Below are 144,179 nucleotides of genomic sequence, written 5' to 3' on the forward strand. Positions count from 1 at the left end.
TCCTGCTGCCAGGGCTGACAAGAAATAAACCATGAAGGAATGCGAGCTTTCACAATATCATATCTTTCACTCGGGGGATGTGTCATAATCCCAAAACACATCATGCATGTAGGTTCACACATGCATGTAAGGTGTTATTGCACCATATGCTCTGATAAATATGATACCATATGCAGGGTTGATTAATCCACCATACCACATGTGTTGAGAACAAAAACAAATGGTGCTTCCTCAGGATAAACTGTAGTTAGTATATCCCACCTAATGCTTTGGATAAATCAAACAAGCAGCGCACTGTATAATTAGCGATCTTTATGTACACACAAATGACTGCAACTGCAGCTGCAGCCATGCCCTGTTAGAAAACACCGCAGTATGCTTAGCATTACCAGCACTAGAATGTGGATGTCATGTCAATAAAAATGCCTAGCACCAGGCAGGTGGGCACGCCGTCCCGCCCAGCACATTGAAAGTCAATGCTAATCCTGGATACACTCGCTTGCTTGCACAGGACAGGAGGAGAGTATCCTGTTTATTGTCTGAATGCACAGACATGTGCACTGCAGTTCACCATAGCTCTTCCTTGAATGTTGAATTAATTACACAACAACCACAGTACAAACTACATTGGGTTCTTGGCGTTCAGACACTGGTCAGTGTTTACTTGTCGGAAAAGAATTGGACTTTGTGAGTCATCACATTTTGAGTCACTCCGAAAAGAAAATATGACAATGTTTTAACTGAAAATGCTGATTTATACTGTGGGTAGCAAATATGACTGTAACATTGGCAGCCTAAGAACCAACTAAAAATGAATCCCAGATCCTAGCAGTCACTGAATACAAAATGGTAATTTATAAATTGAGACTATTACTTACTCAAATTGTGCTTTTATAATAAACCATGCAAGTTATCAGCAGGAGCAGCGGCCAGTTTTCCTACTTGAGTATGTTTCCTGGAGAGGGATCCCTCATTATGCGATTATACTATTTGGTTTCAGTGCAGAAGGTCCAAACTGCAGCATCAGGGTATTCCTCCTGATTGGGATCACTGTCTGAGGTCAGGAACACCACTGTAGGATTCAAGTGAAAAACACACCACTAGATCGGGTTTCCAGAGACACTTAAGGCTGCAGGGTGGAAGGGAATGACTTCAGATAGATCCACAGCAGGGCAGCACGTTCCCTCCCTGTGGAGCAGCACTTTATTATGTCTGGTTTCATCTCAACAGGGTTTTAATGGCATAAAATGAACTGAGAGAAAAGGAAAACTTTTTCACCCCTCAAGTTGATGTGTGTATGAATATGTTAGTTTGTGGAATTCAGCCACCAGTGAGTCATTCTGGGATAATGAGTTTTTCATCCAGACACGCATTCTAATCAGGGCTGTGTGTCTATGTCGTGCACACTTAACACATGCTTTTAAATGTGTGTATGGTTGCTGTTAAACACTGAAAAGGCCTTAAAAAAGCAGAACACAGCCTAATGTAAACCTGACATCTGTGCTATCAGTATGCAGGTGATGTGAAGGATGAGGTGAAGGTGAAGGTCAAGACTCTGCCTCAGCTGAGTCGTCCAATACTTGAACGTCACACTATGTGGCTTATTCCTCATATGATACATTCTCGCCTCAGTCGTATCAGTGCCAGATGGGGGTGAATCAAAGGAGAGGGCTGACTAATAATGTAGTGTGAATCACATCATTTTTAACAAGGGTTTGTGTGTGCTGTCGTTGTGAGCTGTTAAAGTATGTTACCAAACATAAGAATTGTCGCACTTATAAGTTTTAGCACTTCATAATCAAGTAGACGATGACTATGGTAGTTATGGGGACATAAGAGTAGCACAGAGGAAAGATCAGGGGAAAAATCTGATCTTTAGTTGCTAAATGGTCCATTATGTTCACTAGCTAGTTGCTAACTTTATCTGTCTGCTGTTTGATGCAGGGCAGGAAGCGTACAGTGTGTTTATCGGGGCTTTTTTTGTTGAAAAGAGTTGCTTGATGTGGCTAGAAACAAGGGCAGTCAGAGTGAACCAAAACAATGACCTGTAAAACATTAAAATGAGCAATAGAGCTGAGGCAAGCTGTAGAATTGGATGGTAATTTCTGACTTTGTTGCCATTGTTAACATAAAAAGATTGATAAGTGTAACTTTAAGTCAAAGTATGGGCAGTGATGTAGAGGTACATACAAGCTGGGTAAATAATTGATAAAAAGTAAGTAAGTAAAATAAGTAACTTTTTCAAAATAATTAAATTTGGTTTTTTATTCAAATTCCTTGATTATGTAACTTTAATCAATTTGATAGTGTATATTACAATTAAATAGTGTTATTATATATTATTGTAAGGTTAAACGGGGGGGCAAGCCAATTTAGTGGAACAGGGCATTTTGTTTTGCCCATTTATCATCATGCCAACATAAAAACTGTAAGCATCCCACCCATATGGTGACCTCATAACCTTTCACCCCCCCCAGTCACACCAGTAAAAAGAAAAAAAAATCCCTCCCAACTGGACAGCTGCCATGGTTTCCAAGCAACTCACACAAACAGCAGGAAACAGAAGAGGGGATCCCATCAGAGGGGCTGTGAAAAAGGAAAGCATTGAGTAGAGACAGGAAAAGGAGAGAAAAAAGAGGAAGAAGACAGGGGGTTGTTCCTTCAGTTGACCCCATACACGTAAATGTACAGCAGGGGTTATTTTTCTTGACTCCTCAGTCAGGATGACTGTCGGCCGATCTTAGACCACTGTGTGCAGCATTGTAAGCCAGGGTTGAGCTATTTTTAATCTTTTTATGACATGTCAATTCCAACACCAAGGACAGGTCATAGAATCACAGTAACAGCAGTGTAAGTGACCTGCCTCAAACTCACTCCAGGTCTGTGCATGAAAGGCCATGTAAATCACACCACTGCAGCAGCATTGAAGGACACTAACTTAACTATTGACATCTTCCTGCTGTCATTCAGTTTTCACACTTTTAAATTTCATGAACAACATAATTATACTATCGGTAAAGAATGTAGCACAATAACCTGATGGCTAAGATCCTGTTTCAACTTGTTCCTGAAAATCTTCTGCTGTATGAGTCCTCTACAGTACTTGTCTGTTACACGACAAAGTTAAAGAGGGTGCAAACACAAGCTGCTCCTCTGAAATGTGAAACAACACGTGGACGTTTTTGTGTTGACACAGTGATTAGTACGACAGCACACCCAATTTTTATTGCAGCATTGTAGTCAGGAAGGTACAAGGTAATAATGAATATTTTGTCCTCTATGAATTGTGAACCCCTTCTAAATCAAGTAGGAGGAAATACACTATGTCACCTTGGGGGAGAAACTAAATAGACCCTCAGTCATCGGAATGGACTATAATGCATTTCTTTTTTCAGTTGTTCATATATTACAAACAAATAGAGAAAACCAGTGGCAACCATAGTTTATAGCCATCTTCGAAAGAGTCAATTCAGTCAAATCAAGTCCAATCCTCCACTAAGGCCAAATGATAGTCAATGTGTAGTGTGAAAGTCAACATGTCAATGTGTAGATGTCTACTTCAGCGTAGCCAAACTTCAGCCTGTTGGTGGCGCTAAGAAAAAGGTCAGCAAATTCCGTAAGTTTCCTCCTATTGGGAGCAGGAAAACACACAGCAAATATTTTGTGCTTAACGACCACAGGCTCAGGAGATTTAGAGCCATTTGAAAAATGAAAGGTCGACTTGATATGGTTCCAGGAAAAGAAAGGTCATGTGGTCACCAAAACTGATAGATATCTCTCGTCTGGGGGTTGTTGACTTACATAATCAGGCCATTCATGATGGAGAATTTCAATTTTTGAGGTCATAGACAAACAAATACATGGACATGTGAACTTCAGCATCTTGAAAGAAGTAATAGTAACAATGAAATATGAAAAAGCCTCATGGGGGAATATGATGTGCACACAGATGGTCTGAGAGACAAATACGAAATATGAAGAGAAGCTGGCTGTACATGCTATCCCAAATTTTATTCTGGGAGATTTCACTGGTTAGTGAAATCAGTAATGATGGACACTGTTCCACCTCTCTGTTTTCATATGCCAACTTCACATATTTTTAAAGGAATAGTTTGACATTTTGGGAAATCGACTTATGCCTTTCTTGCTGAAATTTAGATGAGAAGACTGATACTATTCTCATATCTGCCAGCTGCTGTAAATGTGAAGCTACAGCCAGGAAGCATAGCTTAGCATAAAGATTGGAAACAAGGGGAAACAGCTAGCTCTGTCTGAAGTTCAATTCTAAAACTGAAGTGAAAAAACAACAATTTGCAGTTGTTTTGGCCTGGAGCAATGACTTCCTGGAGTTGCTGCTGCAAGGTTGTAAGGCTATCAGTGAAGACTCCGGGCAATCAATGATCCCTTTCATTTTTGTATGGATTAATTAAAAAAGATATACAGTAATGTGTGAAATCTCAGGTTTAAGGGGTGCAGGTAAGCTTATTTTTGTACTTTTGGACAATACAGGCTAGTTATGTTCCCCTGCTGAGTTAAGCTAACCTTCAAGCTCCAGTTTCCTATTTAAAGTCCATGTAAAGCAATAATAAATATGTGGTCTGAGTTTGTCGCACCACAGAAGAATGTGTAATTAATCACCCAGCCAAATTTGAATGATTAAGAAAATCACCAAACACATAAAAGAAGGTCTCAAAATTGTGGAAAAATAAGCAGTATTCTCTGCTCTGGCTGCTCTGAACTCCCAAATAGAAATACACAATTTAAAATAGGCCTTGTTTGTAGGTGTAAGCAACATGTATCTCGCCCATATATCTCTTTTCAAAATAAAGTAACGTTAGGAACCACTGTTGAATTCAGCACATATTTTGTAGGCAAATGTGGATTTGTTTCAGTAAAAATGTAACTTAAATGACTAGTTAATAAGCGAACCATCACCAATCATCGTTATGTTTTATTGTTGTTTTTTTCGATGTAGTTACTCACTTCTCTGCTGGAAAGTCCTTGGCAGCTTCATTGTGGCGTCACCCTTGGAGCAATTGCCTCTCACGCTGTGCTTTTTGGTGAAGTGCTGCCCTGCAAATGCTCTCCCTCTGGCCGGGGACCTCCCAGCTGCACAGCTTGTACTGAAGCCGAAGCCGCTGGCAGTTCCACCCATCAATGGATGCTTCAACTGGGTTTAAAATAACTCCTTGAGTTGACTGAAAATGGCCCCATTCACCAGTAACAGTATCTGAAGTGAATCCCAGTTGTCTCCAATGAAAGTTTGTAAAACTACCCAGTGTTAAAATAGTAACTATGAATATGTGTGCTCTAGTGTTTATATAGTGAGGGAAAGGTCATGCTAGTAACCCCTCTACGTCATTGAGCCACCATTTCAGGCCCGCCCAAAAAATCCTGAACACAGAAATGGTGAGAAACAGTTTAACGCTCTAACTCCACAGTTCAGTACTACATAGTTCACAGTCACACAAGTGGTATCAATCATCTCATCTAACTCCCCTAAGATATGCCAAGAAAGCATACTTCCCAAAATGTCGAGCTGTTCCTTTAAATGCTCCTTTGGATGAGTGGTGTCATTGGATCAAATTTCTGGCCATTCAATGTCCAAGTGATGCCACTGCAAATTGAGCAGTTGGCAGCAGAGGGAATGTTTGCTCCTCCTCAACTGCACCTGTAGCACCATGCACGTTCAAGTTTGTGAATTTTTGAATGATGCACCAAAATTTGGTTGATCACAGCCTGTTATTCAATACCATACTCATTCAAAGAGTAGGAATCCTCTTAGTCAATTCTAAATGTGTACAAATAGTATGCAATCAGTTAAGTGTCTAGTTATTTTAAACTGTTTTTCATATAACATACTGTATCACTAAACCTCCTGTCCTGTTTTCTTCTAGTTAAATAAAATAGCCATGGAAATAATGACTGCCTGTAACAAATCACCTCTCAGTATTTAGTTGACAAAATGATTCAAGACGCAGAGAGATTGAGCTCAGATTTGTGAGTGACCCTTTAGCATAACCAGGACTCTGGCTGTGCAGGACTATATAAATGGTTTTAATGTAGAGCAGCCAAGCTGCAGTAAAAATGGCCTTGGCATATATGCTTGGGTTTAAATCACTGTAATGGACCTGGATGTGACAGTCATAGGCTAGAAAAATGAAACCATCCGCCCTCATAATCCCATAACCATTACTGGGATTGCAACAAAACTGAATGGATACACACTTTAGTAGAGAAGAGAAAAAAAAACAGTGCTTATATCATTTAGTTTGACACTGACAATATGGCCCTCCTTAGATGTCTTGCCTGAGTAATTATCTGTGTTAGAAGTGATGTAGGAAAATTGTCTCATAGGTCATATGTCGTTGACCTATAGAATCTGTTATTGGCCATAGGTTTTGAATTAGCTACACATGTGGGCGAGATACAGTAACCATGGTGGAGCGCTTATCACATCTCACACTGTCAGCAAAACCAGTCATAGAAAAACAACACTGACAGAGTGCAGTAATAGCTTATTAGTTAGAAAAAATAATGTGCTGATATTTCAACCCTGTGGAGCTGTGCTTAATCCAGACAATAACAAACACACATTTTTAGGATTTTGTTTTCTTTTGTGTTAAAATGGTGACATATATGTTCACTTTGTTGACATTCAAGGCTGTTTTTCCATGACTTTCATAATGTGTTTTATGTTATTATGTATTTTTAGGGTTTAAAAAAGTTATACAGGCTCTGTAAATTGACTTTATGACAAAGTACAATCGCAAGATATCAGCACTAAGTGGGTAGCAATATTTTTAAGTGTTTTCTATTAATCTAACTTATCATACTAAACCTGCAACAATGGGACTAGACATCAGAGACATATTCATCAGGAGTTCTTTCTGAAGAATATCATGTAAACAACTGCGACAGCCTGTCTCTTCCCTATTTTCTACGGCGACACAACCTTAGTCAATGACCGTGTGACAATGACAGCCCTGCTCCTTTGGTTTACAAGCCAGACACGTATGTTACTTCCTGTTCATAAGAGGAATCTCTGAAAAAAGCCAGTAGCTAAACATACAGCAGTGTCCAGACATGCCTAAGATAGCTCCAAGCAGTTCTCCATTGTGAGTACTGAAGTATGCACATCCAATGCGTCTAAATACTAACAAAGGAAAAGGAGAAGTATAGGGAAGTGTGTACAACTGGTTGTGCGTGTGTGCTATAGTTATGCCAGAGGCTGGAACTGACCGCAGCCATTCACAACTTGCCTTCATTAACCGCAGACTTCTTCATTTAACACCGTCACCAGTCGTAAATCAAAAGAGATGATTAGTAATCACGTCTGTGGCTGCAGTAGTTGCCACTGATGTTGCAGGGTTAAACACGTTGTATGGCTGAGTAGTGAACTTGTATCAACAGGGTGCACACAAATGAGTGTTTACAGCTATTAAAAGCTGCCTGATTCAAGTTATGGCTCATAGAAAAACTTAGAAAATAGATAATAATAGTGTAGGGAACTCAAGATGCCAGTGTGCACATTTCCCCGGATATGTCAAACATGAATTATATGTTGTAAAAGGAGAGGAATTAACTGTATAGCTTTGAGGGAAGAGCTTGGGTTTGCAGCCTTGAATTTTATGTATTGCAGGGATTCACCCAGAGTTAGTTACACTTCTCTTGGTTTACATGCCTTGTTAGGGTCCCTGTCCATATTAATATCTGCCTCAAGCTCTTTTTTTTTCCTACTGGTAGAATTCCTGATGTCTAGACAAACAAATATGACAAGACTAAGCCCGCCGCTTGGAAGGCCGTGGATGTGATTATTTATACCTGTCAAGTTTTGGTCCATTTTTTACGTGTAAATCTTTTATGGAGAGTTCTAAGAAACTGTTCCTGACCATGCCAAGACGTAGCCTGACTCCTGGGCCAAACCACAGGTAGTAAACATTATAGAGGCTGGCATTAACTACAGCACTCGTACTGCAAAACCCACTCTTGTCATTTATTATATCATCAGCACCACTGGCAAAGATTTCCAGTCCCTTGACAGTGATGCACCACATGGAGGCAACGTACCAAGTGAAGAAAAACTCCTGGTTCCTGGAGTGAGTGCTGAACACTGGACTGGACAGACAGTGTGTGTGTGTGTGTGTGTGTGTGTGCATGTGTGTGCATGTGTGTGTGTTTGTATGTGTGTGTGTGTGTGTGTGTGTGTGTGTGTGTGTGTGTGTGTGTGTGTATTTGTATTCACAAATCCTCCCATGATGGAATGACTAAATAAGGAAGAAGAGAGAAACAAACACAAACACAAGCAGCAACAACTCAATCCTTGTAAATGCAAAAGCAGCATGTGTCTGTTTACAAGACACGAGCAATGATCATTTTCTGCGAAACACACGAGCGAGGAGCAGGCTCATAAATCTGAGCGCAAGACATAGAATGTCTCTAATGCTCTCCGCAGACATGTTGTGGCTGCTCAGTACGTGCGATGTCACAAGGCCAGATGTAGTAGCGCTATAAATTATAATCTAACATTTTCAGAGAAGATGTTAAGTGAAAGCAAATTATTCCAGACTCTACATGCAACCTGTGCGGAGCTTAAGATGATGTTCTGAAGGTTATCACAATAGAAAACCAAGTCAGAAAGACAAACTTAAACAGTGCTGTCAAAGTTAATGACATACACTAAAGGATGAATAGGATTATAAATAGTAGAATGAATGTTATATGGCTTCAATTAAAGCTGCACTAGACAACTTCCTAAAGTGGTGGCTCAAAATGCAACTGAGACAACTTTTCAAAGTACTTAAATATTCAGAAATCCCATAAATGAGTCTCAGTAAATTACACATGGCATACTTATGTAGCAGCTTGAACCATAAGTGGTGACTTTGTGACAATGAAAGTTCAGTTTTTAAATTCTCTGCTATTTTGGACATTCTCTGGATTTGAACTTCTATTAAGTTATGATTTGGCCTTTCCTGCGAGTGCAGTGTCCAACACTATAGGGTTTATATTGGCAAGTCAACACAGTCTCAGTATGGATGTTCTTTTACACAAAAATCTTACCTCATATATGGTTACACTTTAGTGAGAATTTGAACTTGAACCTGAGTCGCACTGCTGCAGCAAGAAATACACAGCCAGACTTTTGAAATGATCATGAAAAAAGGTAAACTGTCTTAAAGGAGAACTCCACTGGTTTCTCAAGTCAATGTCTGTTTTCTGGTCTCGCTTAGACAAGCTCCTTTTGAACGAGGAATGAACCAGTGCCCTCTGTGGCACCAGTGTCTGATAAATTGCCTCAAGTGATGTCACTTGACAAGGAAGAAGAATGCATGGTTTAAAAAGGATAATATCTCCAGTTCTGCTGCATCAATTTTGATCCTTTTGTAAACTGTCCATTGTGATCCCGACACTGTTAGAGGAATGCAATGTTAAATCAGTGGGGTACTCTTTCAAGTATAATTACTTTACATACATTATGAGAAGCATTACACCATCTGGTTTTGAGATTAGGCAGACCTTTTCTTAATCAAGTATAGACTGCATAATGACCTGATGGCTATACTGTCTGTTGCTGTAAAGATGGTCTGACTATTGTTGACAGACACTGTCGCTAATGGTACTTTACTCGGTAGCACAGAATCCATCAAGATAAGCCTTCAGACTGCCATTGAACCATGCCACACCACAGGGTTTTAAAGTTGTTCAACAACTAGTGTAGGTCCATCCCGCTGACAGTGCCAATCAGTTGTGCAGCTACTTTTTTCCTACCGCGGGTTTGTATCATAATTCATCTCCTAAAGTATGTGATGCTGCTTTTTCATCTTTGAGCTCACACGTGCACATCAGCCAAGCCACAGCTGACGCCAGAGAGCTACTGTAGGCAAAGAAAACACAGAGTACTATTACTTTCCCCCCGTGCCGTCTGCTTACGCTTGCCCCACAGCCTGCCTGCCTGCCCCCAAAAGGGAGTCTGCTTCTGATTATGTGTGATCATCCTCGAGCTTGCCAGCTACATTTCAGACTCACGGGAGTCATTTTTTTCTTGAAATCTGGCCTTCATTCAAAAGGAATTACATTGTAGCTTGTCTAAGCTATTGTTAATTGCACTCATGGCAGCTACCACTACTCAGTGATATGCCTGCTCTTCTTGTTATAAGGAGTATTTTACTGGTCATGATCATTTTCACATTATTTGTAAGCCACAAAATGGAGACTGCATTTTCAGTACTTTGCACGTGCCGCAACATATGCATTCAGTAGTCCCACTCACCAGACTTTGTTTAAAAGCCCTATCAAGTATCATTATGACACATATCATTATAAATGAAAACCTAATTTATCAATGTAAGCTTGCAGTGTCCATTATTCTGCCAGCTGCTTTTGTGTACCAATTAGGTAATCACTGCAGTGGCAGCCAAGGATGAGTGGCATTTATGCAATATGTTTATGCATATCGAAAGTGTCAGGCATATCTAACCATATTTTGTGAGTAACAACACCTCTATGTGTTTTTTTTTTACCTCTCTGTGTTAGTTTATGACCCCAATATATAACAACGAAGTCATGTAATGGGAACTATTACTTTGATAAATGGTAATAGGAGTGCAATTAAAGAAATAAGCCAGACGTGAACCTCAGTATTTTCCTCAAACATAGGCAAAGCACAAGGCATTGTGCCCACATATTCATTGGGGACTGACTTGATACAAAGTAGTGGAAAGCAGAGATGAGGAACATGGTGTGTTTGTGCTGTCAGTGGTTCAGGATAGTTATTTTGGGCGAAGCTGTGAAACCGTATTTCCCTCAAACATGAGGAAAACACATTTGGAAGTGAAATTTGATAGCGTTAGAGTTTTGATTTCAATCATGGGGATAGGTTGAATGTTTGAATTATGTTAATGATCATATAATAACGCAATGCCAACATTAACATTATAGTCATATCAGTAGATGTACTGCAATATGATACTTTGTTGATCTTGTATGAGACACCATAGCTCCCTGCTCCAGAGGAAAGTCAGAGGTCAGGGCAGCTACTTAAAAACATGGGGAAAAGATATTTTGTGTATCCTCATTTTATATAGTACACCTGAATTATGGCAATTCTATATGCCTGGCAAACTAACAAAGATGCTAGTGGAATTATTTATCCAGTCTATTGGTAATGAGGACCATCTAGTGAGAAACAAAGTCAAAATAAGATGTAAATATATAAAATCTGTTACAGAATTTAAACTCCCAACTTTTTAGCTAAAATGGACAAACAGTTGTTGAAGAAAAATGGAAATTGGGACATCGACACTCCATGACAACTGTGCAAACTCCATCTACTGAGGAAGTCCATGTCATACAATCAAAAGCTGTACAAAATCTACTAAATTGAGCTTGCGCTGATATTGTTTTCTCAAAAAATAATCTCATTATACAGCTAAATGAACCTTTTCTGACTCTCCTTTTCTGAAAAAATGGCAATTTTAACATCTACAATTCCATGACAACCAGGTGAACTTTTGCTGAGGATGATTGTGTGATAAGATCAAAAGCTCCAGAACAGCTACTAAATGGACTTTAATTGTGCTGAGATTGTTTGTCTCAAAAATATAACTTCATCATACAAAAATTTAAGCCACAAAATCAAACCAATAGATCACACCAACTTGTCCAAAAGTGTTCAATTAATTAATTCACTTTTACCCCTTTGGCAATTATTTCAATTAACTGAATGCAAAGATATAATGAATACATTATTTTAGTGAATAACTTCTTGGGGATGTTTGGCATACACACATATACACACACGCACACGCACACACGCACACACACACACACACACACACACACACACACACACACACACACAAACACAAACACACACACATACACACACACACACACACACACACAAACACACCTCCCACCTCCTCCGGTGGGATCCCAGGGTGGAAGACATCATACCGCGGTTCAGGAGGTTGCAGGAGCCGGCCGCGTCATCCCTGGATGGGCGGCGCACTGACGGAGGACGGAGGGTGTTTTCCAGCTTTAAAAGCACCGGAGCCGGCCCCTCTGACAAACCGCGCTGCGTCATCGACCTGGGGAGACTCTAGAAAACCTTCAGTGGGCTGAAGAAGGCTAAACTCACCTCAGCCACGGTCCCCTTAGCAGCGCTACCTGCGCCGCTCTCCAGATCCACTAGTACAGCATTTCTCCCCGTTTCACTTGGTGCGCATCGGTTTGGTTCAACTTCACTGCGAATTATGTTTTCATTTGGTGGTGTATGAAGTGAACTAGCTTTTGCAATTTTGTCATCGACGTTGCTTATTACAGCTTTACAGCCGGAGAAAGTTGCGCATCGCTTGTTGAATGCAGGATACCTTCTGTTTGAGCGTCAATTCCAAGTTCAGCTTTGGAGCAGCAGCCGGTAAGGAGCGGGCACTCCAGTTTCTCACCTCTCTCGCCGCCGAAATGAAGTCTGCAGAAGAAGGTAAAATACACTGCCTCAAGTATCATATATATATATATCATATATGGATTTGCTCTCTCTGCTGCACTCTTGATTTTAAAATGTTTTGATATCAAGTGTTGCAGTTAACGCAAATTGTCACGGATGATGTTAAGCGTTCAGTGAGTGAAATGACTGTGAAAAAGAGCAGTTTTTGTGATTTCCTGCAATATAAACTGACATTATTAAAGATGAATGAATAAATAAATTCACCTGTAAATATCTGTAAAGAATTATTATAAGTTAGAACTATTGTTTTGAATGAAACATTTTTAATTATGCTTTGATGTGGCATTTTTTTTGTCTAAAGATGTCACCAAATAAACGCTGGATACATTTTGGCTTGGTATTTGCACTGCATGAGGATCAAATTAGCACTTATTGTAGTGTGGTGAGTGGCATGCACTCATTTTACATCCACACCATTAGGTGTCTCCAGCTGTCTTTGCAGGTGCTTCACATCAGCTTGTGCAATGAATTTCAATGTTGAGGAGGTTTGACTGTTGCTGTTTCCTGCATTCACCTTCATAAGAGATTCACATTAACTTCAAATGCTTTTTTCTGATATAAGAAATCATTTTTTTATCCTCTCAATGCTCAGGGAGGTCAGAGGTCAGGGGTCATCTAAAGAACAGCCTTTAGGAGTTGCTGTGCTTTTTGTGCATTGCTGAAAGACACTTCAGCATGGATGATGCAGCCTGCATTTACAATTCAAAGAAAACTCTCCTTTTTTTGCCTCTCTGATTCAGCAGTAGTGGTAGCAAAATTTGATTTGGTCCATCAGAAGTCATTGATAGTCTGTCATGTCTTAATTCACAGAGTCTTCCAGTGCTGATGTCACTGCCTTTTTGTGGATTTTGGGAATTTCATTTTGTCTTTGAGGTTTCAGACGGACGGGTGTGGGTTGTATTATTATTCATTTCAGTCCCTCAGTCCTAAGTCTTATAATTGGTAACAGAAGTTTGTGTGTGTGTGTGTGTGTGTGTGTGTATGTGTGTGAGTGAGAGAGCTGTGATGTGTGTGTTTAGGGATGCCGGGTAGCTTGCTTGACAAGGAGACGTGCTTAACCACACACAGCCTCAGCAGTATGCCAAAGGCTGCTTTATTATCACACAAATACATAAACTCAGACACACACAGATAAACGCACACACACTATTGGTGTTTTGCCATAACCCATAGTCAGCCATGTGCAGTAAGTGGCCCCAGGGTTCTTAGTTCCAGAGGCTGCAGATGACTTCTGTGGGCGACCACCTATCTCTCCCTGAGGTCCCGTCAGTCTGAGCACAGCCTAGACCACAATCCTTGTGGATAAACCCATCCATTCTTTAGTCACGCTGGTTTGGTTGTGGGGAGAGAGTGTTTTGATCCTGATAGCATAATTGAGAAAAATTGTGGAGGACAGAAAAGAGCACGCTATAATCTGTGTGATAGTCAGTGTTTTCAAATTAACTCTGCTTACACCGCATTTTGAATGCACTGCAAACAATTGTCAAAGCTTTGCCTTGACTGCAAGAATGAGTCATTTTATTTTTTTTGTTCATTTGAATCACCCCACAAATTATGATCTGGTATAATTTTGTTAGTTCAGCAGATGCGTGTGACCCGGAAAAGCCAAGTTTCAAGATCATACAGTGCAGCAAGAGTGAAAGCCCCAGTGTGTTTGAGTGGGTGTTAGACGAAGTGAAATATGTTGCAGTGTAGTTCACTGATAAAGGGAAAGAAAAAAAACCAAAAAAAAAAACAAAAAGACAACTGCATCTCTAAGCAAAATCAGTCAGGCCTGAAGTAAGGAGGTGTGTCACACAGGGTGGAGTGGGCAGGAGATTATCATCTGTTCAGCACTAGAAGAGGGTAAGCCAGAGAGAGAAAAGCATCAGAGGAGAGGGAGTTGAAGGCATACTTTATGCTGAAACTTGCTGTACAATCACAAAGACGGAGATGAGTTCCCAGCATGAAGAGCAAGAGTTTGATTTCAGCTATATGTTTGAGTACAGCCAAGATATCCATCAGCATCCTGAAAGAGGTGGGTACTGAAGGGCAGACTTTCTTTTCTATAATGTATGTACTGTGTAATGCACAGTATGAGGACACTGCAGTATTATGTGATCATGATGAAAATAACTTCAGAGTATGTTTCTGTGTAAAAAAAAAAAGGCTGTAAGACAGTCTGACATTTAGCATTCTGCTAGCCAAACAACAGATTTTTAAAAATCTGAATATTTTATGTGTTTGTTTCATAATGTTTAAAAGGAAGAGTAAATCTCTTTGATGAAGGAGAACAAAACGTTTTCAGATTCCACTCTGCATAGCTCATATATTATGCCATGTGACTGGCTACCTATGAAAAGCACACTTGGCTACATTGAACTTGTGGTATATTGAACTTGTCTGATGCACATCGCATAATCACCTCTGAAAATAGACTCTCATAAACTAATTTTAGACACCCTACCCACACATAATGCGGTGTGTGACAGATTCATCATTTCATGTGATGCAGAGCATTGTGGTGAACAAATATAGTGCACAGCATCAAGGGGAATGCCCTTCACTGGGTTTCAGGCTGAATGGTATTCATTCTGTGACCACTTTTACCCTCAATGACATTATCAATAAAAGACAGATATGAGTTTACAACTGTTGACACTGCAGCCAGCTGCCACAAGGCTCAACTGGAGAGGCATACCTGCAAGGCTATATGTGCTTTGTTTGTATGCCGTTGCACTTGTCTGTCTGTGATTTCCTCGTGTGCTTGCTTGTGTTTGTGTGTGTACTTTACCTCGGTGCATCTGTGTGTAACGCTGCAGTGAACTCTCTTTGACTTAATCACAAGCTCAGAGCGATGCGAGAGTGCTGTCAGTTTTCCACAGGGGAGGGCATAATTCACTCAGTGAGTGATGCAATCAATCAAATAAAGCATCCATCAGCGCTGCTGGAGGAATTCCTGTAGAGTACACATGACAGCAAGGAGCGCCAAATAGAGCCTCAGATGAACTGATCAAACAAACAGAGTGGCTGTGCAACTTACGACTACACAGCAACCACATACAGTAACTGCTTTGAGATGATTGCTAAGCTTCTCCAGATGTTTATAAAGAAAAGAGGCAGTCTGTCGCTGAAAGACATATTGGTAAGATTTGTGTAGGGGTATTGTTCTCAAATGTAATCAGAGTTAATTTCTGTCATAACACAATGGCTCTGAGCATTTTACTGTGGCATGTAGTTGGTTCACTACACTATGGTTCTATATTTTTAAAATATGCTTCTTTTTTTTCAGATGCATACAGCTACACACCAAATGTCAGCCTGTCCCTTCCACTGGGCATGGGAAACCCTTGTCTGGCCACCCAGTACCACACCTTACAGTCCAGTCCCATCATCTCAGTTTCTTCTTGCCACCAGACAGGCTACAGCCTCCAAAATGACAACCATGCAGCATCAGGCTATTACCTGCCCCACGGCCTGAGACCCAACGGGGCTCCAGCCTTGGAAAGCCCCCGTATTGAGATCACTGCCTACAGCCAGTATCCTGAAGATGAGGTAGAAGAGAGCAACAGTGAGGACCACATCATCAAACGAGGCGTGAACTCCATTGTGACGCTGACGCTGCCCAATCAAGACGGCTACCGTGATCCCAGCTGCCTCAGCCCTGCGAGTAGCATTTCCTCACGCAGCTGTAACTCTGAAGCGTCCTCCTACGAGTCCAGCTTCTACAACTATGACAACTCCCCACAGAACTCCCCTTGGCAGTCGCCCTGCGTTTCTCCCCGAGGCTCTTCCTCACTCTTGTCCTGCCCACATGCCAGTGGCCCTGCAGCCTCCCCTCACCATTCGCCCTCCACCTCCCCTCAGATAGGAGCTGTTGCCGAAGAAGGCTGGCCAGCTCAACCTCGTGGCTCCAGGCCAAATTCCCCCTCCTGCAGCGGGGGCGGTGGAGGCAACGGCGGCGGAGGCGGCATGGGGAAGAGAAAGTACAGTTTCAATGGCGCCCCCTACCGTCAGACATCCTGCTCACCCAACCAGTCTCCCACCCCATCCCCACATGGCTCCCCCAGGGTTAGCGTCACAGATGAGAACTGGCTCGCCAATGCCAACCAGTACACCAACTCTGCCATTGTGGCCGCCATCAATGCTCTAACCACAGACGGAGTGGTAGATATGGGAGAGGGAATCCCAATCAAGACACGTAAGACCATGGTGGACCATTCACCCTCCATGAGCCTCAAGGTGGAACCTGGCGGTGAGGACCTGTGTGTCGAGGAGGAGCTCTGCCATGAGGACTATCCCTCCCGCCTAGCCCTCAAGAAGGAAAACTACTGTGGAGGGTTCCTGGATGTGCCCCAGCATCCGTACTCCTGGTCTAAACCCAAGCCTTACCTCAGGTAGGTGGAGCTGCTCTGGCTTCCTCTGTGTCAAAAGCTAAACTCAGTAGTACTGCACAAAAGTTAAATACACAAATCAACGAGATGAAGCACTGAGACTTCAAAGATGCTTGAACCAGTAACTGTGAAAACAACTCTCCTCTAAGTTGCCTTGAGAAGACAATGTAGCATACATAGGTGTTTTTTTTTAACATTCTGCCTTAGGATTACTTTTGCATTTTCCAGACAGTGCAAAGGAAAACCTTACCATTACCGCCTTTTCATTTCCACATTTAGTGTTGTTTATTTATTGCAAGGACAAGATTGTTTTAGGTTTTAATCTTCAAAGGCCATATCAAAAGGCAGAAATCCAAAAGTTGCATGCTCTTCACTTCCAAAAGAGTTCTCTTTGAAGATCAAAACTATTTCATAAATCATATTTTACAGGGAGGAGTTGCCCAGCATGAATGTGCCACTGTTGCTATAGCAACTCACACACAAACATATGAACACACAAAGACACACACACACACACACACACGCACGCACCCACACACATGCACTCAACTATATCATTGATTTTTTTACTTTAGAGCAAGGTAAGCTTTTTCAATTTCAGTTGTGTCCCTCATGGCATTTTTTTCCAAGTCAATAACACACTTTCCTGTCGGAAATCAAGTGTTTGATTAAGATAGTGAGCAACAGGAAGTAATGGTGACAGGCCTGGCTGAAGGGGAAGCAGTCTGTGGGTTAATCAGCCGGCTCACTGCTCTGGTCTGTCGCGCCATCAGCCCATCTCTTTCTGTGTAGCTAACGTGATGTCATGCACTGACTGGGCAGATAAAGCCCTGTGGGGGGAAATCTGTTCGTTTTGGGTCAACAAACAGCCCGCAAGTTCCACAAAGATGCCAGAGATTGGTTTCAGTTGAGCCACCCTTCAGGTCAGGGGTTCTGCGTTTACCAGGCATCCGGCATAGAGAAATATTGTCTTGCACATGTTTGTTTTGGTTTAGATATCTCCACATGTTCACATGGGAAGCTCTGACTCTCCATATCGAGAACAATGAAGTTAAGGGAGGCCAGCTGTAGCTCTGAGAAAGAGATATCATGCTCCAAGGCAGGGTGTGCTTCTGACCCCATTCCATTGTATAACTCTATTGTCTTTAATACTGGTGCTTTATAATTTTACAGTTATCTGTTTTGAGTGGATAATAATTGTATCAAAGGAAAGGCTGATTGCCAGTTTGTGTGGGATTTGTTTTTGTGCCCTAGAAATGTCTTTCCTCCCAATGTCACTTTCTTAACTCACATTGTCTGTTTCCACCTGTCACACCATAATACGAAACACACTAAACTCTAACCAGAGCACATCCGTGTCTCATTTATTTTTCATATAAAAAAGGGCCACTAATTATTACGCGGGCCCAAGGAATTACGCATGTCAGCGAATGACTTAAATTGATTAGATTATAGACCATGATGAAACGGAGAAGGATCAAGCCAGTTGGATTACACTAAAGTGTCCTAAATTAAGGTTTATTTAAAGCAAGTTCAGGACGTTTTGATTTATATTTCTTTGGCAGTGATGAAACCTTGGGAAAAAAATGTAACTTCACAGTTTCTAATTTGGCAAATCAAATGCAACTTCGGTTTTAAGAATAGAATAAAACAGATGAAACGAAGAAAAAAGAAAAAGAAAAAATTACAAAAAACAAAGAAAACATAGAAAGACAATCATTCTCCGTGTGTCTGAATAGTTTTTGTTCCAAGCTAAGTGGAAATGTAAAAAACAGCACTTCCTGTTTTTCAGGAAAGAAAAACCAGATACCAGGTGTTTAGCACAGAGTCTACATCTTGGGATTAGACACATGGATTGGATAATGCACTATTATATCAATCAGGGATAGAGTAAAAGCAGAAATTGTATGTATTGTTACTTTCAGTAATAACAACAAATGTGTAATGTTATTGCAGCCCGTCTCTGCCAGCTCTCGACTGGCAGCTTCCATCCTGTTCCGGCCCGTACAGCCTACAGATTGAGTTGCAGCCAAAATCCCACCACAGGGCCCACTATGAGACTGAAGGCAGCCGAGGGGCAGTGAAGGCCTCGTCTGGAGGACACCCCATAGTACAGGTATGCCGTCAACACCGTGTTCAAACAGCATTTTTTTCTTTAAGACTCACTGTCTTAAAGATCTGTTATTTAAGAGACATTGTTATTTAAGAGACAAGGTTAACTTTGTGTGTTTAACTGTATGACAATTTGATGTCATTACAGCACAAGTGGTAACAAGCATATAAATGCACTTTTTCTGTCCAACAACAAGCCTCTGACTTGGACATTTGGCTCTTGCTGACTTTATGACAGCATGTAGTTACAGTGCAAAGTCAGAGCAGCCATGAAATTTCTTTCATTAGTCTAGACTCTGATGTTCTCTGGCATTTGTCTTTTTTTTTTTTCTTCTTTTTTTTTCATTTCAATCTTTGTCAAAGAAAATCCTAAAATCCTAGTGACTCTGAACTATGTGATGCTTTTCAAACTATGTATAAAATATCTAAAAGAAAATCTGATTGTTCATTCTTGAGAAATCATATCTAACTCATATCGAATATATCAAAAACAAAATCTGATCTGATTAGGGTGTGCATCAGAAAAATTTAAAACCATTTTAAAACGCAATTGATCTATTTTCAACTGAAATAAAAGTCCCTGTTTCATAAACATGATAATTCTAAACTTGTCAAGCAAAAGTTAATCAGATCTTAAAATCTCAAGAGATTTTCCTGTAACTTCTGGCAGCAGATCTGCAGTTTATACACACCACAGTCTATATGCTTCTGCTTGTGCTTGTATGCTGTGTTACTAATGTTCTGAAGCCGGGAGTCAATCTACTGCTGCGAAAGGTCGCTCTGACCGGCAGCAGTGCATACTGACTCAATTAGTATAGAGCAGGACCATCGCCTCTCACTATTGTACTTGGCGAACACTAATAGAGCACACGTCAGTCTCACCAGCAGCTCAGCACAGAGCTCCTTTCTCTTCTACACTGTCATCACACTGTGCCGACATCTTGGTTTACTCAAGGTGGGGATCAAGCGGTGTGTGTTTGTCCTCAAGGTTGAGGGTCAATTTGCCTTTAAAGCAATCAATTCAAACTAAACTGTATTTGACCTAATAATTTTACAGGGGTATTTGTTGGTGATAGTTTTCTTACAAAGAGGATTTAAAGATTTTAGACGGTTATTTATCATGCAAAACAGCAGCCAAAGCAAACACTGAATCTGCAGAAAAAAGTTTTTGGACCAGTACAAGTTAAGGTTGGTGGTCTAGTCGCCTGAGCAACGTCTAACACTTATAGCATTTGACGCTGTTAGCGCCACAGCTGTTTTGTAAATAGATGTTGTCAGCACATCCTGGTCTGCTCAATGTCAAACGCACTTGACAGCTGTTGGCCAACGTGGTGTTATAAACAGGCCTGTCAACCCTCAGGTTTCCTCTGTAAATACAGGTAATTATTCCTCCTTCTTTACAAAGTTTTGTATATCAACATGTGGGTGAATCAACGTTTCACCCTCGCACCCCCCCTATGAGGCTCACCAGACTCAGCCTGCCATGGACAGCTGTGGCAGGTGAGACTGGTCTTGATTTAGTTTACGCCATTTTCTGACTCACTCTGGGGGCCAGAGTAAAAAGTCATGAGTAAGCTTCCTGTGTGTCTTTGCATACACAGTGTTGTCCAGATTTAGATTGATGACTTGGGTTGTTCAGCTCATACTACAAAGGCAACTTTGTGAGGATGTTTTCAAGTCTTGCTGTGCATGTCGAACAATTATCGGTAAGTAGTAGTCATTGAGAAAGTATGATGACAACTGCTTTACTGGCACATCCTCCCCCTACTCACATAGCTCACATTTTACTCTCACTTTTTTGCAAGGAGTGATTTATGCCTCTGATATTATGTGTGCAGTCAATTCGGATATCTCGAGGGTGTCATACCAGTGGAAACCACTGGAAGCATGGCAGTTGGCAGGAAGATAAATCTATGACGATTAGGCAATCATGTGTACATGCTAGAGGGTGAAGAAGAGAATGTACTGTATCTTCAGGGAGTTTTTGCATAGTTTGGAGTACAAAATCTGTCATACATATGACTGTCTTACTCTACATCACTCTTGTTGTCTTTGTTGTAGTATTGTGCGAAATTGTGTTGTTGTAATCTTGGAGGATAGGGCATGTTGTAGTCCCCAGTGCCCTGTGGTAATGAGTGGCAGGCACTGGATGGGCGAGGTGCAGTCAAGGAGAATGAGTCAATAATGACACAGGGGCACGGGTGTAGGAAGCAGCTAAGGAAGTGTCTGTGTGTGTGTGTGTGTGTGTGTATGTGTGTTTGTCCTTAAGACTGGAGTGAGTAGAGAGAAAGAGAGAGAAGGGGCAGAGGGAGTCACCAGGCAGCTGGGGCTTGGCTTGGCTGCCCCTAGAGATGCTCTGTATCCTGCTGATTAGGGCCTGGGTGGCCCGAGGTTCGCTAAGCATGGCAGTGATGTGAGGGGGGCGGTGGTGGATAGGAGTCAGAATCCCAGCGCCCATCGGACGCCACCTCCCCTTTCCACGCACCGGTGCCTCCTTCCCTCCCTGGGGGGCCTGAGGATGTCACTCCTTGTGAACTGTTCATCCTTCAACCATCTCCCAAACCCACACCAGCAGGCCTCCCTCTGTTGAAGCCCAGTCATCCACAGCTCTTATGTTTTTTTAGCTCATGGATGATCAGACACACACGCTATGAGTGATGGTGACGTGTGTTGGAAAGCAACACTGGATGAAAAAACAGCACGATGAAAAACATGAAGGGATACACTGTTTCTACAGCCTGCAGTGCCCTCCCAGAGAGATAGCAACTGACAGATAATCAAACCAAAATGCTCAGCTGCTCATTTACTGTTGTTGCCTTGTTATCCAATAACAAGCAGAGGTGTTTTTCTTGACATACACAAGAAAGTTTAGCATCTATAAAGTCTGACATCATCCTGTGCTGCTGCAGATCATCCACACCACATCCAACACTATCAGCCACACAGGATGGAGAGCTTGTCGAATGGGTGGGTGGGGAGAATGGAGTGTCTACTCTCCAGCCACACACCGATGATTATGGGTTACCTCGTCTCATTACCCCTCTGCTGCTCGCACCAGCTCTTGCGCTTTCCGTTCCAAATCTCAGTCATTTATTCTGGACTCGCACTCCGTCCATCCCTCCCCTCCTCCGCATCCGCAGCCTTTCAACCTTCTCTCCTACGATTGGTCCACTTTGTGACCCCTGCGGCTGCTTTTCCACTTTATTTACTGCAGCAGACCACAACGCCATTAAGGGGATCTAGGGTGCTCTACCGGCTCCTCTCACACTGTTCCAGACACTCCCCTCTCTCACCACAGCTATGCCAAATGTCTACAGGATGATTTTTGAAGCCGTGCTCAGGAAAAACCAACAGCCGTGTGTACCTTCACTCAGAATACCTCCGCGACATTGATTGATGGGCTTTTTCCAAACGACAACAGTTGGGAAAAAGTGGAATTATGCTCAATTATTTCCATTGAGAATATAGTGACCAAGGACGTGACCTGGCTCTGATCTAAAATGTGGGTCCAGTTGAAGATGTTGCAGAGGCTTTCAGGTTCACATTCAGTTATGAAACACTCAGACATCCGGCAGACCCTTAGTAACATCAGACAACAACACCTGTGGAGAATTAACCCTATTGCATAGCACGCAGCGCAGTCCTGCATATGGCTAGTTCGTATAGGATAATGACTGGCCTATAGGGCTTTCCCCCTCACACATACACACACTCTCTCACTCGCTCTCTCATTACGTTTAAAGCAGCAACAGACATGGTGTAATTTCAGCAGGATGTGGCCATCATCCCTATTAACGTGTGCGTGACTTAATACCCATCTCCCTTCCCCTGTAACCGTATGTAATACACATCAAATTTGCAGTATGTTTCCGCCACAGTGACATGAAAGACCTCGGCTAACATGTGTTCGATCCTCCGCATGTGCGGTTTCACCTTGGATCCGGTGCTCGCTTGCTGCTTAATGTCTCAAAGAAAACCCCTGATCTACTGGACCCTGTACTGTAGCTGCTAATTGCTCATTAAAATCTACTGCCGCCTCTTGTTTGATATTCAGAAAGCTTGGTGTACCCTGTAGTGCTTTTCAAGCTTAGTCAGGGTTATTATTCGTTGCCCTAAGGGGTATTTATGCCACTCTTAAATTGTGGTTCTCCATCTGCGGGCTTCCCTTACACTGGTATTGGGCTACCACTAATTACCAGTTAATAACAAGTGGAAAAAATGGAAGTAAATGTGCATCGTTTTTACTGGTCTGAGGTGATAACCAGACAGCCCACAGATTTATGAGGCAAGACACTGGTGGATTGCTGTGCTATTGGGGGGCACAGCAGTCATCGCTGCATCATCTTGCTCAAATTTTCTGTAGGTTAGGGATGATATTTTTTATGGCAGACTGTGCTGGTAACAAAGTCATCCTTTTTATATGGAATGTAGACCCGCAGTGGTCTAGACATTGGCTAGCACTTGAAACGTTGCCCTCACTGACATGACACCGAAGTACTCAGTTCAACACAAACTTTGAAGGATATGGCTGTTTGGTTGCTTATAAAAAACGAGCAGCATTTGGAGCTTTGGAAAGGCAACACATTAAAGGATTGCATATGTTGCCGTATGCATTCAATATGAGGCACTGGAGACATTAGCGGGGCAGGAGGTTTGATGGAGTAATGTCTGGAAGGAGAGACAACTTGGATGAGTGTACATTTAATTGGGTACAGCAAAGGCTGGTTGTGTGACTGTCAGCACTTGACAGAGAGAGGAGCGTGATAATGGGAAAAAGCCTGAAACTGCTGGTGTATTTCTCCTCCCCTGCCTCAGTCTCTCCCCTCCTCTGCTGCTTCCAGTCGCTTTCTCCTCTCCCCAAATCTCTGCGCCACGTGGACTTCTACGAGTCATGACATTTCTCCAGGCAGTGATGAAATCACTGCAGAGGGATAGAAGTCAGCCCACTGCAGGTCTGTAGAGTGTATTCACACTCAGTTTCGAGCCAGGCCAGACACATCTAATTTACCAGCAAGTCATTATTAAACATTACATGTTCAAATTCTTTTTTTTAACCATTAAAGCCAGGTGCAAACAGCATTGAAAATGTCACTGTTACTAAAGAAATTGGGGGATAAAATACAGCATGAAAAAATAATAAAAAAACTCAGTTGAAGAAAACACACTCTATCATTATTTTATCACAAATGATTTTCATTGAGTGAAGCAAAAAAACTATTGAGGCTGTATCCCAAGAGCTGAAACTTTTCATACTGATGATATATCTGCTATGGCCGAGAGGCAACTGGGAGATGAATAGTAGAGAGTGGACGGGGTGCACCCCCTTTCCCTTTTTAGCTCGAAACCCCTCCACATCATCACAAGTGACCCAGACAATACAGCTGCATACATTTACACAATTAATGCATCAGCTGCCATATTCACAATGTTTTAGTTGAGCCTCAGCTATCAGAAATGGCTCGTCCAACAGTGGCTTACAGTGGGAGGTGTAAATGGATCTAGCTGACACAGTGGCAGAAGTTGGCACACTGAAACAGCTGTAAATCAAGCCTTGATTCAAACTTGGTTTAGATTATCTCAAAATAAATACACAGTACGTGTGCCAGATAGGCTGCAGTTACAGCTAGAAAAGCTCATCTGGTCAAAATTAGCCCCAACCTCACATGCAGCATTAGACACAAATACAAAGCTGAGGTCACAGGTGTGTGTGAAGCGTCTGTCGTCGGCCCACACTTAAAATTTACGACATTATCTCGGCTTTTTTCCCCCCAGCTTATTCTCCCTTTGAGAATAAAATGAAGAAGTAAGTTTTGGGTTCTGCTTGTGGTGTGTATTTGAGTGAGCGTCACAGGAGTTTAGCAGGAGCTAAAGGGGGGGGGCCGTAGGGAGAGGGTCAGGGGAGCACATATGGTAAAGGAATCGGGGGAGGTCGCCCAGGGGGGACTAGACTGCCTTCCTTTGCTGCTGGGAAGACCAGCGTCACCAAGAGGACTACCTGACCTCATTAATCACTTCCTCTCCTCCATGAGGTCATTACAGCTTTGAGTGAAGATGCCACCGACATTGTGCGCTACCACAAGATGAGTGAAGGGATAAAGACCACCCCCCATCCCCTTTCTCCTGCCTCTCCTGGGCCTCCCTACAGCCACGTGGCGGCTGAGGTAATCGTTGGAGGTCACCAAGAAATCCAAAGAAGTCTACAGAGGCTAAAGTGACAGACGACACGGCTTTGTAGCGCGGCTGCCTGCGTTTTATTAAATCATAAGGAAACGTCATGCAATTTAACGCTCCGGTGTTTCAGATTTGTACCTCATGCTCCATCGTAGTGCTCTCACGAGTCAATACTACGCAAGTAACTGGTAGCATGTGCGGCTATGGATAATTACCTCTGGTGACACCATAAGTAAAATATAACAAGCAGAGCGGGGTCTGCCGATGAGATCACCACATAGATGAAGTGGTCCCTCGGGATGCCAAGACTTCAAGAAGCTCCTGACCTCGGCCTAACTCACTGATGACTTGCATGTGTGACTAGCTCACAGGTCAAGACAGCTGCTAGAGACACTATGTGGAGCTGAATAGAAAAATAGGACTTTTGGAACTGGAGATGAATGACAGCCTTAGCTTTACCACTCCCTATACACTCCCTTGATATCTGAATCAAAGAACAAAGCCAGATAACCACTGGTGTTTAGATTATTGAGACATATGGATATATACTCTACTCCAGTGACTAGTCATATCCTATTTTTACTCAACATAATTAATACTGAAAATTGTATGACTGGGAAGAACAAGAACACATCCACTGCCTTGTCCCAAATCCAATGACATTTCATCAAGAGCAGACCAAAGCAATTTAATTTTGATGTTTATTATCAACCCAGACAACTTTTAATACAGTATCCAGAGAAATTTGTCCTCAAACTAAAGAAATTAGGTGTCCGTGACACCGTAGCTCTAATTTCCACAGACTTCCAATGACGTAGCTATGCAGTTCTCCACCAGCCCTCCTCTTCCTCACACCCCTATCCCTGACCGCCCTCACAAAGGTAATTATAAACCCATTAATCAGATTATGTCATAGGTTACATGTGGTCTGCATTTTGTCATGTGGCTCAGTCTTTTAGATAAACAACAGGGGTCTTTTATTCCATTCGACGGTACCACTGTTTTCACTTGGATGGAGCTCAAAGAAAATTGGTCTGAAGTGATGCGCTGGTGTGTGCTGGAGTAATTGACCAATTTGTGGGATTTTTCAGATGGCCAGGGCTTGGTGAGCCTTGGTCTTGAGTAAGTGATCCCTCGCAGTAAATGTCACATGTGGTCAAGTAGCCACCTGGGTGGATCCACGGAGGTCCAACACCACTCGACGAGAAGTTAGACCTCTCAGTTTTCGATGTACCAGATGGATTCTACGGTCTTCTGAAAGTTTGGAGAGATTTCTAAGCCCACATCAACATATGAGCATATGAGCACTTTGGACTGCAAAGAGCAAGCATATCTTGGGAGGTCTGTAGCATAAGACCTGGTTCCACAAGAAATCCACATTCGGTTGGCAAATTATTCTGGTCAGAAATCACTCACAAAGTATCAGTTGTCCTTTACCACACTTTGGAATTTTCAGCCCTGCCTGTGTTTTCATATTTTTGAGCCATTACACACTTGGTTAAACCATCAAATTATGTTACTTTAGACACGGTTAGAAGATGATCCAGGGATGCTGAATGTAAATTGGCAGTTACAGTTTATATTTGAAGTGCCATTGACCCCTAAGTCAACAGTACTTTTCAAACTATGCATGGCTATGGAGTTTTTCTTCCCCTTTTTTTTAAAAGATTTATTAGTTGAGCAGTAGCAGTTAATGGAGGCCTGCTAGAGGAAGTGGTACTTGTTTGAAGTGGTGGTTCTGATACAGGAGTCTCTTTCATCACAGTGGGACACAGTCTCTGAGCTTTAATGGAAATCATAATGCATGTTCATAACTGCCCAAAGGCAAGTGGGCTGGATCTCGTCTGCATGCCAAGCTCCATTGAGTTTTTTGGTATTATTAACTTTTCTAACACATTTAGGTGTGAGATTTGCTGATTTTCACAAGTACTGTGTACCTGATAGCACTTTTTGCATAATATAATTGATGTAGTAACTGACTAATGTGGTAACAAGTTCTTTTTAAAAGCTTACTGTGCTGTATCTGCAGTCATGTGAAAGTAATATTTACCTTTGGAAGATAAATAATTTGAGAAACTAAACATTTATTCCACTTGTAATGTATGCTGATTAAAAAATAAGAATTTGGACAATATGCATTATGTATATATATTTGTTTAACACGTGTATGCCAACATTTTGATTTCTTTTATTAACGCTAATGATTTTAAAGTTTGCCAATGTCCAAATTTTGATTTCATACAACTCATATTTATGCACGAAATCAGTATTAGCCCAATTATCAGTTTTGTAAACTCAGCAATGGCCTTAAGGTGAGCGTCCTCCTATGAAGAAGATTTGAGATGGTATCCCCGGTTTCTTATTTTGTCTCTGTAAGGGTCACTTTGCACTGAGTCACTGTGGACTCCTTGCCTCTCTGCAGGCACTTTTTTTAATAGCAGCAGTGCGATTTTAATGAACAGTGAAGTGGGAAGCCAGCCTCTCCATCAGCCTCTGTGTCTCTGTACCCTAAAGATCACTACCCCAGACAAACTCAGAGACATCAAAAAACTTTTTTCACCCTCCCCTAAAGGAATGCAGAATTAGCATCAAAAAAGAAAAGCAAAGACCACTGAAAAAGAGTCTCCAACCCAACCAAAAAACAAACAAAGAAAAGGGGCTTGTTTCACAGCGACCGTGCCATGTAAGAGCTATCATTAAAGGCCCCTTTAACTAACAGTAGCTGATGTGCATGCAATCTCTATTTCCTAAATGAGGGGTTGCCTGAGATGGGGGTCTTAAAACCTGATGTTGGCTCTCACCTGAGTCCCTTTGTTCTCCCACCAGCTTTATGGCTACATGGAAAGCGAGCCGCTCACCCTGCAGCTGTTCATAGGGACCGCAGACGACCGCCTCCTGCGACCACATGCCTTCTACCAGGTCCACCGCATCACCGGCAAAACCGTCTCCACCGCCAGCCATGAAGTCATGCAATCCAACACCAAACTTCTGGAGATCCCTCTGCTGCCTGAAAACAACATGAGAGCCATGTGAGTGCTCTCAGACCTCTACAAGTCCACTATCAATCTTTTTCTTTCCACATTTTTCTCTCTTAACCCCTACTTTCAAGTACACACACGAAACACACTTTTCTCTCTCTCTGCACCTTCCTCTTTGCTTAAGCTCTACAAATAGAATGTCTGATGATAGGCACTGTACAGCACACCGGTCTAAATAGACCTTGAAAATTGATATCTTTACTTTCACCCCAAGAGGTGCATGATTTCTAAGAAATGAAATAAGTACTCTGTTCTTTGCCTTCACAAAGAACAGAGCTACTTAATGTGGTTACCATATTACAGTAGCCAACAAAATCAAAATTGACATTAAAATGTGTGAAGACACAAATGTAATTATTATAATTGACGTGCACACATATGTTCAGTAAAACCAAAAAAAATAGGCCTTTGTCACAGCAGACATTTAACTTGTCATAGCAGAGAAGCACAGGTGTTACTAATAACATTAACGATGGCTCCATTATATTCAAGTACCCCAGTAGGCCATGACAGTGTGACAGTGAGTCAGCATGCACAATAGGACCCTGAAACTCAGGCAGCTTAATCAAATTCAGCCATCATAAATTTTTTATTACACTTGTGTACTACTAATATTTTTTATACAGTCTATGGTACTAGTACTGTCACACTTGAAAATATTGTCTATGAAAAGGCCTGTTTTTAAATGAATGACTGGTAGCCAACTGTGGCATTTTGCTGCATTGCGAGAAGAGAGAAGAAAAAATGCTTGTAGAAAAAGTGTAAGTATGAGAAATTTGATAACTTCAAAATTTAGCTTATTGATAAACAGTCAACTGTCACAAGTAGGTATTGTGTTTTGTTCCCATCCACTTCAGCAAACAAACAGCAGCATTGTTAGCCAACCCTTTTGTACTATGTATGTTAGCTAACGTTAGTGTTTACCACAAAACAAGCTAGCTAACACGCTAATTTTAAATAAGGCTGTCCACTCATTATGAATATGGGAAGGTATGCTTAGTATCACATAAAGTGCCCTTCTAAATATAATATTGGTTTACCTTTAAAAACATTAGCTTCCGTTTGCTAGGCTACGGGAAAATCAACCTTAGCCCCTCTCATTCTCCCTCCAGATTTGCAGTAATCCAAGGGGCCGTGCTCTGCAGTGTGTCCACGCGGTAGCTCCTCTCCTGGGGCTCCATTCAGACTAGGCAGCAGTGAATTTATTGGATTGGGGCCCAGAACTCTGTGTTATGGATAAAACCACTGTATCTGAACATAGGTTACATAAGGCCGTTACCTCTTACTGCACCTCAAGTTTATTCTTCACTGTTTAAAATTTTCAAATAATGTTTTCGGAAGATAATCAACAATGACTTAATGCTTCTCCATTTGTTAGGTCATATTTTAATGTTTGTTTAAATTTAGGAGATTTTGAAGATATTTATGGGCCTCCTGACTGGAAAGTGGACTTCTTTGGTTAGGCATGGATAATTTTAACATTCGTACTGTCTTACAATATAATTTCCAGCAATACCACAATATCCTTCATATTGTATCATATTTAGGGGCGAACCTCACCCACTTGACTTAATGTGTCTCTGAGGATGAATATGATATTATTCAAGAGGAAGTTTCTTCACTCTTTTGTCGTCAGCATGCATGCTAAAGGAAGAGGAGTGAAAGTGCTTTATTTTCCTCCGACTATCTCAAAGGTCAAAGACGAAGTGAAGCCTTTAACTGTCTCTTTCCACTGAGCTGTTAAACAGTGTTGATAACATAGCATCCATCTCTGTGCTCTTGTGCCAGCAATCATTTGCTCAATGTGTGGGATGCAGGCATGCAGAGAACTGCAAACTTTCAGACAGTTTCAATCTGTCTTTCTTTCCTCTTTTCTATGAAAGTTCATCTCATGTATATAATATAATATAGGATAGCTTAATTTTAAGTAGTACATTCACTTCAACAACATATGTATATATAACATAAATACCTGTAATTTAATCAGCAAAGTAGACTTTTTTATCACTACCACTACTGTGAATGTGGCTCCTATGAATATGATCTAATCATTTGATTTAATCTAAACTTTTCTTTGCTGGAGATTTAACTATCCCATGCTATAAGCCACAAAAGATTGCTCAAAATAATCCAAAATGTCCATCATCTTGTGTGTGTTTTAAAACTATGCACGACAGAACAATCATGCAAAGTTGATAAGGAGTGGGCAGTCAGGATTATTGTTATTACGTGCTACATATTATAATATGTTATTTTTTCTTATTTATTCAGATTGTGCAAACCAAAGTCAAGGGGAAAAATGGACTGGTATAAAACCTGACATTTACCATGTTCCAGGAACAGTGCCCAAAAAGCTACCATGTAAAATAATTTAAATGCCAAACCATATCCCCTTCATATTCCCCCACGTTTTACCAGCCACTCTAGTTTTATTTAAATTCATGAAAGGCCAGTGTGCAAATAAATTCCCTTTTTCCACTAAGAAAAGAGAAAGAAAATTCACCCCCATACCTCCCAAATTGTGAAATGAAATAAATAAAGACAGACAGCTCAGAAAAGGGTGTACTGCTACACGTGGAAATGATTAGCAGAGGTCTAAACCTAAATGTATCAAGTGTAAGGCTTGGGTGCTGTGAAGGGAGTGGACAGGCTTGGGGGAGTCAGATAGCAATAAAGTGACTGTGTACTGACTGCAGCCTATGGGACCTTGTGTGATGGTGGTGAGCCACGGTCTGTTCGGCCCTCAGGATTCCTCCAGAGAACTGCTAATTCTTGGACCACTCTTTAAAAGTGTGATGTGAAGTCATTAATATCCAACTCTGTCTTTGATGACATGTTGGATTAATAATGACATGGTCATGCTTCAGTGGACTTCCAGCGCATGATCTGTAACACCAGCCGGGACGTCACCGCTGGTCCTTATGCGGAGCAACTCTGCTTGATGTCTCAGTTTAAACAGCCAAAGAGTCGAGGTGTCAGATATGCTCCGATCGCATCTTTTCTCCATAATTTCTGTAGAAGTGTCCAATAGAAATTATCCTGTGTGATTATAGTTTGTAGCAGAGAAAAAGGAGACTGCCTGGAAACCAAAAACACTAACCTTCACCTTCCTATATTGTACGTCTTCTCTGAAATATTGTATTAAAATTTGCCCATGTTTCTGTCTCAGAATTGATTGTGCAGGGATCCTGAAGCTGCGCAACTCAGACATTGAGCTTCGCAAAGGGGAAACAGACATCGGACGTAAAAACACACGTGTGAGGTTGGTGTTTCGGGTGCACATCAATCAGCCCAACGGCAGGACAGTATCCCTACAGGCTTCCTCCAATCCCATTGAATGTTGTAAGTCTCACACACAGAATTAAGCACACAAACTGGCATACTTTTCTCTTGGTTTTCCACTTAAGCAAAAGGTGGCATCTATTGTTGTAATCCAGTACACTGAGCTACTGTTTTATTACCTGCTGGAGCAAATGCAGTACCTCTGCACCCAATAAGCTTTATATGATCAAAGCAATTTGCCAAAGCAATACATGCATTGTACATAACACTGTACACACGTGTTATCTATCTCAACTCACATTTTATGACTGAATGCGCAAGTTATTGTGGTAAGACTAGCCTATTAGCACAGGTTCCACAAAGGTCATTTGCCAGGCCCCAGTTTTGGCATGGTTGAATGACTGCATTGAAAGAAACCTCTGTTTCTTTGTCCTTCATTTGTGTATATGGGTGTGATGTTATTTGCACTCAAAGAAGCCAATTAAAGTTAGATGGTGAGACAGAGTTGGCAATGTGGTTTATGGTCCAAAGCGGGTGTTAATCAGAGTTGATTCATCATTAAAGAGGTCTATTTAGTGTTTTCTTCGTTTTTGGGCTGTTCAAAGATTGTTCACAGGGATAATAGATGAAATGCATAGTTATGTGATAACAACTACATCTGGCTGCAAATCTCATTGCCCAATCCCAAAGGGTCAAAGGTGACTAGCTATCCACATTTATAGAAAGCAGAGACAGGTGGTTGGTTGTAGACCACTCGATGAAAAATAACGACTCAGGATCTGACCATAAAAATATTGTTTTGACCACTTTCTCTCCTTTTTCCAATGTCATTTAAAGAGCAGCTGTTGGATAAAAACCTCTTAGCTATGAAAGCATCATAATAAAGTTGATAAGCCTGTTTCCCTAACCAAGAGCTGCTGTTTTACTGGCTGTGTGCAGGGTTTGTGCTTCTTGGTGTGAATGGAGATCAGGCAGTGAGTTTATGTGGGCTCAGACACTGTATTGAAATGTGTGTGTGTGTTTTCCCTCAATAGCCCAGCGCTCAGCTCAGGAGCTTCCCTTGGTGGAGAAGCAGAGTGTGGACAGTTACCCTGCCAGCGGAGGCAAAATGATGCTCCTGAGCGGTCTCAACTTCCTCCCTGACTCCAAGGTGATGTTCGTGGAGAAGGCCCAGGGTAAGCTGCAGTCACCAGACCATGTTTACTGCCTCTCAATTTCCCCTCTTAATATCTCTTTCAAATGTCTCTCTCCCTCTCTCCCTGCGCCGCATTTCCTCAGTCTCTCCTCCCGTCAAAATAGAGCAGACCTTGCCAGGGAGCCACATGTGGTGTGCATTAAGCCACTATATTTTTAACCAAAGCGTATTTACATTTGCTGAAGTTTCCATTGCCTGTTCACTGGTGCTCGCCACAACTTAAGGAATGAATCACAAGCAGGGCATGTGCAACGTCTCTTTCTCTCACTTTCTCTCCCTCCCGTGCTGTCTCTCCCTCCCTGACTCCCTTGCTTTTGACATTAACCCTCTCGCTTACTTTCGCTAGCTGCCTCTTCCACCCGTTCTACCGGATACTCACCCTGGCTGTCTGTCACTGACGCATGGTTTAGAGGCCATTCGTTTTTTGGGTTTTTTTGGCCAGATTTTTTTTGCCATGCGTTTCCTCTTTGCGTAGGAGGGAGGAATGGTAAAAACACAACTGATCAAGTTTGCAAGTGAAAGATCATTTCCTGGATTGCATTCACTAAATCAAAGCACAGTGGTACTTCTGAAGTCTGTTGAAACACAATGCTGCTGCTAACAATGATGGAGAACAACAATTAAGAATATTTGATAATATCCAACAGTTGATAAATCATAAAGCTGTCATGGTTTTGGTCAGAAACCTCCTGCAGAACACAAAAATACACACCAGCCTCACACATCCTCTACACTCTTTCTCTCTATATGCCAAGGTCACTAAGAGACTTTTATTCATGGTAGTGGAATTAAAAAACAAATAGAACATATAATAATGATAATACAAGATTATCTTCTTTGCATACATGAATAAATAAATGAATTAAGTTTTTATTATAATGTCAGGCATAAAGCTACATTACAATATGCCCAGCTACTTACTCGATGACCACCATGAAAAACTTTCACCATTAGATTGCCTGACCTTCTTTATCTACCACTGACAAAAACATTTACTACATAATACTGAAGTAATAGTTCACCTTGCCTTCTTTTCCAGGCTTTTGAGACAACGTTAGTTCATTGCCTGAATAAGTAAAAAAATGCTTGATCCCTTCCAAATCAGTGCTTCAACACAGTTCACTCAAAGTTAAATATCAATAATGGGAGGGGAATAGACACGCTTACATCATTGCTCAATCTCGCCAGCATTTATAAAATTATTTTTTTAAAATCACTTCAATAAGACAAAAACAAACTGAACCTCTTACTCCTCTCTACTCTCTCCCTACCCTACCTCTCCTCACCCTGTGAGAGTACTCTGAGGTACCCTAGGGGTTAAGGGTGAGGCAGGGATGGGGTGAGAGGAGGTGGATGAACTTGATAATATGGGGTCTCCCTCCTCCTGCCTTTACTTAGTCATGGAGGGGGATCCCCCAGAGAGGAAAGCCCATACATGCACAACACCTTCGCCTCTCCCCCCATGCTATTTGAGACTCATGACCCCTTGTAGGTTGTATTTCCCTTCTTTCACCCCCCCCTCTCTCTTCCTCTGTCTACCTTGGGTACTCTGTTTCCTCTTATTCTCTCTTTTCACTCCCAACCGTCTGCTTCATCCTCATTTTCTTCTTACTTCTATCCTCGATACCCGTTAAAGACATTAGCCGGCGTGGAGCTCTGCGCTAGCGGGATCCCCACACTCGTGCCTGCCATCGACATTTCAGTGGTTTGTTTTCCGTCTCTGTGGTGTCCAGAAGGATAGAGAGAGAGATCGAAAGAGAGGTTGTCTGTCTACTACTTAGTCTGCTTTTATGTAAACTTTAATGACCCACCACTTCCAGGGTCTCCTAAGTCAGAAAGCCCATTACAGACAGACCCACACACTACTGCACACACATGCACACAGGCACACACACATCACTCACTAATGGCATTTATCTATGAGCAAGTATGAGTGTGGAAAAGTACTTATATCCCAAATATACTGCAAAATATTGTCTTTTGGCATTTTAATCAGAGAATCCTGCTGTTTCATGAAGGTTTTCAGACGCGAAATCTCACTGATTGTTGATTTAGAAGGACCAAAGTGGGATAAGGAAAAAAATAAACCAATAAAATTATAATTATATTACAGATTTATTCTATAACTTTGGTTTTATTTTCCTCTGGAAAAGTTCATGACTAAATGCACCCATGAAGTACGGAGCATCGCACCACAATAATTACTACTCGCAGACATGTGCTTACACACACAGTGGGACACACACACATGCGCGTGTACAGCGGAGCTCTTTGTACAGCACAACACCAATCACTGCTTTTGCCACAGTGGTGACAGCCATTACTGTTGCTGCCATCAAAGGTCAGGACGGCTGCTCACTTTCCAAAATTGACTCCAATAAACACCTTCCAGAAAATTCCACAAATCCTAAGGAGCAACAGACGGTTTTTGAGTGTCCCAATCCAACTTGTGTGAATAATTATATACAGTGAAATCATCCAAGTTGAGTCAGAGGGAGATCACACACAGCACAAAAGCCTATTAGCACAAATGAGGCAGTCGCAGATCACAAATACATGTATTTTTTAACTGTTTCCATTTGCTTTCACTCCACTCAAGGATGTGGCTGCTTTCAGCACAAACACACCCAGATGTCTGCGTTGGAATTTATAAGAGCAGATATCAATTTATTACTGAACTTTTGAATAATAAATGACATTACCATTTGAGAGATTGTCCCATTAACAATTTTCTGGTTAAGTGATGAGAACTGAAACACCAGAAACATCCACTAGTCCTTGGCAGATCATTGACACCAGTGCTCCATGTTACCCCTTTATTATACACTTGTTTGAGTGATAGTGGCCCACTGGCATTATTGTAAAAGTGAGAAAATGATTACTGCAGACATAAATGACAAGTAACCGTAGTTGGAGATCAGTGAAAAAGCTACTAGGGACGAATGAGGAAAAGCAGGTGATGTCAGGTTTTTTCAAGCTAAAATTAATTAAATAAAACTGAAATAATAGGCTTGGCTACATCTAAAAATGAGTACTTTTGGCATAAATTGCTTTCTACTATACTAATTTAAGTATTTCTAGCATGAACACACAGTAGTGTGTGCTTCGGTTGTAACAAGTAGCACCAATGCAAATGATCTGTGAAGGGCAGATAGTTGATTTTGGTGAGTAATATAGATAAATGAGAGAAAAAAAATCTGTTAATCTGTTGTAATATTTAATCATATTTTCACTCTGTTGGTCCTTGGCTGCCACTTAACTCTTCCAGTTCTACTGTCTGTGTTGTTTTGATTGTCTGTCTGTCCCCCCTGGGATGTCTCAAGTATCAAATGAGCAGAGCTCATAGCTGTTGCCACTGCGGGAGACCTTAATGTGCCTTGAAAAATAATTACTTCTTCTTTTCAAATGCCATGTCCATCCCCACTGCTCCACTTTGTCACCCACAGGATAACTGATGCAAACTCCATAACGTGCACCCACTGCATGTGCATGTGTGTTTATTGTTGTGTACGTGTGTGCCCACTATCGCCGTTAGCCTGGGGGCCTGTTTGCGTTGTTCAGTAGGAAGTGTTTTCAGTGAGTCATCCGTGAGGGATTCCCTGTAGAGGGGTGAAACGGAAAAGACAAGAGACTTGATAGAGAGGAGGGGGAAAGGGGAGGAAGAGGAGAGGCAGAAAAAGACAAGGCTTCCTACAAAACCCTGCTTGTGACCTCATGTACTGAGACATGAGAGCAAAGATATGAGCACATCCTGCCCTGATGTTGACTCTTGTTTAGTGAATGAATGAATGAATGAAGTGTTACCTCAATTTCTGCAAGTCTCACTAAAAGGTGTTATGTATTCATGTGACTATTACGAATAAGCTTTATTTATTCCATCAGTGGATTGATGAGTACGATGGTTTTTCCTTCTTTCTTAGTTCATCACAGACCACACATAGCAGGGAGAGCAAGTTAATCAGACTGTAGCCAGATAATGATAGACTCAAGAACCCCAAGTCCACATTTTTGCTTCTGCTGCAATGTAAACATTATTTTTAACGGTAATCATTGGTGACATGTATTTTTAATAGGCCTTATCGGTTTTTTTCTGCAGTGGAGAGTTGTGCCCTTTGCATAACCGCAATGTGGGCATTTATGAAACTTTCCATCTTCTTTTGCATTGTTGTCCTTGGTTCAATTTTCATTACGTGTATGTGTATGTGTTGAGGTTGTGTGACTGTTTCGGGTTTGCCCAAACCGTTCTTTTGGCACTGGAGTAGGAAGACATACCTGGCGCACCTATTGCAGTGTGTGTTCTGGCTTGCCCCGCTTTCCATGCATGGAATGAGTGCTAGAGGCAGGGAAAATAGAGAGACAGACAGACACACACACACACAGACAGACAGACAGACAGACAAACACAGAGAGAGAGAGAGAGAGAGAGAGAGCTGGGGAAAGCCTACACTCTGACTCAGAGGGGAGGTAAGGGAATTCCCTGGTGAGCTGGATAGTTTTTACATCTGGTCGGATTGGAGCATTGCCTGGAGTTCGGCAGCACCACACAGCCCGGGCTGCAACAGGGAGAAGTCTGGTCTCCTCCACCTCTGCTTCAGGCTGGTCTAGCTCACAGCCAAGACTAAGAGAATTCTGAGCTACAGTATAATCTGTAACATTAGGACAGCATAGTCCACAACAATACCCTTAGGCTATTACTCTTGTCATGTGGAAACTCCTCAGAAAAAGGCTGAAATATTTGGAATCTCATACCTTCATAATATGAGCAACCCAGGCCTTACAGACTGTGATCTGCACTGTTTGACTTCATTCAAAGTCTATTTATACTTCACTGAACGCGTCTACCTTGGGCAAGTCTAAACATCAGACAAATTGGTCGATGTATTGTACTTCTAGCGGAATGTCTAGACTGCCCTTTGGCTTTAGGCAAGGATAACCTGAATAATCATGGCTCATAGGTTTGGCACTATGGCAGCATAAGGTCAGCAACCACCCCTGCTTTAGGTTACATTCAATTAGTGTGGCATAGTGTACCAAAATCAATAATTATGTAAATATAAATATAGCTCTATGAACAGAGGAGGGGCTCTCTAACAGGGTCTAAGGATGCATCTATAGGCAGTTATGGATGGGTCACTACCCAGGAAAAGTTAGAGATACAGTAGTATTGGAGGGCGAGATTCCTCTTTCAGTGGGATTCTTTGAATGACTGATGCTGTTTTATGCAAATATCCATTTGGAACAGTGTTAGAAGGCATGTCTCTGCTACATCAAAGGAATTGGTTGAATCATAACAGTATCATAAGAGAAAGATGTCTAGATTGTCCTGTGGCCTCCACCCTTTCTTTAGACTTGTCTTAACATGTTAAAGCCAGATAAGTGATTCACCTCAGAGAAAAACAATTTTCCTTTCTGTGATATTTTTCAAGGAATGTCCCCTTTATCTGATGAAAATGGTGATATATCTTGATGAAACTTTGTCCAATGCATGGGACTTACACTTAAAAACAGAACCTGCTCAAATACCAAAACAACATCTGCCCACACTGATCTACAGCAGTTTCAGGCTCTATATATAAGGGTCTTGCTGTGACTCACCCTAGGCTGTGATACATAGTGCGCAACACACTGTAAAGAGCAACCAGCCTTGATCTCTTCCTTGTGAACTCGATGCATCCCACAAATGTCATACAAATGTAAAAGTCTGGGTGATCATCCAGCCATCACCGTCAGGCTTTAGATCATTTTCAGACCCAATACCTCACATCCAGACTGATAAAAGGATATATTCTGACTCTACCGGACGCTAGTCTCCTCAGCCTGCACCTAGGGGTCAAGTCAGCTCACACTTTCCCTGTTATACACCAAGAAAAACTCACTTCCTGACTATAAACCCATCACAAATCTACTGTCAGGTCATAATTTATACCGAAGCCTCTCAATCTGATGCAGACCCACATTTCTCCAATTTCACCAGTCCTCAGATTGGCAGAGGCCAGGTGTTTCAGAGAGGAAAGCAGCTGTACCTCTCAGATCAGTCATGGGGGAACCCCTTTGGTCTTTTGACTTTGCCCTTCATTGGACAACAAGGTAATTGCCCTGAAAATATGTGTAAAATTGCTTCAGCAGCAGAGCCAGTACTAAAATGGAAAATAAACCTGATATATGTAAACAGGAAAGAGAGAAAGAGAGAAAATACTCCTAAAAAAATCAACTCTGGAAGAGAGACAAAGCTGCAAAACACAACTGGATTGTTTCACAAGACAACCTCCGCAATTAAGAATGTGAATCATATTTTCCATTCACAATATCACTAAAATGAACTCTCTTTGGGCAGTGAAAGCTATGCACTACACAACACTTTTTAGAAGGAAAAATCACCTCTGGCTGTTCGTAGAAAAAAAAAAAAAAAGGTTTAAAAAACAATATTGTGAGGACAAGGATTTCACTACTCAGCCCCTTGATAATCACTAGAGATCAGGTCATATTTTATACCAATAAGTGGAGGGCATATAGTTCCTGTGTCTCCAGCTTTCAGGTTTTATGTTTCACCATTAACCAATCCTCCATCTTTCAATGAAAAAATATGACTAATGAGACTATTGTTTGTGTTATCTTCACTATGACAGCAACACTGTTGCTGTGTTGTCTTACATGTTGTCAAGAATTGAAGGAGTGATGACTCCAAGTAGCCTCTCCCTACATGTGGTCTAATTGTCTGTTGAATGAGTGTGTTGTCCTGGTTGTCTGAGTTGGGTCATATACACAAGTGAGTCATGTAAGCCTATAAACAGGTTTATCCGAGAGCACATAGCCTAAGATTAAATGTGTATTTCTATTAGTCTGTGTGTTTGAATGTGTTCATCCTCTTCTCTGTTTATTTGGACCAAGAGTGAAACCAATAGTTTCCTGGACAGTACTCCTACCCCACCTAATGCGTTGCACTCCCCCCACTTATCACTCAAGTTGAAGGCCAGAACAAAGGTAGAGGATACTGTGGCTGTGGGAGTGCATGTGTGCATCTGTGTGTGTGCATTACGCGTGGGTGGAGGCTGCGTGAAGGAGGAGGTGTTGTCGGGAACAGAAGCATTTTGCAGATGTTGCAGGGAAGAAGGAGTGAATGGAAAGTTCTGTGGTTATCAGTCGTACAGCAGTCTCTGACTCGCAAAGGTATGCCACATGTGGCCCTATCCCAATTCACTCTCAGTTTTAGATTTGCAAAGTCTGATGAAATCGTTATTGAAAATCTGGAGGAGCAATGTGTGAGGTATAAAAAGGTGAGAGGAACGATCAAGAGACAGGTAGAGAGATGAGAAAAAGGAGAAAAGTTTGAAAAACATGTTTACTAGTGGAGGTTGGGGTTGACGTCGTAGTCTAAGGTTTCCCTCTTGGAGTGTCTCCCAGTGCAGAGGCGGGTGCGATTCCCTCATGGTTCCCCTAGACGTAACATGAGGAACGCTCATCTCTGTCTGTCTCTGTCTCTCTCCCTTTCTCTGACCTTCTCCCTGTCTGTGCTAACTCTGATTGCCCTTCCATACTCTCCACCACTTCACAGCATTATGTGTGCCTCATTAATTTGTGCATCTCTGTCACCTGCCACATGCATAGTATCACTGCTGTGCCCCATGGCAATCCTATAAGTCTGTCACCCCACTTCTATTTCCTAGTCATCCACATCACCTCCATCAGTGCATTGCACATTTCTCCATATGCAACTCTTATTTCCCCCAGTTCAAATAGAAAACTCTTATCTGATCTCTTCACCGTCTGTTTTTCTCTTTCCCTGAGTTTTAATATGGCCATTTTGGAAAGAGATATCTAGTGATGTTCATTCTTCTGAATAATAAAGCTGACCACCCGCCCCCACTTCCACAGCTCACCAATAATAAGCCAACTGTGACTGGGATCCTTTATTCTTTTACTTGCCGCATGATGTGAAAAACATAATACTTTGGGAAAAAAAAAACAGGGTTTTACATCTCCCAGAGAGCCACTGGACTTCTGCTATCAGTTATTTGGAAACTGACTCTGATTATCTTATCTGATGGTTTCCTGTCCCAGAAGCAAAGTGCAGCATTGCAGCAGCAATTGTATTGTTTTATCCATAAAGGCACAGCTGCCGCATAGCCTGCTAGCATACAGCAGCAGTGCCACAGTGCCCATGCTATTGTCTCATATGGTGTGCCACTGACACAAAGGCTGTTCTGTGTCACTTCTATTTCTGACGGTCCTAATGACTCATCGGTTTTGAAAAAAAAAAGAGGAAAAAACGGCACTGTGGTTGGTGCTGATTGCCCTAGCAGAGTCCAGAGCGTCTGTTTGCTAAGGTGTGGCATAAAATCACAGAGAAAACCCAAAGAATGTGAACTGAGCTTCTGCAGGCTCTCAACAGCTGCAGTAGCTCACAGGCCTTTTATTGCATGGCAGCAAGGAAAACCTCCTTACCACAACAAGCTCTAGATGAGAAGAAAGAGAACAAACGAAGGCTGCTGCTTTTTTTATTTCACAGGGCAGGGTTAAGAATAGAAATAAGGGAGAAACATAAGAAAGAAATTAATCAAGGATTTAATGAAGAGACAAAAATAGTGCTGAATTTAATGGAGATAGACACTGGCACAGAGTGGGCTGTCCCAGGTGAAGATTAGAAATTAAATAGTTGCTGAAAAGTTGTTACTGTCACTGAACTGAAAAAATACTCATCACTATTTCACAGAGCCTAAATTAACATCTTCGGTTGTTCTCCAGCCTACAGGCCAAAACCCAAAGCTGTTTGATGTTCAGAGTTAGAGAAGCAGCAAGTCTTCATATTTGAGAATAAGCATGTTTTTCATTTTTCCTTGATAAATGACTATTAATTAGATAGCAAATCATGAACTTGAATCAAATAACTGTTTTTGCACTACACCAAACAAAATGGTAAAACCCATAATACTCTAACCCATGTCTTCTTCTGTACCAGCCTAATGAGTATCATCTGCAGATTCTTTCCATGCTCCATTTAATGTCCACATTGTTTGTATACTAGTGATGTTGACATGGAGGCATATGAACATTGTATTTTATCCTTTTGTCAATATAGATGGTCATCATCTGTGGGAGACAGAAGCCAAAGTTGACAAGGACTCCGTCAAATCTGTAAGTGCACCTCACCGACATGATTCATTGGAAATGCTCCTGCTGTCTTCAGTCCCACCCTCCCCTGACACTTTCTCCTTTCCTCTCCGTCTCCTCCTCATCTGTCCCCTGTAATGATGTAACCTTTGCTAAGGCATTACAAGTTGCAACAATGATGATTAGCCCATGCAATCCTGAACGGAATTTTCACAAAATCTCTGTACCCTTATGGAGTAAACACGAGCTGTCATACTGTTTTTGCATCTATGATGCACAAACACACACACAAACACACACACATGCATTGCTAAATGGAAGCATAAACACATACACATATACATGCACACACACACACACACACACACACACACACACGCACTCACGTCACAGCCCTCCCAGCATAGCCAGACATTTAGTTCACAGCAAAATGTTGTGGTGAATTGGACTTAAACACCTCATCTGTTCTGGGTTCATGCAGCCAAGAGTGGATTACACCCCTGCTTTTACCTGCTGGTTTTCATGAGAGCCGTAATGAGAAAATAAACCAGCACACTCGTTTTACTGACGCTCAGTCACACATTCAGATTGTGTTAATATAAAATGGAGCGAAAGGGAATCATCAAGAGAAGGAAAGGCGTTGTTCTATGTGTCACAGAAAGCTGCTTGTGCTCTGGAGTTAATTAAGATTTCATTGAGGCTCGTTAGGTCTGCTCTCAGTGTGGAGAGTCAAGTACAGGATCTGCTAAAACCTGTTTGCTTGTTTGTGATGACAGTATGTTTAGAATTGCTGATGCCTTTCATCAACAGCATCTCATCCCCCCCCCCCCCCCCCCATTTACTGTGTAAACTAACCAGGGCAATTTACACTTGCACTGGGTCTAAAATAAACCATGCACATCTAAATGCTGCAACTTGAGGGTGTTTTTCTCCTTGCTGTTGCTGTTATTTCACTCAGGTAAATGACTTGGTTGCATCAGGAGGGTAAATATGGACTCTGATATCTAATTGGCCTGTTGGGCTGGCTGATGTGCTATGGTTGGAGTCCCAGATGCTGGAAAATTAGCGGGCGTGCAGGGCTCGGCCGGGGGCGGCGGTGCGGGGAGGCAAGGTCGATGAAAGACAAATACTACAGGGTGTTTATTTGTAGGTCTAACAAACAAGTAGGGAGAGACAGCAAGAAAGCAAAGGCATAATGTCTGTTGCCACCAGACTGTCCTAAAGTGCTCCAGACTGCCTGCCTGCCTGCCTGTGTTTTTATTGCTGTTCAGAGTGTGCTAACTTTCACTGGGATGGAATGGAGAGCCATGTGTACGTACACACTTAACACACTCAATCAGCCACCTGCATATTTTCTTTGCCGTCATCTGGACGGCAGACCGGTGCTGAGGACGCAGACCCCTCACCTCCGACCCCCTACTCTGTCCCACCCACCTTCCTCCATCCAAAGTGATGACCGACATAAGCCTGCTTCCTGTCAGTGCCCCATTCTGGCCCGTTCAGAGCCCCACCAGAGTGACAGCCACCCAAAGAATTAGACACAAACCCTCAGACAAATTCTCTCTGTGTTCCCTTGTCAGAAAGAAAGCAGTCGAAAGTTCACATCCGTCCAGACTTGCCGAGGTCTGGCCTAAGGGGGGAGGGAGGACAGGCGAGCCTCTCCACAGGGAGGCATGGCTGTGCAAACAAATAAGCCCAGCTACCTCTCTCTTCTCGTGCAGTACAAGGACAAAGCTAAAGCCCTGAGGTTTTCCTCAGACACAAACACGGGCACTGGACCAACCTCATGGGCTCTACTGCTGCGTCTACACAGTCCAGACCAGCTCATTTAGACGATTTCCCAGTCCAGCCTCTTGGAAGCAGCACCCTAAATGCAGGCCAGCTGCAAAATAAACATAGCTGTAGATTAATAAGCTGCAGGAAGTCCTACAACAAATCCTACAAATTTACATTTGGCGAGTGACACGAAATCAGATAAGTAAATAAATAAATAACGACTCCGATGTTATTTTATCAAGGTTTTACCAGCTGTCTTTTCTCATAGAGGTAAAATGTTCTGGGTTGCATTTCAGAGTTCACTCGTCGTGGAGATCCCTCGGTACCGGAACCAGAGAATATCCAGCCCGGTGCAAGTAAACTTCTACGTCTGCAATGGCAAGAGGAAGAGGAGCCAATACCAGCGCTTCACCTACTTGCCTCCTAATGGTAATCATCATAAATATCTCCCATAATTTTATTACCAGTGACATGCACGGTTTTCACCAGCTGCACACTCTCTCTCTCTCTCCGCATCCATCATGTAGAATATTTCTCCAGGTCTTGACATCAATCCACTATAGTTTACTACAGCTGTCAACATGCCATGTGAAATTTGTGGTCATTTTTTGGTCTGTGTTTTTGACGTTATGCCTGGCACCAGTTGGCTGCAGCCTGTGAGTGAGAGCAGAAGATGTGAGGTGTGTTTATTCTGTAGCGAGACTGCGTTCCCCAGCGATGAGGTGTACCTGCTGAGTGACAGAGCCTCGGAGCGGTGTTGATGTAGAGAAGTCAATCCCCTGGCGACCTAGCTTTCACACCCCACATCACACAATGCCCCCCTGGATCACCACCACAACTACACACACACACACACACACACACACACACTCACATCTGCCAGGCAGTGCTTTGCTCTGTCATTCATGTAGCAACCTGAAAACCCAGGAATACCTCTCTCTCTGTTTATCATGTGTCCCTGGCCTCAGTGTTTATAGATGGCTTTCACATTGGAATTCGAAGAATGTATTGGTGAGAGTCTGGAGAGGTGATCAGCCTCAAAATTACATTGTGAGCTATTGACTTTTCACAATAGGCACAGGTGAAATATCAGCTTGGGTATCAGTTTCAAGCATCCGTTATTTTATCTTTATGTATCCAGTTGACTAAGCATGTTTGCTCTTCTCTCAGGTAAAAACAATGTTTCTTATTTACACATAAAGCCACAGTCCTCTGCTGCTGGATGTTTCGATAAAGCATTCAGAGGTTCAACAACCTTTCTGGCATCTCAACAGTAGTTGCTGACGGAGGGTTTAGTGATGCTCCAACTACCACAGATTTCCCCGCCCACATTTTCACAGTTGGTTTGGGGATTCCAGCCAACAACCTTCCATTTACAGGGCCCCCTCCCCTTCTTGATAACCAATTAAATCCATTAGATCAAAACAATATTATCTTGTTTTCACTGATCAGTGTCTAATGGGTCTAATGCTGCTGGGATGTGCTGTGTTTTAAGTTTACAGCTGTTAATAAGATGTGACATCTAGATTATCAGCAGATGTATTTATGGCCACAGGACATAAGTGATTTGGATTTTGGACGAGGCTCTGAGAGAAAGTAGAGCAGGGCCCTATTTGGAGATGCCTGATTGCTGTGATGAACGAGTGCATTGTGGGTAACTGGACCAGTGCGGGGCTGACTAACTGTGGCCATATATAGCATATCCATTTTATATATTGTACCGCCACAGAGAAAGAGGGAGAACGAGATGGAGAGGCTTATCAGCCTCCACTGTGCATCTCTTAAGTAATTTCCCTGAGTATAAACACAGCTCTAATTAAAAGATGACTTGTTGTGTTCTCTCCTTTGCTGCCAAGTAAACCACAAGTACAGTGTGGACCACACAAGCAGGGCCAATGTCTCCTCAAAGGAGCATAATTAACTCACTAGTATTACAGCCAAAGACCCCTTGAATCCCAAGCTATTTTCTGTTCTATTTTGAGATTTACCACGCTTCTGAAAACATACATTAAAATATACAACATAGCATCTCTCTAAAAACAAATACGCAGTATTTAAAGTCATAGAGGTATTTCAGTATTATGTTACAACTGAGCAGGATAACAGCTGAAGCGAAACTGCTCTGGGTGAAAAAGTAAAAGAACATCACAGAAAGCTCAGTCACAATCAAAGGTCCAACTTGCTTGTCAGTGAGACTTAAAGGCTATGTCATAGTCTAATGCATTTTTTTTTAACTTGGAAAGTCACATAAAGTGAATTAATTTCAATAAAATATAATGCAAAAATTACATTTTTACAGCTACGAGTTGATATGGACTAAAAATGATGTTTAATTACAATTTTTATTTCTTGTTCATGTTTATGCCCATGCTACCTACCATTGTGGCTGATCAGTTCTTATTGACTTAAACACATTCACAAAGAACACTGCATAAAGCTTGTAATCAGAGAAAACAGACCTTCAGTAGTGATGATTACTGTAATACAATCATGGTTTCAATACAGCAACAAAGAATGAGGAAATCCTTGTGAAGCTGTTTGCTTTTGAGGGTTTCAGTGTGTGTGTCAACACTGAGAGAAACAACTAACTCTGTGGCCAGGTACTTGGGGTGGGCTGGGGAGGAGGACACCCACACACACGCATACACACACTGTTGTCAACACTTTCTTGCTTGCTTGTATGAAACGGGCTCTTCCGGCCTGCTGTCCCACTTCAAGCACAGTTGTGGTCACTGACGTTGTTTAGAGAGAACATTTCTTTCACACTCTGGTGTGTGCTCATCTATAAAAAGGCAAACCAAACCCTTAAAATAGCCTGACTTGTTTGAAACAGCGGAAGGATGAAGCAAACACTCTCTGGGACACAGATGCTAGTGAAAACCACCTTTATTTTCCATTCAGGTCATGTGACCACCTTGTTATTCGTAAAAGCTAATGCAAATGTGGTTAGCACCTACTGTGGTCTGAACATTCTGCATTTCAAGAACGAAACACACTCAAAGAAAAGTTCCACTGTTTTCTCCTCAGCTCAATTCAGACAGATTATTTGAAAGACTTTATTGTTTCAGACATGTGAACAGAATTTTATTTTATCTCAGCCTCACCCTGCCTCCAACGTGAATTAACATATTATTATCAGATGCAGGCTGTAGTGGAAACATAGCTGCTCACAGTCTTACTAGCTGGCAGACAAAGATAAGTTTTAGTGATAGGAACACTGGGGGGCTGCAGCCCTGTTGAAACATTGCCATAATGATGCACTGTAAAGTTCAAACAGGATCTGAGTCATTCAGAAACATCCCCTTGTCAGCAAAAGTTGTCAGTATTGTAAAGTACGTCAGTGAGTGCGTAGGTCAAGTGTCTTTAACTACTGGCATTCCAGAAACATCATTTCTCAAGGTTTAATCTAAAAGTCAAATTTTTGCTGCTCAGGAGTTATTGAACTTGAGGTGAAGCTGTCTTCAGTCAGTGGATCTTGAAGACATTTGCTGTTGAGATATACCATCAGCAGCATTTGTGGTTCTCTTGTCAAGCCAAAGTGCTTGTCTGTGATGTTGAGATGTACATACAGTACAAGTGTCCTTGTCTGGCTCCTGGAATGAGCCTCGCTTTTCCAAGCTCCCTTCCAATCATTCTTGCGTAAGTAGAGACGTGACGTGTTGCTTCTCAAATAAAAAACAGTTTTCACCAACCACATTAAACAACAAACGCCAAAAAAGTGCTGGCAATGACTGAAGCTGGAGCGAAGAACTTCTCGGAACCCCTTTATTTTTACAGGCCGTTTGGAGATTCCTCAGTAATATCAAGTTCTATTCTTAACGCAAACGGGTGCCGACTCCCCCCGCTGCATTGGTTTGTGGTTGGATCTGGAGAGAGGAGAGTCAGAAACATGTTCTGTGACACACAGCAGAAGTTAATGAACCACATATTGTTCTTTTTTTTTTGTAAATATTTGCACCGTCATGTTTTCCCCGAAAATTGGATAAAGACTGAACTATTTATGTCATGTCTACAGCTATGGGCATTGTCAGACTCATCTACAATACACTAAAGCCCACAGTATGCTGGGTGACCAGATTGTCTACACAGTAGGACATGGTGCACCGGGTACCTGCAAGTTAATGAACTGCCACCTGCTCCATATTAAATGTCACTGCACATTCATGCCATTGGAACAAGATGAGTTCAGCATTTTTGCAACAAGGTGATTCCTGATTTTTCTGCTATGGTATGACCATGTCATATCCCCGCCAACAAGCATTGGAAATTGGAATCAGAACTTTTTGGACCCTAAAATCCCTCTTGCCTATGGCTACAAGAAAAGACGGTCTTCTTCAGAAGATAATTTACAAATCTACATAAGCCCTGTTTGCTTGCCCTTCCTAATCAAATACACTGATACAGACACAGACACACATCTACTATGTCCTGATTTCCATTCCCTTTAGAGGAAACGAGAGCTCAATAAAATACCCAGATCAGGCCTGATCAGTTTAATACGAGCAGACAGAGGGAAACTGCCAGAGATGGAGAGAAAACCATGTGCAGAGCATCAACTGTCTGTGGGCCATAACCCACAGGTTGGGAGGAAATAGAAGCCAGCTGAAGTTGGGACTCGCCTGGCGAATCTGTTTTCTCAGCTCACACACAAAGTGGAAAGGAGACACACAGATGGATCAAGCTGGAGGGAGACCTCTGTTTATATCTGTAGCAGAGGAGGGAGAATCTCGGAAAATATGTTCGAAACTTTGAAGAAAGGCCTTTAGTCCAACGTGACTTGATTTCCTTTTTCACCAGTCTTGCTCACAGTCAGAAGGCATAGAAGGAAATACTTTTGACATGTTATTTTGCTGTAAGTGAATACCTTTAGCTGCAATAAACTGAACAAACTTTTTAAAAAAATGCACCTGTCTTCTCAGACTGGATTGCAAAGTGGGGCTGCAAAAGACAAGAGCATCCCATCCTTCCTGTTGAGTCACCCTGTTCCCCTGAATGAGTGTTGGTTGTGGTCACAGGAAATGTTATGACTTGTTACATCAGATTTGTCTATTCAACATAAAGACATCAAGAGAAAGCTACAATGTCCAACATGAGGCACTTTGCCTCTTTCATTCCTTTGGTTATCTTTAGTATAAATCATCGAGGATTGAAAAACACGAGCATGAAGTTTTATTATTGTACAATACAAGGTTGTGCATCCTCAAAATCATATCATCCTTAATATACACTAGTGCTACTCTTTAAGTTATGTTTTCACTCAAGTAGCTGATGTAAGAAAACATTACTCTTGCGGTATGTAAGTTTTCCTAGTTTGTTTTGTTTTTAATATTCCGACTTTACTTAACAGGACTTTGAAAAAGATTTAAAAGGTCACACATTTGTTTCAAGTCATTGATGACAATGCAGTCCTTGAACTGAAGCTAACATGTGAAAATGATCAAATTTGATTATGACATTTCCACATGACAACTCTGACATCACACTGTTGGCTCCAGCCTCCAGTCACACTAAAGAGAAGGAAGGGAAGAGAAAGACAATCGCTGAGGGAAGCGACTGTGGATGTACTGTGCACCATGTGACCTGCTTGTTATTCCCCAGGCTGTGGAGAGGAGGCCCGTGCATCATGGGACTCACCTTACGATGCTCCCCCAGACACCGGGCCTGGTCCCTGGGCTCTGAAAGCAGACAGAGCTGACGTAAATGGGCTCCCTGCTGCGTTATCACAGCACTGCAGCTCAGTACCCCAGGGGCTGCAGGCGTGATTAATGTCTTTCAAATCTAACTCCAACAAAAATAATAACACATTGAAAAACAGCCTGTTTTTCATATGACAAACTAATGCTTCATACATTTAGTTTGCTTTTACTATTGCTCAATGGTTCTATTGTGTACAAACGCAAACACAAAGTTTAGACAGACTTGTTATTCATATTGACATCTGTACGCCTTTGAGTAAATGTCACTCTGAGCAAGTTTAGCCAAAAACTCTTTATGGTTGGCATCAAATGCTCACCACACCCATTAACACATTTTAACAATGTGTAGAAATTGAAACAGTGTGTCCATTGTGACTCAGAAGCCTTTGCTATGCATCTGGGTATCTTAATACTACCCTATTAGTTTAGTGTTGGCACAGTCTATGCATATGTACTTCTATAATAACTCACCAGTGAGCTTTTTAATGTGAATCCCTCTCCGTCTCTCAACCCAGGCCATATACCTCTGTGTGTGAATGTTCCAGACTGAATTTCAATTCATAGACAACCCTTCCTGTTTGCAGTAACCACTCTTGACAGTGAGCTGTTAGTCAAAACTAATCAGGAAAAAAGGGCAGACGATCTGTGCAGGATTGGAAGTTAGAAGAGAAGAGGCAGGATGATCAAGTGGGGTGACTGCACTCTCCTGCATTAGCTGAGGCCTGAAGCTCCTGAAACCACAGGCACAGCTCTACAGTCTCTTAATACTAGAACCGCCATGGGTCATTTTTACCCCCCAGACATTTTCAAATGCATGTAACTCAAAATAAAACCCTCTCAAATCTCTCAATTCATGCCTTTTCCGAAAATGGGTATTTTAATCATCCAGTGAATTATGGGGGGTGTGGGATAAAAAGAAAAAGAAATATGATCATTTATACCTCAAACCACAGAGGGGTCATTTTTACCCCTCATAGACACAATTTTATAATGCTGTGCTCAACATTCATGTTTAGTTGTCTTTTGATAAGCAGGCTGCCATACCACGAGCTAGGGTGCTAGATTTGATGGTTGCATGGATGGATAGATGGATGGATGGATGGATGGATGGATGGATGGATGCATAAATGGATGGATGAATGGATGGATGGATGGATGGGTGGATCGATGGATGGATCAATGGATGGATCTGGATTTGGAAACATGAACTGGAGCAGAAGAGGGATGAATGCCCAAGAAGTTCTGGACATGCTCCAGGACATGAGTGAGAGAGAATCAGATGGAGGAGATTATTTTGTTGTTTGTCTGTTGTAGCCTACAGTTTACTGATGAATTTTAAAATGTATTTGACCTTTTCCATCTGTAATGAAATAGCCTAAGGCAATTGTAAAACTAATAAACCACATAAACTGAATTTTAAATAGTTATTTTGTCAAGTCTTACTTATTTAAAAAAAAAATAGATGAAAATGGACAACTTAACTGCTTCAAGAAATGACATTGTTGTGATACTGGCACTGTTGCGGCAGGGGGTAAAAAAAGCCCCCACCCCCGGCAGTTCTATGGGGTACTGGAACGTTGGCAGTTCTAGTGTCAAGGAGCTCAGGCGGAAATCAAATCAAAATCAAATCATCTCCTTTTCTTCACTCTCTCCCCCTATCTGTTGGTCCTGAGAGAAACAATTACTTCTAGAGCAGTGGTTCTCAACTTTTGCACATCAAGAACCCCTAAACTGACATAAATTAGACTATGGACCCGCACTTGATAAGATTTTGTCCCAGGGTCCCCCATCTGATAAGATTTTTGCTTTTAGATGTTTTATTACAGAAAGTGTATGAAACCCATGACCAACATAGTCATACATTCTGTCATTGTGTTGATTATGGATGGAATTATAGAGAAAATAAATGATTCCCCTTTTTGCTGGGGACCCCCTGGAACTCCCTCAAAGACCCCTGGGAGTCCCCGGACCCCACTTTGAGAACCACTATTCTAGAGTGTGGAGGAAACCTAGGGGTCCAGTGCTCCTCGAGCAGCAGAAGCAGCAACAGCAGCAGCCCACTGCTTTAAAGTAGTGTTTTATTGGATATCAGAGCTGGAGGAGAGTCCAAAGAAAATAGGTCTTATTCATTATTAGAGCCAGCTGTGGCTTTCCACTCTGATGACTCATCCATTTTTCTTTCCCCCCTATTCTTTTTCTTTTTTTTTCCTGGTGTGGTAAAGAGGGTTTGCGGGTGGGAGGCGTGAGGGTTTTTCTGTTGGAGAGCTCAGCCAAGTTGACAACAAGCCCATATCCACTGGTGGTTGTTTGTTTGGATTATGGAGGGTATGGCTGCCACAAGTGTGCCTGCTCATTGCTTTACTCAGCCTCGCTTGTGCACACATTGTGCCACGTGGACCCCCTGCACGTTTTTTTTAATATTTCTACCTTTCTTTCTACTTTTTTTCCCCCCCCAGTGCCGATAATAAAGACAGAACCCAGTGATGAATATGATTCTCTGGGGACTGCAGGGCTATCCATGCATTCAAAGCCCTACTACAGCCAGCCCAGGCTCACTCCCATCATGCCTGTAGCTGATCCTGATGCCTGCCTGGTCGGTGGCTACCCTCCCTGCCCGCCTCGCCATGCTGCCATGCCGTCATCATCCCCCAGTTCCAGCCCCACCCTGCATGACTTGTCCCCTGTGGCATACAGCAAGTGCCTCCCCCACAGTCCTACCCATGCAGCACCACCGGGCCCCTTGGTGCCCGCCATCCAGGAGACCCCTGGTCGCTCAACCCTTACACACCCAGCATCTCCAGACCACAGCCCAACCCTAGGAATGCTCCATTCCCAAGGAAGCCCCAACCACCTCAACAGCCCAGGACCCCATGGTTTCAACCCTATCTATGCCAACAGCAGCCCCTCGTCCTCCCCGGTTTCCCACCCTTCCACTCCCGGTGGGGCTGTGGAGAGTCCGTTCGTTCAGGCCTACAGCCCCAGTCAGGCAGCCCAGGCTGGAGGGAGCTCACCCAGCCTGCTCCGTGAAGATTCCAGCCCCCCTTCGATGGCCATCACCGTCAAACAGGAGCCCCAGGAACTGGACCAGATGTACCTAGATGATGGTGAGTTACAAGAAATAAGGTGTACATACATTGTCGGGGAGTGATTATAATTAGAATACTGAAAGGCATGTTGTTTTCCTAGATGAAAGCTTATTTTTATGAGCTCTCTGTCCATGCCAAATATGGCTGTTAATGTAGCACATTACATTTATTTAACACCTTTTACTTATCTGTAAGCCAGCACACATAGCCACACCCGGCTGCGCCTCTCAGTATTTCCTGATGAAATTCTGGCTGCAGATTTACGTCAGATTTGTTTAATTTTAGACCCAGCAGATTTATTTGCTTTTGGTGTAACGTGTGGTCCGGCCTATGTTGTCCAAGTGACTGCTTTACTTTAAAACGGTAAATTGCCTTGATGGGATTTTGAAACAATCTGTCAAAACATCAGAGCAATGAGGTCAGTCGGGGTGCAGCAGAACAAAAACAGTGGCACACGCGTAGCGAACCAAACTGTTGACACAACGACTAATGAAGGAAGCAAAACAATGGGTAGGGGTTTCCTGTACCAAGACAACCCCCCCGCCCCCATCTTTTTGGGAGGGATGCCGGGAGCTGGGAGGCAGAGGCTTTGTTTTCCCGTCTTTTCCCCATGGAGTCGACACCATGCGGCTGTCGTCATCAGGGGAGACTGTGGGGTCACCAGTCTCCCCCTGGCAATGAGATCAGTCACACCCAAGGGACCATATGGTCGAGTTTATTGCCTCCCGTGTCCATCTCACATTATGTCTCTCAGGTCACCAACCTGTTATCTGTGTTAACAGAGGCTCCACTTGTTGTTATGATATATATTCATAGACCACATCAATGGCATTGCGCCAGTTTGAAATGTTAAAATCCCCCTGCATTCAAATGGAGGTGGGGGGAAGACAGCTCCTCACTGAACTCAGGAATATCACCCTTCCTGTGCACCTTTTGTTCAGTAAACTGTTATATGTGTGTACGTGTGCTTGTGTTCATGCATGAGTGTGTGCACACTTCACTCAACAGCTCGGGGAGTAGAGGCAGGCATGAGGGGACCAGGGGAGTTTTGCTGTGGAACTGTAATTGAGTTGAAATGTGGTTGTCAGCATATCTGTCAGTTCTGATGAGTCCCATTAGTCCTCACCTCATAAACAGACAATAGAGAGACAAGGGGGATGTCTGTCTGTTAGCAGCCCTATAAACTGATATCCAACTTTCCAACTTTCTTTTCTTTTCTTTGTTTCATTTCATTTCTTTTCTTGTCTTTTCTTTTCTTGAGTTCTTAGCAACACCTCTGGAAACCTAACCTTGAAATTCTTTCTCACTGTTTTCAATAGTTATGGCAGGCAGGAGCTTTCAGTTCAGCATTTATTGAATCAAATGAAACTGGAGCTTTATTTTGTATTTTGTAATACGGTTGTCAAGGGGTCCTTTTACACTGACAGTACGAAGATATACCAAATGGCCCTTGCAGTGCTAAGGTGAAATCATGTAACCTTGTTTCTCTTCCCCACTACTCCATCCGCTGTCACTTTAGCGGGCTAAATCTTTCTCCAACCCGGAGTCAGTGATTACAGTTGCATTAGAGACGCACAGGAATGTGTATCGATTGACCAAGGACAGTGAGGCAGCCCCTCGAAAAACCTCAATGTGCTGCCTTTTTGCATCACCTAACGTCTGCGCAAGCATCTGTGGTGAGCTCCTGGAGTCCTGGTAAGTATGTGGTGGTAATAGCATACTCCATAGGCATCTGCTGCTCCCAGGCCCGGCCCTATCCCAAACCCCTCAAATGAGCCCTAAGCTAAAATAAATAAGATCGGAAGGCAGCTCACAGGGCGTCCCACTCCCCGTCCGCACGCATTACCACCGTATGTTAGCAAGCTGAGCGCTCCATTAGAGAGGGAAGACAAGCGGATGACCTCACCACAGCAGCAGTGATTTAACGCCAGCCATGTAGAGTAGCGTTGCTCCCCAGCAATTGGGGGCCGGTGATTTGGAGTCTGTGGGAGCACACTTGATCTTCCCCAAGAGTGGAGCGCCTCCCACGCTCGAACGCTGAGGCCTCCAGCTCTCATCAGCCAGAGGAAATGTGTCTCTCTGGCCAGGCCCAGATTTTACGCAGCCCCTGAGAAATCACTCAACTTATCAACGGTGAGCTACTGTACCGCAAGGAGCTCGGTTAGTATGGAGGGAGTCTGGGATGTGAACCCCCCTAACTGCTGTACTCAGTCTCTATTGTAATCTGCTAAACTCTTCACTCTGCTGTGATAGAAGCTTACTAACTACAATGCGAGACAAGAGGCGATAACTCTGGTGTCTGCAGTGAGGCTTTATGGGAAGAATCCAGTTGGCAGTCAGATCTACGTTGGAGCCGCCGTTCTCACTCAGTGGCATGTTGACCCTCACCTGCTTCAGTCTCACCTCTCATGCCTGGAAGTGAGGCAACAAGTCGCATGGTGACGGGAATGGAAGCAAGAAGAGGTTGAAACAACCAACTCTGCTGGAAGACTGCCTTGTTGCATTGTTGACTCACTGTCGTAAACAATGCATGGTGGGGCTCATAAAACCGAAGTTACTCCAGACATTTCGTACTCACTCATAGCCCACTATCTGTATTTTACAAGGAACATGACTGTGAGCAAAATGCCAGTCAAATGACATCAGTGTATATAACAATAGAATTTATGAAAAACAAGGTCTGAAGTATTTATGTTTGCCTTGTTAGCCTCAATAATTAAGCCAAAAAAAGAAATGCTAAAATGACGGCATGTTTTGTCACACGTCTGAAGGAGCAATTCTAGTAACATCATACCACTTCTTGTCTCAAACAACCATTGGCACACATGTCCAGCTACATACACACACACACATAAACACACATGTACACTTTTGATCTCAGACTTGGCTTTTGGAAACCCAGACGATTTTGGAAAATGCTGCGCATTACAAACTTTTTACTATTTCTGGTGTTTATAGGCATTTTGCTATAGATTTGTGCATGTGTGTGTTTGTAGACAGCAGAAGTAGTGTGTTGGCTGGGCTAGGCGTTTGGTCCTGCGAGGCTGCTGCCGTGTGTCCTGTCTCATTAGCTGCTGCTGTGACGGGTGATATCATGAAATGCAGCTGAATGCAGCACACAGCAAAGGAACTAGTGCTAATCAGAAGCCCAGATTTCTACCAGCTGCCTCTCCGGGAAACAGAGGGCCCTTATTCCCCAAAATAAGAAAAACACAGAGCGCAACATAGCCTCTGCCGATTTCTGACAGTTGACATATGTGCTCTGATTGCCTCGTGTTACTGGGTAGTTTTCTTTGTGATTGTTTCCTCCTCAATTCAAGGTTTGCGCATTTGAAACTCTACTAGGCTTGTTTTCTCAAACTGAAAACCAAAATGTTGTCGGTTCCCCTTTCCTCCGGAAACAAAAAAAAAAAAAAAAAAAGGCATTCTAACTTTCCTGAGGATCTCCGTCCACCACAGATGCTTCTGAAGGCAACTTGAGGCTTTCCTCATGGAAACTTTTACACATCCTGGCAAGTTGCCCAGACCCCAGGACTCCGCAAAACCCCTAATGATGATTGAGAGTATGTCCGCACCACACTGAAAACATGCTGAGTCGCTAACATTGGAGTGTGCCGCAAGGCTGGCTCTTGGATCGGAGGGGGGACCTGAAAAGAGAGAGGATTTTTCATGGGATGGGGGGGTCATTAAAGAGGAGGCTTAAGTGTCAAATGGGACTCACTAAAGCAGTGCTGCTCCTGTATGTTTGACAGTATGTATTTGTATGTGTGTTTATCTCATTTAGTCAGCGAGATGTAGAAGCACCACAAGAGCGAGTGACAGCCTGTGCTTTCACACCGCTGCACCTTTGACCCTCTGGCCTTTGGGGAGCAGGTCAAGCACCGGCTAAGAGTATACAGAGAGAAAGGCTGTTTTGTGGTTAAGTGCAATGCCAAGAACATAGTCTCCTTCTAGACATAGTGATATTGACAGGTACAAGAAGAAGGGTGGTGGCTTTTTTATTATTTATGACCACAAAGAGGATGTGGATTTTTCTTTACTATTATTGTTATTGCTGCCTTCTCATATTAGGAATCCTGTTTTCCTGGCAGCCCTTGACATGGTGAGGTATAAGTAAAAGTTTGGGCTTGCTGGAGAAGTTATATAGTCATAGGAAAAATTAATAGGTAGCTGCACTCTAGGATTGGCCTTTGAGAGTCATTGACTGCTTAAGCTATGGATCAACAACTACGCTTTTGGGATCAGCAATAGATTTTGATTCAGATTCTTCTCATTAGGATCAAAAACCATTATTTTTACTGTGTGGATGGAGTGGCTGTCTCTGACTACCCATTATCAAATATTACAGGCCTTGCCCAGCACTTGAAGGAGTGTGCTCAGTAGCAAATATGAGGATCTATGAAGATCTGGTAGTGGTAGAGGTTATTAATCGAAATTTATTGATACATTACTTCATAAAATTTAATCAAAGGACATCAACTCATTAGCTGATCTTACAAACTTGTAAATGTTGATTATATTATACATGTAAAGAGGAGCATAGCAAACTTTGGCAATGTCTTTCATCTTCTTACTCTGTAGCAGCACACAGTTCAGAACTTGAGGTCACTCTCGTAAAGAAGATAACAGTTTGCTTGAACACGGTGTTAGTTTGTAACATAAAGTATGGAAGTTACAATGGAAGAACAGTAATGGAACCCAGAATATACCATGCCACCTTCACAGTAGAAGAGGAATACCTTTGCAGTTGAGTGGAAGTCCTCTGGATTACCTTAGCACCCTCTGTTTCCTCTTACATCTCTTTTATCTCTGTCCCATTGGCTGAACATAAGAGCCTTCAGATTCCTGGTTGTGATCAGCTTTTTTTTTGTAACATACAGTATTATGAAGCCCACTCAATTAGAGACACTATTGTCCAAGATTGCGTGCAGTTTAGCAAATAATTGGATCTAAGTGGTTACATATGACAGTGGCAATGGGGTCACAGTATTAGTGCTTTGATTTTGTAGTTCTTTGTAAAACCATTGGGAATATTATTAGTTCTGATAAGTGCAGCAAGATGAATCTGTAACAATTCAATCCATTCATTACTGCATTGAGCTGGTTTTTATGCGTGTGTGTGCACCCCAAACCCTGGCAGCGGAGCCAGAGGATCTGGTCTGGTTTCAGTCGCTCCGTCATAATATCCACAGTCACTGAGAAAGAATGTGTCTGCTGAAAAACTGCAGCTAAATTATCTAAACAAATTGGGTTTCTTTTGTGTCTGGGATCTGATACTCACACACATTTAGATGGAGGACTTTGATTCTGATTTTCTGTTTATTTTACCCAAATGTCAGAAATGTGTGACGCAGATCTGCTACTGTAAGGATATGTGTCTTATTTTCTTCCAGTATTCAAAGCTGTGTACAAAATTAAACTAACTATGCAGACCTTGTATGGAAATCAATCACCTGGCATCAAAAGTGGCATGGACAGTGAAGAACACAAATATAGAAGAGTAAAGCCACAAGGTACATGCATCCTTCTCTAGATACATTTGTGTCTGTTCATTAAACTATATTCCTTCAGTTCATCATGCGTCATATAGTTTCTCCTGACACAGCCGTTTAGAGGTTCGGTTTATGTGGCTCACATTCTGAGGTTTAAGAAACACACGTTGAAAAGCCACCGAGCCACACGGATCACAGCGGGTCAGGACTCAGACAGGGCCTGTGGCTTGGCTGGGATCTCTCTGTGTATATCTGTGATCGTGGAGCTACCACCTCACGCCAGACACTCTCATTACTGAATCATAATATGACAAATGTCACTGTGGTCGACTGCTCTGACGGGATGATCATGGAATGAATCTCCTTCCCAAGGCTGAAAGGTCATTATCTGTTCCTTACTGAAGCTTGCATCTAAGTTATGATTTCAACCTTATAGCTGTTATCTGCTTTACTTTTTGGATTCCATTTTCTAAATTTAAAGGTCGATTTTCAGCCCACAAGACGAAAAGTCTTTGTGTGCTGTATTGTATTGAATGACAGTTACTATGTTGGTTTGTTTGTGATTAAAAGGACATTCTGTAATCACCGCAAAACATTACACCACTACTGCATTTACCATAAAACACTGTTCCTCTGTGGAGATAACTGATCTTGCTGTGAACACCACAAATGCTGCAGAGTCATATAAACCATAAATTTGCCTTGAATCTAGGATATTTCCAGCTGGCATTTAAAGAAATGAGCACATGGAAAACTCATAGAGTTCCAGCACATTCTACCAAACAACTACAATTGAGCCACCAAAAGAAAAGTATTCTTTTTTAACTCTCCACAGGGAGGTCAAAGGTCAAGATCAGCTTCAAGACAGCCCTGGAGCTCGTAGGATGTCTTGCCCAAGGACACTTAAGCACTCACAGACAGTTGAATGCAGTTCAAAGATGGGATCCTCCATTCGACATACAGTCATAACCACATTGAGATGCTTGCCCCTAGCAGTGCAGCAGTGTTTTTGGTCGACATTTAGGGGATGTAAATACCTGTGGCATCAGTAAACAGGAGCAGGTCTCCATTCCAGACCACTTAATAACAGCTCCCCATCTGAAATTTGTTAGCTCAGTGAAATAGTATCCTGTAGCGACGGATGTCAACAGAGAAGTCTGATCCAGCCGGGAGGGATGGGGAAAGCCGTTGGGTTTTGCAACTCTTGGCAGAGTTTGCCGTCTCCTCCATGTGCAGATACCTCAGAAAGAAAAGAGTGGGAGAGATAGTCAAGACAGAACTAGAGAGAGAGAGGAGGAGGGGGCATGAAGATGGAAAGTACAAGAGAGACAAAAATAAAGATACAGATATAAACTTTGAAATGGTGAGAGTCCCAGTAAATTCTTTCACAAAACTGTAAACCAAATGCACATGTCGCGTTTCGGTGTTACAGTCCATTAAAAAATCCTTCTAAACAGAGACATGTAAATATAAACTGCAACTATCAAAATAAGAATCTGTCAGAAGAGATTATACTCATCCCATTCTCCATTAATCTCTTTCCCAAAATGTACATTTCATGCACTTAGAGAGAGATTCTATTTGTTCTTTTTTTTTTAGTGTCATACTGTAGCTTATGGGCCTAAAATGGAGGGACATCCATAAGCCATGACAAGCATTTTAGGGTTTTGAGGTTTTGGGTCAGGAGATTCTCATCATGTCCTCAAATCCAGGAATATTCAGCGAGCATGAGAAGAAGCAGGTCAGCCATACAAATACAGGAGGCACAGACAGACAGACTAAGAGAAAGAGGGGAAAATCTGAGGTGGAAGAAAGTAGCATGCAATCTTGATGATTTTCCCTGGCAGCTTCTCCTACTGCCCCTGTTCTTCACACACACACACACACACACACACACCCAAACACACACACACTGACACTCTGTGCTCCTTTTGCAGCTAAAGCAACCAAAACACAAAAAAGTCAAAGAAAGATAAACACTGCCAAAGTTAAAGATCACATTTTCTTCCTCCCACCAGCGGCTGCTTGTAGTGCAGTGAGTTACCAAGCAGTGGGTGAATAGGTTTATTTCAGGGAAGGGAATGATCATAACCACTGAACTGTAAGTGTCCCACTGTTGACATATGACCCATGGTAGTAATAAACTTCAATGGGTCCCCTGACTCGCCCGATTGTACTCAGCTGAGCTCAGTTCCTCTCAAAACAACATTCTAACAAATAGGGAAATCCTTTCATGCTTGCTAAGCCTTTTTTATAGTGTGAGGCATTGAGAGATTAAATGTTGAAAGGCTGCAGTAGCACTACACAAACCTCAAAAGTAACTTCTGTAGCACAAGAAATACCAAGGAACTTTTAACTCACTGCTGTATTGAATTTTTAGCAGCGAAATATCACAGCTTTCAAATGTCACACTTGATATTACTAACACTTAATTAGCTGTAACAGAGAAAGATGGACAGTGATAAAATATGACAAAGTAGTAATCTTTAGTGACATTATAATTAAATGTACTATATTTATGAATGGAGTATTATTTATATATACTTTTATACGTTTTATTCACTCTCTTGACAACTGGGCTAATTGCATCTCTGATGAAGGTCATGAGATGCAGCCGCCCAGGAGGGCAGTGGTGGCCTAAAGGTTAGAAGTGAGCTTGTGACCTGGAGATCATGGTTAAATCCCCAGACTGGCAGGATAAGTGTGGACATTGAGCAAGGCCCTTAACCCTCAGTGGCCCTTAACCCTCAGTGGTCAGCAGATCAGACTGTGGTTATACTGGGAAGCTTCCAGGTGTGAATGTGTGTAAGTGTGCAAGTGTGATCAGGGTGAAACTTCCCTGAATAAATATAGGTTAAAGCAAAGGAACCGTTTTAAATCTGCCTGTGACAAACTTAGGACACTCTATGTAAAGCATTTATTAGATGTAACTAATGATGTTACGTATTATTGATAAATAATTTCCTGATTGCTTTATAGATCAGTTACAGTTATACGTCATTAATAAGAACAACCTGTTTGGTCTGAAAAATCCATTTGGTTGTTGTTTATTAACAGCTTGCAAGTGATCAAAAATGATTCATAAATGATGTATGAAGCATTAGCTACAGCTTACATACACTTTTTAAAGGGTTCCTTGTTAGAAAGTGGTACCATTCGTTTTTTTATGCCCTGAAATTGACAACTTGCTCTCTTTTAGAGCCATTGGACTTTGTGGTACCAGAGAACAAGACAAGTCTTTCTACTTATGTAGTAAATCAGCTATGTCAAATCCGCTGGGAGCTTGACTTGGAAAGCTCAGCTCCTAAACACTGTGTGAATGAAAATGTCACGTACATTTTAATTAAATCAGTCAGATTTACTGCATCATAGAGTAAAATAGCAGGGCTCCCGTTTCTGTTAAGGTATTCAAGTGGCGGTTTCCCCCACAAGCCCAAGCAACTATTAAATCAGTACGAAACGAAACAGCACGGACAGAAGCAGGTGAAACTAGGATTCTGTGATTTACATGTGACAGCAAATGTCTCTGTCTCACCTACTATATCTTGAAAAGTAACCCTGTCTTCACATTTGATTTCGAGACAATCTGGGTTTCTTGACAACTATACAGCCTCCAGATGGATGAGAGTTTGTCTGTACTCTATGAAAATCAAAGCGGGATCAATGGGTGTTGGAGAGGAGATAAATGGAACATTTGCCAAGATAGCCTCCCCCCCCTGCTCCCAGACTACGTGAATAAGTCCACAATGTGCCCCGAGGCAACCTCCCTCCTCCTCTGTGTCTTTGAATCCCCGCTGGCGCTGAGGATTTAAAGTTGTAGGGCAGCTCTCGGAGTCAGCAGACAGAGCGTTAATCAGATCACGCCCAGCTTCAGTACAGAGTCAGATCGCAAGAGCTCAGCAGGGATGTTGAAAGAGAGAGGTCATGTTCTTGCGCGCAGCAGGACCTTTAGATTTAGTTACCTTCTGTATACTATTCAGAGCCTTTTCTGTGACTTTAGAAGCCTGCAAAAACACTCTGTCCAGCTCACTATAATGCTGGATCAGTGGAAATGTTATTTTCATCAGAGCTTGCTATCCAAAGCTGTAAAACAACCCATTACAGAAAAGTGTCGCCAGTGTGAGCACTGGAGCAAGAGGGCTGCTCTGGAGTGTCCAGTGTTCTGCTACTTAGTTGAATGTAAAGAGAAGAAGAGTCTAAAAGCCTCATGTGAGTCTTCAAGATGCTATGCTAATTCTTATATCCAACTGGAGCAACTAGGTTTCAAAAATATTGTCTGGAACTGACATACTAGGAACACACATACACACACACACTGGCAGAGATCTGTGTGTTTATAGAATGGCAAAACAGACAGGTTAACCAAGGGCCACGATGTGCAGATACACACACACACACACACGAGCAGACATGCACACTTAAAAACAGGAAGGAGCCTCTCTGAGCCATCTATCTGCGATAGATAGTGAGCAATAAACTCGCATCGAGGTAAGCCTTTTTGGACACAGAGAACACAGTTTCTCTACATATAAATAAAGGAAAACAATTCTGACATGTCACATTACGACTGACAGGCAACAGGTGATTTAAAGAAGCACAAGCACAAGCGCAAACGCAGTTATAAATCGTACTATATGCAGGTGCACAGCCAGATTCTCACTCAGACGGCTGCAACCCACTGAAGTATGATTGTTTCAATATGCTCATATTTTTTCACTGTGTGCCATTTTGAAAACCAGTGAAATCTTTTAGCCCTCCGCATCAGCCTCCACACAAGCATACGTTTCTAATTCCGAATCAATCACAACGAGTTTATCAGATGGCTGAGTTATTTTACCATAAACCCATTGGTAATGAGCCATACAAAGAGTTTTAATCTGTCTCCTTTCATATCTCAATCACAAAGATGTGTGCGTCTCACTCAGTTTGGTATATTTTCCGGCTGCGGTGTTTGCTTTACTCAGTTATGCTTCACTAGCTGGGTGAAACCAAGCTTTTGATTTCTCACAGTCTCGAGTCATCCATACACACAAAAGTCAGCAGCTCCTCAGCTTCTTACTTTCATGTTTGCTTTTGATAAACACTTTGATTGTTGAGTTTTGCTGTGGCATTCTTCCAGTTCAGATAAATAAATACTTTACAATACAAAGCAATCAAACTCAAGTGTGTAATCAAAATAACTGAAAGCTCCATTTCGGTGCTAAACATTCGAACATCTGCACTACACTTCCTGACATCACTTGTTAATCAAGCAGTGTGGGCGGTACTGTGACCTTTTTTTCTATAGATGAAGAACACACTATTTATGAAATGCACTTTTGACAGTTAGAATGCAAAACATGCACATTCACGTCACTACTTTTTATTAACAGGAAATTAAGAAAGTGCATCAATAGATATCAGATATAAGGCGTTATTGGAACACAAACTTTAAGTCTAATTTCAAATTTGACAACTTAACAAATCTCCCAAGACATCACAAAAAATGTGTTTACAAGGACTTTGTTTTAAGAGCAAGTAGTTCTAAGTACTATTTAGTATTACTAAGTAGTAAGTAGCTAATCCATTTCCACCATTTGTTGCTTTGAAAAACTAAACTCAGATTTTTGTATATAGTCTGCAAATTTAAAGTATAATTTACTCTCTATCTTTCCACGTTAACATATGTTGCATATTTAAAACATTTTAAAGATTTTGTTATTGTCTGCAATGCAGTCTGAAGCGACTGCGCAGCGATTTCGGAGAAGTCAGTGATGAGGGCACTGGAGATCAGCACCAACCATGTAAACACCTCCCCCTCATCTTCCCTGGAGAGCGACCTCAAGCGAGCACACCCGCGGCCTCCTGGGCCTGGGAGGAAATGAGAGGAGGAGGAGGAGAGGGAAGTGGCAGCCTCACAAAGAGAGACAGAGTGAGGTGAGATAGGGAGAGGCACAGCACACCATGCAAGATCAAAGACAAAGGTTATGCACCGCTGCAGCCAAAATAAGCACACCAGCAGTGGAGCTTTCAGTAAAAGTTGTTGTCTTTAGATGTCTAATTTGGGACACTGCTGTTTTATTGTTCTCGAGCCTGGATCACAGCATTTCTAGTTATTCTGGCTATTTTCAAGTGATTTTAATCTGGACCAGGTAGACACCTAAATTCTCCTGGGTGAGGTCATTTAGCTAGGCAACATGTCAGATTCATCTGACTACAGAGAGCCATAAAGCATGTCCTCTGAAAAGTGAGGCACATCAGAGACTTGCAGGTGGAGATTAGAGCTGAGCTCCACTTTGTCTCTCCACATGAGGCACAGAGAATATGTCATTGTTATTTCTCAAGGCTGATCCAGCTCTCTTATCCAACTGAGCGAGGAGCCCTCGTCTAAAAACAGCAGCAGACGTATTGATTGGAAATCTCTTCAGTGACATCAGAACACATACTGTTTACGCTCCTCACTTTATTTCTTCTTTTCTCTTCAGTTCTCCAAAAGAAGGATCATGTCACTATGTCCTGAATCACATTTAAAGTCTGGCCACCAGTTTATAAACACACAGTACTTCCTGTTTTGTGCATATTTTCTTCCTCCATGTCCTCTAATCAGTCTCATACTCCATCTGTGTCTCCTCTCTGTCATTTTCTTTGCCGTCAACTATTTCTCACATTATTCTTTCTTTCCTTGACACTATATCGTCATCGTTCACCTTAGCAGTAGTGAGGCGATGATTGGCTGCGGCCCCTGGCACAGCAGTGTCTTCACAGTGCCACACAGCTGCTGCAGGGCAGTTGTAAAGCCTGAGCTTCAGCTCTCAACGTAAACCCAGCTTTGTTTTAAAACAAACCCACACTCTGCAGTCCTATCTCTTTCACTTCTTTTTTTTTCTTCTCTCCATCTCCTCTGTCAGTTGTGGAGACTGAGTGTTTCCACATGGTAAAGCCCAGGGCTTCACACATCAGAGTAACTGTGGGGATGAAATATGCTGTCTGTACATATCATCACATCATTAGGCCCAAAGGGATCCCTGCGATTGATTAGAAGCTGTCTACCTGCAAGGCTCGGATGAATTTATGAAGCACTTTATCACGATGAAGCATTAGTGGAACACTTTGTCTCTTTCCATTTGTGTTTATCTGTGGGAATAATGATTGTGTCTCCGTCCACTTCTCTCATTCTCTTTCAGTCACTCCATCTTTATTTCTTCCTCTCTGTTATTCATGTGTGTGTTCTCACCTTTGACCCCTCCCTATTTTTGACACTGCTGGTTATCAGCACAAGATAAGTGACGCTGTCCGAGCCTCTGCGTCCAGCCGTTTGAGCGGTGTGTGGGAGGCAGCAAATTGTCCATTAAGTGTTTCTGCTGAAGCCAAGAGAAGATTTGATATAGCAGGGAAACAAAAGTAATATGTACCAGGAAATTCAATTGTCTCTCTCCAGCAAGTTTGAGCTCTAGTTTGGCTTCCCCACCAAATCAATTTCACATGAATGTACAAGTTCAGATGAGGTTTAACTTTGAGTCTGTCTTGCAGCCAGTCGCCTTTTACTCTCTGTGAGCTCCTGCTCAGATTTGATGCCAGTGTTTATCTGTGTTTATGTGAAAGAGCTGCTATGACTCAGACATACTTCCTAATATGCTGCTCAGACTCTGAGTGCCACAATAGAAGGAAGCTACCTCCTCTTTCTCAGAAACCTGATGTGCTACTAAAGGAGGTACAAGTAAGCATAGGAAACATCACCCTTTGCTACAGCGTGAAGGTCCTTGACCCTAACACAGCTGCAGTTTGTTCATGCAGTGAAAGTGAACAAAGTTCAGGAAGGTGCCCTTCACTCCTTTGGTATCAAGAGACTTCAAGTGAGAACAGAAGTCCCTGGCAGGAAGCCTCCATTACAACCTTCAGTTCAGAGGTTATAAAGCTGATGGAAGGTGAAGTCACTCTCTGCCAGGTCATTGCCAGTCAGACCTGATTTGGCTTAAGGAGATCGGGTTACGACGGCAGGAACCTCCGAGCGACTCTCAGGCCTCGAGGCTCTGCATCTCACCAGACCACAGGGCATCCTCTGTTCTCTGAGGAAGCCCGGCTGTTATCGAACCCCAATCCAAAGCGCTCTCTACTAACAATGCTAACTAAATCCCCAATGCAGTTCAGGTTCACACTGAACTCATACACTCAGAGTGGTCAAATTTCAGCAACATAAAGTCTGTGTTTCCCATCCATCTTTTGTATCAGAGTCAAAAATACCAAGCTCTTTGCAATATGTAAGTTTTTATTTTATAAATTAACTATCTTACCATGTAAATCACAAAGTATCCAGTATCTAATAAAGGAAAAAAAACAGAGTTACAGGATTTGGGAGTAAAACCTCAAAATGAATATAGTTCTCTCAAGTCTTCCTGTAGATTAGCACATTAACATACAAACAAATTCAACAGTGTCACTTTAATCCATCTTCTTTTCCTCTCTGACTTCTTGACACTTACATCAGATTGAGTTTTGCTTTGTTCAGACCAACATTCACTGCTGTTGTACTGTTTACCTTCATCGAGGCAGAGGATGAAGTGATTGTTGCAGTAATATCCTTCCACAGTTCGCAGTATTACTCAAACTCATGGATCTATAACTCAAACTGGCCTTCCTAGATGAGTACCTGTAGCAACACGCCCCCACCCAGCAGCCCCTTGTGTTTTTTAAAGAAGTACTGATATGGTCTTAAACAACCTGTTATACAGGTGACCATATCAGTTACTTGGTTATTAATTTTATAACTGAAATGGTGAAGTGCATAAAAGTTTCAGTTATCAGCATTGTTCATGTATTTAATACACTTACAGTAACTACACTGGAGGTACTGTACCATCATCATCATTTTTCTATCAGTTAATACAGATTATTAGACAGATTATTTTTGAGAGGTCAACTTTCAGCCAGCAGTCATACCTGATGGGGACAGGGTTAAGCTATAAGCCACTGCCAAGAAACACTGGTAGGCCTTCACAAAGTAGCTCAATTGTCCATTGAACTGTTCAACACGGCTGGCATCACAGGAATATTTCTGTGTCACTCTCACACCTGCCTGAAATCGATCTCTCAGCCGCCCAGCCCTAAGTATAAGTCCTGACAGGTCTGCTGTGGTTAACTGATTGCACTGGCACTACAGCTAATAAAGTACGTCACTCTGTTGAAGTAAGACGAGCAGGGCACGTTTTCTTTTTCTTTTTTTTCTTTTTTTTCAGTAAGGGAATTTTTGGAGTTCATTTTTCCACTGTTTTTATTTATTCATGAGAGGGTATCCTCCCAGTTACAGCTTTCCATTATTAACCTGGGCAACTGAAAAAAGGAAAAATAAAAGTTTCCAATGCTGTTGCGTGGGATGCTAGGTCACAGAAAGTTCATTTTTGTATGTAACTGACAATAAACATATTACTTTATATCATTATTGTGTAACATAACATAGTATTCATTTTGACAATAGAACATAGAGATTATGGAAGTGGAAAGTAAACCTCTGACATGCTTTTTATACCCCAGCATTACAAGGCCTAGTTTACAGAGGAGATCTTGTACTATACCCCTGCCCATACACATTATGCAAGGGGATGAAATTTTGGAGCCAAATTCCACTCTGAACAAAATGTTCCCCAGCATGTCTGACTGCCTTCCCTTATGCTGCATATTTGTGGTTATCTAGTCACTTCAGGGAAGGTAAGACAGACTGAAAAATTAAACGTTGTCATGTGTGAGAGTGCACCTTAAAAGGAAAAAAAAGAATATATGCATTGACAGAACCCAGACACCTGATCTTGACTTTTAATCTCAAACTTTTTAAAAAAAAGATTGAAATAAATTTACTAAACTAAATTAAACTAAATGCATTTCACAAACTGTCTCCATAAACAATCTGAAGTGTTTAAAATGAGAATATTGCATGTGCTTAAGGGGCACTTCCCAGGTATTATCTATGCGTGTGTTATCAGTCATTCAGATTACATCAACTGTTCTTTAAAATTTCTTCATTTCCCAGAAGTTGTTGCAGCTAAATAGTGACACGAGCCACCCCATTAAACAGCTAAAAATAGCATCACGGTGTTGTCTTGTGGTGTAACAGTTGGCCACATCCTGTGTCTGAGATTCACACATTGCCGACAGAGTACACATGAGAACACAGAGGCCAGTGTTTTACCTTTCTCTTTTTATCACTCATTTCTTCAGAATGGAACATCGTTGGGCATGCCAATGGAAAGTATTAGTTGATAAAGTGCAGCAAAATAACACCGCAGTTAGGCGGGGAAGACGTCACTATTTTTTGCAGTGACTGAAAAGAAGAAAAGGAAGCCACTGCTTTTCCTCTGAGAAATAAAGAGTACATTTGTGGCTTTTTGCCACCAAACTGTTGGGTTTTCCCTTCCCTCTTCAAAATTACCTGGAGCTGTTTTCTCACCTCACCTACAGAGATAAGCAGCAACATTAAAGTTTGATCATGTAATTGTACATATGCTTGCACTTCCTTTATGTCCTGTGATGGCAGAGCTAAAAATAACCTCAGCGTGTAAATGCCTGTTTAGCCCAGAGCGGAATAGAGTTGAAAACAGCCAGCAGTGTTGGCACAGGTTGGATTTTTCCAATGGGAGTTCCTCCTGTTGAGGGAGGTGAGTCCCATCCAACCTGTTTGTGTGTATATGTGGGTGGTTTACTGCATATAGAAAGCAGAGCAGGCTATTATAGGTATGTGGCCTACTTATTTAAAAGTGCAACCTGTGACAATTTATGCATTATTTATGTATTATTTTTGACTAAAACTGTACATATTGCTGGGGTGCTTCTACAGTTTTTTGGCTAGTAAATCGGTTTAGATGAGATCAGCACTCCGACATCTTTCATCAGCTGGCTAAAGGGTTGAATCATTTCTACCAATCTACGAGAGAGCAGAAAAACATGCATTTGTCATATTTTATCAGCACCATAGCTATCATTTCAATGTGGCATTGTACTGATATCCGTTCAAAACAGTGTAATGGTTGGATATTAAAAGGAATACAGTCTGTTTTTGTCTGAATCAGTGCAGATGCTTCCCCATTCACCAAACAGTATCTAGTGATAACAAACTGCAGGCCCACTTCAGACCTAGAAGTGGGTGGACTTCCTGTCTCCTTACTGTGAACAGTGGTTTCACCAGACTCTCTCTCTCTCTGTCTACATCAGTCCACTTTATCACAGCAAGCTTTATGACTGAGGAGCTTCTTGTTTGCGTTGAGCCACAGGGCTCTTGGTCCTCGTCATCTTCACAGTCACTTCCCTCTGATTTGCCAAAGAACACAGAGCAGATAAAGGCAGGGGACTGATCTCTGTCTGCCCGACTGTGGGAAAGGCGCGGGCACAGGAACTAGTGCAGGAAAGACAAGACGATGACTTTAAAAAAAGAGATGTGTGTATGGAGCCGATATGAGTTGTAAAAGGCTGGTAATGACATTGATATGTTTGGATTGCGGTATCCAGTATTTTTCAACTTGACTGTATCTATGCCAGAACAAATTGAAAGAGAATTCAGTGTGGTTGTCCTGATATGATGTCAGGCATTGTTTATTTGCAGACTGCAAGCAGTAAATAGTTAGCACGTCTTCAATCAAAATTTTCTTAAGTGTTCTGTGTTAAGAAAAATAAATGTGTTATTTGATCTGATGTCATCGGGTACCACTCTCATGTATGTCCATTCAATATGGGGCTGGAGCTAGCAGACGGTTAGCTTAGTTTAGCATAAAGACTGGAAACAGTGGAAAAACAGCTAGCCTGGCTCTATCCTAATGTAATAAGATTTGCCTACCTCTAAAGCTCACTAATTAAGATGTTATATCTCATTTGTTTCATAAATACAAAAACCAAATAGTAAAAACGGAAAAGTCTGGAGTCTCTGCTGGTTGCCTGGCAACTTTACAGTCACGACAAGACTCCAGGAAGTTACTGTGAGGGGCCAAAAATAGTTCTGGACATAACCCTCTGTAAAAGCACAACTTGTCATTTTTACAATTCGCTGTAAAGTAAAAGAATTTGGATATAACAGGCTAGCTGTTTCCCCAGTTTTCAGTCAGTGCCTTTAAAATCTAACAAAAACTCTCAATCAAAACACGAATCAGTACCATAAGATATACTCACTTTTTGCTAATCATTTTTTCGCAGCATGCCCAAGGCATCAAACTGACAACCTCCTTGCCTCTAACTTCTAGGCCACCTCTTACTGTATTAAATATAGCATTGTTTTTATGATCTGAATTGTTATTCGATGTGATTTTTGAATAATGATCTCCCACTTCTTTGTTTCCACAGTTAACGAGATCATCAGGAACGACCTCTCCAGCATTTCCGTGCACACTCATGCATAGACGTCCTGAAGTCTTCTGCAGCAGCAGCAGCACACACACACACACACACACACACACACACACATACACACATACACACACACACAGCATCATCATCATCTACAAAAAGAGGACAAAAAAGAAAAAAAAAATAGAGATCCAGATGATAAAGAATCAATTTGTGACCAGGATCTCCCACCTGTCATTTTTGCCATCAGCTCCTCCTCATCTGCAGCTAGCTCAACTAGCTGCAGATTAACATTGACAATCACTGGCAAACTGCATTTGAATAAACAAATGAATGTTATATTTACAAAAGGGAAGTGATATCAGGGGCAAAGTATACGACTACACTTGCCTTAATTCACAGCAGATGTTCTTTAGTGGACCAAACAGCTCAATGAGACTGAATTACTCTTCTATTGTTGTCAAATGACAATCTTCATTTTGAGTGTGATCTGTATGTTAATGCATGGACAAGCTAATGGGACAATTACTGTCATGCTTCATCACTTTGGTTCATTTGTTTGTGCAGTCAGTCCGCAACAACAACCGAATTGGTGCCTTACAGCAGCGATATTGACAGCCAACAACAGCAGCAGTCACACAAAATGCAAATGTCCATGGTTCATTGTAACCCAAAGTGGAAGATTTATATGACATTTTTGTATCATTTCAATGATTTGTTTACAGGGAAACAGAATAAAAGGCTGGAAAATATGTAGGGAGTATGTGAATAGATTAGAATTGTATTTTTTCTTGGTTCCTTATTATCTCATTGTTCATTTATACTGAATGTTATGTATGATATTCTTTTGTATAAACATGTATTTGAAATTTTACTTATGTATGCCTTATGCTTATATCATGCAGTTTGCTAGTTAGCTCTCTCTTTTTTTTTCATTTTTCATCCCTGATATGATTTATACCATTTCTACTACCCTGCATTATGCTTTTCACCTTAGTGCCTATTTTTTTATCATCCTGCCCAAGTCTTCCAGTCCTCCACCCAGACCATGACATAATGATGCACAGACAATCAGTGAAAATATATAGTACATATCCTAGGACAACAGTTCCTGGCTGGCAGGAGCTTATAAAGGCAGGTATCAGAGTTTTCTTCTCCCCCAGCTATAAGATAGTTGAACAATGGTATGCTTACCTGCTGAATTTAAATGAGAATACTCCTGGACAATATATATGTCTGTTACTTCTTGCACTGCAGGTCTGCATGTAAATAGGCACAGGGATAATCTAAGTATGCCACAGGCTCAGTTTTACTCGTCATCTGGGTGATTCAGCTGAGGAGTTGGCAGGACTGTTACTTACAGCTGGCAATAATTGATCTGTGTAAACCAAAGGATTTTATCTTTGGTGAAATTATTGTCCAAGTTTCCTTTTTCTGTCAGAGACTTTAACTTAGAGTGGTTCCCCATACAAAAACATTATGCACTTTACCGTAGAAACAGAGCAGGGTTTCTTGCTTCCAGACCAAATATTGTAGATTGATTTCCACTGTCGTGTCATAGAAGTACATCGACTCTTCTTTCATACATCTGCAGTCTTTTCCGTGTTATTTGTCTTTTGGAGCATGCACACCGACCTAATGTTGGGGATCATTTAGCTGACAATAGCTTTCAATATAGCTTCCTAATACATTTTTGGACATATAGTATAATAGCATGACTAAACTGTATGAATAAGGTTTCTATTTTGTGCCTTACTCTCTTTCTTGGCTACAAGATCGTTGCAACTCTCTATTGCTTTTCTGTGACAAAAGGTGAAACGTATCTCTTTAATATGAAATATTTATGAAAAATGAAATGTGTTTTAAGTGCATTTAATGTGTTCTCAACAATGAATTAATAAATGACATAATGGTGACCATGCATACAACACAAGTCCTCAATTATTTTGGTGTCATATTGACATTTACTGAATTTTTTTGTGGTGTTTGTTATTATTTCCCTACAGTATACTACACATTTACAGATACTCAGTTTATATCTAAAATGCAAAATCCTAGACTGAATCTAAATCTTAAAGATTGAATCAGTTGCCAAGGTATTATGTTTTTTTCCCGTTTTTAACACACCCGACCCATATGGCCTTGCTTTAGTTTTAAGGCTTTTTCTTTAATCTGGCTGTGTGATTTTCTTGTGTTATAAAGCCTGAGCTTAGTAAACCTCAGATTGTCCCAACCTGTTCTTAAATCCCTAATAAAACCTGAAATGGAGACAGACATTGACGAAAGTAGGTAAAAATATTGCATGTTTGTTTGTTTTTTTATCCTTTTCTTTTTTCAGACATAACATAACAATAATTTTTGTCTTTACTTATTTAGTATTGTATTATTTTGTTGTTAATTCCTAAAATATAGTAGTTGAAGGTACTTTACCAACAGATTTGCATGTTACAAAGAGGGCATTTTTTAAATCAATCAGCAGGTGGTATTTGGACTTGTCCTCCAGCTTTGTTTCAATCTTAAATACAAACAAACCTATAAACCACTATACTTTAGCGGGATAAAATGCAACAAGCAGCTGATACGTCAGGTACAAGCAGAGGCCTGTGTGTTTTCCGGTGAGTATTGTTAGTAGTGGGTAGTTATGAGTGAAATAGCTCTTCGCCATGGGAGCTGTGCCACGCTCCTGTGTACCACCTGCCAGTCCTCCAGACTTTTTCCATCCACCAAAGTTATGAAGCACCCATCCCCATAGTGACAGAAGACAGGCCTAGGCGGTGCTCCCCTGTACGACCGTGGTATACCTAAAATAGCCTCACTATTTACAGATGCAGCCACGCCCCTTTTTCCTGGCACCCTGTCCTCACCTTAGTCTTCCTCTGACAGCGCGGTAGCCTTTGACACAGTGGAGAGATGACTCTGGGCCATGGTTTCCACTGGCGAAGCAACAGTCAAGTAGGGAGACTAACTACAGCAATGGAATATCCTGCGTATGAAAACAAGTCGAGCTGCAAAATCTATTGTAATCTGTTGAAAGATCTGCATCACTCATTTGATGTTCAAAAGTACAAAACCTTTTCCCAGCAATACATTTTTTGGTGAAATTCAAGCATTTTACACCATTGCATTATATTTTTCAAAACAATGAAACACTGAATTATGCATGAATAAAAAACATGCACAAAAGGTTCATCTGCTTGAACTTTGTAGATACATGCCTACATTTCTACATTTTACATTTTTTTGCAAAGACTTCTGAGCTGCATTGCTTTGCTAATGTAGAAGTTGACAGTTTGGAAAATAAGCTTATCAAAATGTGTAACTATTCATTTAAAGAGGCTGCACAAAATAACTGATATTTTAAGAGCAGGATTCATACAGTAACAGCATTTATTTGTGTTTAGGTTCAAATGAAGCGCTGATGTGGCTCATACGACTTATTCCAAAACAGATGGCTCCGATGCATCACGTGCGACTGTGCATATATATTATTTTCATTTGAAGACTGACAGTCATACTACAGCCCTTTAGCAGCATTTGTAACTCAGTGCATCAGGAAAAATGTTTTATTGCGTTTCTTATCTGTTTCCGACCAGCAATATTAGGAAGGAGAAGGGTGCACTGTCCAAATGATTTCTCAGTAATCTGCACATTTTGTGCTCTTCTCTTAACTCCAAGTAAATGTCTCTTTGTCATGCTGGAAATTATGTGCATTACTTCCAAGTAAGGTCGCCAAGGAAACTTTGTAGATGTTTTAGAGCAGATAATGTAAAATCTTCCAACTAGCTTAAGTCAATGAAAATATGTAATCATTTATTTGTGCATTGCATTCAGCTTTCCACTGATTACCTGACCAAATGATCAAATGACTTGAATGATTGATGACCTGACACAGTGCAGAAAACAGGACAGAGAAGCAAAAAAACAATTTCTGATCATAATGATTGCAGCGCGTGCCATTTTCTCCCCGGGGTCCACATGCACACAGCACACCTGGCACAGGGCACGACTCAGAAGTTTCACTGTGTGGATTTATGGTGTCTTTATGGCCCCACTTCCTTCTCCATTGTATTCCCACAGAGCCCTTGATTTGGGCTTTTATAAAGTGAGTGCATAGGCACAGTGCTGGAGCTCCTGCCCTCGTCTCTCATCGGCCATCTGCAGGCAGTAAATCCTTACTGTTATGAAGGGCATGTTGAGAGAACCATGGGGGTGGCTTTAAGAGATGCTTTAAGAGATAATTGCTTGACCATACTGAGGGACCTTTGATAGTTCTGCCCCATAAGCCAGTTCTACATTTGATCTTTTTTGGTCCCTTGAGTCAGTTTTCGATTTTTTTTTTTTTTTTTTTTTTGCAAATCTGACACACAACATATGTCAGATGAATATAAACAGACCGCCTTATCAATAACTTTTTGGATGATAAAGAAAGAACATGAGGAACATGTGTGTGCAGAGTTTAGTATGTGTTTACATATGTTTTTCTTATGTGTAGCTTTAGGGTGGAGTTGTCAAGCTCCGCAGGTGTACACCAACCCTTTTCATGGGACCATTTCACATGTGACAGGCTCAGCAGATGACCCGCTGACATGCTGACATGGTCACATCGTTGCGGACCCACAGACAAATCACCTTTTTAAAAGACACTTTAAGAGACGCTCAGAAAGACAACCAGATGGGGCCTGGAAAATCTCGTGGCGTCTTTTATTCTCCATCTGCAATCATTCAGCTTGATTCGCTCTCTTTCTTTTGTGATGCATGAAATGTTGTGCAAGGTTTTATAAAAATTTAGCGGCGACACAGATGTCTGAGCTTAAAAAATGTGAAAAGTGAGAATTATCTTTAAGTGTCTGTTTATACAATCGCAACACGTGAGTTCTCAAATCTCCACATCAAAATCAATGTATTCAATAACCCTTTTTAGTTCACTCTGAGAGCTCTAGTTCTTCATGGAAAAAATATTCAAAGACATCCCAAGCGATCGGCCTTCCATTGTTTGCTGTAAATGTTTCGGTACATATGCAGAATATTTATGTTGAAGTACATAGCACACATTAGGGATGCTCTTAATGGGCTACAGTAAAAGCCCTTGCTAGTCAAGAGTTCAGGCAGGTGCAGACTCTTACAGTAGACAAAGGAGCCTGGCACTGGAGATGAGTTCACAACAATCACTGTGAGGCTTTTAGACGCCTTCTGCAAGCTCAATCTTCATTTCCCCTGACACTGATTTTGCAATAAGGATCCGGAGAAAAGGGGAATGTCCATCTATTAATTTTAATGATCCCTCATTATTGACTGCTGGCAGGGAGGGGGCGGGCAAAGGTAATGATTCTTTGTCTTTGCTGGCCAATCACTCCTCTTAAAGGAATAAGACTCTAAATATGTAGGGCCACTAATGGATGCCCAGTATGACCTAACGCTGACCCCACATGCAACCCAGACAAACTGACTTCCCACCATGAAGGAGTGAGTGTTTGATGCTTTAGTTGTTTCTCTTTTCTGTCTGAGTTGGTTATAAATTGTCCAAATCAGAGAAGGTGAAACTGTGATCATAAATATCCATCCACAAACCCCATGTGGTTTATAAAGAAAAGAAGCACATCAGTGAAGCTATAGTCATGATCATGATCTTGCTTATTAACTAAATTGTTAAATGAACAGTTTGACTTTTTGGGAAATACACTTATTTGCTTTCTTGCTGAGAGTTAGATGAGAAGATTGATACCACATTCAGGTCTGTACAGTAAGGCTACAGACAGCAGATTGTTAGCTTAGCTTAGCACAAAGACAGTAAATGGGGGAAACAATTAGCCTGGCTCTGTCCAAAAGTTACAAAAACCACCTACTGCACCTCTAGCGAACTAATTAACATGTTATATTTCATATGTTTAATCTGTACAAAAACTGAAGTGTAAACATGACAAGTTGTGGTTTTATAGGGGGTGTCACAACCCAGCTCAAGACTGGACAATTGAGGGGAGACCACACATGAGTTATAACTAAAGATAGATTTAATGTACATAACTTAAAGATAAATGAAACCAAACACAACCAAAAACAACATGGTGGAAGCCAGAGGGGAGAGGGCAAATGACTGACTGCCTCCAGCTTATATGGAAGCTGGGCAGTCCAGGTGAGCTGAATCCTCCTGACGACCCGATTCCGCCCACCAAGCTCCTGCACGCAGAGGACAAAGAGTCTGTCCAGAGAGGGTCGTCACAGGTGTTATGGGTCAGACTATTTCTAAGCTAGGTGCTAACTAGCTGCAGCTTCATATTTAAGGGACAAACCTGAGAGTGGTATCGATCTTCTTATTTAACTCTCAGCAAGAAAGCAAATAAGCATTTTTCCCAAATATCAAACCATTCTCTTAAAACTTTTCCTGCATTTTTTCTCTTTCAAATCCAGATATTTAGATATTTTCTCTGCACCCACAGCATGTGTAATGTATTGACTTGGATGCCTTCAGGAGATGACTTTCCAAGGACTTGCAAGAAAGTGATTTTAGATTTTAGAGCCTCAGAACACATTGAGGTATTTCCGTCTTTGACTGCAGCTCAGGCATTTTGATTTATATAAAATCCTACTGTATGTACATCGCACAAAGAGCACTGACAGCACATTATTTAGCCTTTAATGTGTGTGTGTATGTGTGCATGTGCGCACACGTGCATCTCAGCCAGCCTAAGCTGTCATCAGTCTGTCAAGGTAATGAACCCAACTTTACTGCAGCCTCCAACAGCTCTTTAAGGCATACTTCACACCACTGAAGAAATACACTCAGGTATTAGTTGTTCTGCCTGGATGGTCTGGTGGATGATGGGTGGGCGGGGATGTTATTAGGAGCGTTCATCTACGAGGCTCCCCAAGCCATACTATACTGAAACCAACCACAAGACAACCCTATCATCCTCAAAGATTACCTGTCTCCCGCACTGTATATGAATGTTTTATCATAAAAGCTTTTCTTTTTTTGCTAAGTGCCTCCTTGAGTGTTTGCTTTCAACTTTTGATTACTTTATGTCTTGTTGCGAAGAAGAAAAAAGAAAAAAGGCCCTGCCCATTTGAATATAATGGACTTAACGGGAAAGGTAGTCTCTCTTGCTTCATTGAAAGGATATGGCGGTGGTGTAATCCAACACAGTGGGTGTGAAAAAGTATGGACAAAGTGGTAATTTCAGTGCCTGGGAGTAAGCAGAGTTTTTATCTTGACATTGTCAAAGTGGACTGAGCAGGTGGAGAGAGTCGAGAGAGAAAACAGACATGACACAATCATATAAATAAAACAGCATGGCAGGGTTTGTATAGGATCCATATGTTTCCGTCTGTGAGGAAATATAGGATGTCATGCATCTCAGTGTAAAAAGACTCATTTACAACCATTAAATTTACAACAATTCAACATCTCTGCTTTTGATGTGGTCGATCACATCTTATTTGGCTCTTTTTTTTGTACGATAGCTGACTTTCTCTTTTATATAGTCTTGAGTCATTTAGAAGAAAAAATATTTTTCTCTCTTTTGGTCCAGACGTTGAGGTTTCCAGCCCTTAGCCCCCCTCCTCCTCCTCTAGGTTTTACCAGACGTCGCGTTGTGAGAGGGGAATGGTCGATTGCATAACGGCAGGCGAGACTTGATCGTTCCTGGCCTTCTCACAAAATTCAATCATTCTCTGCATACTCCAATCCCATGACGGCCCATTAAAGAGCAGCGCAGGCTAGGATTTCCCCTCATGTGTTTTAAATTGAAATTACGGTCACAAAGTCTGCCATATGCATGAATCGAGGAAGACAGGGAGCTTGGGGATAAAGAGATAGTTTGATATCAAAATAGTTGGACTGAAGCAGAGAAAGATAGAGGCAGGCAGAAAGATAACGAAGATGTCTCCCACTTTCTGTCATTATGACACTTGTGTCATCCTGCCAGCCACATTCATATTGGGAAGACTGTCCACCTGTCTGAAGCTCAGTGCATTTTGAGTTGCATCATTTCATAACACCTAAAGGGACCCGTTCAACTTTTTAACCAGACAGTTTCAGACCAACATATTGAAAATGGATTAAGTCCCCCCTCCCCCACCCCCCCCATATGTAGATATTGAGCTATTGCTAAAATCATTCCAAACATGTCTGCAGCCTTTAAACTCAGCACACCATAAGTCATAGAAACTACAGGAAGAGATAAGGGGAATAGGTGAGGTATGAGCCACCCGGAGATGATGACCCCAGATGTTCTCTAAGGAACCACTGGGATCTGAATCAGACTCTGACTGGCCATGAGTTCCTCATTCCTATTTGTCTCCGTGGACTTGAGGAAGGATAAATACAGCACGCACGCACACAAACACACGCACACACACACACATACACACTCACATAGATAAGACACTCTCTCTCTCTGATTTAGTGTGAGGAGGATGTGATGCAGACATGACGCCAGTGACCTGGGCAAACACCCCAGAGAGATGCATCACTCCTCTACCTAAACTGAAGTTGAGCAATAAAAAAAGAGAAAAAAAGTGTGAATGAAGGATCAAAGAGGACAGAAAAGTTTATATTTATGCTCAGCCTGTCAACCAAATTGAGTGTAAAGTTTATAGAACAACCAAGATCTGTTTTTATTTAACGACTGAGAACTAAATCTATTAATATCATATTGTCTCATTTAGCAAATGTGACCTGATAAAAACAAATTTGGTGTTACTTTTATAACTGCAGATCAAACCTGTAGCACCATTTGAATCTTGCAGCTTGACTGCAGTTGATGTTGATGGCTTCAGTTACTCTTGATGAACTTTTAATCTCACAGTGACATCTAGTGGTGGTTTTAAATACATGCAGGCTTCCAATACTGATGTATTGTCCAACATCAGAACATCGGCGCACACACACACACACACACATACACACATATATATATATATATATATATATATATATATATATATATATATATATATATATATATATATATATATATATATATATATACACATAATAGTGTATATAGAATTGGATCAATAATTGCTCATTCATTTAAGGTGTGGAAAAAGATTGGCATTATAATACACCACAAGTAAATAATGAATTGTTATGTATTGGAAATAAAGCCATCCATCTTTCTTAACAGCAAGCCTGAAGAATACATTACTTTTCAGATATTAAGAAGCAAAATGGTCTTATGACTTTCATCTTTTATTAATTTTAATTACACACTGCCATGAAACCTATCCACCCACTGTCCTCACATCACATTTTGAATAGCTTCAACTGATTTTTTCAATCAGTGAATTTGGTCTTTCATCTCATATCTATAAAAAAGAGTATGATTTAAATGTAAATTGTTCAGATAGTATGGAATAATATCACTCTTTCTTCCTGCAATTATAATAATGAATTACTGCACTGTAAGTTAATTCAAAGAAAAAGATGCCAATTAAGAATTAATCAAAACACCTTCAGCACTTCATTTGCTCAAAAATCAATTGATACTTTCATGCATATGATGAGAGATTGGCCAAAAGTGTACTTGTTTTGTGACTGGAATGTTGCTTCCACCCTTTCTGACATATTGGATATTTATGTATTGTCTTCACAAATCATGTTACCAAATGATGATTCAACTTTAACATTATCTGTAGATAAGAAGAGAGTCTTGTTTGCAGGATAAGCAGCAGCAAAAAAAAGTCCCTGTTATGAGATGGAAACCTCCCCACATACTTAGCATATTCCACAGGAAACTGTCATTTACAAAGTATAAGCTTCTGGGTTTATGGACTTCAAGATACTGTGTATACTACTATACTGTATATATACTCTGAAATAGACAAATGCTATGTAGTGTATATCTAAATATGTGTGTATGGTTTTTTCTTTTGTTTTGTTTTATTTTTTCTCTTTCTCTCTTTTCTGCAAAGGTGTATAGCTTTTGTTTGTTGTGTTATTTCGGTAATGGAGTTTTTGATACAAGAAGAGTCAAAGGCTTTATGTATGAGTGCATTCAGTTCCTTCTGTGGTTTGAGCCCTTTACCCTTATCAAACTACATGGGAAAAAGCAATAAAAAAGTTGGTCACACAAAAAAACATACATTTCATGGATATATAGTGTACCTTGTCCTTTTCTCTTTATCTTGGTAAACTGAAGCGTCTTCACTTCCAAGGCTTTGAGTTTTTTTGGTTTTCATTGACATTTGTGTAGCATGGATGTTTTTTTACAGGTTGGGGTTTCTAACCCCCAAGCCCAACCTTCCACCATTCCTGGTTTATGCTGTGTTTTGGAGTTGATTTGTTAGTCCCCTCTCCTAACATAGTGTCTTCCAGGTAATGGATTACAGTCTCATACCACATGAGCTCAGACAGGCTTAGGGTTGTGTACAAGCTGTCTCGGCATGTCAAACCCAACGAACTCCAGCTACTGTGTAATAAAAGCTGCAACCAGTAAAAACAGCGTAACTATTGCAATATTGCAGATTTATGCTAAGTGATACCAAGTTAACCAAAACACACAAAAGACATTTAATACAGGTTTATGTTATTTTTGTCTCCCCCTAGTGCGCCATCTGTGCTTTTTGCCCTCTTAACACTTTCTATTATATGACATAATGCCTTCTGCCTCTGGGTTAGGATAAGGAGTATATTCTAGATGATTTCCAGGAATAAAACAAGTTTTTATTTGGTATTGTTGAACAGTTTTTCCACTCCAGTCACATTTACATAGCAGGTTATAATGTTAAATAACCATGTGCTCAAAAAAAGCACACATCTTTCTGAGTTTTAAATTAAGGCACATTTTAAAGCCAAAAGTACCATATCATCTTAAAAAAAATAAAATCAGTAACCACTTCTTTCACATTTATGTTAAAGGACCAGTGTGTAAGATTTAGCGGCATCTGGTGGTGAGGTTGCTCCCCTCCTCCTCTGCCAAGCGTGTAGGAGTACCTATGGTGGCCGTGAAACTCATGAAAAACGTGACAAGCCTTCTCTAGAGCCAGTGTTTGGTTTGTCCGTTCTGGGTTACTGTGGAAACATGGCTGTGCAACATGGTGGGCTCTGTGGAAGGGGGACCGCTCCCTATGTAGATATAAAGGTCTCATTCTAAGGCAATGAAAACACAACAATTCTTATTTTCATTGGATTATACAATAATTAAAACATACTTATGAATAATATATTCCATTTCTGCCAAGTCTGTTCTGCTAGATGCCACTAAATTCTACACACTGCACCTTTAACAGTTCAAGTAAAATAGCTTTGACCTCTGAATTGAGATGGAATTGTAATACACTCAGCAGTAAAATATGATTCAGTTCTGGTCCTGTGTGGTGATTGAGACATTGATAATGTTGGTGGAATTTCAGCCTTGTGTGGCACTCACTCCATAAGTCAAATAAATACAGATAGTTGTATAAAACATAAATCTACCATCTGACACTAAGGAGAGCAGACCTATTTAAAAACATCAAGGAGTAATACAGTTGAAGATAAACACCTACGACCTCTCTGAAGTAAGTTTGAATATGTAAAGCTTGACTGCAATGAGTTCAGTGCTACTAAAATGAGTGCAAATCATATTTCACTTTTGTACAGTAATGTTTTACACTTAAACATGTTTACTCACTACATTGGACACTTAGTGTTGCAAGCATCACCTGACTTGAAAAGTCCATAGACACTGACCAATGGGAACATGGATATAGCGCCAACCATGGAGCCCAACTGCACTACTGCTCCGCACCACACAAGGGCACTGTGGCCCTCATCTCTCAGAATCACTCCAATGATGACCTTCACATAGGACAAGGACAGGACAAACAGGATCCAGGCCAGCACCTGCAGCAGACAAAAAGTGAATATTGTATGTTAGACATCCAGTCCTTGTTATGCAGATACCACTAAGACTGCAAAGTGTTGTGGTTTGACCTCAACACATAAGCTTGCTCAGTGGCATTCGATGTTTTTCTATCACGAACAAAGCATTTGTGACACCAAAGGGGGGAAGTTGGCAATGATTACATCAGCAATGAGGAAACATAACTTCATTCAAGGAAATAGGGGGCCGTTGCACCAGATTTGCACATGCAAGCTGTGACCACCAACATGTGATAATTCCTGTATAATTTATTTTGTTATGTTTAACTAATCAAAAGAAACACAATACTTGCGACCCATGCATGACCATGCAAGAGGACAATAGGACTCACATTATCTGCAATTTGCAAGTGACAGTCATTTGTGAAATGGCACACTGACACCATTTCCAATCTGCATGTAAACGGTGTTCCCATTTTTTTTGTGAAACGGGCCCCAATATAACAGCTTTACTTGAGGGAAATGTCAAAGTGTTCTCTGATATGGCACAAACATAAGCTGGCAAGTTGGCACTATGTTGAACCTTAATCAAGTCAGTGAGTACTGAGTGACTTAATTACAAAACCTGCCAATCACACCACACCCCAAAAAACAAACACCATGTAATTATGACAGTTGGGTTGTACTCTCATTCTTTTACAAGGTGTAGTTTTAGCCCTACTTAAAAGGCAGAACATGTGATCCAAAATTAACTTACATCTAGTAGTATATATCAAAGACTAAATAAAATGTGTTTCATCCCTTTTCATAAGACAAAAATTCTTACTATGACGATGGTTCCAGAGGAACTGTGGACCAGCAGAGGACAGGGACTCAGAGCAGCCATGGCCATGATGTAGGCTCCAAATCCAGTCCCAAACATGGTCAAGAAACCCATGAAGATGAGAGACCTGGAAATAAAGATCCATGTATGAAGGTGAAACTAGATATTTTCAGTTACACTGGACCACTTGGCCTTATAAAACACACTGATATGAGAGTTTAAATGAATGACCTCTACTGATGACCTGTAATAGTTGCATGAATTCTATGTTGTTGGAAGAGATGGATAAAATCTTTTCATAAATGTAAGGCTTCTGTAGTCATAGTCACCTTATCGGTATAAACATGGCGATGAAGCAGGCCACTGGGTTAGCGACAGCTGCCATGGTGGCAGCTAGATGGTACGCCTGGTTCCCATAAGGCAGACAAGAGTAGGACTGCACTGATGGCAGGACTGCGTTGGTCAGAGCATTCACCCACGCCAGCACAACAAAGATGAACACCACCTCGAGGTTGCTGTATGTCCCCGTGCCAAAAGAGCTGCGAGGTTCACTCCTGTCCAAGGGACTGATCATAGGCTTCTGCTCTGGTGTCTGGGCATGTAGAGACAGACCTTGTTCTCTCTTTCCTGGAGCCAGATCACCACTGAAATACAGGTCGTTCTTTCTCTCCCGAGCCACAGCTGGGTGACGGTTGAGTAGGGTGAAGGCTACCAGACACACAACCATCATGGCACTGAGGAACAGGAAAAAGACCTCAGCAGAGAATTTAGCTGGCTGGTAGATGGCTTTTAGCTCAAAACTGCCAGCTATAGTGGAATTGTCAGCTGTTTCATTTAGTGAATCAGACAAAGTGGCATTCTGACAGTGGACTACACCAACACCTTGAATCAGAGCCACCAGTGCAGGCACCAGACCACTGAGACCTTCACCTGCAAAATATGTGGTGAGGTACTGGGGACGCAGTCGCATCATGAAAGGCAGGAAGGTGACGGAGGAGGTGCAGTCCACCACTGAAAGCAGAAAGCTTAACACCAGCAGGGGCAAACTATGCTGGGAGCTCCCTATTGTCACCGTGTGCCTCCAGAAGAAAGCCAGCAGGAATGTAGCGATGATCCCCAACACCACGATGCAGTAGACGACCGGCCGCTCATCCAGCGCTCCTGGGCGGAAGCGGTGCATCAGGGTGATGAAGAGAGGACCTATGTTGGCCATTTGGATGAGGACTGTGAGGTAGGATGGGAGGTACCAGCCCTCTGGGATCTCATTTACGATCAGGGGGAGCTCCACCCACATCCCATTGATGGCCACCCAGGAGCCCATCCCGAACAGACATGCTAACACATGAGTCAGCAGCGACATGATGGAGGTATGAAAGATGTAAATCAGGAAATGTAGATGTATGTAATCTGAAATAGATCATAAACATAAACCAGTATTATTAGTAGAATGTAAAACTTGAAGGACTCTTACAACAATGATAAAAAACGGGAAAAATAAAACAGTTTATTCACAGGAAGTTCAGTTTGAAAAAAGGTTAGATTAGGTTAGGTTAGATTAAGAAGCGGAATACAAGCTATTCAGTTTCATACAGTACAACTATTTAATGAATATGATGTATATTTATTTAGTTTACGTAGTGTGATGTTGCTCAAACCCTTTCATTCCCATGCAGACCAAAAACTGCCTTTTTGTCCTACTTCTATTTATATATGTCTAGAAGTCTCCTGTTATCCTCAAATATGGATGTACTGCATATTTTCTTTTTCAGAATAATCCCAGAATAATGTTTAAATGTTTTACATGAATATTTGAATTCAAGATTCATGTTGGATTATATACATTGTAGGGTAAAGTCCCTGCATGTTAATTGGCCAGGTAGCACCTTCTGGGCGGGCAAACAGAAACTTTAAAAACAGTCTCTTATCTGAGACTCCAGGCTGGCTGCTGGTTTTTCTTGCTTTTATCTTTGTGTTCTTGCTTTCTGCCATGCCGGTTGAAAGCTTGCATTTTGCAAGTCTGAAGATGCGATTAAGAACAATAGGAAGTGACACCTGAAAAGTCTAGAGTCATGAGTTGAGGATCAAGCCTAGGAGAGCATAAACCAGGAGCTCCCTTCCAATGGGAAGTTTTCAAATCCGGACCGGCTGACTCACTCATCATTATAAGATCCAGACTCAAGCTTCTCAGCCCAGCACATCAGACTCCATTTTATGTGAATGGAGTCCATTCTATTCCTACAACATGTAGAATTTAAGTTTGCCAGACAAAAGTGGATTTTACTTTACTTGAATAGTTTTGAAAGCATCATAACCAATAAATTACATAGGAAACTAACCCCAAGAGAGGGACACAACCAAACTTAAACCTAACTTACAAGCAGGTGTTGAAACCAAGCAAACCATTTTGCTCATAAGAAATCAGAGATATTGATCTTTTTTTTTCTGATAGTGAAATACACCGATCTGGTCAAGTACAAGCATAACTTAAAGAGTGGACACAATGCCAGCATTCTGATGGGACTGATTATAGGGCAGATTATTAACAAATTAGTTTGATGTAAATTGGATATAACGAGATTATGTAAATGCTGCCTCAGAGATTTTATATCCTTGGAAGAATACAATTCTCAGAAAAGGTTGTGAATACATTTTTCGAATGCTTTGCAGTGACAAAAGTAACATTTGAAGAAATTACTTAATGGTAAAGCCATTTCAACACAAAAATATTATTAGTATAATTATAAAAAAGTTGGCTAGCTACATTTTTTTGTAAAAGGTTTGTCTGTCTTAAGAAAGGATACTAAAAATACTAGTTAACATGTTTTGGAGATGATGTTTGCTACATCATAACAACAAAAATGATCTACATGATAAAAAATGCAGTGTCAGAAAATGAAAAAAGCATAGCATAGTTGAATGTCATGTGCCCATGTGGTTGGTATTGACCTTCCTAGTCTCCCCCTCTCCTCTGTGTCTTATTCCATCCCTCTAACATGTACTATCCAGCAAGAGATGCCTGACATTTCACACACTGACACTAAAAGAACCATGTGGTTGTAATATAAACAGACACATAAAAGGGAAACAACTGATGCTGTGAAATAAAACTACATCACAATGGGGATTGTGAAAGATTTTCTCCAATTAAAAACAAAGAAAAAGGAACATTTTATTCATACTATACCAGCATATGTGTTGTTATTGAATAGATTATTGAAACAGTTTTTTTTCTGATTCGTATCAATAGAACAGGGTCAAAGAAAATGTTCACTAGCAAAAAAAAAATAGAAACTCCAAGGATTTGATAGCAATCTACTGGTGTAAGAGGATTACTTGAATTTGTATAACAAGAAGCTTACCAAAATATAACTAATAATAACTAAAATATACTAAAATTAAAATGTCTTGTGTCTAACTATTAAAAAATACAAATTATTATTAGTCATATTCAGAAACAATGAAGAAGTACTGGCAGTGACGTAATTATGGATTTAACTTCCTCTTCCTCTAGTTATAAATCTAAAATCTAAACCTGTACGATCATTCTGCTTCACTTTCATCCCTTTACATGGTAAAGAGAGCAGATGGAGGAACTGTAGTAGAACAAGAAGCAGCTGGGCTGAAAGACTTATGCTCCTGAGATAACCCGGCAGTCAAATAATCTCACTTCCCTCATACATATAACCACACATTCGTGCCAATGTCATCTTACCTTTGTCAGAACACAGGAAGAGACTGCTCTCCTCTCCCGTTTCCTTTCAAAAACCTTCACTTCATTGTGATCACAGTTTTCTGTTACATCAGCCGCAAGTGTGTGTGTGTGCGTGTGTGTGTTAGCATTCCCTCCCCCTTTTCTCCTACACACATTATCCACAGGCTCCTATTCTGCTTCCGTGTCTCCACTGCACTTGACAGGGGCGGGACTACACAGGCGCACACGTTCTCTGCTGCCATGACGCTTTGATAAGCTTTCTATTGGAGGGGGGTTTCAAAATCATGCAGCCATGTGCTCTCTGTGCGCCTGGGGGCTCAGCAAAAGGAGGAAAGGGAGGTCTGAGTAATAATAGCTCCTCCTTTTCCCTTTCCCTCCCCCAACCAGTATATGACCTTGTAGTCAGCCCTCATTTAAACTAAACTCACAGGCTGCTCACACAGGATTATGTTCTGGATATTGTAAATACCTCACAAAGTTTCCTTCTGTTCCACTTGTTTCTCTCTGTCCCTGCCTCAGTTATTTCCTGGAAAGCCTCTATTGGCCCATTACTGTGTCGGCAGTTCTTTTGCATACGCCCAGTTGGTTGCATTTCTAGTTTCACAATTATCTTTGTTGTGGCCACAGTTACTCAACTGAAAAGACCAGTCTGTCAAGTTCCATCTCCACACATGGCACATGGCCATTTAGATTTTCAATTTAAGTCAGCTTAAAGGAAAATACACAACATATGTTAATTGTTTTATGCTAACTCTATGCCAACATGTCTTGTTTTCAGTGTGATGTGATGTAGATTTATACTGTAGATTATAGACATAGATTTTAAATATAGTTTAAGATAACAGCAGGAGCACCAACTCTGCTCAGCCAACAGGATGTGGTGATAGAAGCTGGTTTGCTAAAGTTTTGCAGTGTTTCTAGTTGCCTCCTCCAAACACCTCCTTCAACATGGCCTCCCTATAGCTCAGTAAAAAGGCTGGGTCGTCACTGCTCTGTGCACTATGCATCACTAGGTCAAGAATCACACAGACATGAACCCTCTGCCATCACTCCAGGACCAGATGCTTTCATTACTGAAGTCCAAGGATGCACAGTATGTGAGGAGTCCTGCCTCAAAGAGGTGACCAAGAACCCACCAGAATGAAATATCTGAAAAAGCTTCATACATGGATAGCCATGAAATTTTATTCAGACATTCATTGTCTGTATAAATATTTAATATATTAGAATGAGTCCTAATGACTTTGGCAATCTCCTGACTTTTCATCTAACGCCGCCACGAGGTTGACAAAATTTGGATTTGAGTGTGAAGTCTTGACAACTGTGGGATGGATTGCAATAACTGGTGATCCTTTAACTTTTCATTGAGTGCCATAATTTTTTTTTTTTTGAACAAATCATTCTTAATGTTATTAAACTGCAATAACTTAAGGAGTTAGCAGACACATTCTCAGCAAGTAAATCAGGATGCTCTTCTGCAAGCTCACATGAATCTGTGATAATATTGTCCAGAGAGTCACAGCAGTGCCCTTTTCAAGGTTGTCAGCTAGTACAAACAGGAGGAATTAGTGCTGCCTGGACAAGATTGAGAATGCAGGAGGAACCAAAGCAGACTGCCACAACTGAGTTTATGTTGCCAATTAAATTAAAATAAATCTTACTTACTTATCAATTTAAGGTGTTGTGATGGTATTGTACAATGTCAAATATTTGCCTATAATATTGACTGAAGAAGCATCAAAAATACATTTTGTACAGTGTGGTCTTTACAGAGGTTAATGCTGCTACATCTCATAACACTGGGTTATGTGAGGACATTAACTCGCTGAAGCCAAGCCAAAATCTCTAATACAGTGCAGTGGGAAACCTGCCAGACCTTATTTTGGCTTTTAAATAAGTTTTTTTGTGCTTCCAAAACTCTAAACTAGATTTTCCATGTGACAAATTTCCTCATGTAACATTATTAGATTGCACAACTCAATACGTAACCTCATAAACCGTCTGAAATCCCTTCAACATTTTAAATTACCTCCATTCATCATTCTAAATTGCCCCAAGTACCACCTACCTGCTTGTGGGAATGGAAGCGCAGAGTCAGTAGTGGTGAGAGATTACACAAGTGTAACGGAAAATATGCCGAGACTTCCTCTGCTCAGATGGAGACGCTGCGTAACAGGACAGTGGCCTTATGATGTGTCTGAGTATGGAGTATGCATGCACATTGAGTTGAGTGCTTTATACTTTACTAGTCTGGATCTCTGGATTGTTGTCATGTGACTACTGAAGGCTGAGCCAAGGGTCCAGCCTGGGAATCAAAGTCCTCAGCAGCAGGAGTGGGTGGAGGAAGGGAATAAGGGCAGAGGGAGGTGAGAAAGGAGAGAGAGGACGGATGGAGGAAGGGGAGTTTAGAACATTTTGGGGAGAAAGTAAGAGAAAGGAACAGACTGACACCACCACACTACCTGAACATGAGGGTTCTCATTTGGGCAGCAGACAAGTGTGACCAGCTTAACCAACCAGAAGATGACTTTGGACAGCTTTCTGTGCTTTCTGAGTGGGTGTTTGGTCAGGGTCAGTCTGGCTTTTGTTCTGCAAAAATTCCAGCTCAAATGAATGACCCCTGTTGAGCACTAACTTCATTGGCTGGTATTTCAGTTGTGTGCCCCTGCACCCACCTCTGTAGAGACTGTTACTACATGTCCCCTTCCTGAATAACAACAACAAGTCTCATAATAATGTTATGAACCAAATGACTTTTGAAACAATAAATAAAAATCACTGTTGTTTGACAAATACATTTAAACCATGAATCTTTCTTGTTGTGAAATGTTCTTTCCTGTCCCAGAAAAAGCTTCTGGTCAACATAACTAATTCGTACAAGAAAATAATTACTGGTGTTTGATTTGCTTTTTTAAAACTGCCCTCTGTGATGTCTGTGACATGCACTGTCCAGTGTAAGCTGACTGATATTGAGATATATCATAATATTTCTATCTGGCTTGTTTACACATAGAAAGGAAATGTCAAAGGGAATCAGGTTTATTTTGCTATTTCAGTGTCACAATGTCTTTCACAAAAAGATGCAATCAGCCATTATACCATTAATCTTTGGAGCTAAATTATCACAAATTTTGGCCATTGTGTCACAAAACGTTTTAACTCTCTAAGGATGTGTTTTTAGTCTGTAGTTCAACCATAAGAGGAACTTCAAATTGCATTAAAACAAACTTGGTCGGATTTCAAGTATTCATATTATTTATGAATACACTTGTGAGATAATATAGATATATAAATAATATAATTTAAGGCACACAGATAAAATGTGATATACTGTATATTAAACAACATGCACCTAATGACTTTTATGAGTGGTAATATAGTCATCTTGACACATACAGATATACAGTATGTCCAGGGGTGTGAAAATCCAAATCACCAAATACATGTTTACTGTTCAGTTCAAATAATATCTGCTGATTAGATGACCTCTAAACTCTGCTAAACTCAAAAATATTATTTCATATTAAATATGTATTATTGTAAGCCTGTAAGACACCGATGTCTAGTCATAGGACAGAGTTGTCTTGATAAAGCTTGAGGAGACATGGTGAATATTTGCGTAGAAGTACAATACGCTGCTTTCTTTCTCAAAACTGCTGGGCTCATGTTTAAACAAATATGTCTGTGTTTTTGGTACTGCATGTACGCCGCAAGTGAGTCTGAAAGATTCATTTGTTCAGTGTCAGCATGGGGGCAACTTGAGCTGGGGATCCACAGATAAAATTACTGCCATTGAGAATTTATCATTAAATAAGATACTTAACACGAGACAATGTACACCTGACCTTTATCCTCATTCTGTTGTAATAGTGAGTGCTGACGCACCCGTTCAGCTTAATATGCAGATGATTGCAAAGATTACATCATCTTTTACTTCATGTAATGCACTTGAGGTGCATCAATGTAATGTGACTTGATGGTAATCTTTCTCTTCTCAACATCCAGAAACATTCATTTTGTCTTGTTAGTTAGTAGTTCAGAAATACAACAAATAGTTTTATTTTATTACAAAATGATTTTATTTTGTACAAGTGGACATAAAATTATTAGTGACATTCATCTACATTTTCCCTAATTTAGACATCAGAATGAGTGCTGGGTATAGAAACATTTACAGTACAGAAAGATTAGGGTGCATAGCAATAGTGGTGAAATCTGGCTATTATATTTTTTACAATACAGCAAACTGTCAACCTTTTCCAAACATCAACACATTGAGGCCATGAGGAAAAGGTACTTTATCATGTAAAAACATTTAGAATTTTAAAAAAGCCTTTTCACAACTGCATAGACCAAATGCAATTAAGTACATAAGCTACTGTCTTCAAGCTCAGGTAGATCTAGTACAAACTGACACATACAAATACAGTAACTTTACACTCTTGATGACGTATTGTGAAGTATTAACTGGTTGACAATGAAACCACAGAATAAAAGCCAGGCACAGTGTTAACACTGAAAGCCTATGCAATAGTAGACTGGTGGTAGAACTACAGTAGCCTCTCTCAGGGAAAATGTATTTCAGTATTTTTTTGCTAAAATTGTGCATCGGTGTCTTCAGGGTCATGAGTATAACTTGGAGGAAACAGATGTGGTTTCATCTATGTTTTTTTTTAACACCTTTGAAAGGAGAGTAATAAAGTTAAGACAGTTGGCAGAATTAAAAATGAGAGATATTCAACATTGAAGGCAGAAAAAACTAAAATATACTGCTTTGGGTAAAAGAGGTTGGGAAGGTAAGATGAGGGGGAAAAAAAGGCAGATCACATAAAATCTGCATTGTTCAACCAGACAATATCACCTCCACCCTCAAGAAACACAAAACGCAAACTAGAATTATAGTTTGTGTTTCAAAAGTAATTCTCTTACTCATGACAACTGCCAAATTTCCCACCTAAAGGTCCAGTGTGTAGACTTTAGTGGCATCTAGTGGAACTCACTGAGCAGAAATGGAATATAATTCATAAGTTTGTTTTAATTAGTGTATAATCACTTGAAAATAAGAATAGTTGTGTTATCTTAGAATGAGCCCTTTATATTTACATAGGGAGCGGGTCCTCTTCCACAGAGCCCCCCATGTTGCTATGTTTCTACATTAGCCCAGAATGGACAAACCAAACACTGGCTCTAGAGAGGGCCTTTTGCGTTTTTCACTATAGGTTCTCCTACACACTTGGAAGGCGGTCAGGGAGGGGTATTCAGTTGGTTGCAATATGTAACCACACCACTAGATGCCACTAAACCCTACACACTGGTCCTTTAACTAACGAACGTACTCTGCAGTAGTTGGACACAGAAAAGTGCATTTTTTATGAAAAGAATGTGCTAAAAACAACTTTCTCAGGGAGCGTTATGAAGAAAACAACACATCTACATTTTCACAGTAATGTTCCATAGAAACACATACATCCAAAGGCAAAATCAATCCTGAGAAAATAATCTCTACAAATCAACAATGGCCTGTCAGTGCATTGTTCATTACACAATCTCCAGTGTTTAAAACATCCTTACAATGCAGGACAATAAAATTACATATTTACCTCATAACATGGTGTCAAAAAAGATAAAAGACAAAAACAGTGTGGCCCTGCCAACAATGTCATGTTCATGGAACGAAATAAAAACTAATAATATCACAAAGTTGAAGGACAACATACTTTACCCTCACATACTTATGGTTTTGGTATATATGTTTTTTGGATGCTCAGGGCAGACAGAACAGCATCTACACATTCTGTATACAAATGTTTTTTAGTTGTAAATTCCCCCCAAATTAGTTACATCACATACTGTAACTACCTATGACAGAGCATTATTGCCTGCTTGGATTCCTAAGAAAGTAAGAAAAGTTATTATATGCTATATATAGCAGTCATTGGTACTATCTGATCCGGCTTGTCTTTAAAACCACAATAGAATCAGAAGCTGTAAAAAAAAATCTGATTTAAGCAAGGTTCTGGCTATCATGCATTAAGTATCCATGCAGAACATCTCAATTCCTACTCTCTACGCAGTCAGATACTACTGTATGAAATGTAACAACAAAAAAAAATCTTTGTCTTGCATCTGGACTGACATCCTCATAGTCCTCATGTTATCTTCACGCAGATTTCTCAAAGCTAAAGACCCTTTAGCATCACCACTGGTGACCTTTTCTGTAATTTTTCTTCAGCGTCTGCTTTTCTGATGTGACTGATGCGTTGTTTTTTGACCCCTCTATCGCTGTTTCGAGGCCTCAAGGCTGTGTTTGGGTTAAGCACTGCAGCATACATGTGGTGCTCAGAGGCAGAGGTAATCATGTGGGTAACCTCTCAGCTTCGTCTAGAGGGTGCAAAAGAATGAAAACAAAGGGCGGGGTTAACTCATCATTTCAGTTTGTAACAAGTTTCTATTATTGTGTGTTCTAATACTGTAGCACTTTGAGTTTCACTATGAATGAAAAGTGGGGTAGAAATTAAATGTATTATTATTATTATTATTATTATTATTATTATTATTATGTTTGTGTATCCAGTAAAACAAGTGTAATCCTGCAGCATGCATTTTTTTAAGTAACTGAGATGAATTAAGTGAACTGGCTGACCTGATGGTGAGGGAAAGTTGCCTTCCCCTGTTGTGACAAACTGTAGATCAGATCCCAAAGCAGCTATGGAGCTCCTGGGACGAATGCAGCGGTCACCTGAGAAACTCCTGCGCAGTAATGCCTAAAGCAAGACAGGTTGGGCTAATTACAGTCAGATATCTTAATGGTAAAATATTCTAGATTGGTTTTGTAAAGTTGCTACATGTAGTGTTTTGAATTTCACAAAATTTCCAGAAAACTCAATTTGAGGATGTTGCTACTGTCCTTGTATCACTCACTTTACATAGAATTATTAAACATTTTGACCAGTAAAGCTAATGTGAAGATTAAACGTTGCAGTTAGAAGAGTGGAATCAGAATAAAGATGTGCTACTTGTAAATTAAAAGTGGTAAAAACACACCGACAAAGGACAGAGTGGGAAAAAAAAGTGAAAATAGCACAGATGCCAGTAGAGGCTGCAAATCTTTAAATGTTTGATATTAAAATGATGTATGTTGCACAGTTGATCTTCATAAGGAAAACAGGATGTTACAGCAGCCAGTTGTTATAAAATACAGTTTATAGCTTGCCTTGCGTGTCATAGGGCTGGTGGGGGCGGAGGCACTGCTGTAGAGGCTGAGGCTTGAGTTGGACCTGCTGACAGTCAAACCCTTGGAACTGCTTCCTGCAGGAGACAAGTACTTCTCCTTGATCTTCAGGTTGGTCCGACCTTTTACTGTTGGTGACACAGCGGGGGAATTTTACAGAACACTGTAAAACCTGTAATTTATAGTAGCCACACCTCTAATAACAGCCAGCAGACACTGTATGTATAAATAATTAAAGTAAGGTTGCAGATAAAAGTCAGTAAAAAATGTAAAAATGTTTTTATAGATGCATCCATCAAGATTATTAGTACATTCTATCACTGTCGGTCGTGACTACTGAGGGCTTGTCATATTTACAGTAAATAGCTTGATCTTAAAAAAGTGTTAAGTGTGTTATTAAGAACAGTATAGTTAGGTGTATTGTATTGACCTCTGCAGGGATCATTTTTAACCAGGAACTCATCTAGAGCAGTCCAGCCTCCTCCCACCCTGACCATCAGCGTGCTACGCAGGATCCGAACCATCCGCAACTGTTGGGAATCTCCAAACTGCAGAAAAAAGACAATACTTTGAGTTCAGGCAGACCTCTCTGTTTTGGCACCTTCACACCACATCTTCAAGACATCACTGATGTTTCCATAATTTTTCTCTGGGGCCTGCTTATTCCAATCACCTAGGTGTTTTTATCCAAACTAACCAGAAATGTGAACCATATCACTTTCTGTGTGAATGTCTACAAGGATTCTGTGAGAATTCTTCCCAAGAAACCGCAAACAGACATCAGGTTTATACAGCAGAAAATATAAAAAGCTGCTTAATGTCTGTAAAAATGACTCACCCTGTATCTATTGGCACTTATTTGCTCCACTTGGAACCTCTTGGGACAGTTACACTGAGACACCTGTCGGCTCACCTAAAGAAGGCAGAATAATGATAATAATAATCAGTGTCATAAAAAGTGTCACAATAAATAAGTCACCCTAATGAATCCTTATGAACTCACTGTTCATACCTCCTCATTGATATGGTCTACATCCAATGTTTTCCTGTAGGGATCTCTGCTTGGATGGAGTGCACTCACAAACTCATAGTAGTCGATGAAGCCGTCGCTGTTCATGTCAAAGATGTTTGCCACCGCATTCATCTCTAGAGAGTTGGTGGGAAATTCTGCAGTGGAGAGATCCCAAGCCAGTGTTAACTTAATTACATAGACATGGCATACTTGGTTTAAAAAAGTGAATATGGGGAACAATATAAATATTATCATAAACACTGAAAATGTATTTATTTCGTTGATGTTAATAATATGAAATTAAAGTTCCACCAAACTAATAAGTCATTTCAGATGCTGTCTTTTACATTTCACGATCAAATTGCAAAATGCAACAGCAAGTGAGTCTCACTAGAAGCGAGGACATAGTCGACAAACTCCTTCTGGCTGATGCGTCCATCCTGGTCCCGGTCGATGCTGCGGAACACATCCAAGATCCGAGACTTCAAATGACTGATCCACTGCATGTAACGTTTTCGCCAAATATTGAAGTCAAAGTTTGCAAATTCTTCCATCTGTCCAGAAATTAAAAATATCACAACATTCATGTTAATTAATGCATCAAATTAAGTTTTATGGAAGTAAATTTCAAACAAAACATGTTCTAATGAAACCTCTGTTAAAATTTCTACAGTGACATTTTTAAGGCACAATAACCTCTTTGAGTGTTTGCTGGTGTTGTTCCAGACGGCTTTGTCTCGCCACAGCCAGCAGCCAAAGTTTCTGCCAGCGACTGACCAGCTGACTGAGCTGTGGAGTCTGGGGGTCAAGGTGCTCCAGAGGAATCGGTGCAGCAGGCTGCAGCTTCAGAGTGCTCCTCCTCTCTGAATGGACAAACATTGGAATCTGGGATCAGCTCAGTCAAGTGATTCTGCTGCACATCATCAGCAGTGGGCCAGTCATCAAGCTGTCAGTTCTTATAATACAATAATGTTTTTTTCACACAACATAAACTATATTGTTAACAGCATTGTCCATGGTGGCTTACTTGTGAGTGGCCGTTTGCTGGGGGAAATCTGCTGTTTAGAAATGTTTTTGTGTTTGCAGGATTTTGTAGCATGCTCAACCTCTGGGAACTTTTTATTCAACTCCTCCATGAATACCTGCAGAGAGGAATGATCAGTGTTAGCGTGACATGTAAACCCACACATTCTTAGAGCACAGTAAGAATCTGTTGTAGAGAAATTGTACCCTGTGCTGCTCAATGAGTTCTTGGTTCTGCTCCATAGTCTCAGGCAGTGGCTCTTGGTCTCTGAGGTCGAGGGCTTCCTCTGCAGAGGAGATCCAGTCCAACAACCTCTGGACTTCCTCTCTCTCTGCCTCCAGTGCTGACAAGCTGGTCTGGATCTTCTGGCCCTGCTGCTGGGCCCATGTCTGAACCTAACTCAGAAAACAGCAGGGAGCAGGAGGAAATTACACCTCACTGTTTTACAGTTTATAAATTGATAAAGCTATTGAGACAATGTCTCACTGCCTTATACTTTTTCCATTTACCTAACTTATGGCAACTATCAGTTTCCTAAATAATTTTTTTTATGAAGTATCTAGTCCCTAGTGAAAACAATATTTATTATTGTTTATTATGCAGTCACAAAAGCACTCACCTCCTCATAGCGGGTCTTGGTGACACTCATCCAAGATTTGAGGGTGATTATGGAATCTGGGTGACAAGAGGCCAGGATCTCTTCACCCAGACACCGGATGTTCTGTAACTCCACCACCTGAGCCTGCAAGGCAGCCATTGACTCCTACGGAGAGGCAGAGAAAGGATTTATTCAGCCTTTTGTTTCTAACACAAATAATATCATGTATGATAATGCTTGGCATGAAAATAAAATGTAGCTCATTATTTATTAATTTTTATGGGTGTTTTAAAAGGGTTTGTGGTTAAACAACAATGTAGCCTCATGGTAGAGTCAACTGGTTGAAAAGGTTCAAGCATGAGGGTCAACAAATATCTACCCTGCCTTACTGCCCTTGAGCCAGATACTGAATCCTTATCAGCCCCAGGATGTTGTTCTGTAACCCTGACCTGACCCTGACCTGTGACCTCTATGGAAGCAGATAAGATGAGAAAAAATGAATTTCCCCATAGGAAGTGATAAAGTATCATCTTATACTGACCTCGTGTTGTTTGCGGAAGGCAAGCAAACCTTCCTCCTCCTCTGGTATGACCCCATATTTCAATATTCTCTCTGCCTCAGTGAGGCGCTCCATGAAAGAGTGGACAAGACCATCAAACTTCTCAGCCTAACAAGAATGAAGACAAAGATAAGGGTTAAGTAAGGGTTAATGTTACTTTTATTAATGGCCAGTTATCAGCCAATGTGTATTTGACAGCTTAATCCAAAAATGTCAGAATTTAAGTTAAACTATACATTTTGTTATGTCCTCTATTATTTGTGAGAATTACCTGCTGAAGTGCAACCTCCAGTCTGTCCTGTTTGCTGACTGACAGCTTGCACACTGCCTCCCAGCGGCCCTCCAGTTCATCCATCTGCTCCTGCAGCCAGTGAGCATCAGCTGTGCTACTCCTGGTCAGATCCCTCACAGAGCGCTTCAGGGTCCTAATGCACCCAGCTCGCTTCCCCAGCTCCTTTTGGAATGCCTAAGAGAAAGAAAACATCCTGAGAACCTGCCCTTAACTGATAGCACTGTGAAGAAACTGCTACAAAAATATATACACACACAAATATATCTACACATATTTCTTTATTGCAGATATTAATTACTGTATATGCAGAAGCTGTAGAATTTATGGTATACAGTATGTATGTGGTATGTGTTCAACATTGTGAATTATCAGGGCAAAAAAGTCAAAATTCATGATGGGTATACCTTGTGTTTGTCAATCAGATTGTTGACCATGTCCTTGTCTCCACTGACAGGAACATCCTCAGCTAGTTGTGGCTCTGCCCTATACAACCAGTCATTCAGGGCCTGGAGAGCATCAGTGAATCTGCCTGAGAACAGCAATGCTTCCTCTAGCTTATGTTGTCTGCAAAAAGAAAAACAGAACAAGAAATTGGGTTCATTCTCAAAATAAGGATTTTCTTTTACATTTGGTAGAAATTTGAATGTGCACCTGCCAACACTAATAGAGCTCCATACCTCTCCATAGACTTGCCACTGATTGTGTCCCATGTGTCTTTGAGTTCAGCAAGGAGGTTTTCCACATGCTGTCTGTCGTGGCTGGTTTGAGCTCTTTCATGAAGGCTGCGGCCACTCTTCAGCGTGGCCTCGTACATGGGCCGCTTTGATCTCAGCAGTTTCTGGAACTCCTAATCACAAAACGAGTGATCAGCATCTGAGGCATTCACAAACATATAGCGTATAATGTAAGTTCTAGTTATTGCGATGCCCACTGCACCTTCTGCTCAGTCAGTTGCTGTTTAATCTCCTCGTGGGACACTGCAATCTCTTTATGTGTGTCTAATGTTTGTTCTACCTCCGTCATCCAGTCCACTAGTAGGCGCCAAGATTCATTAAACTGAAATATGAGAAATAAAGACAGACATTATGCAAAAGTTTATCTGAGAGGCACAAGTCACAACTGAAGTACATGTACAGTTTGAAAAGGATGGTGAAGGTCATCCATTTAGATTGGAGATGATATAGTTTTATACCTGTTTGGCATTCTTTTTGACCTCCTCCAGCATCCTGCCTCTTTCTGAAGTGCGTTGCTGTAGCTTTTTGTAGCGATCCTGGACTGTCATGATTAGGTTATGAATAACATCACAGTCTTCCTTCCTGCTCAGTTCTGTTAGTCTACAGCCTGCATTTTCCACAGTTATCTTCTTCTCACCGTAAACGTTCACCTCATTCACCAGTGTCTGTACAAATAAAGTATTTAATGAATCAAAAATAAATACTTCCAAATGTTCTGGCAGAAAAAGAGACTACAACAGGTATAACAAGACCTACTCTGTGATCCTGCAGCTGAGTACAAACTGTGTCCAGAACGAAGCTGGGAGCAGGAAGAAGTCCAATTGACTCCTCACACTTAGTCATCTTAGTGAGTAGTTCCTGGACATTGCTGTGGAACTCCTTGGCCAGACTCAATCCTTTGGTAAGCTTTGCCTATGGAAACAGTATGTCACGCTGGTATAATAATTTACTGTATTCACAACAAAAACAGGCTGGAAATAAAAACAAACTTAACAGAGGTAACACATGACGATTATGAAGAGTTAAATAACCTTTCGCTCCTGGACTTTGCTGTAAACAGATGCCCATTTCTGTTCAAGAATAGACATGCTGTGTTCAGTGCTCGAGCCCCGCACAACATTGCTTCTTTCCAGCATCCTGTGGATGGCATTCTTCACATCTGTGTAGGCGTGGAGCTTTGACTCCATCTCATTGCACAACTCCTAACATGGGCGAGGAGAGTCCGGAAAATTGGTTCAAAGGGAGGATATAATTTTAAATGGGATAAAATTGTTACATTTCTTGTGTGACTTTTTGATGTTTACAGTTAAGTCTACAGTTAAGTCTAAGTCTAAGTCTGATCAGTCTCACCAAGTGTGCGTTGAGCCTTTCAGCGGCAGAGTCTGGCATACCCCACATGGTTTTGAGGGACGAGAGTCTCAGGTCTGTGTTCTCCAGCCACTGCAGAAGGTCCTGAATCTCCATTGTAACATCTTGCACCTGCATTAAAAAACAACAGAATGAATGTAAAATCTGCTGTGATGACAAATGTGACAGTTCACTACAACCTCAGTTATGGGAAAAATTATATCTTTTAACATAATTTGCCATTAAACTTTTTATCATATTTTATTTGTGCAGAAGTGGAGCAGTGACTGGATATTGACAAAATATTATTTGGTAATTATAATACATTGTTAGTTATAGATATGTAAGACATGTTTTTTAAATTCTTTTGCCAAATATTTTTGCAATTCCCGTCCTTGGATTCACTATCCAATAGATTTAAAACCGTGTTCAACCAACTATCCAATGACATTTGTACATCTATTCTAGATTGACTTTGTACTGTATGTATTTGCCCATTGTGACTCTGATGAAGACACGTTAGGGTCAAAATTGGACTGCAAATTAATTAGCATGCTCCAGTCCTTTTATCCCTGTAATTTAATAGAGCTTTGCCTCCCTTTTTGACAGTAAATGCCACAAGTTCAAATCTGGACTCACACCCACACACCTGTATGTTCATCTTTACAATCACCACAAGAGGGCGCCGTGCTACAGTGATAATGAAACATAAAATACAGCATAACTAATCATCTAATAATCACTCTTGCCACAACTTAAAGAAAATAATGGATCTTTTTCTTTTATCTTTACCTGACTGAGTCTGTTCTCTAATTCCAGCTGCCTGCGTTCGGTCTCACAGCGGACAAACTCCCAGCTTTCATTGAGTTGCTCCAGTTGAGACTGTAGACCGTGTGAGCTGTCCCCAGACCCAACCTCCAGCAGCCCCCTGCCTGCCTGGTTCAGGGACTCCATCGTGCGGGCATGGGACATGACATCATTATGCAAGACCTTTGAGAAAAAAGAAGCATTATAAAGTTAAAAGCAGATTAATCATATCTGTGTCAGTTAAATTCATGTTCAAGTATTGCATGGAGGAATATGGAACTAAGTGTTTTCTGCTCATAGTTGTGTCTCACAGTTCAGTCAAAGACATTATTATCAGACAATTCTAGCAGTTTGTAGTGTTAATACTATAGTACTGTTAAAAGTTCATTAACAGCGAGCAGGAATAATACATGGGCTACAGATGCTGGTGGACACAAAGATTTACACTTCACTTTCAGAAGACAGAGGCCTGTTATTCATTCAAGGCTAAGTGTTCAGTGTTATCTAGCAGATAAACCCACAGTTCAATGTGAAGGTCTGAGTTACAGGATTTACTGTTTTCTGAGACCTTCAGAGTCTGAAAGAGTTCTGTTACCTCAGAACTTACGTCTGACATTTCCAATGGCTTATTTTGAACTGTTAATCATTATATATTACTGTAATTAGGCCACCACCAACCTTGTGTTTAGCCAGCTCTATTTCACAGGCCTGCAGGTCGATGCTGATTGGCTGGCTGCCCTGCAGTTGTTCAGCGGTGCGGGCCAGCCATGTGTGCAGCTCATCCAGTGTGTTTTGGAACTGACCCAGACCCAGCAGAGCACACTCCAGCTGATGCTGCAAACAGAATGAGTCGATAGAAGGATTTCAGGTGATGTAGAATTATTGGTGGCAGCAACTGGACAAAAATAATTCCGTGTTTTGAAGTGTGCACAATTTCCAGCTAAATATAGTGCCTGCCGGGCCAGCTGTTGATTGTTGTAGTGACATCAAATTGAATTAATGGATTATAGTGACATGTTAACATTAATATTCCATGATCATATCTGCTTCCATATACTCACCTGTCTGCTGACAGTCTCTGACTCCAGGCTGTCCCAGCGCAGTCTAAAGTCACACAGCGGTGAGACAGAGCCTGGACGCTCTGAGCCAGGAGACAACCGGCACACAAAGCGATGGTTCAGGCTTTCTATCTCGATCTTCTTCTGGTAAAGTTCTCGCTTAAATTCCTGAAGGAAAAAATAAAGAGTGACTATACTGTATGTTTAGACTTACATTCAAGTCAATATTTTCATATCTGTTTTATGTTATGTTTTATGTTATAATAAAGGCAATACACATATCCAAAAGCATCGTCAATTAACATGTGAGCCAAAAATTAGGTAGAACATTGACCACTGGAGCTAGTCTCATAGATGAATACTTTTCAGTGTTCAGCTCAGCGTGAAACCTCACCTTGAAATCACGCAGCTGCTCTTTGACTGATTCCAGGTCAGTTCCTACCATGAACTCTTCAGTAGACCTCAGCTCAGCTGACTTCAACCACTCAAAAAGACCCTATTAACACAACAATAAAAGAGTACTTATGAAAGCCAGTTAACTCAGCCATGATTTCATGCCATGCCATGTGAGTGTAACATTGAATACATTTTGTTCTCAACAGCCAAACATGTAACCCTGCTGGTACATACAGCTGGATACATTTCATCTAGTTTTCTTTTGATACTGTCTAACACAGTTTACACCATTAAACTCATTTGCCTTTGGCAGAGGACCACATAATCTGTCATTTAATCATAAGCAAAGCTGCAGGGAGTAAGAGTCTGAATAAAAGACTAGCTTTGTATTTGACAGAATGCCACACAACACAGCTTGAGTCAGACAGTGGTGGCCAAAATCGTCCTAAATGATTTGGCAATGACATGAAGCATGAATATGGCATATTTGTTAGTGACTCCACTGGCTCAATATACACACACATTCATATATATATATATGTGCAATCATATACTGTATATGCAAACACACACCTGCATAGTGTCTTGATAGTGTAAGGCCATCTGCAAGGCCTCCTCCAGCTTTTTGTGACATTCATTCCACAGTTTGCTCAGGTTGTTCCATGTACAATAGAGCTTTAAAATGGCAAAAGACAGAGTTGTACTGTCAGTTAGTCAACACAACACTGTGAGTTTAAAATTATTTTATTTAAATGCATCGCTTACTTCATCTAGACTCTTTGTGACATCTGGTTTGTCTGTATCTCCACATGCTGACATCAGGTCCATTCCCAGAACACCAAGAGTGTCCAAATCTCCTTGTAAACTGTCAATATCCTCCCTGAGAGTCTATAAGGTGGAAAAATGAAAAAGGTTACACGGTATCATGGTGAATAAGTATACATATTATAACAATATGTGTTTCATATGCATGCTCCCTTTTATAGTTTCCAGACAAACCTGCATGGTTTCAAGGCTCTGGCGGATTGTTTCGGAATCTGTCCGACTTGCGTTGAGATCCAAAACTGCCTGCTGAGCATCATTGAGAGCAGCCGTGACATCGCTGACATCACTCCAGAACTTCATGGCGAGATCCAAGAGTTTGAGCAGCCAGCTTTCCCTCTCCTGGGCCTGAGCATGTGTCTCATCCCACAGCTGGGATAAGCTGGACACTCGCTCCTGGATTGCTAGAATTGCAAGGATATAGCAAGGACGTTGCTGAAAATCTGCTCTTTAACAGTAAATAGCAGTGCTACATCAATGTCACATGTGTTTGTAGTAGGACAATATTGTATCTGTGTACAAACAAGATAATTTCTACCAAGATGATCACCTGTGCCTATGGATCCATCACCAGCTGCCTGTGTGTTAGCCAGCAGCTCGTCCGCCTGTGTCTTGATACTGGTGAGGCCCAGTTCCAGCTTGGACAGCTCAGTCAGGGTGTACTTGTTATCCTGCAGCTGCTCCTGGATCCTCGGCGTGAGGCCTTGAAGGGAGGTGGGAGTCTGCATGCGACTGCACAGGCGGTCAAGACTTTCTCTGATAAGAGTCATCCTCTCATTCAGCTAGGAACAAGAAAAGATTAAGTTTGTTGTGTATTTGTGATACACTAAAAAATGAAAAATTCACCCTGATGTCGACGGAGAGCTCTTTACGACATTTTCTGCATTATCCAAGCATTCTTACCTGTGTGAATCGAGGTAGAGACTCCTCGAGTAGATTGGCAGTCTCCTTGACCCGGTCTCTAATGGCTCTATGCTGTTCCTCGGCCTCTGTAGCTTTGCGACAGAACTCATCCCCCTGAGTGGGGTTTAGCTCTGACAAGCGCTTTGCCAGAGAGCATAAGCGTGCAATCAAGGGTCTGTGTTCTGCTATAGACTCCCTCAGACCCTTAGCAGAGGAGAAAGACAAAGAGAGGTTTAATAACAATGTGGAGAGAAGACATTTTTCAGAAAGAACCAGATTTGAGTTTAATCTCTAAAATGAGTAGAAGAAGGTTGAAAAAAATCACAATGTCTCAGTTTTCATGGCATACCTGACAAAACAGAAATGGCATTATAGTACAGTGGTGGTAAGGTAACCAGGTAAAGAAGGAGATTACAGTAATGAACTATGTTTGAACAGAACAGCTCATTTACCCTGAGGAAAATGGTCGCAGAATGTGAAGTATAAAAGGACTTCTTTGTTGAACTGAACAAAAAAGGGATGATGAAAAAAAGAGAAAAGCTGGCACTCTAATGTGCGGAAGCAGGCTTCTTCTACCTGTAAGAGATCCTGTTGTTCCCGAAATGCTTCATAGCTAATTGTGCTCAGGGAGAGCTGGCCAATAAGGGTTTGAGTTTCTTCTAGCCAGGGTGAAACCTCAGCGAGGCCCTCTGAGAACTGGAGAAGAAGTGATTGAGCATGCTCAAGCTGCAGGACCACATGGGAATTGGTGGCTGAGGTGGTGTTGCATTGTTCCTGTAAGGCCTCTAATGGGGTCTGCATGGAGAGGTGAGATTTTAGATTTCAATCATTTTGTTTGAATTATTGGTAAAATGGTTGCATAAAATGGAATGAAGAGAATACCTGCAGATCGCCTGTTTCTCCTTCATCACTGTATGTTAACAAGATTTCAGCAATCTTCACCATCTTCTCAATGTTGAACCTGTGCTGGAGAATCTCCACAGCCAAAATCTATTCAGGATATAATACATCAAATTAAATTCACATACCTAACATTATTTTAATGATTTTATAAAACTATACTTCTTTACAGAATATCTCACATTACAAATTCAATTTAAACGTGACATGTTACTTTTGAAAGTGGGAAAAGGTTTATTGAGTGCATAATGTCCTGACCTTCTGCTCATAGAGTTGTTCAGATATGAGCTCTGGGTCCAGATTAATGGTTTTCAGCTTTTCAAGACTCAGCGCTGTGTCTCTGAACCAAGCCATCTCTTTCACCACCGCCTGTTCCAGCTGAAAAAAAATTACAGTACAGTATCTTAGCATAGCAGTGATAACATTATCATTTAAATATGATACTAACATTTCCAAAGGCTGAGCACATTTGCGAGAAAATACCGGCATTGACATTATTCTGTCATAGACTGGATATTCTGAATTATAGCTAGTAAATGTGTGGTATAACAAATTATTCATGGTTTCATGATTTCATGATGATTTCATTCATCATGAAAAAATAATTATACAAATATATATTATACATTTGATATATAATAATACAATATATGAGATGCATATTTGATACATCATACCTTATGTTTATACTGTATGTAAAAATGTGCCAAATATTTGAATTTAGGGTCATAATGTAGGCTAATAGTATGCAGATAAAGGCCATTTTCATGGTAGATAGTCTGACTTAAAAAGCACAAGTGTAACTAATGTATTACTTTAATTACACCTGTGTATTATCTCCAATGACATGTCTAAACAGGTGTATAACAATGGCTAAGTGAGGTCACTAACTAACCACCAAAGCAGGCACCATCATGGAGGTCCACTAGAGATGCGATGTGGACATATATACTAAAATGGATTTGAGATGCATGGTTCATGGCTGTCAGTAACACAGTAAGTCTGATACAGTATGTGTTTGCAAATAAGTTACAGGAAACATACTCAGCTGTCATGTGTATAGTTCATTCTTAAGTATATGGCTAGCTTCACATGCATAAGCATAGCTCGTCATAACTTGATAAAGCTAGCCAACCAGGTAACCTATTTAAATTTAGCAAAGTAATGAAAGATACAGTATGTTGTAAATATGTCAATGGTTGGCTTTTCTAAATTCCTGTAAACTTATCCCTACTTTGGTACATTTAACTGCTAGCTGGTGAGCTAGCTAGCTAAGTAGTAAAGAAAGTTTGTTCAGGTACACAGTTGAAGCTAGCTATCTTCTTTAAAAACTGATACTAGCTTACTTCAGTAATGTGATCAACAATTTGGAAGTAGTTTGCTCTGCTATGTCAAGCAATGCCACAAAACATAGCTGTTAAGCACAAAATTAACCAGATTTAATGATTCTAGTCAAAAAACACAAAAAGCTATAACCTGTCTAACACAATTTACTTTTGTTCTTGCAGCAAATTCACAAACTCTTTCATCCATTTGCTTCGAACTTCCACTAGTGTGCTGCTAGGGAGTGTATACAACCTGTAGTATTTAGTATTGTGTGGGAACATTAACGTTACCCTCTGTCTCTCAGCTGAACATAGTACTGCATCTCCGGCATGTGTCTGTGCTCCTGCTGCCCCCAGAAGCTCCCTTTCGATGCGGCCCAGCCACAGATGAAGGTCCTCCTGGCTGGATGTACAGCGACTAGAGGCCTCCAGGGCCTGCTCTAGCCTCTGCAGCACATCCAGACTGCTCAGACTCAGCACAGAGCAACGGATACGCAGAGCATCCATCTTCTCCTGCACCTGCTGGGCCTCCTCCTCTGAAAAAAGACCATTCAGAATTCTTTGGATAAGACCAATATACTGTACTAGTTCGGGCTCATATTGATAATATTTTTTAAAAATATGTTTTTCAACTTTGGTAGGATTGGCAGGATGTACTTTTTTGACTGACACATACATTGTAGAATTCATCAATAGGCTACTATACCAGACATTACAAGTATCTAATATTTACTGTAACTGTTACTTCTAACAGTTTTACAATAAAGGAGTCTGCTATTTGTCACATTTCAATAATATGTACATTAGTATTAATGTGCAGTAAACTTTACCTGAGATTGCTTCCATTAGATCATGACCTGACTTCTGTATTTTTCCTAGGTCAGCAGTTTTGACTTGAATCTCTTCAACAACAGCCTAAAAGAAAATGATAATGTGTCAAAATTATATTCCTTTCATCAAACAACACAGTGCACATGTACTGTATACATGCAGTTGAACCATACATGATAGATTTCCAACCTTGGCCCGATCTGTGGCCTCTGAGAGATGCAGCATCACTCTCTCTGCATTGCGTAGTTCCGCTAGGACCTGTTCCACAGATATGAGCCATTGCTGCAGGCTCTCTACTCCGTCCTGGAAGAGCTGGGCCCTGGGCAGAATGAGCTCCAGACTCGCCCTCCTACCAATGACAAAGTTCCCATCATGAGTGAATGAAATTTCTATCATACATTAATCTTTGCCAAACCAAAGTGTGGCATTGCCAATAAATGAAGCTGACCTTTGCTCTGCCTCCAGCTGTAAGGCCTCCCACTTCTGTTTGAGAGTGGAGAGCTTGACCTTTGCCTGCTCCCCCTCCTCTCCTGGGTGGGCCTCCACCAGGCGAGGGCCCTCCAACATCATCGTGTCCATGCTGCGCCGTCGGTCAGCTAGAAGGCGTTGCAAGAGCTGCAGAACAACAAAACATTCTCAGGTAAGGTCATATTTTGTTGAATCAAAAATGTTCATCACAGGCATGTGATTAAAATATAAATCAAAGCCCCCACAGAGACTATTATTTATTTAATCAGAAATCACACACAGTTCTTATCAGTACTACAGTGAATGTTAACCTTATGAGGTTTAATTTCAGAGAAATGTCATTGCTTGCAGTAAGAATTAACCTTTATCAAAGCCCTATTCTTGTGTTTTTCTGTCTTTGTGTCAGTGTGGAGGAAGCCCTGTCTCATGTGTCAAGCTTATATTGTTAAGAGCCAGGCAGGTTTCACCTCATCCTAAAGCTCACAATGGGTGTGATTACAGCTGAAAGGTGAGAGACTTCCCTGCTTTTTTTCATACCCCCAGGAAATGTTCACAAAGACATACTGAAGCTCATTGTGGCTATGAACGCCACCCATTCACTCCTGAATTATATTATAAAGGGTGTATTTTCCATGACCTGAGCACACCTTTCTATAGGTAAACCTTTCAGGTATATTCCCCCTACTACAGTCCTTCAAAGACATTTTTTGGAACATGAAATGGGGTGATGTGATGTCGCTGATAACAAACAAACCTTTTGTTCTTGAAGCTGTGCTTTCACCACTTTGACCTCTGAGGATGGTGGTTTCTGATTGGCTGTGAGCTCCTCTATCTCATATACCCATGTGAGCAATGATTCCAGGTTTTGGAGGAATGTCTCACAATCTGTAGACACATCCCGCAGTGCCAAGGTAGATCTTGTTCCCTTTAGGGAGACCATCAAAAAATGTTAGCCGTAGTGGGAATGAATGAAAATAGGTCAATGATTTCAGGAAAAACATGATCTGTTGCAACACAAGTAGATTAGGATTAAGGGTAAAACATACACTCCATTTATCGAGGCAGGAATCCTGGTCTGAGCTTGAGTGCCCATCACTTTGGAGCTGCAAAGTAAAGAAGGTCCACATGTTGCATCAATTTATAAAATTGTAGCTTTAGACTTTCAGACCCACCACAATGTCATAGAGACAAAATGTTGCTTTTAAAGACAGACTAGAGTGAGAATTGTTAGTTTAGATGAGAGGAGGAAGGAATGGAATGGAAGGACAGATGAGACTTGATATGGTTGAAAGTTCGTGTTTTTATCAACCTGAGCGAGTTCCTCAGCGACTCCATTGAGGACTCTAACAGTTCTGGTGACTATAGGATCCCCTCCTTTATCTCCTGCTGGATACTCTGTCACTTCAACGATTTCAGTTACGATTGTTTCTGTCACTTCCGTCACCTCCGTAACCTCACGTGATGCCACAGTCTTCCAGGACCAGGGACTGCCTTCTCTAGAGTCTCTTCTCTGGAAGCTGGCCCTTCTCTCTGCAGCGTTCTTGTCAGGGTGAGCCAGAGGAGATCTGGCAAACTCTGGAGGCACCATTCTCCTTGTTAGTGTCCCATTCCGGGATGTTTTTATTGGAGAAGGGCTGCTATGCCAGGCATTATCCAGAGTACTGGTGCTCCTGATTGTGGAAGCAGGGGAGCTGCGGAGGAGTTTGTCCGATACAGGAGTATGAGCCCCCTCCTCCCTCTTAAGATCTATTTCCTGTGCCCCCTTGTCTCTCTCTACCTCTCTTTCCTTGTTCGTATCCTCCTTGTCTTTGTCTTTGACAACATCTTGTCCTTTGGCCTCCCCATGTTGCTCCTGTGGCTGCCACTCTCTTCGTCGTTGGTAGCACTCCTTCAAGAAGTCCTCATCTGACCTCACATGCTTGGACTTCTGGCCCAGGCAGCTGGGCCTGCTGATGAGGTTACCCATAATCCTTCAGCCCAGAGGCTAGTGAGGTAGTAATAGGTGAGGTAAGGCCCCTCGGCCATGCATGCGGAAGATCCTTCAGCTACCTAAAATAAGACAAGTGGGCTCTGGGTCATCATGTAATGAAAAATTGCTCATTGTGCAAATCAACAAAACATGCTGTTCTTTCCCTGAAAGCGCAACTTTCCTGCATTAAAGTCACTATGTACTACTTGCCACCATCTTCAGAAAACTGCACTGAGACTAAATGAAACCAGTCTCTCACATTCTTTATTTGCTAAATTTCCGTGCCAATATTTCCCTTTTCTTGGCAATGAGAGACAAGAGGGAACCACAGCAGAGATACTTGGCCAGGATATTCCCTGTCCCTTTGTCTTCCTTTAGACCACATACACACATGCTCCTCTCTATCTCGCATCACCAACTGAAATATTCTGGGCTTAGAAATCAATGTGACAGGCTTGTCGAGGATCCCACTGTTGAGTCTGGCATGAAGAACCATTGGCAAACAGCCAACTCTTTCTCTAGCTCAGCCTGGACCAGTCCTGGGAAACCCGTTAAGGATCTGATCAAATATGACAGCCATAAAAATGCAGACATCGCCTCATTTCTCTGGGGTGACAATAAGAGGGGAGGGAAGGAACACAGACTGGCATGGGGGCATTGGAGGGGGGTTGTTAGGAAAACAACACAGCAATAGCATGAAAGTGCTGTTCTGGAAAAAAAGGCTTTTGATAATGGTCACCAACTTACCAATCCTCTTGAATGACAATTTTCAATCCAACTATGATCTGATAAATATCTCGTCTGTCTAAATTAATATGTTATTGAAAAGAGTGTCATAAAGAGCATTGGCAGTGACAGATTCAAACTGTGTCAGCATGCCTTCTTCACCCTCAGCTCAGTGCCTTCATTGTTTTGACAGAAGGGTTAAAGGTGAATGTAATTATCTTGGTCTAGAGGAGCTGAGGTGAGCCCATCAGTAGATCACAGTCAGGGTTCCTGTTGAGGCTGGGTCCTCCCTCTGAGACGAGGTTGGACTGGTCCATTCAGAATTATACAGGTCACCTCAGGACATGCTTGGTGACTAAAGATTGGAGAGGGGGGCAATATGGTTCAACAAAGGGGAAATTAGGATGTTGGCTTCTCAAACTACTACTGAGAAGATGTTTTTCTGGCTTGAAAATGCAGAAAAAGAGGATATAGTGAAGATAGTAGTGTACATTATTTGTACTTCTCTTCTGTTTGCATTTGTGTTGCATTGTTTTAAGCACAATTGGTGTACAGTTATATCTTACAGTTAGGCACTAGGCAGACAAATGATGCTGAATATTCTGCATTTATCTTTGCCAGTGGTTAGACACAAAGAAAGTCTGCAGCCAAGGAGAAAAACTGTCAATATCCATCCCATATTTGAATATAATCTCATTTCTCATTCCCAAACGTAAAACCAATTACAATTAAGATGCCACCGCTTTTAACTAAATGAGAATCTCAAAATGACCTAGTTTGATATGATGCCTCCATGTCCATTAGGCTAGTAATCATCTACATCATGCTTGTCTCTGCAGAGCAGATGATGCAGTCAAGGGATCCACAGGGGAGTACACAGTCGGATCAGAGAGTGGTGCCCAGACAAAGCCCCAGCCTCAAGATCAATGATTACCCAGTTAGCTCAGATCACTGCCCAGCAGTCTCCTGAGGAGGCCAGAGAGAGTGTCTGTGGCTGTGTCCACATGGGTTAACAATGCAAGAGCGAGGGTGTGCCGTGTCTGGTTACTGCACCACATGTGTGGTCATTTGCTAAATTACACGGTTGCTTCTACACTGATCTCACAGCACTGTATGTGAGGATATGCTGAGTAGTTTCATTAGAGGAGGGATGCTCTTAAATCAAAATATGCATTTTTTATTATGTCTAATAGACCGGACCACCCAGATGATGATATACAACATACAATTAACCATTTTATAGGCAGTCTTTGGTCCTCAAATGAGGAAACATAACATTGCTATGACCTACATAATTCAACAATGAAAGCAAACCAGAAAAATCCTCTGAAGATGCCCCACGCCTGAATCTGATGTGCACCTCCTCTTTCTTTCTAGTATGATGATACTAGAGAACCAGGGAGCCAGAGAACCACTCCTTCATTTAACTCATATTGCGGATGACCTAACCATCCCATCACTTAACCTGTTTAGAAATGGCCCTTAATTCAGACCAGCCCTTTCTGTGCTCTCAACAGTGATTTATGATACATGACCGCAGTCCATTTCCTGATGAATTCAATTACAACCATAGTATAGGGGTTTCTCCACAGCGTGGAAAAATAAATATGAAATAAAAACCTAATGTTACTATCTGGAGGAAATCAGTTACTTCAATTACACATCCCATATCTAATTTTTATCTAATTGCGTACACATGTATGTGCATATATACAAGTGTTTTGACCAACGCCTTACTCACCAGCATGCCCTAGAAAGATCTTATGTTTATCTTGTGTATTACAAAGACTGACCCATTTATATTATTCAAGAAGCACTCTGTGGGTGGATTTGTAATTAGTAGAAGGACAATAATCATAAATCACAACAGTAGAGCCCCATAATGTTGTGTCACTGCTGTGTGTGTTTCTCTGTTAAGGGAGGTCCTGAAGTAGTAATCATGGTAGTGGTCCCTAATCAAGGATGGCAGCTGTGCATTCACCCATGAGACTCATAACATTTTGGGGTGGATATTGTACAAGGTCACAAATTCATCTCAGAGACAGAGTCCTCTAAACATGCAACACAAAGCTACTGTATAAAATGAAATGTCAGCATGGCTTCTGCAAAACGAGCAGTTAGTGAAAATGGCCACGCCAACTGAGGTTAAAATGTTGATCAAGATTGTGAATCCTTCTCATAAAATCCAAGCAACTTAAAGACTGTTTACACATAAAAAACTACTGAGTTGAATAAAATATACTTACATTACAATGATCCATTCACACTGATTTTGTTTCTACTGGAATATTTCATTGCCTGTTGCACTTGTATTTTATGTACCTATTCAGAATAAATGAAGAAATATCCGTCAGTCACAACTCCTTCACTGTCACATGGCTCCCTGGTTCAATCACTGACCAGCAAAGTCCAAAACCAGAACTCCCTCTAAGCCAATCCTGTGTTGGTGGCAGTTTTTGGCGGTTTGAGTTTACGTGAACCACACTTACCCTGAAGCAGAGCCCAACAGCATGAGTAAAGGAATCCAGCCAGTCCTCAATCACCATTCAAAAAGGAGTGAAAGAAAAAAAAAATCCAGCTTTGTTTGAGCATCCTTTGAACGGCCTCCCAGCTCCCAACATCCCAAACTGAAGACTCCTCACATACACATACACATGCATGCTCCCTCCAACGCACACTCAATCAAGTCCACTCATTCACACATGCTCACATACAAACACACTTTCTAAACACACTCACACATGCCCTGATAACTCATGCTTTTCTGTTGCCCACAGTCACAGGCAAACAATGTCCTCCTCTCCCCTCACACTGCACCCCTCCCCTCCCCTCACTTCACTTCTCCTCCCACCAGCTCTGCTCCTCTCTCTTTCTTCTTTGTTGTGGGAGCTGTGATAGAGGAATTCCTTCCTTGTTAATGCCGCCGATGGGATAGTGCGCCCAGATGAAGACAATGTATTCCAACGGCTCAGTTGAACTCCCACAGTTCCCAGCCAAGAGCAGTTTTCACATGGAGGTCATATTCTGCCAGTTCCACGTAACGGCAAGGCGGTGGCATTCTCACCAGCTCTGCTGCTGCTCAGGTTGCTCCTGTACCAGGCAGCTAGGCGGCAAAGTGCCCCCTTTACCTTCCCCAGGCTTTTTTCTCTCACTCTTTCCCCCTTCTCATCCAACAAAGCCCCTCCTCTGGGTTTGACTGCGGCTCAGAAAACTCCATGCTGCTTCTGCTTGAAAAATGGGGTGGTTGGGGGGCAAAAAAAGAAGAGTTTTCTAAAGACCCCTGGGCCGCCCTCGAAACATTCACATGTTAAGTGACAGCTGCCTCAGCCCATTCCCTCTCTCGATGGCGAGGGAGAGAAGTGCAGTCTACAAAAGAAGGGACCCACACCCACCCTGCTACCCACCCACTCACACATTCACCCCCAACCCCCTTGCAGTCCCCCTTCCCCATTCAGAGTCAGTGCAGCAGTCTCCACAGCAGCAACAAAGACGACTAATTACTGTAAAACATCTCAGATTACTTTTCAACTCACTTCCAGCAATTGCAAACTCGGCCAATAAACAAAGAGCCTGGAAGCAAACACGAAATAGACAGCAATGGGGAGATAATACAGCGTCTTTTCTCTGCTTTTGGCTTGGGAAAGCAAAGGAAGGACCCCTATGGTGAAATTCTATCATGCTCCATTTCAATAAGTCACAATATTTGTCTAGAAATGCAGCACTCCAAGCATACTGTATGCAAACACCATTACAGCGATAGTTCCTCACATTCTCTGGTGTTTTAACCAAACCATGTGAACTTTTTTTGTTAAATATATTTCAGGTGTTTATTCAAATATAAGATAGTGGTCAATATTACTTCTAAAACCAGAATCATCTCTCTGGAAATTATAGTGTGCAGGTGAGGTGCGCTAAAACCTAACAGAAGCGTGCGTACAGGTGATTTACAAAGAGTGTTTACGCCTCAAATCCTGCCCTTTTTATTTCTTTTCCTTCTGTTTTTCTCCAGCCAACCAAATAATCAACCAATCATCTGATCCACCAAATGCATGCATGCAAGTACAGTACACACACCCACACTCTTCCTGCTCCGTCTCGCCAATAAACATGCACACACACGCATGCATGCAGGCACCCACTCTCTACCTCCCTCTTAATCCACAAGGTCATTTTCTGAGTGTTAGAATTAGTTAAAGGAGAAAGCATCTGAGGGAAAGCAAATGTCACCATTGACTTTCAATAAACAACCACATCTAGCTCAAATATTTCTCTTGAGCATGGATTTCACAAGTTTTTATGTGATATTACTTTTTACATAAAAATGTCAGCCTGTATTTAATTTATTTATTTACTCTCTGTGCAGCCAGACATGAATAATATATTCTATGAGTAGGAGGAATATTCATGTGCCTTTCTGCGTGCATTCCATTGTGCCAGTATGTGCTCCCTTCATAAAATATCATATAATCAATACCACTCGTTCTGCCTTCTGAGTTACATGTGAGTAGAAATCTCTTAGGACCTGTCAATACAAACGTAGTTTATTCAGTATGAGGTGTGTTCACAGTCCTGATTTATTTGGTTTGGGCCACAGGATCATGATGTAACTCCATTAACAAAGATTTAAGTCCAGTATGTTCAGCTGGAACTGCACACAGGGTATGTCTTTTAACAAATAGCTCAACCAAAGATGAAAGTTTTGTCATTTTACTGTCATGTTAGGTCAAATGTACGCAAGAGAGTGGCTCTATCACTAAAATTACATTTATATCAGGGAATAACACTCACAGCATCTGATTAATAATTTGAAAAATCAGTTAAAATATATTTAATTTAAAGGATTTAAAGGTATACTATGCAGGATTTGTCGGTTGGTGTTTGTAAACACAGCATTCAAAGTTGACCCCTCCTCCCTGGCTCTACGAGCAAGAGACAGAGAGAGAGAGAGGGAGAGCAGCGGTGGTCGAGCCAGCTAGAGAGTGAGTGAATGAAGAGAGCAAGTGGTGCTGGCAAGAACAAAGCAGCTGAATCAGAGAAATAAAACATTATTTACTGATTGTTGCATGGTGGTTATAATCTAAAGCACAAATAAATACGCCCACACCTCCGCACAACCCTGCAGGAAGGTGCTGCATTGCCAGATTTTGTGTGAATGCAGCCAAAACACAGCTTCATCCTGTCCACTGTGGCCTCTCTGCTTTATGTGTGTGTGTAGCTCAGCCCCACCCTCGGTCAAGCAGACACACAGACCTGCTGCTCTTTGTACATCCATGACACAGAGTCAAAGAGCAGAGTGGAGCAGAGGAGAGAGAGAGACAATGATGTAACCTAGTTGCTATGCTACAGGTACCGACCTCACATCCTGTGTGCTGTTATTGGCCGGGGTCTCCACACCCACTGCCCAAAGGTTGACACCTAGAAATGTCCCAAACACAGCAAACTAATAAGAAAATAAGAAGATACAGGCACAGGGCAGGGTCTCTGCAGATAAATACACAGCCACACACTTCTTGTGGGTCATAAATGATGATTGAGAGGGATTATTTTTGTATGAGTCTATACATTGTTTTTTTTTTTAGGAAAATCTTGCATATAATACCTTTAAGTTAACCAGGATGGGACATGATTTTTTTGCAGCCTCTCTTTGTGACTGTTAACACCACCATATTATTGCATAAACATCTTCCCTAGCAGAGTTCTAGTCTTGTAAAAGAATCTATACTGTTATTGTCCACATAGCTATTCATTTAATAGCATTCAAAATAAATAAAGCCAATAAAATGGACAAATAAATCTGCTTTGAAGCTGCCTCAGGTTTTCACAGCTATCCACAGCTCCTACATGACTGCAACATTTCTGACCTCCCCACCCTCTTCTTGCTTTAATTTATGCAAATAGTGATAAAAAAAAAAAAAAAAAAAAAACAACGGCTGAGAGAAAAGAAAACTGAAAATGTCTGTCACAGTGGCTGAAGAGAGAGAGACAGTGAACTGAATAGAATGACCCCTGGAGGGTCAAGTTATTTAACTCCTTAGTACTTTAGTGCTGATGCAAGGGTTCCCTGCCTGTATAAAAGATATCCTGTTCTTATCTCACAATCCTGGTGATGTACAGGGATTATACATAGGCAGCAAAGACAATTTAGCTGTAAAAGATGCACAAACTCATAGATAGCTGTTTCTTTGGGTCACTTGGAGAGCTAATGTCTTTAGTCATTTAATGAGCAAGTAAGGCCTGCATTCCCCGTCCCCCCTCTCTTTATCTGAAAGGAGCTGGCAGTGATGAGGCATCACTTTGCCAGGAAGACATTGTTGTAAAACCATGACACCTGATCCCAGCTTTCAGCATCCTCCAGCCCTCTCTGTACTAATTAAAAGATTTTGCCAAAAATCTCTCCTCTCCATTTCACAGTAGGTGCACATAGAGACTGCATGCAATTCTTAAAAAGACAAGCGCTGATGTAGTTGAAGAGCAACTGGAACGCTGTTTGGGTCTGGGCTATGCAGTGATGCAATATGCTGCCACGTCTGGCTTGATAGGTAGCTGATGAAATCATCTCATTTCTATGCGGTTTATCAATAATGGAGTGGACACAGATTGGGAGATGGGATGAAGAGAGTTTCCAAATTAATGCCATTCCAAATTAGTGACCAATGGGAGCTTAAATTTGATCACAGATCCCATGTGCCAGAGGACCTGAGAAAAAAAGATTAATTTTAGGGCTTGTTTTCCCCCTCCTCCGTTATCTCAACCTCTCTGCTGCCTTCAAATTAAATAAGACCTCAATGGCTCCTCCACAGAACATGGTAATTAGCCCCCTTCATGAGAAATGAAAAAAGGGTTAGGTTTAGGGGGGTGGGGGCTTTTTAAGGGTCACATCAGAAGCACCATTCATCGCACACACCGTCATTTATCACCAGAAGAGGTTGCTTCCAAGAAAAGTGGATGAAAGGCTGATGGGCTTCCCCACTGGGTTGCCTGGGCCCTGCTGGGCTGCCTGGATACTGGAAATTATAGTCATGGGTGAGGGGAGGATTTAGCCACTTGGGGATAGAGGAGTTCAACCCCATCATCAGCTATGTGTTTGATTCAACTGCTCCCAGGAAGAGAGGATTTACAGCCATAAGTCCACATTTTCCATTGAGCAAAGGAAGGCACAGGCCTATATACGAAGAGGCCCCATGTTGCCATTAACCCTGAAAAACTGTGTGAATCGAAAAATCTCTTATGGGAGAGATTACCTAAAGTGCTATAACATGAAAATCAATTTGACACGCCAAGCAAGAGAAAAACAATCAACTGGAAGTAAGATTTAATCCCAACTTGTATGAATAAACAAGTTTACTTTTCCGCCATCTAAGCATAGTTCTTTATTCATTTGTCTTGTAGGTGATTCACAGCAATGAAAACAAGCCCCCTTTCCCTAAAGGTTATGACAGTGTCAGAAAGCAGGGATGCTGTTTGCTGGCTGTCAGAAACAGAGAGGAGAGGATAATAGGCTGCGATCTGTGACCCCTTTTCCTGGGCCCGCTGTTTGTAAGTTGTGTGTACAAGGCTTATTTGGGATGCAGCATCTGCTGCAGGCCCAGGGAAACCAGAGACCTTTTAGACAGAGAGTCTTTATCCAGCAGTACCTCATCAGCAGGGGGGGGTGGGGAAGCAGAAAGAACTTTGGACCTTAACCTGACTGTCTAACTGAAGAGATGTCATTTTGACTTGTCAGTGACATAATTTTCAGACACAGTGTAAAAAGAAAGTAGCATTTGCTATTAAAATATGCTAATTTTATTATTACTCATATGTGTCATTTTGTTAAGTTTGATTACTGTAAATCCTAAAAACATCTCACTCAGCAAGTGAACAAGTTGTTGTAATTGCTCATCTAGATGACATCACAGCTAAGAGTCTTTATCATTGCCAAGACTTAGGTATGGCAAAGTATGGGCAATTGCCACTCCTTAGATTACACAGCAGGCCTCATGTCCAAAAACATTGTGGAAGTCATTAGTTATTCACTAGAACTAATGGGTCCAGACAGTTTTGTGACCCCCATCTAATAATTTAGCACATTAACCAAACCCTATTTTGTCAGCTGTCAGATATTGTCAGATATTGTCAGATATTTATCTAATGCATTTTTGAGTTGTGCGGGCCCACTGTAGACAGTTTTGCAAATGATCAGCGCTGATTCTTGGCATAATTGGATTTGCAGGATTTCTGTAACAATATAATAAAATACCATTTTTGTCTGATATTTTGAGTCTCTGGATTACAAATTATTAATTCAAGAGCACAAGTTATTAAATTGAGAGCACAAATTATTACATTGAGAACTCCGGGCTCCGTATTAATTTAATTCAATTTGATAATTATTACGGAGAAATTGTTTGAATTTTTAATTAATTATTTACATTTACTTAAAGTTTTTGTAGCAAATAATGCAGGGACTTGCACACCTGCACATTTAGCAAACTGATGATTTGTTCTTTGAGCTCTTAGTCTATTAAAAACCTATTCATATTAACAATTCCCTAGTCCATATGGTGTAAGTTCTTACATTGCAGTGTTCCCATTTTTAATGCTTATAATATTCACGTTTGACAACCTCTAATTGAAGCAGACATTTATCCGTGTTCATGGGAAAAACAGTTTAAGATGTGCTGGTGCATGCCTTGTGTTAAGGAGCAGGTGTGTGTCTCTCTCCTGTGTATTGTAGAAGGGTCTGTACGTGGGGGCGGCTCAGGGATGTCCTCATTCATGCTGCTAACTAACGAGTCCCTCAGGCCCAGACTGAAACCAGCAGTGCAGCAGACTAACAGCATTACCATGACAAAGGTCTGTGGTCGGATGCAGTATGATAAAGGCACGGTAGAGATAAAAAGACACCCCCTTATTTCACACACTCTCATTGGGGGTCAAACTAAAGCTCTCTAAAGCGTTCAAGCTTTCACAATGTGATAAGACATGCCTGTGCATCTAACACATCAATCTCCAGGGTCACAGTGGTTCTTTCAAACAGAGACAAAATGTATCATGTAAAATGAATTTTTAACTAAGAACATCTCTTCTTTTTTATTCTGTCAAAACTCTTCCCAAGATGGTAATCATTAAGTTTCTCTGAGGGTCATACAGGTTCAAACACAGATTGTATTTTGTCTCTGTGCCCTTTTTAACCATACAATCAATTAATGGCTCAAACATTCAGTCAGGACAATGGAACACATTCACTTCAATGGACCATAAACTAAATCAGCCGAAACCAATTTTAACAATAAAATCATCAAACCCTCTTAATTATTTTATGTAATTGATTCACAACTCATTGGAGAAGGTACAGTCAGTCTTCACAGAGGATATTCTAATAATTTATTACCTCACCATCTTGGTGCTCATGTTAATGTTTTGCGCTAGAATGTCTCTCAGTTGATGTGGCTCAATAGATTAACCCCAATGACAATGTTCTTTATCTGTCTGTCTGAATTAATTCTGTCAGTGTCAAAGCACAAAACCCAGACGAGATAAAATAACATGCTATAGATCCATTGTCCCTTTGTACAAATGAGTTTTAGTTACACTAGTCAGAAAATCTGCTGACCTGGCATGACCACAAATGAGTTCCTTTTTTACTATCCAGGCTCCACGGATCCAGAGCAGCTTTGACTCTGACAAGTCTTTGTACAAATATTGGTTATAAATGGTTGTATGACAAGATCTACAGTTATGTTCTAAAAATGCCACAACAGTCAGATCTGTGCACTCTTACCATAAAGATCCTGCTTTTCTTTCCCCCCTTGCCTCTTCCTCCCATCTGAGTCTAATGTCTTTTCAGTGTGTTCGTTCATGTGTGCAGAGGGCCTCCAGTGCCAAGCACTTCTCTAGCCTGGCTGTCCAGCCAGGCACAATGGGGCCTGATTCCCCAGCCCCACTGTCCCCCTGTGGCCTAAAGAAGTCTCCCTGCAGGAGTGGAAGAGGACCACCTCGGTATCCGTCTGAGTATGTCTGACTTTGAAAAACCTCCAAAATCCCTTTGCTCTTTTTTTTTGGAATGCTCAGTTAACTAAATGTTAGTACACTGAGTCAAGAGATTCATTGGTTCATTTTCTTCTCTCTTCTTTCTTGTCTTTTCAGATGTAGTTTACTACACTTTAAAATTAAATACGATCAATCTGCATTAACGTCTGTGGGGAAATTGGGTTATTGTAGTCTGTAATGTAATGCTGTATGCCTCATAGGGAAAACTGAATGGAAGCACAAAATATTGTCTGAGAAAAATAATAAGACACTATATAAACAACAACAAAAAATATGAGGTTTATAAGCATATTCACAGATGCTCTTACATAAAAGATATACACTGTATCAAACATATTAGACAGCATTTTTTTCTCAATAGACATAGCCATCTAAAGTGTCTGTTAGCCATGCTTGCCCTGTGCCACAGTGACAGTGGATTGTATGAATGAGGTTGGACACAACTCACTGCCTTCATTTGGAGTCTTGCTCAGATTCCTCTCTACCCATGCAATTACAGTTGAACCAACATGTGGCAGCACGTTTATTTCAGCTAATGCCCGGGATCCACAGTACATCATATCCCTCATTCAATTCCCTTTCAAAAAGGAATTAAAAGAAATGGCCTTGGTAACCTTTTATTTTCAGTGTGCTCTCTTTCTTATCCCAAAAGACCACTGTAATCCTTCAGGGTTATAACTCAATAATGATGCAAAGTTGTTGCATTGTTTCCCAGTGTTATGAGGGCCCTACAAGTATCTTATTAGACTTTAGAAGAACTATAGTTTGCTGACATACACAATGAGAGAGAGAGTAGACATCTAAAATAAACTCCCTGATAATCATAGTTCATGACTGTTGTCACCTCAGGCGGAGGATGTGATGGCTGAAATAAATGAACAGTAAAGATGCTTTTGAGCATGGGATGAGGGGAAACAGAGAGTAAAGAGAGGTAGAGAGACAACAGCAGGCAGACAGCAGGCAGACAGACAGGAAACCCAACTAACCCTGGGGTCCAGGGGAGGCAGCCTCATCTCCATGTTCCTCAGCCACTGTCTCAGTGCTCTGATTTGACCCCTGAACTCACACTGCCATTGGCTCAAGTCCTCCATGTGCCTCCTAAAACAGGAGAGAAGTAATACAAAGTGTTTGCTATGTTGATTATATATTATGATCAAATATCTCAAACCTACAGTCAGGACACTGGAACGTAAAATTTGCATTTGAAACTAAATCAAACCTAAGATATGTAGTGTCTTATCTATTGCACATGTTGAACTGTGGAGAACAGTATTGTGCTCCCATTTACGCTGAGTGTGTACTATGGAAGTGACAATAAACATGATTCTGATATATATTTTTGTCTTTTTCATATCAAGAATAAACCCACAGTGTCGCTTAATATGACTTCTTCATATTACATTAAGTGATCCAATGTGCTAGCATTTATGGAATAGCTGTACTATGAATACAAAATGTGCACTTCAGTTTGGTTTTTATTGAATGAAGCAGATGATGTCTGACAGGAAGCAGGTGATTTGGACAACAGACACAAGAGCATAGTCATCACTTGTACTTTGGCAGGAAGAGCTAAAACAAGGCCTTTAAGAATTATCGTTCTCATCAATGGTTAACCAAGTCTCCTCAGTTGAAAACGTTTGCAAAATATCTCATTAGGAAGGCATCTGCTCTCTCTGTCTGTTGGGCTGGAACCTTAGTCTTCTTGTTTCAGTATGTTTCAATTAGATGTTTTACACTGTGTGCTCACGTCACAATTCATAGTTCTGTCTTTGTGTTGTTGGCAAATACAGACCGGTCTACAAAGCTGATACAATCGACCAACTGTCGTCACAAGCTGTTTGGTTTGTTTAATCTGACTGTTGGTGGCCAATTTGCCAGATTCATTCATTTTAATTACAAAGTGCCTATCTATGTGATGAACCTTGGTGCTTATTATATATTGGATAGTATTTCTAAAAGGTTGAATATTTTAATTTGTACAAATTCATCAGTTTGTCAAGGGCACAGTACCCAATACTTGTGGCACTCCATCAAGAAGAATGGACGACAATCTAATAGCTGTGTTCTAATTTGAAGCATACCCATATCTCTGATCCTGTGATGTAGGTGTTGGTGATCCAAACACACTCCCTTTATCCTGCAAGAGAATATTAGGAATAATAAACATATTCCTGCACCAATTCTTGCATTTGGCTCTGTTACTTCTATAGCATTTCTAGCTGCTTGGGCTGACACTTTTCATTTAACACATTTATAATTAATTATGCTATACAGTATATGATGATATGAGTTTTATATTCTGTTCTCTGTGTTCTTACCTCCCTGCTTCCAGCCTCCGATGCAGGGAGAGCTGGTAGGGAAAGGGTCAGATCTGAGTAGTCAAGGGAGCTGAGTGAAGAATTCTGGGAGGTAAATGCCCCGTTGCTCCTGTTGGCAGGCTCCTCCATTGAACCCTGCGACTAATGTTGGCACACGCAGCAAAATATGTATGTGTGCAATATGATGGCAGTGGATGTAAATCCACAAACATACCAATAATGTCCAGTGGAGTGTTTTATACTCTGATCTGGATACATTTCTGGAAAAAATCAAAACTTCTCATTTTGGGTGGAGTTAAATCAGTTAAAATGTATAAGCAATTTCAAAATAAGCCTCTCATCAGCCTTCAAAAACCTTGTCAGACCCTGATCATCATTAATCTGACAAATACCTGATATTATAGCAATTATACATTTATAAACCACAGTGTTAACAATAGGATCAATTGTGGAGCAGTAGTTGTTACACTTGATTCACTGTGGATAAGTGTAGGCCAGTCTAACACTGCCCTCTTGTGGTCAACTACTGCTTATCACCTTCAAAAAATAAAATATACTCTGTGCAGCAATAAAGAAGGTAAAAATTATGGTGTCACTTTTCCACTGTGCCATGTTTACAATATTCACACTATCCATTATATTCACTCTGTCCAAGACAAGCTATTACTTTTCTTAAATGGCTGCGTTGCAACTGTCATCTGTTGCACTGAAAAACATATAATGAAAAACAGTTCCAGATGCATATATATTAATGTACGAATGACAAGGGGGCCTCTCCAGAGCACATTTATTTACAACACAGTGTTATTTTCAGAACATACAACAGAGTCCACTATTGCTAAAATCAAAATCAGCTCAGTTACATCTGCAGTTCTCTTTATTTTCATTTTTCCCAAATATCCTTTGTAAAGTTAGTGAAACATGCAAAGCAAATTCATGATATATCAAAAACATGATGAAAACAAAATAAAAACATTTACAGAGGTAAAACACTTTAAAGATGCATAACAGAAACAGTTGCTGTGGAAAAATAACTATAAGCAAAATAAAGCTTCAAGCTGTTTTTTAGTTCGCATATGGAAATCTGTATGAGTTAATTTTATATAATACATTCATGCAATGTGGTGATATATAAAGTATGCCAATTCTCAAAATGCCTTTCATTAGCACTTTGGCTGGGCTGAATTTTACAGTGAGAGATAATACAAAAATATACTCAGTGGATTTAGGACTAGCTAAATGAAGATATGCTGTCCTTCCACTACAGTTAATCCCAATTTAAACAAAAGAATCTACACACAGATGCATGTATGCTTTGGGAGTGTATCAGGATTTGACAACATAAATATCACTATTAGCATTCAAGTAATAAATATATGAAAAACAGGTAATGAATGAAGAGTGTTCCTAGTAAGGCATCCCAAGATGGTGTCAGGTTGACTCAGCCTCAGCTCTCTTCAAATGTGATGTGCAATGGAAGAAAGGACATACTCAATGGCAGATCTAGAAATGAAAGAAAATGACTATGAATTAAAATCAATGAAATGAAATAAACAAAACCATGCAATGAAAAAAAATACAATTTAAATGAAAATTGCAAAACAACCTTGATGAAACTTTGCTTCATCTTTTGCAAATTAAATTAAAATGACAATGTTTTCAAGTTATTTACTGTACCTGCATTACTGCTTGATGATGACATGGACTCACAAATCCATCCAAGTTGGGGTAATCATGTGCTCTAGCCAACTGAGTATCTGTGCTCATATGTTGGATCCTGAGAGACTGAGGCAGCTGTAAAAAAAAAAAAAAGAAGGATAAAGAAAAGTCAATTGACGGTGAAGAGAATTTTTAATAAAATAGTTTACCAGTGGTATCACCCTGGTAGTGTGAGATAGGGGAAAATGGCATAAAAATGGCATAATCTTGGCTCTGAGATGTTATCAAAATCAACTGAAGAAAACAGAGAACAAAGCAAACATAAGAAAAAAAACTTATTTCAACTTACAAGAACCAAATTAAGAGGCGTCAGGTCTGAATGGGGATGCAGGATCAAGTCTGACATCATCTTGGGAATTACCAGGAACACTTGATTGAGGGTGAATATGAAGAATCCAAAACTTGGAGTATGTAAAACAATGGTGTAATGAACTAAAAGGATGCAAGTCCACTGAATATAAATGGACATAAGTACAAAGTAATGACAGATGTGAAACTGGTTTCATAATTTTAATTCTGGCAATCCGTTCAGTATTGTATTCTTGTAGTGTGTCATTTTGTAATGTATCATAGGTGCATTCTGTGCTGCAACTAACTGGGTATATTATTTAGTTACCCAGGCAACAAATAACAAAAAATAAACACAAAATCTGTCCATACTCTATACAAACATTCAGAATTTTTGAAGGCATCTATGTATTTTAGAATCTGTTAAAAACATTAGAACTATGTTGACATACAGTATCTCATTAAGTAGTGTTGTCAAAAAGGATAACAAAATAGACACATATTCTTGAATTTCAAAGGAAACAAGGAATACTGGAAAAATATTTCTGTTTGACATACATACAGTATATATTAGTTTCAGAGAGCACAAGTATACAACTTTTTAACAGGTGTAAAAGGAAAACTATAAAGTCACTTAAAAAACAGCAGAGATTGCATGCTTTGCTTTGAAAAATATAAACTGACTTTGTAATCAGTACTAAAGAAAATTAATATTTTATATATCTAGCAATGCTTGGTTATGTCTCCGTATATGAGGCACATGTTTATACATCTGTTATATATGAAATAAAAATCAATAGCCTAGGCAGTTCTGTATGTGACCACATGCAGGGCAGAATAAATAAATTATAACTTCTTTGTTACTGTAACTATTTTTCCTGTAAGAAATGCAACTGTAAAGTGCATTAGTATTGTTGGTTCTTAGTCACATAAGCATTTCAAAGTTGTTAGGTACAGAACTAGCTAATCAAAATCTGCGGCTGTAGCTAGTTGAGGAGGATGTGAAGGAGGCGGATGAGAAGTTCATGCTGAAGCCAGAGCCAGCATCAAAGCTGCCTCTCCTGGAGCCTGTACGAGATCCGGTCCTTGAGCCAGTCCGGGAGCCATAAGCAGATCCAGGGCCACTGACATTGTAGGGACTGTAGAGGCCTTTGCTGGATTGTGAGGATGCCTCCAGAAGCCTAAGACCAGATCCTTCCTCGACCATGCTTCTGTCCATGGCATCTTTGTAGGAGATTTTCAGTTTGGTTTTTGGGCATGTTAGATATTTAGAATAAGCACTGACATCTCTTAGCTTCTGGGCAGTGCGGGCATCAATGGTGCCCTTCTTTATGGATTCATCTAGTGAGACTCTGCCCTCGACCTCAGGCTCAATAAGTCCACCAGTCAGATATTGGACCTCAAGGAAACGCTGACCAGCCTCATAATACAACCAGCCCTTCTTTAGAGCCTGGGAAGCAGACATCTTTACTTTAGTTTTGGGGTCTTCAAATCCATTGAATGCTTTTTGAGCCAGATTTAGGCGATCAACCATGACTTTATCCACAAGGCCTTTTTCTGTAGCATCAGCAACTGAGAATCTCTCACCAGTTGCGGGATCAATTATTCCTCCAGTGCAGGCTTGGGCCTCCAACAATCTTTGGCCTGTGATGTTGTCTACCACATTTCTGTGCATGGCCTCAGTGATAGACACTTTCTCCAGTGTGTCTATGTCCAACATTCCAGCTACAGGGCCAGTCTCCTCTGTTGGGTCATTCCATATGACTGCAGGTGGTTTAATGGAGGGTATGGGGCTCATAGGAGAGGAGTAGGTGGAACCAGTGGTGGAACCAAAGGAGGATGAGCGAGAGCGGAAGCCTCCCATGTTTCCAGAAAGCATATCAGCAAATTCTGTGATGGACAGGTTTCCAGATCGGTATGTGTCAAGAGCATTCTGGTCAATGAGGCCACGTGAAAGAGCATCGTCAACATCATACTGTCTCCCTGACCTCCTGTCAATGATAATGGATTTGACAGTGCCATCAGAAGATGTCATTGTGATCTCTTCCCATTCACACTCCTGCTCAGCAAGCTCCAGGTAGGTTTGGTGGTCAATAAGTCCCTTCCTATAGGCCTCGTACACAGTCATTTCTTTGCCTGTCTCTGGGTCTACAATGACAACTCTGCGTTTACGAACTGAAGATTTGGAGGAGGTCTTCCTTTCCCGCTTCTTTTCTTTCAGTAGCAGGAGCACCAGGCCAGTGTCAGGATCAGTGATGCACCTCTCCATGAGCTGGAGGTAGGTTAGGTTTTCCTCAGTGTTGGGATCAAAGAAGCCTTTGGTGTCATCAGAAGGATCTGTCAGGATCTCATTCATTTCCTCATCAAAGAAGCCACGTTTGTAGGCCACCTCAACTGGCAGACGGTGACTCTCCTCTGGGTCAATGATTCCACCAGTGGCAATCTGAGCCTCCAGGAGACGGATACCATGATCTTTCAGGATCAGCCCCTTTTTCATGGCCTGGAACAGGGAGATTGTTTTGCCTGAATAAGGGTCTCTATATCCTGTCACTGCACGCTCAGCAGAGAGAAGCTTGTCTTTGAATTCTGGGCCTACAATTCCCATTCTCACTGCTTCATTGACAGTCAGTTTGAGGTTTTTGATTGGATCAATGACATATCCTGTGGATGCCTGGGCCTCAAGGAGTTCAAATGCAGTGCCTGGCCTAATCATGTTCTTCTTCATGGCCTGGTAAATTGATAGACGTTCTTTTGTGGTCTCTAAATATACACCAGCAATACAACTTGTGCCCTCAAGGTACCTTGACAGTCTGTTGCTAACCTCCTCCACTGAAAGAAGACCTTCATTCAGTTCAGTGACAGTCTGCTGGTCAATAATTTGTGAGCGGAGCAGTTCCTCCATTGTGATCTGTTTCCTCAGACCCTTAAACATCAGCCTCTTGTCTCCCAGGGAGAGGAGGCGCAGCCCACCATCTAACTTGCATCTCTTGAGCAGCTGTGCATATGACAGGTTCTCTTCAGTGACAGGGTCGATGAATCCTTTAACATCATCAGTTAGTCTCTGGTTGGTTTCCTTGTTGATATAACCTTTTTGCATGGCAACATCTGCTGGCAGGTGGAACTGGAATTCAGGATCAATAATACCCCCTGTGGCAGTTTGTGCCTCTAACATTTTCAGAGCATAATCCTCTGGAACAAGATCCTTTTTCATGGCCTGGAAAAGAGATATGATTTTCCCACTGTATGGATCTTTGTATCCTGTGACTGCTCTCTCAGCTGAAAGAAGCTTATCATGAATCTCAGGGCCGACAACACCCTTACGAACAGCTTCATCAACAGTGAGTGTCTCATTCTTTACTGGATCAACAATGAATCCTGTGGCAGCTTGCGCCTCTAGGAGACTGAGTGCTACTTCTGGTTTAAGAAAACCTCTCTTCATTGCTTGGTATATGCTTATCTTGGAGCTTGAATCAGTTGTGACCCCAGCCACACAGCCTGTGCCATAGAGATACTGTTTCACACTGGTCATCTCCATTATGTCACGGATGTCCCTCTTGCCTTGTTTAAGGAGGTTGAATGTCTCTAAGTCAATGATGCGGGCATTGTACAGCTCCTCTATAGTTATCCTTCTCCTTATTGTCTTCCATGTCAGTGGACTCTCATTTCTGATGATCTCTCTCTGCTCCATAATCTCAATAATAATGATGATCATCCGCTCCTTAGTGATTTTACCAGAGCGATATTCATCCATGAGCTTCTGTCTCTCCTGCTCTGGAAGCAAATTTGAGTTCATTACATCCCAGAGGTTAAGTGGTTTATCAGCAAGGCCTTCAATAGGAATGTCAATTTGGGTGTTGGTCAGTTCACTCTGTGTTTGTTCCTCTGTGTAGAGGTATGTCTTCTCCACAACAGTTGGAGACTGAGGCTTGGAGAGTGGGAGGATGTACAGGCCTGTCTCTGAATCTCTTTGGCACTTGTCTTTAAGCTGTCTGTAGGTTGCTTTCTCATCAGTTTCTGGGTCTGAGAAAGCCTTGTTATCATCAGATGGATCAGATAGGGTGTTGGCAGTTTCCTTACTGAAAATGTTCTTTTGATATGCAACATCAGTTGGGACTCGATGGCTGTTTACAGGGTCAATGATTCCTCCACTAACCATCTGTGCTTCTAACAGTGGCATGGCATGCTCTTTCAGGATGAGATCTTTTTGCATTGCTTCAAAGAGGGAAATTTTATTGCCTGTGAATGGATCTTTATAGCCAGTTACAGCTTTTTCCGCAGAGAGGAGTTTTTCATGTAGCTCTGGGCCTACAAGGCCTGATTTCACCGCCTCATCTACTGAAAGGCACTGGTTCCTCACTGGATCTACAATGAACCCAGTGGCAGCTTGGGCCTCAAGAAGGGAAAGGCCAGTGTTGTGTCTGAGGAGCTTTTTCTTCATAGCCTGATAAATGCTTATTTTTTCTTTTGTCGGCTCCAGGAAGATGCCAGCAATGCTATCAGAGCCCTGCAGGTATTTCTTGACATTGGGATTCTCACTGACTTGTTTAGGTGTTGTTTTGCCTTGTTGAAGGAGATCAAAGGTTGGTTTGTCAATGATTTTGGAATCATACAGAGAGCCCGCTGGGACCTGAGATCTGAGTCCCTTGAAGCTGGACTGTTCTCGTTTCTTGGTCTCTTTCTCTTCTACAATTGTGATAACAATCTTGATTATCTTTTCAATTGTAACCTTTCCTGTCCTAAACTGTCTGAGCAGGTCAAGCCTTTGTTCCTCAGTGAGATATTCAGAGTTGATTATTTCCCAGATGGTCACCTTCCTGCCCTTAAATGGCCCAGAATCAAGCTCCACAGTTGCCTGAGTCATAGCTTCTTTTGTTTGGGCTTCAGTGTAAATTGACTCCTCCTTTGCACTGATTGCTTCATCAGAGAGAGGCAGAAGCTGGAGGCCAGTTTTCTTGTCAGGGACACATCTCTTTAAGAGCTGTGAGTATGTGACATTTTCCTTTGTGTTGGGGTCAAAGAAGCATTTAGTTTCATCAGTGGGATTGCTCAGAATCTGTTTCACCTCGTCATCAAAATAATTTCTCTTGCAGGCCACATCATGAGGAATACGATAGCTCTTTACTGGATCAATGATGCCACCAGTGGTCATTTGGGCATCAAGCAGTCTGATTCCTTGTTCTTTAGGTATGAGATCTTTTTTCATTGCCTGGAAGAGAGACACAGTCTTTCCGGTGTAAGGATCTCTATAACCTGTCACAGCTCTCTCTGCAGACAGGAGCTTTTCATGCAGCTCAGGACCAACAACACCTGCTTTGACAGCTTCATCAACAGTATACTTCTGATTATTAATAGGGTCAACAACATAGCCTGTTCCTGCTTGCGCTTCAAGCATATGCATGGCAGGCCCTGCCCTCATGATGTCCTTCTTCATAGCTTCATAGAAGGACATTGTCTCCTTGGTGGAGTCAATAACTACACCAGCAATGCAGTTTGTACCCTTCAGTGCTTTGTGGACAGGCTCCATTTCAGATACCTCTTTGACTGTCATATTGCCCTTGTGCAATTTGTTGTACAGGTCTTTAGCAATGATTTTAGATTCTAGGAGCTCAGTAGCAGGGACAGGTGCTCTCAGACCATCAAAGGTAATTTCGTTTTTCTTCTCTTTCTCCTCTGCCACAGTAATCACAATCTTAATGATTTTTTCGATTGTGATTTTGCCTGTCTTGTACTGACGGAGAAGGTCCCTCTTCTGGTCCTCAGTGAAGTACTCAGAATTGATTATTTCCCAAATGGTGACAGTCTTTCCCTTGAATCTTCCAAATGGCACCGACACAGTTGTTTTGCTGAACACATCTTTGGTCTCCTCCTCTGTGTATATACTTGAGCACTGCGCAGCCTTATCTGTGATTGGCAAGAATAGCAGACCGGTGTCAGGGTCAGTGGTGCACCTTTCCATTAGCTCTGAATATGTCAAAGGTTCCTGAGTGCTGGGGTCAAAGTATCCCTTTGTGTCATCTGAAGGGTTCTCCATAATCTTGTTCATTTCTACATCATATTGTCCCTGTTTATAGGCTGTTTCATTGGGTACACGGTGACTATTGATAGGGTCAATGATACCCCCAGTTGCGAGCTGAGCCTCAAGGACTCTGATGGCATGATCATGTTCTATCAGACCCTTCTTCATACATTCAAAGACAGAGATCTTCCCACCAGTGTATGGATCTTTGTAGCCGATAACAGCCCTCTCAGCTGAAAGCATTTTATTGTGAAGTTCAGGGCCAATCAAGCCTTCCTTCACAGCCTCATTAACAGAAAATTTCTCGTTCTTAATGGGGTCCAAAATGTAACCTGTGGCTGCCTGAGCTTCAAGAAGGACCATGGCTGTGCCTGGAGTAATCTTCTTCTCTTTTGAAGCTTGATAGATTGACATTTTTTGATTAGTTGGTGTCAAAACACCAGCAATGCAGTTCTTTCCTTTGAGAATTCTTTTCAGATTTTCAGTCTCACCAAGTTCTTGCACAGTGGTTTTGCCATTTTTCAGCTTGTCAAACTGCTTCTTTGATAAAAGGCCAAGGTCACGAAGTCTGCTTGCAGGGACTTTATCACGGATGCCGTCAAAAGCCAATGGATCTGGTTTACTCTCCACATTATCTACTACATCACCGGCACTTTGGCCATTGAGAACTTTCTGTGACTCAACCATTTTTACATGGATGAGATCGGTTTGTTGGTCTCTCTGCGTTGTCTCCAGCTGCTGCAGCTTCTCGCGCAATTTCTGGTTCTCCTCTGCAAGAATCTTTTCCTGCTCTAGTCTCTTCTTTTCCAGCTCCTGCATTTCTTTTTGCTTGTTAAGCATCTCTTTCTCAGCCTCTTTCTGCTTATTGAGGGCTGCATCCATGGTAGCTTGGAGTTTCCTCTTTTCCTCCTCCATCTGCTGTCTCTGGCGTTCCTGTTCATCTTTGAGAGCTTTGGCCTTTTTGACTTCCTCTTCAAACTGGCTCTCCAACCTCTTTTTTTCATCTTCAATTAGCTTCTCCTTCTTCAACAGCATCTCCTTTTCTGTAAGGAATGTCTGCTGGAGCACTGTCTTCTCATGTTCCATTTGTTTCTGCTGTGCATCAGCCATCTGACAGAATGAAAAAGGAAAATATAAAGTTACAATAGGTTTACAGGTGAGCCACATACTGTATTCTTCACATATTTTGTTTGATGTACTTTATAATGGAGACAATTCGTACAATGCACTTTGCTTATGCATATGGAGATCCCTAAGGGAAGGTTTCCTTTTCTGTAGTTTTTAGAGAATTGCAGTTAAAGATTAAAACTTTTCTCTGGCATACTTGTCTCACGATAAAAATACAGCATATTCTTGTATTTTTTTAACATTTCCACTTACATTATCAAGTCTAGAACAATCATGAGAGTAATGCGCCTTAAATAACTAACTAAAAATGTACAGCAAAATTTGCTGTTGTCACAAGAAAGATAACTGCATCAACTAAGTACTAACTTCTTGGAATTCATAATACCTCTTGACCTATCACCTGTGTGTAATGAATATGTAATGATACACGTATTTGAACATCTTCACTCTAAAAGATTATTGATTTGGTTTGAAAAGTAAACTTGAGACCAAACTAGTAATTTACTACTACTACTTGGATGGACTGTGCATATATGTGAAAAAGTAAGTAAAACAAGTCCAAAATGATTGTGGTGGCTAACAATGTTTTGTTGGCTCTGCTTACAAGATGTCCCACTGAACTGAAATAAAATTACAAAAGACCGTGAATATTTTTGGCACTACACTGAAGAGTAACAGTCCAGCTGAAAAAAATCACAGATGTCATCACTCTGGAATAGATCCATCCATTATGTTTAACCAGATTTTGAAATACTAGAATACGTCTATACTTCCTGTAAAAATATGTATATGAAAGCTGTTTTGTTTTTTTTTAACTGATGATTGTGAATATTCTGCTGGTTATGGGAACAATACAATTAACCATACTCTATAGTCCAGGATGGTAAATGCTGTTTGCCATTATGGTATTCTGCTCACTCTCATTTGTTTGATAGTAGTTTTTTTAATCTGCAACAGTGAAGCCATTTTGTTGCACCCTGAGGTGAACCGATACACCTAATACATTTTTATTGTAAATGGCATACACCTTTTCAAGCTGTATGTAAATGAGGAGGCATGGCCCAAAGGCTGGAGGGAGGATTTGAAACGGCTGGGGCGCAGAGGCACCTTATGGAAAGCAGGGGGATCTGACTGCTAAAGAACACAGTGAGTTGGGCAGAGCAGCATGAATCCAAACTAAAAGAGGAACCGCACCATGCTCTGCCATCCACATTGGCTGTGAGCAATGGCAAAGCCAGAGCTAGCCTCATTGCTGAGGCAGGTGCTGGAAGTCATTGATAAAGAGAAAACTTCCAATAATGGCATGGCTTCTTCGTTGACCGCCACCTTTCCCTCGTCCATTTTATGAACCCTGAACAAAACTTCGACTCCCACTCCTGGTCCTCTGTGTTATGATATATAAATAGCTGCAGATCTGCATGTCTGATTTCTCTATGGCATGATTGAGTGGCTAGTGTAGTTGACCATTGTCTGGGAGACCAGGGTTGGAGATCCTGAGTGGGAATCTTCCGTTGCTGCAATAGTTTATTGAAGAACACTTATTTTAACATTTTATTAACTTAAAATTTTAATTATAATGAAAAAACAGGATTGTTATGCCTATTTCCACTTATATTCAAATACAAATACAAATCATTTTGCTGCTTCAAAAAATTAAGTTAGATTCTTCCAAAGACAGTAGAACAAATGACTAACTCTACATAATCATAACTGAATTACTGTAATAGTAGTTAATAAAAACCTGTGGCTGTGAGTTGGCAGCCACATGAGCCGTCATATCTTTCTAATTTCAGCAGCAGATCTGCAAAAGTAGAAGCAAATAAAGACAGCACAACAAATGTGTAGGCTACTGTTGCTGTACAGTCATATAAAGTCTGTTCATCTTCCAGCGCCTAGCAATGAGGCTAGCTCTGGCTTTGCCATTGCTAGCGGCCAATGTGTATGGCAGACCACGGTGTGGTTCCCCTTCTAGTTTGGACTCATACTGCTCTGTCCAACTTACTGTGCTCTTAAGCAGTCAGCTCCCCCTGCTGTCCATAAGGTGTCTCTGTGCCCCAGCTATTTCAAACGCTCCCTCCAGCCTTTGGGCCATGTTTCCTCATTTAAATACAGCTTGAAAAGTCAAATATCAAATGTGAAATGGTAAATGCCTACTGGAAAATGGAAAAGATGAAATTTCAAATGGCAAATGGAAACTGCAAATGCAAAAAAAAGAAAAAAAAAGTTTTTCTATTTAAGTTTTTTCATTTCCCATTATATTTGATGTCTCCCTTTTCTTATTTCCATTGCCATTTTCAATGTCACCATTTTAGCTTTCAGTTTGAGCATTTTCATTTAAGCTTTTGCATTTCAAATTTCACTTTACATTTTCAAATGATCATTTTACATTTTGAATTTGTTTTTTCTTTTTAAGTTTAACTATGGCCTGATTATTCTTAGTAGTGTGGTGAAATAATAATCTTTTTCATTTTATCTCTTTTGATTTTCTATTTGGACTTTTAATTTTAATTATGACCAAAAATATCCTCCATAGCTTGCAACTGGCTTTTGAAACTGAAAAATGAAGGATGAAGGTCTTAAAAATAAATAAACATTCCAGGATAGGAAGGAGCATTCAGGATCTGCATGAGCACAGTGCACTGTAAAAATCAAAATTAAATTCATATTTAAAATCAAAGATATGGTTTCATGATTAGTATAATTAAAGAAAGGAATAGAGAGAATTTTAAGGAAGAAGTGTGTTAGTTTTAAGATAGAGTTAACAATGACATAAGCTGCTCTGTTATGCCATTTTTGACACAATACCTCTTTAGAATTATTTTGAAGTTCCTCAGCCTCCTTTTTCAGTCTAGCTTTCTCCTTCTCTAGGTCTGCGATAGCTTTGCGTAAATCGTCAGCCTCTTTGTTGGTATTAAGTCTGTCGACTTCCATTTTTTCCAATACAGTCATTTTTTCTTTGGTGGCAATTTCAGTCTCATGAAGACGGGAAGCAACTGTATCAGCTTGTTTCTTGAATTTTTTAGCCTCTTCTTCAGCTTTGGCCTGGGCTTCACTGAGCAGAGAAACCTGAAGTTTGAGTTTTTCAGCTTCGGCTATGATCTCCAATTGCCTTTTCCTCTCTGCCTCAAGTGACCTCTGATATTCCTCTGTTTCCTCCTCCAGACGCTGTTGCATTAGTTGTTTATCCTCCAACAGCTTTTGTGCCTGCTCCTGGGCCAAGTCCTTCTGTCTTTGGAGCATCTCTGCCTCAGCTCTAAATCGAGATGCCTCTTGTATTGCCTGCATTTTCTCTTTGAGCATTTTCTCTGCAAGAGCTCGTTGCTGATTTAGGTCTTCTTCTGCAACCTGTCTTAAGCGTGCAGCCTCCTGGGCTTCTACACTAAGTCTAGCAGCATCCTCTGCAAGTTTTTTCATATTTTCAGCCTCTTCTGCAAGCAATTTTTGTGTGTTGTCTTTGTCTTTCCTGATAAGGCGTTGATTTTCCTCCTCAATTTTGATTTTAAGTTTGAGCAGCTCCTCCATCTGAACTTTGACTTTGAACAGCTCCTCCTCCACTTGGGCCCTCTGTTTGACAGCATCATCGACCTCATCCTTCAAACGCTGCAGCTCTTCATCTAGGACAGATTTCTGTTTATCGGTTTCATCAAGCTTAAGTTTAACCTTTGTGAGCTCTTGCTCGACTTGGAACTTCTGTTTTAATGTTTTCTCTGCCAGTTTTTTGTGCTTTGCCATTTCAGCATCAGCTTGTTGCTTCTGCTTGAGTGCTGCATCTTCTGCTTGTGCTCGTTTAGCAGCTTCAAATTCAGCCTCTTTCCTCAACCTCTCCGCATCCTCCTGGGCTTTGGCTTGGTTTGCAGCTTCTAGCTCAGCAGCTGCTTTTTGTCGTTCTGCTTCCTCTGCTTGTTGACGAAGGAGAGCTGCCTCCCTTTCTGCCTTCACCTTAGCAGCCTCTGCTTCTTTGGCAAGCTTCTTGGCTTTCTCATACTCTTCCTTAAGCTTCTTCTGCATGATGCCATCTTCCTTCTGTTGAGCAAGAACACTTTGGGCTTGCTGCTCAGCTGCACTGCATTTAAGGGCTGCTTGTTGGGCTGCGACAATTTGTTTTTCTGCTTCTTTGTCAGCCTCGTCTTTCTGCTTTCTGGCTTCTTCTGCTTTCTTTTTCAGACGCTCAAGCTCTTCCTGGGCTGTCTTGCATTGTCTAGCTGCCTCTTCCTCTGCAGCAGCGATCTTCTTAACCTTGTCCTCTGCTTCCCTCCTCCTCTTCTCTTCCTCAAGGGCAAGCTTCCTTAGTTTTTCTGCCTCGTCCTCTGCTCTGAGCTTGCTTTGTTGAGTTTCCTCTGCAATGTTTTTCAGCTTGTTCAGTTCTAGCTCCAGATCAAGTTTTCCAGATGAAGCCTTTTCAAAGTTGAGCTTGAGAATTCGTATTTCCTCTTCGACAACTCGCCTCTGTTTCAGTGTGTCATCCACTATTGCCTTTTGTCTTTCCATTTCAACCTCAGATGATTTTTTGAGTAAGACTATCTTTTCCTCAATCTCTTGCTTGTGCTGGTTGGCCTGGTCTTCAAGAGCTTTCCTCTGGTAGGCCTCATCCTCAGCTTGTCGCCGGAGTCTCTCGTTTTCTGCCTCCTTCTCTTTCAGGGCAATTTCTGCCTCTGTTTTTAAACGAGTGGCCTCACTGATTGCAGCAAGCTTCTCTTTGAGAATCCTTTCAGCCTCTGCTCTCTGACGAGCTGTCTCCTCCTCAGCAACTTGCCTTTGATGCTTGGCCTCTTCTGCAATGGCTCTAAGCTTGCTTGCCTCCTCAGCTAGGTCCCTCATCTTGGCGGCTTCAGCTTCAAGAAGTTGTTTGCTCTTCTCCGTGTTGGACATGGTCTCCTTTTCTGCCTTGGATTTGAGCTGAATGAGTACATCCATTTCACTCCTCACTTTGGCCAGTTCATCCTCCAGCTGTTTCCTCTGTTGTTGAGCTGCAATGACTTCATTTTTTAGGCGGTAAAGTTCATCTTCAAGGAGGGATCTCTGCTGTTCTGCGTTGTCAAAGTCTGCCCTGAGACGAATCAGCTCCTGTTCTGCAGTGAGTTTCTGCTGAGCTGTGCTTTCAGCTACCTTCCTCTGCCTCTCAAGTTCTTTCTCGGCCATGTCTTTCTGCTTCAGGGCTGAATCTTCAGCTTTGGCTCTCTTTTTAGCCTCACGATCAGCCTCCTCCTTTTGTTTCTCAGCTTCTTCTTGAAGGAGACTCTTTTTGTGAGCTTCTTCCTCAGCCTGGAGTCTTAGACGGAGGGCCTCATTAGCTTTTTGCCTCCATTTCTCAAGCTCTTTTTCTGCATCTTCCCTGGCATTTTCTGCATCCTCTTGTTGTTTCTTGAGGCGTGAAGCTTCTTCTTGCAGCTGAAGGACAGCGCCATGCTCTTGTTTGAGTGATTCTTCCAATTTTGAGGTCTTTTCTACAAAGGATATGTGTCTGCTCTGGAGCTCAGCAGCAGCACTCTTCTGGGCTGCCTCATGAGCAACCTTGATTTGTCTCTCCTTTTCAATCTCTTTCTGCTTCACTTGTCTTTCAGCCTCCTCAGCCTGCCTCTTGAGATTTTCAAGGTCTTCCAGAGCTTTTTGCTTTTGCTTAGCAGCTTCCTTCTCCGCCTCAGATTTGCGTTTGAGTTCTTCTTCTGCCACACGCTTTTTCTGGGTCTCTTCATTGACTTGTTTGCGGAGCTTCTCAGCTTCTTCTTGGGCAGTCTTTCTGAGTTTCTCAGCTTCAGCTGCTCTGTCACGAAGTTGCTTAAGCTCAGTTTCTGCGGTAGATTTTTGCTTTACTGTTGTCTCAAGTTGGATCCTGATGAGGCGGATTTCCTCCTCAATCTTGACTCGGCACTGGAGAGCTTCATCCACTTGTTGACTTTTGTCCTTGATCTGCTGCTCTGAGAGGTTTTTGAGCTCATGCAGTTCCTGCTGGATGTTATGCTTTTGCTTTTCTGCATCTACAGCAGCGATTTCTCTTCTGCTTACTTCTTCCTGCATTCTGAGCTTCAGCTCTTGAGCCTCTTTTTCTGCTTTGGCAATGGCCTTTGCGTGAGCTTCAGCTAACTGCTTCTGTTTGTCTAACTCAGCCTGCATCTCTGCCATTTTTTTCTGCTCTTCCGCTTTGAGTTTCTCTGCAGCTTTCTGCATTAGTGGAAGCAAATGGTAAAGAAAGGATTAAAATTAAGCATGACATGTTAAAGGCAATACTTTACATTAGCCAGCTCACAACAGTGTGGATTAAAATTGTAATTACTATAGTAATCACAGCCTAATTACACTGGAATGAGAGCAACTTAATGTAATGTATTACCTATGCAATGTTAATGTTAAAAGTTAGCTCAAAGAACAAGTCAAAGATCAATGACTAGATGCAAATTAGGTGCACATTCATTAAAGTGATGTTAAATTCACGATGCAATCAAAACAATTTGTGACAAGACAATTCAGAAAAAAATGGATGATGGGGATGTATCAATTAATGTATGGAAACAAAATATCACTTCACAACACAGCAAGAAAATCATATGGCATGCAACTGTAGCTGTAGTACTAAGTCTCAAAAACTGCAGTGTAATTATGATTCCAGTATTATATAGCACAGTCTTCAATTTAGCTTTGTTTCAAAATAATTTGATGTTCAATAAGAATTTGATTATTACTTATTACATAAGTGGCAGGAATATTCTTATTTTCATGTATGTAATAGAGTCTGCCACATGTTTATTTATAATCACTATTCAATTATTTACATTTTTAATATAAAAGTATTCAATAGACATTTCTGTAAGTTGATTCTATTGAATTCTTTCATTAATGTTTTAGACAATCTGTTGTATTATATTTAGACTGTCTCTGTTTAGAGTGTGGGAACATTTGTTGGCCCAGTTCATTCTTTTAAAATAAAGACTGCATGTTTTATGTTAGAGTGTTATCCACACCAGTCTCTTAGAAAACTTTTTTTAATCTTATCCCATGCACTGGGGGTTCTTTAAATCACCATTTGCCACAAAATGGAATGGAAAGGAAAGAAAAGGTGAAGGATAATAGGTTCAGATGATGCCACTGTAATGCTGGTTTATGGCTTTGATAAGTTTAAGAAGCAGTTCAAGAAGTACTCAAAGGATAAAATACAGTGAAAATATCTTCTGCAATTCTATAAAAGGCTAGAGTGAAGAAAGCAAGAAAATGAATATGCCATGGAAAGCCAAAATGCAGCTTGAGAGAGACACAGATGTTAAGATGACAGAGAGAACGGAGATACATTCAGTACAGTACGTAGGTACCTGAAGCATTGTGAATAATTTACCTCTTAAATGCTCAAACAAGTTAAGCATTCATCATGGCAAAGCACTGGCAAGCAGTTAAGAGAAGCAAAGAAACAAACAAAACATTAGGGTTAGAAAAGAATGAAAAACCTAAAACTTGTGTTAATTTCGAAAAAAGGACCATGATAACGAGGCTGAACCATAGTCTTAACTTTGCTTTTAACCTCAGGAAATAAAGTGGCCAGTGGGAAAAGAAAGGAAAGGAAACCCCTAGTGAAAGAAAGAACCCCTCATTCTAAATCACACAATACACACAATGAATGAAGATGGAGCAGCTAATATGAACATACAATGTACTGTATCTACTTTATTAAATGTAGTTTTAGACTGATATCGAGAGCCATCGTCTCAACTGAATAATCTACTTTAATACTGTATCCACCTGAATACATATACAACCTCATGCATCATATTTATTTGCAATTATTATTTTGTTTCCTGTTTTTTGTACTGTTTTATAAACTTTGATATGATCTCTACTGAGAGCATTTAATATGCTCCAAACAATATGTGCTGCTCTAGCTAAGAGATCAGCTACAGCATGCCAATGTTTCATGCATAGTCAATGCAAAGGAACAAATTGTCACCCGTACATCAATTTGATGTGTGTGTGGTTTTGTGTGCATGTCTTTGCGCTTTCACGTGTGACACACAGAGAAAAGTGCGTGCATACATGCATTTAGTGTTCGGTGGGTAAATTTGTTTGTTGGTTGGTTATTTGGTTGGTTGGTTAGGTTAATGTTAGAATTTAGTTTGTTTGGGATCCTCAGCCAGTTGTCACGCACCTCCTCATCCTCCAAGCGGCGCTGTGTGTCGGTGATGAACTTGATGTACTGACTAGTCAGAGTCATCAGCTCACTGTACCGGGTCCTCAGTGTTACATACTGATACGGAAAGAAACAAAGCATGTTTGTTAGAGATGTGTAATTTTACATTTCATGTATATGTCTTTCACAGTGACCCCAAGTTGATGGCCAAGCCGTCCTTTATCAATATATTCAGTACTTTCAGGAAACTGGATCCAGTGTGGTTTGGAAGATACACACCTCCTGAATGATGCTGTCAGAAGCAGAATCCAGTTTGGTTTTCTTCAAGGGAGAAACAAGAGGCTCCACCTGAGCTTTGTAGGCTACCAACTGGAGTTCATAATCCTATTTGAAAAAAGGACAGTCTCCATACATTAGTTATGCAACAGCCATTTTATCTAAATGTTCTAAATTACAACATTCACAGTACATTATGCATGCTAATGTTGCATAACGCTCACCTTGATAGTATCAATGTACGCTTTAGCATATTTTTGACACTCATCAACTTTGTCTTTGTTCTTCTCAATCTCCTCCAGCAATTTCTGTTTTGAAAAATAAATAAATAAATAAAATTAAAAGTTGAGCTCAATACCTTTATGTGAAGTCATTTTAAAGACAGCTGGTAATATCAAGAGGTACACAAACCTTCTCCTGGGCCAGTTGCTCTTTCAGAGTTTTGCTGTCAGTGATGGGCACAGCCTGGATCTTTTCTTGCCTTTGCTTGGCATCTGCAATCCAGCGGATCAGCCAATCGTAACTCTCGCGGTAGTAGCCCAGCTGGCGGCCAAGCTGCTCTAGCTCTCTCTGGCGAAGGTCAATCTGGGTGAACACAGCCTTCCAGCGGTCCTGGAGACTAGACAGGAGCTGGCGGTAGTGATCCAGCTCAGCATCACGCTCGCTGTGCACGCGAGACATCTTGTCACTCACGGCAGTGGCTTTCTTTAGTTCTTCATCAAGAGAATCGAAAACTGGTTGTTCACCCTCAGCCTCATTTCGCATTTTCTGCAGGTTTCAAATAAAAGGGAGACAGAGCAATCAGTAGTGAGGAAACATGGTCAAATCAATTAAAATAAGGGTGAAATACTATTAAAGGGAACAGTAACCAAACAGCTGAGAGAAGGAATTATAAGTTATTGTATTTTGCTATATTTTTTGTATTTCTGTATTTTACACTGTATATAAACACTTGGCAGAGATCCCTTCTAACAAATTTCCATGAAAAGAGACCTTATGAAAGAATCATATGTTGTTTACCTTAAGGTTTGCACGGTAAGTCTCGACTTCCTTGACATCACTGGGCACAGTGTGAACCTCACGGAGACAGTCCTCATACTGCTTGAGAACTCCCTCTGCACCCTGTGTGTTACGGATGACCATTTCCACAGTCTTCAGCCTAGGGCAAGAAATATCAAGTAAACAAGTGCAACAAAAGGGACATTAGAAAGAACTGTGTATTTTATCTTAACTCTTAAGCGTACAGTAGTTGATTGGGAGGAATGGGGACTCACTTCTCAAGATAAACAGAGGAGAGCATGTAGGCATGATCCATCTTCTGCACAGTGAGGTCAAGCTCTGAGCGCAGCACAGGAGCAGAGGCAGACTGCTGTGGGGAGTTCAAGATGTCTTTTGTCTTTACAGACACCTTATCAAGGTCCTTCTTGAGGCCCTCGAGCTCCACCTGGACTTTCTGCACATCAGAGGAGGACAACAAGAGTTAATATGTAAATATCAAAACTTGTCATGGAAAAAAAAACAATCAACTGACAAAGAAATGCCATCCAGCCTGGTATAAGGAGCAGATTCTAAAAGAAATTTATTCAAATGTGCTGTAGGGCACCTTCAAAATTCAAACGAACCTGCACTGGGTATTTCTGTGCAAGGATTGGCCAGAGGCGATGTACAAATTTTAACAGTCTGAGATCATCAGAGACCTGAGCAGCTGTAGTAGGAATGTAGCAAGCTGGCCTACAATCTCTGCAATTCTCACTGCAAACACATTCATGGCCTCCAAGCAATTATTGCTCTATTTTCACATATTTTACCTTCACTCTCTCAATTTGTTTTTGAGAACTTTTCACCACTTTAACTCCACCCAACCAATCATTCTCTCCACCATACACCAATTATCTTGGTAAAATATCATTATAGACAGTGTTAAGCCATTAATTCAATAACAGAATTATTGTATCTAATTATAAATTTGCCTCTCTGTTTTTACTCCAGTTTATCTTTCCATGTTTCATCTCTGCAGGAGGACTTCTTTGGCCTCCAGGGCCAGCGGGCTGCCAAGAATCATTTTCTGGATGTATTTTTCCTCCTAAGATGTCTTACTAGGCTTATAAGAAAAGCCTAGCTCATGATACATTATTCACAAAATACCATGAGGGTCATTAAATACAAATCTTGCAGACATATTCACAATGGGCGTATTATTTTAGGGCTATATACAGAGCATTTTGTATCTCTCTAAATGAAGACACATTTCCACTTGGAAAGAGGCTGTTAGTACTTATTTTTATTCCATCCCCATAGAGCCCAGTAGTAGCAGCTTTGTCTGCAATGGTCTTGTCTGTTTTTATGGTGATTATACTCATGTCTGAAAAAAATTATATGGTAAAGCTTTTTTAAATGTCACATTCCTATTTCTACACAACGCATTTAATCTGAGCATAGTACCTTCTGCTCGGTTGTCTTCTGAACACATTCTTTCAGAGGTTCCTTTTCCAAAGGTTTGCGAATGCGAGCCACAGTCCCAGTCTCACAGTTCTCTATACGCAGACGCAGGTCCTTGATCTCAGAGATGTAGTTCTTACACAGAGTCTCATCCTTTTGACCTGTGTAGCAGCAATTGTATTCATTTAGAACAGTGAGAATATATGAACAATTTGCTTATCCTAAAGGTAAGGTTGTGGGAAAAAGAGATTTTTAAAGAGCTCAAGGGTTAAAATATAGAAATACTGAATAAATTAAAAAATACTGTTCACAAACCTTAGATAAGAGTTTTGTGTATATGACAGGGTATAATATGTCATGGTTATGATTTGGATTGCTGATGTGTAACAAGGACTCCAGCATGTCTTCATAAACATTTTTCATATTCTCAAATCACTTGTTTTTGCTATGTTAATCACAGATTTGCAGTGCACTAAAACATGTTTGTACATGCAATTCTTCTTGTGTTGTGTCACAAACACACAGAGCTTGTATACATTCAAACCACAATTTATATAGGAAGTATTTTCCACCTCAGCAATCACACTATTAGGTGATATGACTGCAGGACAAAAAGCGTAACATATGAGAGCTTAACCCACAACATATGGGTTCTACTTTGTGCAGAGCTGCAAAAAGAACAAAAAACAACATGGAAACCAAAACAACATGCGGACATTCAGAACTCTACTCAAACAGTAACAATCTTTTTAACATTTCAACCAAAGTTAAAAGCGTGTACACACACTAGCTTGGTGAGCTGTTGCTTGACTGGTTTTCCAGCACTCACCTTTGACCACAATCATTTGCCCTGAAAGGTGAATTGACAATATAAAGTTGCTATACACTTATTGTATATTCCCTTGATATATCTATGAATAGTTAAAAGCTATTTTGATGTTTGGAGAAGAGGTTTTACCTTTCTCCATGGAGCGAAGCAGGTTATCGAAATGCTGGGTGGACTTGGTATAGTCTTCCTCGACCTGCATGCGGTCATCAGGGCCAAAGAGCTGCGAGTCCTGGCTGTCGCGCATGTAGTCCTGGTAGTGGAGCTCCAGGTTCCTCATAATCAGTCTATATTCCTCTGATTTCATGGTTTTTAACTGCAGGGAGGGATTAAGAGGCAGGACTTATTCAGTGGAATCACGCTTCATATTCCAAAGAGGTTTATGTTGTAATTTGATTTATTGCTGCATTTTTGGTTTGGAGTCAGGTTCATTTCATGGTCTAAAATATACAGAATCATTAAAGCACAAATAAACCCTAACTGGTTTGCTTGTTAATTTGATCAAAGCTAGTGCATTCTTTCCAGTGCCAACAAATGATTCTGTTGTAATTGAATTTGATTCCAAACACTCAATGTAATAAATAGCTTACTATTACAATAACAGACCGTAGAGGCCTTGTCTATCCCCTAATATCTTGATTTATTCATACATAAGACAATTAACTCCCTATGTACCTCATATTTGGAACCCCAACTAATGCGGCTCTTAATGGCTTTTTTTTTTTTTTGCATTCAAGTGTTAACACTCACTATGGTGATGTTCCAGGAGCGTATCTGTGTGAAGTCTCTCATCAGGTACTGCCAAGACAGCAGACTCTTCATGTCTATATGCAACGTCTGCCACATGGACACCATCTGCTGATAACCTCCATCCAGGCTGGAGTAGGAGAGGAAAGCAGATATTGTGAAAATTAAGAAACAAAATGTGCTTAAGAAATTATACCATAGCATTTATCAGTGTCAGGGATTAGATTAGTTGACAGAAACTGTGAAGGAAATTGCCTTCCAAAACTAGTTACCATCTTTATCATAAACATTGCTGCTTCAGGATAATAGAAATGTCATATAATGTCATGTAACACTGTAATTTACATCTGTAAATAATTTGATACATACACACAGTCAATTTTGGGATTATAGTTTTTGCCACTTTGTCGAAAGTAGTAATCAGACCTACAACAGAGATCAGCAGATTTTCATTTGCTTCACTGTTCTCACCTGGAGACACTGTCCACAGCCTCTTTGTTGACTGGAGGTACAATGAAGCAGACAGATGGCACCACCGCCTCGTGTCCAGAGTGGTTCAGGACCTTCCACTTGAAAGGCTGAGAGTTGTTGAGGAGGGCACACTCATCTCCTTTATGGACGGTGATCTGTAGAACACAGGACAGAATCCAAGATTGAGGTACAAATTAAATAAGACATATTGTGGCTCTTTAACAACTCTGAAAAATCTCTAAAGAATAAAAACTGATAAGTAGTCGTTCTAACCTCCTGCTGTTTAAAGTCACACACAGCCTGAATAGGCAGTTTGCCTTTGATGGAGG

The 144,179-nt window shown here is 41.1% G+C and overlaps 4 protein-coding genes and 1 long non-coding RNA gene across 9 annotated transcripts in view; 2 read left to right on the plus strand and 3 right to left on the minus strand.

The window, feature by feature from the left end:
• The first annotated feature begins 11,791 nt into the window (after positions 1 to 11,791).
• On the plus strand, positions 11,792 to 72,067 carry LOC137191848 (nuclear factor of activated T-cells, cytoplasmic 1-like). Of its 3 annotated transcripts, XM_067602286.1 has the most exons (11): positions 11,793 to 12,222; positions 12,328 to 12,484; positions 15,783 to 16,887; positions 18,841 to 19,000; positions 27,994 to 28,196; positions 31,375 to 31,547; positions 32,522 to 32,662; positions 41,759 to 41,814; positions 43,863 to 43,995; positions 51,719 to 52,366; positions 70,138 to 72,067. In XM_067602286.1, exons 2-11 carry the CDS (start codon positions 12,364 to 12,366, stop codon positions 70,191 to 70,193), a joined length of 2,796 nt encoding a protein of 931 aa, XP_067458387.1. In that variant the 5' UTR covers positions 11,793 to 12,222; positions 12,328 to 12,363; the 3' UTR covers positions 70,194 to 72,067. The 3 variants fall into 3 exon arrangements, with proteins under 3 accessions (XP_067458389.1, XP_067458387.1, XP_067458388.1); XM_067602287.1 differs by lacking the exons at positions 11,793 to 12,222; positions 12,328 to 12,484 and adding an exon at positions 13,643 to 14,528; XM_067602288.1 differs by lacking the exon at positions 51,719 to 52,366 and having other exon boundaries at positions 11,792 to 12,484.
• Positions 72,068 to 80,781: 8,714 nt separating this feature from the next.
• Positions 80,782 to 88,677, minus strand: LOC137191849 (riboflavin transporter 2-like). Of its 2 annotated transcripts, none has more exons than XM_067602290.1 (4): positions 88,547 to 88,677; positions 83,096 to 84,173; positions 82,770 to 82,893; positions 80,782 to 81,964 (listed from the first exon to the last, which is right to left on the minus strand). In XM_067602290.1, the coding sequence occupies exons 2-4, from the start codon at positions 84,124 to 84,126 to the stop codon at positions 81,752 to 81,754; spliced, it is 1,368 nt and encodes a 455-aa protein (XP_067458391.1). In that variant the 5' UTR covers positions 84,127 to 84,173; positions 88,547 to 88,677; the 3' UTR covers positions 80,782 to 81,751. The 2 variants fall into 2 exon arrangements, with proteins under 2 accessions (XP_067458391.1, XP_067458390.1); XM_067602289.1 differs by lacking the exon at positions 88,547 to 88,677 and adding an exon at positions 86,479 to 86,743.
• Positions 88,678 to 90,506: 1,829 nt separating this feature from the next.
• On the minus strand, positions 90,507 to 112,541 carry macf1b (microtubule actin crosslinking factor 1b). Its single transcript, XM_067602291.1, has 40 exons — positions 111,970 to 112,541; positions 108,095 to 108,834; positions 107,832 to 107,888; positions 107,540 to 107,710; positions 106,766 to 106,932; positions 106,507 to 106,666; positions 106,317 to 106,401; positions 105,778 to 106,022; positions 104,420 to 104,539; positions 104,144 to 104,251; positions 103,838 to 104,056; positions 103,262 to 103,465; positions 102,909 to 103,140; positions 102,536 to 102,762; positions 102,302 to 102,424; positions 102,110 to 102,211; positions 101,535 to 101,636; positions 101,144 to 101,308; positions 100,761 to 100,916; positions 100,068 to 100,265; positions 99,279 to 99,407; positions 98,960 to 99,130; positions 98,685 to 98,840; positions 98,387 to 98,593; positions 98,131 to 98,250; positions 97,872 to 98,041; positions 97,599 to 97,758; positions 97,174 to 97,368; positions 96,885 to 97,010; positions 96,365 to 96,508; positions 95,952 to 96,140; positions 95,749 to 95,863; positions 95,418 to 95,584; positions 95,113 to 95,275; positions 94,722 to 94,876; positions 94,548 to 94,622; positions 94,140 to 94,257; positions 93,692 to 93,837; positions 93,122 to 93,242; positions 90,507 to 92,859 (listed from the first exon to the last, which is right to left on the minus strand). The coding sequence occupies exons 2-40, from the start codon at positions 108,749 to 108,751 to the stop codon at positions 92,834 to 92,836; spliced, it is 6,351 nt and encodes a 2,116-aa protein (XP_067458392.1). The 5' UTR covers positions 108,752 to 108,834; positions 111,970 to 112,541; the 3' UTR covers positions 90,507 to 92,833.
• Positions 106,869 to 119,500, plus strand: LOC137191852 (uncharacterized). 2 transcript variants are annotated; one of them, XR_010930455.1, is made up of 4 exons: positions 106,869 to 106,957; positions 107,192 to 107,293; positions 116,870 to 117,016; positions 118,197 to 119,500. It is a non-coding gene; the product is annotated as an uncharacterized lncRNA (long non-coding RNA). The 2 variants fall into 2 exon arrangements; XR_010930454.1 differs by lacking the exon at positions 118,197 to 119,500 and having other exon boundaries at positions 116,870 to 117,782.
• A 3,100-nt stretch (positions 119,501 to 122,600) lies between these two features.
• Positions 122,601 to 144,179, minus strand: part of LOC137190678 (plectin-like) — a 65,660-nt gene continuing 44,081 nt past the window's right edge. The window contains exons 19-33 of the mRNA XM_067600201.1: positions 144,124 to 144,179; positions 143,851 to 144,005; positions 143,383 to 143,509; positions 142,765 to 142,948; positions 141,810 to 141,967; positions 140,642 to 140,820; positions 140,388 to 140,526; positions 139,779 to 140,135; positions 139,592 to 139,675; positions 139,371 to 139,475; positions 139,110 to 139,208; positions 133,787 to 137,140; positions 123,839 to 130,963; positions 123,508 to 123,624; positions 122,601 to 123,333 (exon numbers count right to left, since the gene is read on the minus strand). The exon at positions 144,124 to 144,179 is cut by the window's right edge and continues 97 nt beyond it. Coding sequence (XP_067456302.1) covers positions 124,805 to 130,963; positions 133,787 to 137,140; positions 139,110 to 139,208; positions 139,371 to 139,475; positions 139,592 to 139,675; positions 139,779 to 140,135; positions 140,388 to 140,526; positions 140,642 to 140,820; positions 141,810 to 141,967; positions 142,765 to 142,948; positions 143,383 to 143,509; positions 143,851 to 144,005; positions 144,124 to 144,179 — 11,156 coding nt within the window. The 3' untranslated portion in view covers positions 122,601 to 123,333; positions 123,508 to 123,624; positions 123,839 to 124,804. The remainder of the gene's footprint in view (positions 123,334 to 123,507; positions 123,625 to 123,838; positions 130,964 to 133,786; positions 137,141 to 139,109; positions 139,209 to 139,370; positions 139,476 to 139,591; positions 139,676 to 139,778; positions 140,136 to 140,387; positions 140,527 to 140,641; positions 140,821 to 141,809; positions 141,968 to 142,764; positions 142,949 to 143,382; positions 143,510 to 143,850; positions 144,006 to 144,123) is intronic.

The sequence above is a fragment of the Thunnus thynnus genome, chromosome 10 (assembly GCF_963924715.1).
Source record: "Thunnus thynnus chromosome 10, fThuThy2.1, whole genome shotgun sequence".
Taxonomy (NCBI): domain Eukaryota; kingdom Metazoa; phylum Chordata; class Actinopteri; order Scombriformes; family Scombridae; genus Thunnus; species Thunnus thynnus.

Coding starts and splice junctions, on each gene's coding strand:
- LOC137191848 (XM_067602286.1), top strand. CDS start 12,364: ATGCAGGATACCTTCTGTTTGAGCGTCAATTCCAAGTTCAGCTTTGGA. Junction 31,548..32,521: donor CTCCAATCCCATTGAATGTT/GTAAGTCTCACA, acceptor TTCCCTCAATAG/CCCAGCGCTCAGCTCAGGAG. Junction 52,367..70,137: donor CCAGATGTACCTAGATGATG/GTGAGTTACAAG, acceptor TTGTTTCCACAG/TTAACGAGATCATCAGGAAC.
- macf1b (XM_067602291.1), bottom strand. CDS start 108,751: ATGGGTAACCTCATCAGCAGGCCCAGCTGCCTGGGCCAGAAGTCCAAG. Junction 100,917..101,143: donor CAGAGACTGTCAGCAGACAG/GTGAGTATATGG, acceptor TTCTGTTTGCAG/CATCAGCTGGAGTGTGCTCT. Junction 100,266..100,760: donor TAGAGCTGGCTAAACACAAG/GTTGGTGGTGGC, acceptor TTTTTCTCAAAG/GTCTTGCATAATGATGTCAT.
- LOC137191849 (XM_067602290.1), bottom strand. CDS start 84,126: ATGTCGCTGCTGACTCATGTGTTAGCATGTCTGTTCGGGATGGGCTCC. Junction 82,894..83,095: donor GCCATGTTTATACCGATAAG/GTGACTATGACT, acceptor CTTTATTTCCAG/GTCTCTCATCTTCATGGGTT. Junction 81,965..82,769: donor CCTCTGGAACCATCGTCATA/GTAAGAATTTTT, acceptor TGTCTGCTGCAG/GTGCTGGCCTGGATCCTGTT.